At 40.2% G+C, this 144,179-nt stretch overlaps 1 protein-coding gene across 2 annotated transcripts; it reads right to left on the bottom strand.

Annotated features, from left to right (window-relative positions):
• Positions 1-31,607: 31,607 nt before the first annotated feature.
• Positions 31,608-101,130, bottom strand: IGF1 (insulin like growth factor 1). Of its 2 annotated transcripts, none has more exons than XM_061204180.1 (4): positions 101,034-101,130; positions 96,360-96,516; positions 47,210-47,391; positions 31,608-31,785 (listed from the first exon to the last, which is right to left on the bottom strand). In XM_061204180.1, exons 1-4 carry the CDS (start codon positions 101,094-101,096, stop codon positions 31,726-31,728), a joined length of 462 nt encoding a protein of 153 aa, XP_061060163.1. In that variant the 5' UTR covers positions 101,097-101,130; the 3' UTR covers positions 31,608-31,725. The 2 variants fall into 2 exon arrangements, with proteins under 2 accessions (XP_061060163.1, XP_061060162.1); XM_061204179.1 differs by lacking the exons at positions 31,608-31,785; positions 101,034-101,130 and adding exons at positions 45,568-45,729; positions 99,229-99,243.
• Positions 101,131-144,179: the final 43,049 nt, after the last annotated feature.

The raw sequence follows: 144,179 nt of genomic DNA, 5'->3' as shown, positions 1-144,179 counted from the left end.
CAGGAAGCAAAGGGAGTCCCAGGCAGGATAAACCCAAGGAGAAACATGCCATGACACATAGTAATCAAATTGACAAAAATTAAAGACAAAGAAAAATGATTGAAAGCAACAAGGGAAAAACAACAAATAATATACAAGGGAACTCCCATAAGGTTAACAGCTGATTTCTCAGCAGAAACTCTACAAGCCAGAAGGGAGTGGCATGATATATTTAAAGTGATGAAAGGAAGAACCTACCACCAAGAGTACTCTACCCAGCAAGGATCTCATTCAGATTCGATGGAGAAATGAAAAGCTTTACAGACAAGCAAAAGCTAAGAGAATTCAGCATCACCAAACCAGCTCTACAACAAATGCTAAAGGAACTTCTCTAAGTGGGAAACACAAGAGAAGAAAAGGACCTACAAAAACAAACCCATAACAATTAAGAAAATGGTAATAGGAACATACATATCAATAATTACCTTAAACGTGAATGGATTAAATGCTCCAACCAAAAGACACAGGCTTGCTGAATGGATATGAAAACAAGACCCATCTATATGCTGTCTACAAGGGACCCACTTCAGACCTAGGGACACATACAGACTGAAAGTGAGGGGATGGAAAAAGATATTCCATGCAAATGGAAATCAAAAGGAAGCTGGAGTAGCAATACTCATATCAGATAAAATAGACTTTAAAATAAAGAATGTTACAAGAGAAAAGGAAGGACACTACATAATGATCAAGGGATCAATCCAAGAAGAAGATATAACAATTATAAATATATACGCACCCAACCTAGGAGCACCTCAATACATAAGGCAACTGCTAACAGCTATAAAAGAGGAAATTGACAGTAACACAATAATAGTGGGGGACTTTAAAACCTCACTTACACCAATGGAAAGATCATCCAGACCGAAGATTAATACAGAAACACAAGCTTTAAATGACACAATAGACCAGATAGATTTAATTGATATTTATCGGACATTCCATCCAAAAACAGCAGATTACACTTTCTTCTCATGTGCACATGGAACATTCTCCAGGATAGATCACATCTTGGGTCACAAATCAAGCCTCAGTAAATTTAAGAAAACTGAAATCATATCAAGCATCTTTTCTGACCACAACACTATGAGATTAGAAATGAATTACAGGGAAAAAAACGTAAAAAACACAAACACATGGAGGCTAAACAATACATTACTAAATAACCAAGAGATCACTGAAGAAATCAAAGAGGAAATCAAAAACTATCTAGAGACAAATTACAATGAAAACACGATGATTCAAAACCTATGGGATGCAGCAAAAGCAGTTCTAAGAGGGAAGTTTATAGCAATAGAAGCCTACTTCAAGAAACAAGAAAAATCTCAAGTAAACAATCTAACCTTACACCTAAAGTAACTAGAGAAAGAAGAACAAACAAAACCCAAAGTTAGTAGAAGGAAAGAAGTCATATAGATCAGATCAGAAATAAATGAAATAGAAACAAAAAAAAAACAATAGCAAAGATCAATAAAACTAAAAGCTGGTTCTTTGAGAAGATAAACAAAATTGATAAACAATTAGCCAGACTCATCAAGAAAAAGAGGGAGAGGATTCAAATCAATACAATTAGAAATGAAAAAGGAGAAGTTAAAACAGACACCGCAGAAATACAAAGCATCCTAGGAGACTACTATAAGCAACTCTATGCCAATAAAATGGACAACCTGGAAGAAATGAACAAATTCTTAGAAAGGTATAAGCCTCCAAGACTGAACCAGGAAGAAATAGAAAATACGAACAGACTAATCAGAAGTAATAAAATGGAAACTATGATTAAAAATCTTCCAACAAACAAAAGTCCAGGACCAGATGGCTTCACAGGTGAATTCTATCAAACATTTAGAGAAGAGCTAACACCCATCCTTCTCAAACTCTTCCAAAAAATTGCAGAGGAAGGAACACTCCCAAACTCATTCTATGAGGCCACCATCACCCTGATACCAAAACCAGGCAAAGATACTACAAAAAAAGAAAATTACCAATATCACTGATGAATATAGATGCAAAAATCCTCAACAAAATACTAGCAAACAGAATCCAACAACACATTAAAGGATCATACACCATGATCAAGTGGGATTTATCCCAGGGATGCAACGATTCTTCAATATACACAAGTCAATCAATGTGATACACCATATTAAACTGAAGAAAAAAACCCATATGATCATCTCAATAGATGCAGAAAAAGCTTTTGACAAAATTCAACACCCATTTATGATAAAAACTCTCCAGAAAGTGGGCATAGAGGGAACCTACCTCAACATAATAAAGGCCATATATGACAAACCCACAGCAAACATCATTCTCAATGGTGAAAAACTGAAAGCATCTCCTCTAAGATCAGGAACAAGACAAGGATGTCTACTCTCACCACTATAATTCAACATAGTTTTGGAAGTCCTAGCCACAGCAATCAGAGAAGAAAAAGAAATAAGAGTAATACAAATTGGAAAAGAAGAAATAAAACTGTCACTGTTTGCAAATGACATGATACTATACATCATGATGTATCAGTGTCTTTCATCAAGACACTGATGAAAGAAATTAAAGATGACACAAACAGATGGAGAGATATACCATGTTCTTGGATTGGAAGAATCAATATTGTATAAATGACTGTACTACCCAAAGCACTCTACAGATTCAATGCAATCCCTATCAAATTACCAATGGCATTTTTTACAGAACTAGAACAAAAAATCTTAAAATTTGTATGGAGACACAAAAGACCCCGAATAGCCAAAGCAGTCTTGAGGGAAAAAAACGGAGCTGGAGGAATCAAACTCCCTGACTTGAGACTATACTACAAAGCTACAGTAATCAAGACGGTACGGTACTGGCACAAAAACAGAAATATAGATCAATGGAACAGGATAGAAAGCCCAGAGATAAAGCCACGCACCTATGGTCAACTAATCTGTGACAAAGGAGGCAAGGATATACAATGGAGAAAAGACAGTCCCTTCAATAAATGGTGCTGGGAAAACTGGACAGCTACATGTAAAAGAATGAAATTAGAACACTCCCTAACACCATACACAAAAATAAACTCAAAATGGATTAGAGACCTAAATGTAAGACCGGACACTATAAAACTCTTACAAGAAAACACAGGAAGAACACTCTTTGACATAAATCACAGCAAGATCTTTTTTGATCCACCTCCTAGAATAATGGAAATAAAAACAAAAATAAACAAATGGGACCTAATGAAACTTCAAAGCTTTTGCACAGCAGAGGAAACTACAAACAAGACAAAAAGACAGCCCTCAGAATGCGAGAAAATATTTGCAAACGAATCAACGGACAAAGGATTAATCTCCAAAATATATAAACAGTTCTTGCAGCTCAATATTAAAAAAACAAACAACCCAATCCAAAAATGGGCAGAAGACTTAAATAGACATTTCTCCAAAGAAGACCTACAGATGGCCAAGAAGCACATGAAAAGCTGCTCAATATCACTAATTATTAGAGAAATGCAAATCAAAACTACAATGAGGTATCACCTCACACTGGTTAGAATGGGCATCATTAGAAAATCTACAAACAACAAATGCTGGAGAGGGTGTGGAGAAAAGGGAACCCTCTTGCACTGTTGGTGGAAATGTAAATTGATACAGCCACTATGGAGAACAGTATGGAAGTTCCCTAAAAAACTAAAAATAGAATTACCATATGACCCAGCAATCCCACTAATGGACATATACCCAGAGAAAACCATAATTCAAAAAGACACATGCACCCCAATGTTCATTGCGGCACTATTTACAATAGCCAGGTCATGGAAGCAACCTAAATGCCCATCGACAGACAAATGGATAAAGAAGTTGTGGTACATATATACAATGGAATATTACTCAGCCATAGAAAGGAACGAAACTGGGTTATTTGTAGAGACGTGGATGGATCTAGAGACTGTCATACAGAGTGAAGTAAGTCAGAAAGAGAAAAACAAATATCGTATATTAGCACATATATGTGGAACCTAGAAAAATGGTACAGATGAACTGGTTTGCAGGGCAGAAATAGAGACACAGATGTAGAGAACAAATGTTTGGACACCAAGGGGGGAAAGTGGCAGGGGTGGGGGTGGTGGGATGAATTGGGAGATTGGGATTGACATGTATACACTAATATGTATAAAATGGATAACTAATAAGAACCTGCTGTATAAAAAAATAAATAAAAAAAAAGAAAAAAAAGAATTCACCAATGCAAAATATTAGCTACAGCCCAGGAGAAAAGGTGAGAAGACTTGGGTTCTAATCTTATTTTTTACCACTAAGTAGCTATGTGAAAACTTCACTCTGGGACAGTTTTCCTTGTCTGTGGATGAAGAAGTTGGACTAAAGCAATTTTTCTAACTCTAAAGTTCAACAAATAGTGTGCTAATCACAGACTCAATAAGCAATTGGAAGAGAGTAACTATCTTGTATGTGACAAAGAACTCATATCAGGAATGTATAAGGGACTCCTATAAATCATTAAGCAAAAAAGATATACACTCAATTAAGAACAGGAAATATGCTTTCTTTGTGTGTGTGTGTGTGTTACCGTTGTTACAATGGAGAAGAAATTTGTTGAGTGGGAAATCTTGGGGTGCTATGACTACGTAAAGCATATATTTAGACACTCAAACATTTGGTCATCTACATGTTGCAGAGGGTGATTTTTCAAAAAAAGTATCTTTTTGTATTGTTTTCTATAAGGGAGTCACCATGTTTAATTTTACGAATGCATGAAATGCACATAAAGGCTTTATGAACTGTAAAGCTTTCTGCAAATGAAAGGCATTATTATTATTCCAGATACAATATGAATGCAGCTGACATCAACCACCATTCTTCCCAGTTGCAGGTGTAACGACCAACACGGGTATTTTCCTTTGTTCCTTTGCCATGGCCATGGGGGAATGTCTGAACCCAACACACAAATAACAGCTGTGATTTTAATTGAGACTTTTGAGTGGATAAGCAAGGTGTACACTGAATGCATAGCAACAGATAGATTTTCACTTGGGCAGCCACATTATTATTTCCTCAGACTTTGAAAAGGGAAAGTTTTAACAGACCTCTTGGAAGTGACCCTTGCTTTTCCCCACTACCTGTTCACAGTTACTGTCACAGAATGCGTCATCTCTCTCCCACGCACACAGTGGGAAAACAACTTTGCTATCCAGAGCAAAGACAGTGTTTTGCTGTGTCAGGGATACAAGAGTCTGCATATGGTTCATTGTCCTTTTCCCAATTAGGTTCCCTCCCTAAGCACTGGAGTTTCCTGCCCAGAGAGCCTGCCGGGGATCCTTATCATTTCAGCAGAAATAAGTCAGCGTGAGAGGCCACGGCAAACCAGAATTTTGCCAGAATGCTTGTGGTCTTTGCCTTGCCCTTTTTTAAGATTTTGCAACTCTGGTCTTGCCTTAACAGGGTGAGAAACTGTCCCAACAACATAATCAACCTAGATTGGTCAACCAAAGGGAATTTGCTTGTTCATTCACATTTGCTGCCTGTATCTTCTTGGACCAGGGTATCCCCATGGCTCTGCCACTTGACTTGGGTAACCAACTATTGGTATTCCCTTTCCAGTATTATGCATAGATGTATTTCAGACTTTGTATTTTCCCATTAACATTTCCTCTATGATAGACTTAGCAGCTCTGTAGTAACACACACACACACACACACACGCACACACACGCACACCCCTAATCTAAACTAAAAATAGAACTACCATACGACCCAGCAATCCCACTATTGGGCATATACCCTGAGAAAACCATAATTCAAAAAGAGTCATGTACCACAATGTTCATTGCAGCTCTATTAACTATAGCCAGGACATGGAAGCAACCTAAGTGTCCATCGACAGATGAATGGATAAAGAAGATGTGCACATACATACAATGGAATATTACTCAGCCATAAAAAGAAATGAAATTGAGTTATTTGTAGTGAGGTGGTTGGACTCAGAGTCTGTCATACAGAGTGAAGTAAGTCAGAAAGAGAAAAACAAATACCATATGCTAACACATATATACGGAATCTAAAAAAAAAAAAAAAGGTTCTGAAGAACCTAGAGGCAGGACAGGAATAAAGACGCAGACGTAGAGAATGGACTTGAGGACATGGGGAGGGGGAAGGGTAAGCTGGGACGAAGTGAGAGAGTGGCATGTACATATATACACTACCAAATGTAAAATTGATAGCTAGTGGGAAGCAGCCACGTAACACAGGGAGATCAGCTTGGTGCTTTGTGACCACCTAGAGGGGTGGGATAGGGAGGGTGGGAGGGAGACGCAAGAGGGAGGAGATATGGGGATATATGTCTATGTATGGCTGATTTACTTTGTTATAAAGCAGAAACTAACACACCACTGTAGAGCAATTATACTCCAATAAAGATGTTAAAAAAATAAAATAAAATAAAATACTATAGTTGTAGAATGAAAAGGGTTTCAGAGTCCCGAAAACCTGGGTTTGAATCCTGGATTTATCACTATACCTGGATGATAAGCCTCAGCTGCCTTATCTGTGAAATGGGGATAAAAATACCTTCCTTGCTCCCAGGATTCTTGTGACGTCAAGAGAGGCAATGCATGGACACCTTCCCAGAGAGGTCTTGTCCACAATAATTGCCTCATAAACAGTGGGTGAAATGATTGTTACGTAGATGGTGCAACTGAGACAGTCACCCAGTGCAGAGAAGTGGCCAGCCCAAGTCTTGCAGTAAATTAATGACAGACTCAGGACAAAAGCTAAGGCCCAGAGCTCATTTCCACTCTGGAGCAAAGGGAGCCATGTCCAAGAATTGCTTCTGCAGGTTTGGGGAGGAGACAAAACAAAACAAAAGAACAAAATGAAATGAAATACAACACTTCAATGAGGTGAACTATTAAGCTTTGGTGATTTCTTTTTTTTAAAATAAATTTATTTATTTTTATTTTTTTATTTTTGGCTCCATTGGGTCTTCGTTCTGCGCACAGGCTCTCTCTAGTTGCAGCGAGTGGGAGCCACTCTTCGTTGTGGTGCGTGGGCTTCTCATTGCAGTGGCTTCTCTTCTTGCAGAGCACAGGCTCTAGGCGCGTGGGCTCAGTAGTTCTGGCTCGCGGGCTCTAGAGCGCAGGCTCAGTAGTTGTGGCACACAGGCTTAGTTGCTCCGTGGCATGTGGGATCTTCTTGGACCAGGGCTCGAACCCATGTCCCCTGCATGGGCAGGCAGATTCTTAACCACTGCACCACCAGGGAAGTCCCAAGCTTTGGTGATTTCTTAAACTTAGTGGCCTGTAGTTGACTGGCTTGAAAGAGAGTTTTTTGGTTTTGTTTTTGAAATACTAATCTCTCTTTATGTTCAGCATTTCTTCCCTGTTCAGCCAGAGGCATCTGTATTGACTCGAGGAGAGTTAGGATTGTTAGATCAGGAAAGCAAAAAGGAAGGAACCAATAGAATAGGTTCTTGCAGCCCACAATAGAAGCATGGATTCCAGTGCCAGAATTTTTGATTTGGAAGAGCCAGGTTTTGAGAGAGGAGAGAGCCCTTGAGAATCCAAAAGGAAGGTTCTTAAGGAAGCAGGCTACAGAATCTATGACATAAAATTAGGTGACAAAGAGAATAGGGAGGGCTTCCCTGGTGGCGCAGTGGTTAAGAATCCGCCTGCCAATGCAGGGGACACAGGTTCGAGCCCTGGTCCGGGAAGATCCCATATGCCGCGGAGCAACTAAGCCTGTGAGCCACAACTACTGAACCTGTGCTCTAGAGCCTGTGAGCCACAACTACTGAAGCCCGCGTGCCTAGAGCCCATGCTCTGCAACAAGAGAAGCCACCACAATGAGAAGCCCATGCACCACAACAAAGAGTAGCCCCCGCTCGCCGCAACTAGAGAAAAGCCCGCGTGCAGCAACGAAGACCCAATGCAGCCAAAAATAAATAAATAAAATAAATAAATTAAAAAGAAAAAGAGAATAGGGAAAGAACCAGGTTACTGAGCCCCCTTTCTGGGCTAGCAGGTGGTGGTCATCTCATTAGAAGAGGGAGAGGTGAAGTGGTAGGCTGAGGGTTGGGATGAGCAGGCCAGGCCTGAGGGGACCAGGTGAAAGGGAGCTGATGAGCATAGAGGGATGGGGTGCCCTGCAGACTATGCACTGCTATTTAGGGGAGGGCCATGTTGGCTGTTTCTTTCAGCCTTTTCTTTTGAGGACCTTCTGTAAACAGCTGCCTGCATGTTATCCATGGATTGTCATCAGAAGTGATACCCCACAGTGTCCCAAGATTTTGCTAAACTCCATATGAGCTACCTATTTAGATATTTCTCTTTTTAATGGCCAAGGACACTAATAAATGCCATGAAACACAGGCACAGTCCCCAGAAGATGGATGGAAAAGTAGAGAGGAAGCCCTTAGCACTCATACCGAACCATTTTTGTTACTTAGGTTTAATTTCAATTTTGAGGAATTAATAGAGCATAGTTATTAGGATTGTGGTCTCTTGAGTCGGGCTGCCTGCTTTATATCCTGGTTCTATCCCTCGATCAGCTGGGAAACTGAAGAAGTTTATGAAACTCTTGGCTTCCTCATCTGCCATAGGGCATAATCACAGTATCTGCCACATAGGTTTTCAGTGAGTAAATGAATTAACACACATGGAAGACTTGGTTAGAACAATGCCCGATACATAGTAGAGTTCAATAATTGTCACTTATGGTTGTTCTTACTGTCCGTGTTTAGCTTAGCGTGTGTGTGTGTTATAGAGCTGAGAAGCTCTGACAGTTTTTTACAATAACCAAGAGAGAAGTTACATCTTCACTCTCTCAGCTTTCTGGGGTTGTTCACTTGATTTTTCTATTCATTCACTTGAATATGCTTTCCAAGAAATATTTATTGAGCCCCTTCTATATGCCCATCAGGCACTATGCAAGGTACTGAGGATAAAATGACATATCAAACAGACATATCCCCATCCTCCTGTAGTTTGCCACCCCAGCTGTTCTCTTTCAATAACCCCTTTCCCTTCATCTGATCTGGGGGCCAGGGCCAATCTCCTGAGTGCATTTCCTAGTGCTGGCAATCTGGGGTCCTGCAACTGGCCATAAAATGCATGGTATATGGGTTTAATAATGTCAGGGGAAATTTTCAGTTAATCCCTTAGACTGTGAGTACACTCAGGATTCAAAGACCAGACCAAAACGGCACGAAGAGAAACAGAGAACTGGTAATTATCTGGTGAATTTGGGTCATGTGGAAAGCCAAACCAAATTACTTTAGCCAAGGAAAAAATGATTTTTTTTCTCTTTGCATGGATTAGTAGTTTTGGTAAGATTTTGCTGGGGTCTCCCTTCCCCTTTATGCTTTATTCCATCAGGTAGTTCCTAGAAACCAGCATATTGTGGGAAAGCTACAAAGACAAGGATTTTGAGGGAAATGACCACCATCCATTCATGGGAAATTATTTGGGGAGCCCTGGTTTTATTTCTAGTACACATGTGGAATGTAGAAACAGGGTCCTCGGTCGTACTAAGTTCTAAGTTGGCAGTACTATCATAAATCCAATCAACTCTTAGGTGCTCTAATTTTGAACTAAATCTGACAGCTTCTCTTAATTTTTGAAACAAATGTTTTGAGTTAGATGCTCTCTTATGTCTATATTAGTTCCAAATTATATTATATTATGAATTTGTATTTCTAAGGCAAAAACAAATAAAGAGTACATGCTTTAACTTTTACGTTTTAAGTCATTTCTTATCCTTTTAATAGAAGATATCAATGTAATCCCCATCCAGGAAATGGTCACGGAAATTGCCTATTTCAATGTGTAATCTATAAAATCTCGTTAAGTAGTGTAAAGAGAATTTGTCACTTTGTCGCCTAACTGACCTTTTACAACGCTGAGACCCACAGTGAAGTGATACCCTCCCAACTCGGATGAAATGCCCACATATTTTACTGCATTCTTACCAAGAAAAGCCTTCAGCCAAAATTTTAGCTAGTCCAAGTCAATTTTTAAGCAAAGTGCATAACCAGAAATTGGCACAAACATTTGTGTATCATCCTTTCCATATTCAAAAGCTGTCTGAGACTCATTTGATTAAGCATAAAAATAACTCTGTGAATGTCATTAGAAAGGCTGATGAACATTCCATGTCTGGTCCCTTGAATTTGTATTCTGGAGACATATTATTAAGTCACCGCTAAATAGTTTCTCTTGTAAGAACCTGATCGTGCTCTCTAGAGTCTGAAGGAATCATTTTCATATTGAGTTTAGAAGGTTTAATTTTTCTATTTCCATTCAACAGAAAGGAAACAGCTGGTAAATTAAGGAAGGCCGGTACAGTTTATTTGGCTGTGTAGCCTCTACTGGCTTCTTCGGTTAATAGAGTATCTTTATTCCAACCAGGGTCCCCTCCCTGCCAAATCTCCTCATTAAACTGAGTTGTGATTAGAAAAGAATAAATGACATTTTATTTCATATGTGGCTCCTTCCAAGCTTCGATACTCCTCTTTAAGTTTTCCTCTTACACAACTTTTCCTTGGCCTGGCATTTCTTCTCCCTGGCAGCTCTTCAAAACAGAATGTGCAAAGTTCTCATCCAGTCTTGTAGACTACTACGAAATGCAGCATCGCCTCACCCCCACCTTGGGTTCAATTGATATCCAGTCATTTATTCCTTCCACAAACATTAATTCTTACACACAATATGGCCTTGTGTACTTTACACTCAAGCAGTCATCTCTGAGGATAATTTATTGGTTCAGAAATGGAAATTCCATTTCACTTCCTCAGATTTATTTCTGAGTGGTTATGTGGTGGTGGGTGCTTCTTTCCAAAGTCAGGAAACACCAAAATACACCTTGCATGTGGGAGCGTGTGTTCCAAATGTGGGCTGAGGTGGACTGAAAAGGTACCTCATAAGGAACTTATTAAAAATGGAGATTTTAGGGTCCTAATTTCCAGAAGTTCTGAACCAGTTTAGGTAGAGCTCTGAGAATTCTCATGTGTAGCTGGCTTTGGCCACACTACTGTGCAGACTAGAGTGATAGCAGTGGTTATGGAACAAGAGGACACATTGAAGAAGGACGGACCTGGAAGGCAGAATGAGAGGGCTTGACAGCTACAGGTGGCAAAAGGAATGAAGGAGAGAGCAGAGTCAAAGATAACACCTTTATATATATTGTTCTCATTTCATTTATAAAAACAAAAAGAATACTGCTCATTTAAGTGATGGGGAAGCTTCCAGAACCGTTTTTTTTTTTTTTTAATTAAAAAATTTTTTTTATTTTTGGCTGCATTGGGTCTTCGTTGTCGAGCGCGGGCTTTCTCTAGTTGCAGTGAGCGGGGGCTGCTCTTTGTTGCGGTGCGCGGGCTTCTCATTGCGGTGGCTCCTCTTGCTGCGGAGCACGGGCTCTAGGTGTGTGGGCTTCAGTAGTTGTGGCTCGTGGGCTCTAGAGCGCAGCCTCAGTAGTTGTGGCGCACGGGCTTAGTTGCTCCGCGGCATGTGGGATCTTTCTGCACCAGGGCTTGAACCCGTGTCCCCTGCATTGGCAGGCAGATTCTTAACCACTGCACCACCAGGCAAGTCCCCAGAACTGTTTTAATGAAGCAACACTAGACAATATTCCCCAAATAATTCTTTGATCTTAAAAAAATACCAGATAGAATGCACACTTTTTGACTGACTGTAAGAAGTTTACTGGTGGTTGAAAGAAAGTAAAATTTAATGCTGTATTTAACAAAGACCTTGAACTTTTTCTCTAGTATATGCAACCTATAGCCACAGAGACAAGTGGTCATACTGGCATCACTATGTATTTGTAATCCTCAACCTCAAATAGACATTCTCTGCTAATACATTTCTCTACTGTATGTCCTTCTACCCACTGGAACAAATAGATATCCCCCAATTACCAACCACAACGAATATATTTTATACCTTTTATTACCCTCTCAAACTTCCACCTACCCTGTCCCTCTCTCCGCATCCCACGCTGCCCTCAATTTTAATGATGACCTTGAATCCTACTTCATGGAGAATGTAAACATCCTCAAATAGGCACACCCTCCTTTTTTTTTGCTACCAAGTTTACAAACCTACCTGCAGCTGCACTTCTATTTTTCTTTTTCCCTCCATTGTTACCATTGGGCAAGTACCCTTTCTCTAGTCAAAAACCATTTTTTTTTCCTGTTGGGGTCTGGATCTTCTCATCTTCTCAGGGAGTTTGTTCTTCAAGTTTCCCCTTTTCTCTCTTTTTCATTTTCTTTTTTATAAATTTATTTATTTTTGGCTGCATTGGGTCTTTGTTCCTGCGGGCGGGCTTTCTCTAGTTGTGGCGAGGAGGGGCTACTCTTTGTTGCGGTGCGCAGGCTTCTCATCGCAGTGACTTCTCTTGTTGTGGAGCACGAGCTCAGGCATGCGGGCTTCAGTAGTTGTGGCACGTGGGCTCAGTAGTTGCAGCTCGTGGGCTCTAGAGCACAGGCTCAGTAGTTGTGGCACACGGGCTTAGTTGCTCCGTGGCATGTGGGATCTTCCCGGACCAGGGCTTGAACCCATGTCCCTGCGTTGGCAGGTGGATTCTTAACCACTGCACCACCGGGGAAGTCCCCTTCTCTTTTTCATTTTTAATCTTTACCTTTTTACTGGGTCATTTCTATTAGCATACATACCTTCTCCAGTATCTTTCATTAAAAATAACTCTTGGGCCCACATTCCCCTGTGTCTTTGACCTTTTCTTGGTCAAAAGTTTTCTATATCTTTTTCTTCATTTCCTCACCTCTCATTCATTCTTTACTTCAGCCTCAGTGTGGTGTTTGCTCTCTCTAATCCGCCAAAACTACTCAAGAAAAACCACTAATATATGCTATGCCGCAAAAGTAATTTTACTAAACATTTTATCACCTTTCAGTATAGTAAAACATCTCCTTGTAACACTTTGTAATTCTGACTCAGTGGCACCACAGTGTTCTTGCCTTTGTGAATGCAACATCTCAGAATCCCCTTCTTTTACCCAAACTCTGAGTAATGGAGTTCTTTCAGGTTTAGACCTGGGCCCTCCACTCTTTTCTTTCCACACTCTCCCCTTACATGATATCATCCATTTCCTTGCTCTAAATTATCTTCCTTTTTCCCTCTCTCCCTTCTTCCCTCACTTCTTCCTATCTATCTATCATCTATCTATCTATCTATCTATCATCTATCTATCTATCTATCTATCTACTGATTTATCAATCATCTATCTATAGCTATTGCTATGGTCTAAATGTTTGTGTCTGCCCAAAATTCATGATGAAATCTTAATGCCCAGTGTGATGGTATTGGGAGGTGGGGTGGGAGGTAGGTGCTTAGGTCATGAAGCCCTCATGGATGGGATTAGTGCTCTTATAAAAGGGACTCCACAGAACTCCCTACTCCCTTCTGCCACGTGAGGACACAATGAGAAATGTGCAACCTGGAAGAGATCCCTCACCTGACCTTGCTGGCACTCTGATCTCAGACTTCCAGCCTCCATAACCATGAGAAACAAATTTCTGTTGTTTGGAAGCCACTCAGTCTATGGTATTTTCTTATAGCAGCTCAAATGAACTCGGATATCTGTCTGTCTATCTATATGTCTATCTATCTATCTATATCTATCATCTATCAATCATTTCCATAGAAAATGTATTGTTTTGCTATTGCATACATGACATGTTATTACACATATCATTCTAAATCTTGCTTTTTTTATTTAACATTATAAATCTGATCATATAGTTCATAGAGATCTACCCCATTATTTTTAACTGTTTCATAGTGTTCATTACCATGAATACATTCACTGTTATGTAACTGTGCCCCCTACTGTGGACACTGATGTTATTTACAGGTTTCTGCGCTAACAGACAATACTACAATGAATATCCTTGTTCTTTCCTTCATGTACATATGTGTGAGGACTTCTCTAGGGCAGAAGCAAAATTGATGGATCACAGGATATGGGCATTTAAAATTTTAATTATTATTTCCCACTTGCCCTCCAATGAACCGGGGTATACATCCATAAGCAGGATATCAGAATACCTGTTTTCCCACACTCTAGTCAATACTTGGTATTACCAAATTTAAAATTTTGCCAATATTATGAGTAAAAATTCTTTCGCTGCTTAATTTTTTATTTTTCTGATTATGAATGGAATTGAGCACTTATTTTCAAATGACTATCAGCCATTCATATGTTAATTTCCACGAGTTCTCTGTTCATATCTTTGCCCATTTTTCTATTGGGTTATTTGTATTTTTATATTGAATTGTAAGAATTATATATAAAGCTATTTAACCTTTCTAAGCTCAGTTTACTCAGTAGATAATTATGATTACCTAATAGAATTGTTTTGAGGATTAATTGGGATAAGATATTTAAAACCCTTCATGCAGTGCCTGGCACATAGAAATCCCTCAAGAAATGGTTACTGCTGCTACTGATTATATTTTTATTACCCTGACTTAAAATACTTGGCCCATAAGTCAATCATACTGAATTTTCCTTAGGCTCCAACTCAAGTGTTCATTCATTTATTCATGCATTACATGAATCTTTATTGAGAGCCTGTATGTATCATAGACCATGGTAGGTGCTGGGGATGCATCAGTGAGGCTGATAGACAGTAAGCAAAACAATACAAAAGTACATGTATAATATTGATTCAGTGGGAAATGCTTTGAAGCAGGGTAAGGGGATAAAAAGGCCAGGACAGGGTATGCTATTTTAGGTAGGTTGGCTGGGGATGGCCTTTCTTTCTTTTTAGCAGAAACCTGTATGAAGCAAGGGAAATCCATGAGAAGAGCTGGGGGAAGAGCCTTCCAGACAGAAAACAACAAGTGCAGAGGTAATGATATGGGAATATACTTTTGCCTTTGAGGAACAGTGAGAGTCCAGAGAGACTGGAGCAGAGTGAGTGGACTTAACAGGAGTAGGTCTACGAGTAGCTGGAGACAGGTTCATATACGACATGGAAGGCCATGGGCAGGACTTTGGATATTATTCTGAGTGTGATGAAAAACCACAGAAGGGAGGATTGTGAGCAGGGAGTGCCTTGATCTGATTTTCAGTCAAATGAACAACTCTGGTCTCTATGTTAAGAATAGACTAAAGAAGATGAAAGGGCAGTATATTAGGGCTGCAGTAGAAAATTGCCACAAATTAGGTGGCTTAAAACAACAGAAATTTTATTCTTTCACTGTTCTGGAGGCCAGAAGTCCCAAATCAATGTCCTGACGGGGCCATGCTCCCTCTGATGGTTCTAGGGAAGAATCTTTCCTTGTTTCTTCTAGCTTTGGTGGCTCCTGGCATTTCTTAGTTTGTGGCACCATAACTCCAGTCTCTGCCTCCATCTTCACATGGCCTTTTCTAATCTGTGTCTCTGTGTCCAAATTGCCCTCTCCTTTCTCTTAGAAAGATGTCAGTCATTGGATTTAGGGCGCACCCTAGATCCAGGATGATTTCATTGTGGATCCTTAACTAATCGCATCTGCAAAGACTATTTCCAAATAGAGTACCAACATTCATAGCTACTGGGGGTGGGTGGGTTAGGAATCAAACATATCTTTTTAAGGGACACAATTCAATCCACTACAGCAGTAAGGAACCAAATTGGAATTTTTAAGTGAGCAATGACAGGGCTTATGATGAGGATACATGTATGCAGATAGTGGGAAGGCAAACTTGGGATATATTTTTAATAGAGAGTTAATGGGGTTTGCTGATAGATTTGATTGGAATGTGGACAAAGACATCAAGAATGACTCAGGTTTATTTTTAAGTCTTTTGTCATTTACAGACAGTTCTGGGTGTACTCTGATGCTTTTGTAAATATGTTCCTATAAAAGGGTTTCATCTTCAGGAAATTCATGGAAAAGACTCTGACAAGTACAGGTTTCTGGTACCTGACTATACTGCTGAACTGAATGAATAAGCATTTTCAGAACTCTAATGAAAAACTGATGAGCTCATAAAAGTGCTAACAAAAGATCAAGATGAAAAAAAAAATTAATTACATGGGACTGAGTGAACTGATGAGGATGAGTATAATTTTTGTGACTTTCTGTTTGAATTTAAAAAAAGAAAAAATCCCACAAGGACTCAGAGGCAAAGAATATACAAATCAATTTTCACTGCAAAGTAAAGGAGCTGTTACAGTGGAGGATTACTGGACTGAATGTCAATATTATGACATAGTATGAGTGTGTTTCATGTTTGGTAATTGCAATCATTGTTGCTTTTGTTGTGGTCATCCATGTACAATGCTTGGTGTCAGTCTATTTATCTCTTGTAAAAATAAAATACACTGTGTGTGTGTGTGTGTGTGGAAAAAAAAAAGATAGAATATAATGTTTTGATGATCAGAAAATCATCAATGTACCTTGTTTTGAGCACAATGTTTTGACAAAGCAAATAAATACCAGGTTGAACTGAAAAAAAAAAAAAAAAAAAAAAAAGAATGACTCAGGTTTTTTACTTGAGCCCCTGGGTGAATAGTGATATCATTTACTGCTCTGGATAGAATAGCAAGTCTTGGGGGACAGGATTATGAGGACTTTTCCCATTCACTCTGATAATATAGCATAGAAGTTAAGAGTAAGGCCTCTGGGGTCAGATAGACCTGGGCTGACAACTGGTGTTGTGCCTTTGGGGCATGTTACCTAATATCCCTGGACCTTGGGATTCCTATCTGCAAAATGGGTATATTAATAATATCTTCCTCATAAGGTTGTTGGGATGATTAAATGTGATTATATATGTGAGATACTTAAGAGTCAGTGGCAAACAGGCAGCACTCCCTCTATAAATCTTATTTATTCATTTCATTATTGTGAAAAGATTCCACAAGGATGCCCAATGTTCCTTCAATTGTACCATTCTTTGATTCTGGTATTGTTGTGTTGGATTAGGAAGACTGATGTAGCAGTAGCATACAGATTAGACTGGAATGGGGAGATATGAAAGCAGAGATCTTACTAAATTGTTCTTTGAGAGATGTCAAGGACAGTGGTATGAGAACAGAAGGGAGGGAGGAAATAGAGATCATGCTACAGAGGAAACTCTACAAGACTTGGCAAATGATGAACACTGAAAAAAAGATAAAGATGTCTGATTTTGTAACTCTGGAAAGTTGGAACAGAATCATCGACAAAGGTAGGAAAGCCAAAATATAGAGTAGCCTTGGGAGGAGAAAAGACACCTTCAGTTTGAATTGAAGTAATAGCAATCCTAGAAGTCGGGCATCAAGTAGAATCATGCCTGGTATACAGTAAGTGCTCAAAACTTCTGGGTCAGCACTGTCTGATAGAAATATAATGAGAGCCACAAATGTAAACCATGTGTAATTTAAAATTTTTCTAGCAGTCACATTTAAAAAAGTAAAGAGAAACAGATGAAACTAATTTTAATTATATATTTTACTTAATGCTAAAATATTATCACGCCAACATGTGGTCAATATAAAAATACCAATTATGTTATATTCTTTTTCTTCATGCTAAGTCTTTGAAGTTCAGTACATATTTTACACCTACAGCATATCCCAATTTCGACCAGCTGTCCAGTGGCTGCTGTATTGGACAGTACAATTCTAGGTGGAGGTGATTGTCAGGTGGTGGATTATAATGACTGAATTTCAGAAGAGAGAGATCAGTTTGGCATCATCTTCATGGAGGAGAAAACGAGATGACAGGATGGAATTTGTAAGAGAGAGAATGCTACAGGAAGAGCAAACCCAAGGCAGAATGGGGTAATAATTCATTTTATAAGGGTTTGACTTCCCCATTGGACTGCCTGGCCCCAGAAAAGAGATGAATTAATAATAGTGATTCAATTCATGTTTTCTTATGTTGCCCTTTTGTTTTCTCTACTATTTGCAAGTACCTTGTTTATGTATTTGTCTACTGTCCATCTCCCTGTTACTACAATGTAAGTCTGTTTCATTCATTATTATATTCCCAGAATAGTATCGCTCACACATTAGGGCTCAAAAATACCCGTGGGATAAAAGCCAAGTCTCTGCCTTCAGAGAATTTACGATATGATTGATAAAGTGTTACATAGAGCAAAAAATAAAGTAGTGATAAATTATTAGAGAATCTGATTCCTAGTATTGCTAATGTGGGGTCCAGGAGTTCAAAAGAGAAAGATTCAAAGGGTTTGAAGTAGCCTAGAAAAACAGAATTGAAATATGGGCTGTGTCTTAAATGGTGGCTAGTCTTTGGATATCTAGAAAAAAAGGGCTTAGGCAAAGGTGGGGATGAATATGAACAGTTTAGTTGTAATAGATTCTGGGAAAATGTAAGATGTCAAGTTGGAACAGTAGCCACTGAAGTTTTTGAGGAGATGTGCAAAGCAGAATTTTAAGAATGGTATACAAAATGGATCGGAGAGGCGAAAGCTGGTAGGCGGTTATCATAATATCCAGAAGGTGGTGAGGTTTGGACTTTTGGGGATAGGCAGGAGGAGAGACATGAGAGATGTCTGAGTAAAGTCCTCAATGAATTTTGTTTTTGGACTAAATATGCATTGGATTGTCAGACATGTTGCTAAGGACAACTCCAAGGTTCTGAACTTGGTTGACTGAGTGATGGTGCCATAAACTGAAAGTTCCAAATGGTAAATTCCTTTCAGGGGTGGGGGCTGAGAGAGGAAAATGGTTGAAGTCAAAATGATGGAAGATATCCAAGTGGAAATTTCCAGTAAGCCTTCAGATGACTAAGGGATTCAGAGAATGTAGGCTCTTTCCAAATCTTCTGTTCTTTTTGCCTATATAGAAAGTGTTTACTTTATGTGTTTCCCTGTGGCTCTGTTGATTACATTCTTATGTGTGGTTTGAAGCTCCTCTGGCTTCAAACCTGTATTTGTTTTGGGCATGGTTGGAGTAGAGTGCTAATGAGCCCAGGGTCATGGGTTTGATCCTCAGAAGGGCCAGTTAGTTTCATGGAGAGGAAAATTGTGTTCCGTGGTTCACAGACTTCACCCTTAATCCTGTCTGCTTGTCTCTGAACTATGTAGCGTTGGTCCCAAGGGGGCCTGGCGAGAAAGTGTGAGTGGTTGTGTGCAATCCATTAAAACTACTGGAAGAATGGCTTCAAGTGGGTTTATCTGGGTTGTTTCTTCAAGAAGTTTGTCTTCCTTCCTCCCTCAGTTCATGGGACAGAGATCACATTTTCAGAGGTAATATCCTGACCAAATGCACATGGGACTGTCCTGTTGATGGCCACCCACATCTGTTTCCCACATTCATTTACTTCTTAGGTAAAAAGCAGTGTGCCGATTCAGGAGTATGTGGTTCTTTGGTGCAAGAGTCTACGTACAAGTTTTGGAGTATTATCTGTTTGACTTTTAGAATTGGCTTATTAATATTGTACACATAAACCCTGGAGAGCATGAACATGCCCCAAAGACTCTAAGCAAACCTTTCACTGACTGATTTTCCTTATCTCATCCGGCTGCTTTTAGCTTGAGGCATACTCTTTCTGGGAAATACAAGTCTACGTTCAGAATTCTTGTGATGGTCATGCAAGGATACAGCATAGAATGTGCTGTGTTTAAAAGAGTGATGGTCTCCGTAGAACAACACTTGGACAAACCCACAGAAGCCACCTTCCACACAAGCATAGAATTGCCAGCATTTGCTGGGATAGCGTCTGAAGAGTGTTTCTGTGGATACTGCGTTTTCAAAAATCAGTCCTAGAGGTTCTCAAATTGCTCTTCCAGTGACTGATACACCCCTGGGTCCTGCAGGAGCAACCCCAAAGAGAATTTGGAATAATGTGATGTGCACACTTTGAAAGATTAAAAATAAATCCTCACAGCTTAAGAAGGACTTGAAAATAGGTTCACTTTTCTTTCAGGGACATGTTTGCCTCATCAGGGATATTTCTATTATTTGACATTATGGAACATTTAAAAGGCTGAGGAGTAAGAGACCAGACCATCAAATATCATTTAATAGCAATTGCTAAGAATAACAGTGATGACTTAGAAGAATATGGTGTGGAACAAATATGACTAAAAGTAAAAGGCGGAATAACTGCAGTTATGTGCTGAGGAAGCCAGTAAAACTGCTTGAAAAATTATTGGTGTTCAGGTTGTGCATAATGACAAACAACTGACTTATTTGCATTGTTTCCTTGAATTAATTAGAATAATTATTTCGGTACTATTTAGGGAGGGCCTGAAAATATCCTATAAACAGTTAGAAATCATTATATGGAAAATTTGTAGCTCTGCTGGCTGGGCTGGGATGAGGTGAAGAAAGAGGAAGGATTATAGTGACACAGCAAGAAAATGCTGGACTTGAACTTTTACATTTGCTTTTGTGGTATAAGGATTTTTTAGGCTCAAACAGTACTTTTTTCCTGATTTTGCTAAGTCAGAGTCAAATTAAGGGAAGAGGTGGTCACTTGCTCATAAAAGTTGGGGCCATGAATCAGAGTGTACGTAGAAAAGAGAAAAGAGTGTACGTAGAAAAGAGTGTGACAAAGCCAATGGAGAGAATTTTGCCTTGGATATCTTAGATCCTTAATGAGTACTCTCATTCCTAATAGTAACAATAGAAGTAGTGACAACAAAAGTATCATAAACAAGAGCTGAGAAGCAGACCAGTGCTGGACTGTGCCTGTGTTTTCATCTAGCCATAGAGAAACTAAAAAGATGAAAGGGATAAATTAAGACAATGTGATGAGTTTTTCATAAAGCTTAATTTATTAAATTTAAGAAACTGCCCTTTATTCTGAGATTATATCCATGCCATGTTATTAAAATGAATTCCCTTTTAATGACATGATGTTATGATAGGTTTTTTTAAATGTCCTTATTTTAGCCAAGTAAAGATTTTGCCACCCTATCTCAATTTCTTGAAAATTCTACTTTTATTTTTAGAAATTTTACAATTTTGGGAAATCTAGAAATTTAGGAACTATTGCATGATAATGTTTAATCCTCAAATACCAATAGGAGGTAGATATTATTGTTGTTGTGGTTGTTGTTATTGTCATTAATATCATTTTACAAAAGAGGAAGCTGAGCCTCACAGAAGTTGTTTTAATTTGTCTAAAGAACACAGCCAGAAGTGTCAGAGCCACAGCACACACCAACATCTGCTTGATTTCAGCACTCACGCTTCTTACCACTATGTTATTCCTGTGGGTATTAGTTAAGGTCCAGAGAGGGCAGCAGAAACTATTCTAGGTATTTTAAACAGAGGGGATTTAGTACAGGTGATGGAAGAGATGAGTAGCCAAATAAGAGATGGGAGTCAACCCAGAGATTAACAACATCAGGAAGTCACTACCATCCCTAGAACTTGAGAGACGCAGAGAGGAAGTAGTGTTCCCATCTGAGAAGAACCATCTGGATGGATCTAGGTCCACTGGGGGGACAGGGTGCCACTCCAAGTGGGGGGGCAGGAACAGCAATTACTGCTGAAGATGCTACTTGAAGCAGAGAGAAAAGGCAGGAATACCCTGGCTTCTACTTTCTTCCTGCCCTCCATTTTTGTTAGTGTCTCCTACAGCCAAGCCTACCTGGAAATCAGAAAAAAAAAAGGGGGGAGGTGGCTGGAAAGTGTAGAATGTTGGGAAATGGATATGAGAGCAAACAGATAAACATCCAGTACATTCTAGCATAAATATGTATTAAATTATTTCACTGTATCTTTTACTACTGCAGTGAGGGCTAGAGATACCAGAAGAGACTTTTCAATATTAACTAAGAGAATTTACTTGGCTATAGGAGGGGAATGGAAATGTTTCCATTCCCAAAGCCCTTTGAAGAAGAGAGAGACAGAAAAAGTAGGGAGAGAATATTTGTCTTGGAGTAACCCTATCTTTGAATATTTTAGGTTCTAGAATGGTGGCTGAATTAGAAGATCTGGGCCAAATAAGGTGGAGAGTACAATACTAGGTATCATTTCTGCCTCTATTACTGCTGTCTCCTTCTCTAGAGGAGCACTTTCTCCATCTCTGTCTGTCTATCCATCCGTCTCTCTATCACATCTTTTAGACATTTGGGGTTGGGAAAGAGAGTTCCCTGTTTGTGGGGTGGAATTATGGATTCAACCACAGCACTTATATAGAGAAGTTGCCATGAATAGAGACTATGAACCCCCCAAATTTCCGTTTGGAGAGACTCTCCCACTGTTCCCTCTGGAGGAGGTTGGAGGCTAAGGTGGAGCCATTGATTTCAATAAACAAAGTAGAGTTAGGAAGTTATGGGACAGTTACTTAAACTTTAACTTTCCTGGTAGTAACCATTAAAATGAGAAACCTCCCTTCTAGGCCACATTTCCAACCTTGCTTGAAATCCAAGGTCAAATTTTACTTTTGATGTACTGATGGTATTGTCTCAAATCCAATTTACATCTGTTTCTGTTTTTAGTGATTGCTTTATTCTTTTCAAAATCATCTCATCCCATCACAGGGTGAAGGAAAGAACATTTAGAAACCAGATGTTGTATTAACCATAACCATTATCCTTTATTGGATCCCAAAGAGGTTTAATCTCTATCCATAAACAGGTGAGGAAGATACAAGCTTTCAGCTCAGCTTTACACTTTAAATGCCTCACTGGGAAGAGGGCAAAGGCTCTGCCATCCATCTGGCATTATTACTCAGGCAGGATCATAATTGTTGTGTTCAGCCCTATCAGACCCAAAGCTCCCCTTTTTATAGCAAACATTTTATGATATACCCTTTAATATCCCAAAGTGAAATTCATAGATAATATACAATTTCAACAAAAATCAAAATGATGCCTGAACTGTAATATAAAGTATAATGAAAACAGTTCGTAGTAAAATAACATGCATTACAAGATAGAAATGCTAAGGCCCAACTCTATTGGAAAACATAGGGAAGTGGTCAGATATTTTACCCCTATGTGGAGAATTATGAATGTGACAGCTACTGATACAGGTGGTGAGTAGAGAGATTCAAATAGTACAATTAACATTGCCATAAGTGATGTTTTTTCTAGAACAGTGGACAATACTTGGTAAAGTTCCAAATGAAATAAAGTACCACCTTTATACTGTGGTATATATACTGACTACAGTGGTAGCATTCCTGGAAAATTCAGCTTATATAAAAATCATGCAAAAATGCTTTGAGTTTATAAACAAATTGGAGTTATATTCTAGGCTTAGGTAATTATAAATAGGTTTATCATCTACATGAAGTGTCTGGAGCTCTAACCTCTGCCCAATAAATACCTTATAATGCCCCCCCTCAGTCATTGTGATTGACAACCCCAAATGTCCCTGCATGTTTCCAAAATGCCATCTAGGGTTAGAACTGTACCCATTGGGAATCCCTAGAGTGGGATAACTAAGGCCTTTTTGAGGGACAGGGATATAGGAACATGGACGCTGTTCACATTTTTGTCCACATTTTTGTCTGTGGAAGCCTTGCTTCAACCACATTCCTTGAGACCACAGTGACTTTGATGAACTGTCAAGAGAACAATAGGTGTAGTGTTGCCAGAGCTCTTGGCAAGATTCTTTATGATCAACTTCTAGTTTTACTTATGCAGAAATGGTTTATTTCTGGACTGTATAAGGGCTCAAGACATACCCTTTCTCACTGAGATTGATTTACCATTGGGTATTGCATATGTGATAGGAAGGACTATCATGAAACGACATTGCGATGCGAACAGTAGAGGAATGGCAGTAGGTAAGGTTGAAAGCCCAGTTAGATATATTGATTATTGAGCAGAAATTCTAATTTATCTTAATAATACCATATTCAAAAACATTTTATCACTCAAAATTAGCTATATTTCTGCCTCTAGCATGTACAACCAAATTTGAACAAGAAGGTGACAGTCAGTACCTGGAATTGTCCTTGTGTCTGGATTGAGGCATGAATGGTGAAGTAGTGAAAACACAGGTTTGATGTCTTCAAACCCAGATTCAAGCCTACGCTGCCTGGCTGTGACCTTCAGTACGTTAAATAATATCTTTGAGCTTCCATTTCTTCATCTGTAAAATAGGGTTCATAGCAGTGCCTGACACATAGGGTTTTCATAAGGACTAATGAGATAACATAGGTGAACCATTTGGTATAGTGACTGACCCATGGCAAGTTCTCAGCAAATATTAACCATTGTTGGGGTGGTGGTAATTATCAGTCACACAGATCTTACAGGAAGGAAGAATACCATTTTCAAAAAGAGGCTGTAATTTGACCTAGATGATCTTAAAGGAAGACAGAATTCCTTAGGGACAGAACTGCTCTTCTGTTTAGGAAAAAACAACTTTCGGGCATATACAATGATAAAAGGTGAGCGGGCCTGCCCCCATCCCCACTATGGGCAAAGCTGTGATGGAGGAAGTAGCAGAATTTTCTTGCGAGTTCTTTCTAAGGGAGAGGATGAAGGGTTGGATAGGAAGTAATTCCTGGGAGAGTTTGCAGAAGAGAGGAAGGGAATCTTACTAAGATGAAAGTGATGACTGAGATCTTTCTGCCCTCTCACTTCAACATCCACAAAACCTTTAGTGAAAAGGCTGTCCCCAGGCTAGCCATGCGCATGCGCACGCGCGTGCACGCCCTGCAGTTAGAAGCTTTTGGCCACGGGAGGTCCGATGCAGAGCGCAAACAGAACGAGGAGGTTAGTCCTCTTGTCGGTCCTAGGGAGAACCATGGAGACTTTGAGTGAGTGAAGTTGGGCGTGATGGTGAGCCCCACGTGGGAAAATGATACAGGAAACTTTAGTAATATTATTAGTTCCTTAAAATCAAGTACAAAGCTCATGAGCCTTTTTTACATTTAGGTAGCTTTCCAAATAACTCACGGACGGTTTAAGAAAAGGGAAACAGAATGAGATGCTTTCAAACAACAAGAGGGAAATCACTAATCTTTCCACTTTATGCTTCCACAAATGCTACTGTGAGTTTGATATTCACAGTATCTATTCAGTAAAGAACTAGAAAGATTTATTGAAACAGAAATTCAGTGTTGAGAGATCACATTCTTATAACATCTCTCGATATTGGTAGTGTATTAAATGCTACTTGTATATTATGTACCCTACGTGATAGAAAACCTTTTCCCAAACGCTTTGTCATGGATTATAACTCACTGTTGGGTTATGGTAAGTGGGGATGGGTTACTTAAACCTGCTTTATTGTTAATGCATCTACTGTACAATTCATACATCTCTTACATAGTTTGTCCAAGTTCTTTGAAACATTTATTTTTAAATATAATCTGTAAATTCTATAAGATATCTCCATTCTGGTGTATGATTAGTTTTATTTTCTGGGTAAGTTTTCATGGTTATTTGTTGCAATGACCTTAATTAATAAAAATGCTACATGACAATAGAATTCTTAAGGAATGACACATTACACCAACATTGTCCAAAAGAACTAATTAATCAAACATGATTAATTTTAATGTAATTACTAAAGAAAGATATATCATTTTATTATGACGCTCTAGCCATACATTTTCAAAATATGCTTATTAAACAGTAAATGTCAGATAATGATTCAGTTAGTTACATTTTTAGAAGTCGTTAGGATTGATATTCCTCTGCCATAAATGAATTGAATAATAATTTCAAATACAATCAGAGTTAATTTAATAAAAAATATGCTTTTGAACTAAGACAGATTAAATCAATGACCAATGCTTATTTTCTGGTTTCAAAGTAGCAGGGAAGATTAATTCAGTGTCTGTAAGTTTATTTATCACACTTGGCCTAAATGTGATAAAAACAAATGAAGCAAAACACATGATGTAATCCCAGTTTTCACACTTCATTAGCTCTCTCAGCAAAAAAGAGATCTGACATAGTATTTGGGGCCTTTGTATAAACTGAATACAAGCTACATGATGTTTGAAAGTTTTTGATATTTGAATAGACATTTTAATAATACACAGACACAGATAAGAGATGTGAGTAGGTGGCTTGAGGTTTCAGAGTCCCTCCTGCAGTGTGTTTAGCAGCAGGTACAAGATAAATATCCAAACAAAATCAGATTAAGGGATTAACAGTAGTGACTTTGCTATGGGTAGGTGAGTGGGGCCAATGGGTGGTTTGGAAGGGATTTTTGAGTTCTTTTTTCATTTTTCCTACTTTTACTTCAGTGCATTTTGGGCAAAAGAAAATGAGTAATGTTTAATTTTTAGATACAGTAGGGCTGGACAATTAAAAAAAGGAATATTCTAAGGATTGTGAAGGTCATTTTGAAGGTGACAGGTGATTCAGCAGGGGTTAAATAGGAGAAACTATCTCTATCTTAACTTACATTTCAATTGGGCAGTAACATTTGAACTTCTGTGTTCCCTTTTTAAGTTGTTTTTTCTTGAAAGACCTTATCAATGACAGCTGAAGAATGGGGAGAAACGGTGACCGTGTTTAAGATCAATGTGGCATCATAAATTAAGAAGGAACATGTGAAATGTATGCTTTAAAAGAGGCCCCTTTAATTCTAGGGTTTCAGCTTGGTCAGCCCTCTACAAAATTTTGAGGCAGATACTAAATGAATAAGGACTAAGAGGAAAAAAGACAGTTTCAAAAACTCCCTGGACCTCTGTCTCATCTGTGAGAGGTTTCCTACAAAAAGTATTGTTCCAGATAGGATTTGGTTATTTAAATTTGTATCTTTATCCTGTACCATACGCACTTAAAGCTCAGACAGTCTTCTCATCTCCTTTTTTTTTTTTAAATAGAAATCACACAAAAAAGATATCTATATATCAGTTTCTAATACCTAACAGGAAAGTCTTTTAGAATATTAACATAGCAATAAGCAAATATGTACTATAGGATTAAACACTAGCATTGAAAACAAACAAACAAACCAAAAACAAAGAATCAACAAAATTTTCCTCTTGTTTTTGCCCCTTCAGATTCTGGACTTTATGAGCATTGCAGGAGAGGGGCATAAAGAATCGCGCTTATTTTATTTTAAAATTTCAAAATAAATGATGCCATAATGATGCATAAATCAGATTTATCTTTCAAAAACATTGATGGGAAAGCCCAGGTGATTTGAGTGGGAATGCTCTTTCTTATGAAGAGAGCCAAATAGGATCTGTCTCTAATAAATTAGTACAATCTTTTAAGATTAAAAATAGCAAAAACGTTTTAAATAGTCTGATTATAGCTTCAACAAGTCAAACATACATTTCTATCTAGCCTATAGTTTTAAAGAGTCTATGTGGGTTTAACTTATCATCCCTCATTCCAATATAAAAAAAGAAGAAAAAAACCAAGTCATTTTTGAACATTAAGATATTCATAAAGACTGTATAAAGTAAAAAACAAAACAAAACAAAAACAAAAAAATCTTCACAGATTGTTAGCCATCTCTTTCAACGGTTTCTCATAAATTCTTCTCTTTCCTTATCAGTAGATAACCCCCATCTCAGAAGGAAATACTTGCCAACACTTCCCAATGAGATCAGTGATTGCTTTTTATGAGAGCTACTGCTCTTTGAGATGTTTAGGTGAAGGGAGCATATCTTCTATAAACCAGTAAACTCCAAAGAATTACTCAAGGGGGATGTGGCAGAAGCTATTTTTAGCAGGTGAATCTATGCATTTTTCTTTTTGTTTTTATTTTCTCCACTTGCTGAATATCTGTTTTAGAGCAGAGAGCGCGCGCACACACATGCACACACACGCGCACACATGCACACACACACAATCAATGAGTAACTTAATCATCTTTTCAGTTCTGCCATTTGCCTATAAGGTCTTTTTTTTTTTTTCTTTCCCATTTATACTCCATGCTCTTGAATCAAGATGTTCATATTGGATAATATATTGCTAATTTATTGAGTTTGAGAGCCAACAAAATAATGGAGCCTTCTAACTTAAAAAAATTTCCATCTTCTGCCCTTGCACCCCCAAACTCACAATTTGGTGAACAGTACACTACTTGTGAGTGATATAAAGTTGAAAGGTGGTGGTGACTAGACCTAATGCTATTTTCTTAAGCCATCTATCTAAAGAATTGTTTTTTTCATACTTTAAAAAAATATGTCTATGCTTTCTTTTTTTTTCTTTTTTCTTTTTTTTTTTTTAGTCAAGTACTTTCTTAAAGAAACAATAGCACCACATTGGCATAGCTGGCCAAACAATAAATGGGAAAGCAAAATGTGCTACATCTTCCATTTTAAACATTCTCCCAAGTGCATAAACTAATAACAGAAACCCTGAAGCCATAGTGCATGAGATGGTTTCATCTACACAAACACTGACATTCCAAGGAGGGGAAGGATTCTCAAGGGAGGCCAGGCTTTTTTTTTTTTTTTTTTAAAGATTTTTCAAGGAAGTGATTTCTTCTCAGTATTCCATTGGACTCTTAGGATGAGTGTGTGAGTGCACGTGTCTATGTGTGTGTGTGTGTGTGTGTGTAGGGTGGTTATTGGGAGAGTTTTTCTTTATCTCTAGAAGAGTGGATTCTGATGGAAAGATGCTTTAACTTTTTCAGTGGAGCTTCCTCATCTTAAAATGTTCGAATAATACAGTTATACTATTTGGGGAAGTGGGAATGGAAATTTGACCTAGGTATTCAGTGTTGTCAATTAAACTGGAAATCAACCCATAAATTAAAAGCTCATTCTTACCAGTATTTATAGCTCTTTCATAAACATCTTGATATTGCCTCATCTCAAAATTCTAAAGCAAAGCTTATAAAGTTTTGAGTTGTAAGATTTTCTGTGCTTCCTTCTGTCAGTACCAGGTCGTTCTGCTGTAGTATATAGTGATCAGCTGACTTGTGGAGTTGACAGCAATTTGTCTTCTAGTTTTAAATCATTTGAAAATAAGATAGTGGGTTAGTATAATTAGTTAATTTTTAATTAGCTGATTTGTGATACAGTTGGAGAGGACTATGTATTAGAAAAAGTTAAGAAGGGTAATATGACTTCACATATTTAAGCTTTCCTCACTGGGGTATTTTTTGCTGTGAACAGAATTATTAAGTGAATCAAATAAGTCATAGACACTCTTAGAATTACCGTATTCAACTATGTCTGGAAACTTACAGGTCTGCAGAAGGTTGCATGTAAAGTGTTGTTTGTAGTTAGTAATTTTAAAAGATACACACTAGGAATAAGAAATAAAAATCAGAGTGCCATTTTGGGAAAATGGGTCCAGCATCTCATTCCATAGAAGCCATATGTCTAGAAAACAGATGAAGGGCAAAATTACCTGTGGTTTCTTTTACATCTGTCCACAGTGATCAGAACATAGCTCTGCATGCCAGGGGTGCTAAATTCAAATAACACTGTGGACTAAGGTTAAAATACCAGTTGGCTGACCAGAGGTGTCCATTAAATAGGCCTTCTTTTTGCATATGTTCGGAGATCCAGGAAATCTTGTTTTTTTCTGGCCTCTGAACCTTGAGGTGAACCAGTGGGATGAAGACTAAAGATGTTATTTTTGTTTTGCACGTACACTCTCCAAGAATAAAAGGGATATAATTTGCATGAAATAATCAAGCCTGGTTGCTTTTCACCAAAAAGTTCTAAGGCAGATAAAAAGATCTGAATGATGGATGATTCATTGTTTTAATAAGAAAATCTTGATATGTAGACAGGAAATATTTTCTAGGTCAGCATGGACCTGTCCTCATCATTGGATTTTCTTGATACCAGTTTTCAATTGAATGGATAAGACACATCCACAGAGGACTAGAGGCCACTCTTCTAAGCAGACATGAGGGAAAATTTCTAGCTGTGAAGGAAATGTTTGTCTTTCAACCAGCAACTCTAGTCAAGCATACTTTAACCAAAAATATATGTAAATATCAGTATCTCCAAGGATAAGAACAAAATTCATTAAAGAAAGTAAATTCGTGACATTTTATTAGTTATTATTTCAATATTTGAAATCTTGGGACTTTTTTTAGATTACTTGAAAAGCGGAAAGAACTGTTTTTCAAAATGAATAGAGTATCATTTATAACATTAAAAGAAGTATTATTAGGTTATTAGTAACTTCCTGGCAGAGTCAGTAAGTGCTAGCAAATGGAATAATCATCCTTTCGCTGGGAGAAATCTTTGTTTTTCTCCTTTTTTCTTTTCCTCTCTTTTCACTTTGTATTCATAAATCCAAATGCAGAATTCAAAATCAAATTGCAGATCAAATGTTTCTAGGTTATTTTGAAAAGTGTTTTAAAAGAGATTGAGCTGTTAGCTTTTAACAACTAGTTAGTTGGATAGTTAGTTGGATAGCTTCACTGACAAGAACTGGCATGTCAGGAGCATTCAGCTTATCAATTTTCTAGCTATGCTGTGAATGAGTTGTTCATAGAATTCCTTGCATCCCAGCAGCTCAAGGGCTCTGATCTTGACGCCCTCATAGCAACTCAGGATAAAAATCTGGAGCTTTATCTTTTTAATCCTCATACCACCCCTGTGAGGTAGGTAGATGACATATTGCCCCCATTTTGCAGATGAGGAAACTGAGGCACAGAGAGGTGAAGTGACTTGCCCAAGGTCACACAGTGGTGAGTCCGTGACAGAGTCGGCAGATGTTTGTTTCTTCAGCGAGAATAAGAAACCAGGACTGTTAAAATTCCTAGCCTTCTGCTTCTTCTACTCCTCTCTGGACTCGCCAATCAAATTTGCATCAGTGGACTTTGTGTCTTATTTCTTTTGGAAGGCATAATTGGGGAACTTTTCTTTCCCAAGTGGTTAAATTTTGAGTACCCTTCCCCTCTGTGTCACCTTTGGCTCCAGGCTTCCTCTTTTGTTTTGCTTTCACCTTTTACCGTTTTGGCCAGACTCTTTCATATAACAAACTACAAAATAGCACCATTGTACTAAAAAACAGAGTTTTACATACTGTTTGATACATCCTGTATTATTGACATGCTAAATTTACATAGTGCTTTATATGGAAAAAATAAAAAGAGAGAAGTACTGATTAGGTCGCACACTAACTCATCATTTGAAGGAGCCATTCAGAGTTTGAGACTTTCTATGCTTAAAACATATGCCTAAAATGATTGGCCTCAAAGTTGCAACTACTTGCATTTTTTTTAGCAAGATGTGGAAAAAATAAAGCTTTGTGTCTAAAATAAATGCATCCAACTTATATTTGGTACAAATGCCACAGATGGAATCTTGTGGGTTAAAAATTGGTGTGCTATTTGACTGCTTGCTGCTGCTATTGAGGAGGCCAAATTTGGCAAATAAAAAGGTGATGAAGGGGGGAGAGGGATAGACGAACAAGATTACCAGACACTGTAAAACAAACAGCCTGTGTTGCGTAGAAAGAAGTGCAAATAAAAAAATTAATAAACCACTTAGATAAGGCTGCTGAATGAATGTCTCTAGCAGCCAAGATTCAGAGACAAATGTAGTGCAACTGGATCTATATACACCCATGCATTTGTGGCTCTTGAGAGGCAGGGACTAAGATCTATATATATATTTTCTCTATAGAACATTATTGATAAAGGATCAACAGCAATCTACCAACTCCAGGACCATTTTTGCAAGGTGCAAAGCTTTTAACAATCACTCCTAAAGACATTGTTGGAATGTTTACTTGCGTATTTCATTGGGGGGAATGCCCATCTTTTGAAATGTTATCAAACTTATTTTTTTTTGGTAGGTCTTCTGGTGTTTAACAGGTAACTCGTGCAGAGCAAAGGATCCTGCCAGTGGCATGTCATTCTTCACTCTTCAGGAAGGTCTTCCTACATTCTGTAGTTCTTGTTTCCTGCACTCCCTCTACTTGTGTTCTTCAAATGTACTTCCTAAAAATAAGGGAGAAAAAGTGACATTACTTTGATGAAGTTTTTTGTATCCTACCTATCTATTTCTAACATTGGGTCTCAACCTTTCATATCTGTGCCTCACCACTCAATTTAACAGACAGCTTGGGCCAAGTTTTTCTGAGAAAGACATATAAGTAGATGGGCCTGTAGTTTTTAGTTTAGCCAAACCTCACTCAGGCTACTTCTGTTTATCCTTGATGGCATGGGAACCACAGATTGCTTTATAATTACACAAAAATGTGTTTTTATTCATCAGCTACTATCACAGATTCCTTGACAGGAAGGAGATCCTTTAAAATGCAGTCTTCTGGCCTGGAACATCTTTTCCTAGTAAGGAAAAAAATCACATTTTGGGATCATCCTTTGTTGTTTTATTGCATTTTGTTCTGTTTTAGTTTTTGTAAAAAGGAGCTATTTCTTTTTCATTTTTTCTTTATCTCATTTGCAGAGAGGCAGAGCTTTAGAAGTAGAAGATTGGGAATTTCTGTAGTTGATTTAGAATCTATAAAATCACAGACATTCTAAGCTGTGCTCAAATCCAGCTCTTCCATTTTCTAGCTATGTGAACTTGTGCAAGTGACAATCTCTTGTGTCTCAATTTCATCCATAAACTAGGATAATAATAGCTTCTACGTTGTAGGATTAAAGATTAAAGAATTAGAACATAAAAGCACTTATAATAGGCCTGGCACATGGTAAGCACTACGTAAGTATTACCAATTGTTATTTACTCTTATTATTATTATTTCATCCTTATTGGAAAGTAACCATTCTTGGATTAAAAATTCTGGATTCCTTGCTTTGGTGCTACCATTCACCTATCAACAAGCAATTCTGTTATCGAAGGAATATTGAGTTTTGCTTAGAAGCCCTATGATAGTAGGGACTTGTCTCTGTTCACTGTTACAGCCCCATATCTAGAGCAGTGCCCAGAACATTTCAGGTGCTCAAGAAATAGCTATAGAATGAATTGAATGAATGAATGAATATAATGGACCCTCTGATAATGTGAAGAATCAAGTCATTATACTTTTTCTGTAATTATTATTTTATCCTTGAATATACTTAAATAGCAACATTAATTTAGACAAATAAGATGTAAAATAAAATCTGGGAGGAAATAACATTTGCATGCATAAACATCAGGTGCTGCTTCTCTTGATTTCACTTCTAGTCAGGAGGCCCTTAGAGAAGGATGTAATAGATAATTATTGGTACAGAGTGAGGTTCAAGGATTCAGTGTCCTTTTTCCTGGGAACATTTTCCATCAAGACCAAAACCAAGAATTCTCACCATGGTGACTGGAATCTCCAAATTCTTCCTTCTGGCTAAGGAAATGATCAATCACCCAATCATTGTTAGAAGTTTAGAGATCATTGTAAGGGACCTTGGAGCTCACTCAGCCCTGAGAGCTGGAGAGGGGAAGAAGGTGGGGCAGTATCAACTACCAGTCCCTGGAAGTTGTACCTATTGACTAAGACCCATAGGGATTTGATAATTTTTCTTACACATGTTTTTCAGCTCTACCTGGAACGTTAGAGTTACCACCAAGACCTTTATAAAAGCAAGTTAGCACTTTGTAAGTTGATGGTCAAAATATCTTGTACCTACTGAATAGAAGGAAGATCATTGTGTAAAAATGTTTATTAAAATATCTAGCTCAGGGCTTCCCTGGTGGCGCAGTGGTTGAGAATCTGCCTGCCAATGCAGAGGACACGGGTTCGAGCCCTGGTCTGGGAAGATCCCACATGCCACGGAGCAACTAGGCCCGTGAGCCACAACTACTGAGCCTGTGCGTCTGGAGCCTGTGTCCCGCAACAAGAGAGGCCGCGACAGTGAAAGGCCCGCGCACCGCGATGAAGAGTGGCCCCCGCTTTCCGCAACTAGAGAAAGCCCTCGCACAGAAACGAAGACCCAACACAGCCAAAAATAAATAAATAAATAAATTTTAAAAATTAAAAAAAAAAACAAAAATCCGAACTGACACAATTAAAAAAAAAAAAAATCTAGCTCAGTGGCCACTGAAAAAAACTTTGTGGGGAGAAATTGGGCATTTGTATAGGATAGCTTGAAATGCTATTCTTTAAAATCCTGCCACTTTTCCCCCAAATATCGTACAACTTCTACCAAGTTCACTTAACACGCATTTGTTGCTCTGCTGTTAAGCTAACAGTAAAGTATCTGCTGTTAAGCTAACAGTAAAGTATCTGCTGTTAAGCTAACAGTAAAGTTTGTATTCCTTCCTAGTCTTACCTTTTAATCTGCTTCCTTAAAGGAGTTCTCCAGAAAACGGAAGAAAGACATATGGGGCTACAGAGTAGAGACACTGCTGTCCCAAACTCCTTGAAACATTCCTGTTCAGTTCTCAGTAGACCCTGCTGATTTTATATGGCTCATCAAAACCCCACAATCGCTATTATTAAGGACACTATCAGTCTATCAAACTAGTAACCAAATTAACCAATAGGTCTAAAAATACCCTAACTTGGGTTTTACCTCTTTTTCTGTTTAAGAGGCATGCCTGCTTAGAAAAAGAAGATTTTTAAGAATCTGGATAAAGCCCCAACTAGGAAAATGCTCCAGAATGAGATGGTAACAAGTAAAAAGAAAGTACATGAGGTATTTAATCTCCAGTCTTCCTCTCAAGCCAAATTAATCTCAGATTTCCAGAAGAAAAAATTCAGGTATCTTCTATGCTTCCCTCTTCAAATTCATGAGGGCTGTAGCAAAAAGGATTGGGGTTAGCTTGGCCAGCCATATAGATCTTATTCTTTTCCCCAACAGAGAGATTCTTTTTCCCTCAAAGCAGAAGTCTAAAGTGTAAAGTCTGAGTGGAGGGATCTTCTGGCCTATTTCTTCTGGGTCTGTCTCGGCATCGCAGCAAAGTCATGGGCAGAAACTCACTTGATAAAGCTGACACTGCTCCAAGCAGCATGGTTCCCATGCACACAGGCGTATGGTGGAGGCCATTCAAAACCAGCTGGGATGTCGTCTGGTTTGCATTTGGCTCTCTTCCCGGGCTCTCACATGTGACTTCTTTGTTGCAGACAATGACAGTGACAAAACAAAAGCACTCAGGGATTTAGTCTCAGTTGCATCTGTTGCTTTGCTCATTGTCTTAATTTAATGACGCGGGCCACCTGACAATGGGTGGCAAGTGGAGGCATGTTAGAAGCAGCCGTCGGAGCTGGCACCCACCTTCAACGCACTTCTTGAAGGGGTTATGAAACTGTCCCACATTCAGCCAAGCAAAAACTTTTCACTTCAACAGCTTGTCCAAGACAAACAAACCAGCTGAAACTGTTTCTAGTATGCAAGTAGACAGATTTTTGAAAGGAAAACAGTAGTGAGTAAATACTGTTTCCTGTTGACACCAGGGAAGGTAAGATTATTTACAAAAAAAATGCTGGTCCTTTATAGGGGTTAATTTGTGATATAATTTATTACACAGTGTGTACCGTACACAGGTATTTAGGAAGCTGGAAAATGCCCTGAAGGGGTCATTCATATTCCCCCGTTATCTCTTAGCACATCCTAGCTCTTGGTTTTTTCCAAAGGAAAGCTGTCCACAAACTTTTGGATTAAGATTGCTGAGAGCTAATGACAATGGCAATACTAGTAATCTGGATTAAAACTTGCACACACTTTACAGTTCATACAGTAGTCTCAGTGAACCCTCCCAACAACCTTGTGAGATGTTGTTTGCATCTGTCTCATTCACAATCCAAGGCTCCCTAAGATTTAGGGACTTGCTTGAGGTCACATAGGCACAAATCGATAGACCTAGAACTAATAGTAAAATAATTTATTATTTTAATAAAAGAATAACAATTCTATCACTTGAACATTTGTATGTGCTGGACACTGTATTATAAGGTGCTAATTGTATACATTCTCTTATTTAATTCTCATAGTTCTCTTGGAGATGGGTACTAGTGCCTTGCCCATTTTACCTTTTTGGTATATGAAGCTTATAAAAGCTAAACAACTTTCCTAATTTCTTACAGTGAAGACGTGACCACGGTTGGAATTTGTATCAGTCCCTTCTGATTCTGGAGCTCACCAGTTAGCCACTCTGCCATACTGCCTCTCTAAGAGGTAGGACAATATCTGGTGCCTCAAAATCCACATCTCTTTCCAGTAACAATAACTGATAATGTCATGAGCTGCCCATGATCCTAAATGGTGGTAGATGCTGGTTTGGAGGGTAAGGCAAGACTCTAGGGAAGTGGGTGCCCTCCCTTATCACAATATGAGCTGAGTCCTGTTTTTATGGTTAGTGATAGAGGTCTAGTAGCACAGCATTCATTTAACAAAAGCTAACCCTGTGGATGTTATAAGCCCTTATTTTCTCCCTGCCTATCTTTATGAGATTTTGCCCGAGAGACAGAATCTAAAAGAAGGATGATAATAGGCCCTTTACATTTTCGGGAGGGAGCAGTGATGTTTTCAATAGACTCTGTTTCCATCTGCACCCACTGCAAACAAGTTAAGTATTGTATGACATAAACTCTAAGAAAAGACTGGCACCCTATAAAAAATGCTAGGCAAATACTGTCCATCATGGAATGTTAGCAGCCTATTGTACAGCATAAAGTTCTAACTGAGCATTGACCTTCTCCTTAACAGGGCAAAATGGAAAAAAGAAAGAGCAGTGGATGATTGAAGAGATGGCCCAGATGTCAGCTCTTTACCTGTTGAAAAGGATGTGCTCTAGCTATTTTTCTGGTTTGGCCTGGAGACACGTGAAATTGTAGAGGATGATTTAGATGTCTCAACATCAACTTTGATGTCTCGTTATTTTGGGGGATTACAAGTTCAAATTCCAGGAGAGTGAGGTCAGTCTTTCATCTCTGGGAGCCAAGCAGAGTGAGTGTCATGCAATCAGCTCAGTGCTTTGGGATGTGACTTTTAAAACCAAAGGACAAAGTGCGCTTTTCAAGAGACGTATGCTCCTGGTGGAGTAACTGCCTCTTTAACAAAGGGAGAGATGTATAGTCTGGGCACAGTGTTGGTCTGCTCAGCCTCTTATTTACTTATTTTTTCTGGAAAGACCTCATCCTATCTTTTATGTGGTTATAGTGGGAATGCACACTTTTTCCAGTATGATTGTCTCCTCTGGCCATAGTGGATGGGCCTGGCACGCCCCTCCCATAGCTCAAGAAGAGTATGGTGGGGAAACCAAGGCAGACCCAATTTCTGGGAAACACAAGATTCTTTTATTGGCCAGCTTTGGCTCAAGGGCTCCTCAGTGGCTTTGCTGAACTTTGCTTAGATTGTTCAGCAGTCTAGGATGCTTCCACCCAACTGTCTCTCTTCCTCTGCTTCATTGGGGTCAGACTTGCATTGCATTCTGACGGCTTGTTCAGGCTTCCCTGATCCTCTCCTATTGCTTTTCACATGGGCATTTCCCCTAATGAAATCCTTGCTCTTTTAACCCAGTCTCATTTATGTTTCTCGGAGGTCTGGGCTTACATACCTAGCTTGGATCCCAGCTCCCAGCACAGAATTGTGTGACCTTTGACAATCACTACATTCTTCTCTCCTTCTGTTTCCTGTTTTGTAAAATGAAAGGGTGGGGTAAGAGCACCCACCACATAATGTTATGATTGCATGTGATCACCCTTACACATTTACCTGGCAGAGTTGTATGCAAGAGAGCCTACTGTTTCAAGGGCCCTTGGTTTAGATCTATTTTGTGAACTTGATGGCAACAACAGTCTGTTGTGGCTTCTGTGCTGTCAGAATACACTCTGTTACCTTTGTTAGAGCATTGATGTACTGTGGGATAAATTATGTAAGTGTTCACTTTTCCACTAAAAATTAAGCTCCTTGAGGGCAGGTAGCATTGTTCCTGCACCTCTGTCTCCTCCCTGGATGCATGTTGCTTTGAGCAAAGTGGCAAACCAGGAAACGCTTGTTAAATTGATTTAAATTTCCTGCAGGAGTGGTGGAATAGAGTTCAGGTCATAGCAAGCCTTGCATGGCTTCCTACTTCCTGCTGTGCACAGAGCCCCCTCCGGTCTCAGAACTTACAACTGGCGGGTTGCAGTACAGTAAATATCAGTGAAGAAATGCAGAAGAGAGAGCACAATGCATGGTTAACACGCTAGAGTCCATCTTGAGTTTGGATTCTGGTCTGAACACTTGTTAGGGCAAGATCTTGGCAAGACGTTTAGCTGCCCTTAGCCCAAGTTTTCTAATCTGTGCAATGCGGGTAATTATAGCATTTGCCCTACAGGCTAACAGTGAAGACTGAATGAGGTGATTCGTGATAGCGCTTACCACAGAGCATATGCCTAATAAATAACAGCTATTATTATTGCCTTTTAAAAAATAGTTACTGTTGTCAAAGCACACGCCATGCTTGGGTGCTGCCCTTTCTCTGGCTGGTGAAAGAGTAGTTATTTACTGGGTGCCCAGGGCTCCCTTGAGTGCTGGGATAGCAGATGTATAGCTCTTTTTTCTAGTGACTGGTACATCCCTAGGAATCCCCAGGTTTAGGGAGTATATTTATCCCATAATTATTCACAAATTATCCTGTCTTGGCAACTTTCTTACTTTTCAAAGACACCACCTGACTCTGTTTCAAGTATTTCTATCTGTGATGTAAGAAATCACTACCAAAATGGTTTAAAAGCCTGAAAAAGAAAAAAAAAAGGAAAGGGAGGGACTTCCCTGGTGGCACAGTGGTTAAGAATCTGCCTGCCAATTCAGGGGACATGGGTTCGAGCCCTGGTCCGGGAAGATCCCACATGCCACAGAGAAACTAGGCCCGTGCGCCCCAACTACTGAGACTGCACTCTAGAGCCCACGAACCACAACTACTGAGCCCGCGTGCCACAACTATGGAAGCCCACACACCTAGTGCCCATGCTCCGCAACAAGAGAAGCCACCGCAACGAGAAGCCTGTGCACTGCAATGAAGAGTAGCTCCCACTCACTGCAACTGGAGAAAGCCCGCCCGCAGCAACAAAGACCCAATGCAGCCAAAAATAAATAAATAAATAAATAAATAAAAATTAAACAAAAACCAAAAAAGGAAAGGGAAAAAATGCTGAAGGGTATTTTCCCTTGCTGGCAATAGTTATTTATGTTGCCTTTCATAGTCTTGAAGGATGTTGTAAAATACTTCAGAGCTGCTTAGACTGTTGATTATATGGGCAGCCTGTTTAGTTAGCTGTTTGTGTTTGTGTTACATTTTTAAATTAAGAAAAAAAACTTTAAGCACACTGTCTTTCCCAGAGGGAGTTGATTTTGGAATTGCTGAAAGGTTCAAATGTTGTGGTATTTTAAAAAGTGGAACACCAGATTCTAGCAATTTCACTGATATGTACTAAAGATTCAGCACATTTTTACCTAAAAACTGGATTTGATTATTCTTCTTCTCTTAAGCCTCCAAAATGGCATTGTTTCATCTGACATACAACATATGCTGGAGTACTTAAACTCATGTATGTGGTAATTTATATTATAATATTCTGGGGAGATGCAAGGCTCAGGGTTGTTACCTTTTAGAGTCATTTCAATGCAATAGTGATGAGTTCAGAGGATTAGTAGGAAAGGGTGTTGCCCTCTTCCACTCATTCTTTGTGTGTGTGACAAATCTGGGCAGAACATTCAAATACTGTGTTCTGAATTTTCCTCCTCACTGAATTGAGAGAAATTTTGCAAGTTTGGAAGGATCTTCTGAACTTTTAGGATGAACAAAATAACACTATGACAAGTTAAAGTGATTTGCATCTGTTTGAGGTTGATGGGAGCCTTCAGCATATAAGAGTAAACATGCATGGTGCCAGCCAGTGCTTTTCCAAGACAGAAAATGGTGCAAGAATAATTCATGCGTGTATACAGTTTTTAAAAAATCAGAATCATTGCATTGTGCCAAAAGTACTTTTACTTCCATCCTAGCGTTTTTTGAAGAAGGAAACAAATATCATTACTGACAGAGACAAACCAGAGCCATCCAATCGTGGCCTTGGTCAACCAATACTGACAAAATAATGCTATATATTTATTGATTCCTTTATACTTTTCATTTTTTCTAGTCCTCCAATGCCTCGTGAATGATTCAAGCTTGCCACACTCATACCATGACATAAGTATCACATGTTCCCAAGTCTACAATCGTCAACTGATTAGGAATCTTTACCCAACCCTCAACCTGCCATGGTCTTACTTGTAATCATTTAGAATTTTTGTCTTTCCATAATTGTTACCTACAGATGTGAAAATAGCGCATCATATTTTCATGGATGGCAGAGCTGGTTGGTCTTTGATTACATGACCTCTTGGAGCTGTCCAGACAGAAAGCTCCATGTGAATGTTTATATATTTTACACAGAATTTTGTAAGAATTTTGGCATGTGAATACCAGCGCTCATGCGCGCACACACACACACACACACACACACACACAGAGAAAAAGCAAAGGAGAGAAAATAATCTCCTTCCCTTCAAAACTATTTGCTGTAGTTAACTACAGATTGTAAATTACCACCAAGGGTATCTAGAATTAGAATTAGTTGGATGGACTTTTAGCATTCTTATTTCTATCAAACCTCTACTTTCTCAAAAGAGTTAGTTTTCTGACCAATGGGTCTTAAAACTGTCACCACATTAGTGAATAAAATATAGATGGAAATTTTGGAAAATGTTTTCTAGCTCTTGTTACTCATCTAGCAATGGCGCATTGAGCTATGATTGAGTTCCTAGTACGGTGAGAAGTTTCTGCTCTCTAGAAGTACCAGACATGGACTCATAGACCCGTTGTCCCACATCTCTCATAATTTCCCTGCTGTTCTCAATTGCCATTTCTCTCTACTTGAGTTTAAATGTGAGTATATATTTCTAAACCATCTCTTTTGGTTGCTAGATAAAAATGAGGTAGCACTAAGGCTGTTAAAGGAGTCCCATTAAAGAAGGAGTCCCAAATAGATGGGTATCAGGGAAAGGTACTCAGATTTCAGTTAGGCCTCTGAGGATGGAGAAGCTGATTTTGACCTTGCAGGTCTGGAAGTTTAGTGGCCACTGAAGAACCTTTGCTAAACTTGCCTGTTCCTTCTTTAAAAGTGAACTTATCTTGCCTAAGTCAATACATACTGTCACTGATTTTCAAAGGATTCAGTAGCTGGGCTTTTAATCACTGAGGAATTCTATAGTGGATATTTCAAACCTCATAAACAGCATTCTGCTTCCTCTAAAATGATTTACCTTTTCCTTGCTACCAAAGGCTTCCACCTTAACTCCAGACTATCAACTTTGCCCTTGGATTAAAAGTCAGCTCGCTGTTTTCTAGTAAATATTGCCAAAAGCCCTATTCCCTTCACATAGGCAAGCAAAGACAATAGACCTCATCTTCCCCCATGGATGCAAGTGGACTTGAGAAATTGCAAAGTTTATTACTTAAGAAAACATTGTTTCCTGTTGGTGATCGGTGGGAGGGAGACAGTCAGGAGATGGAGGAGAGAGTAGGGGAGGGGCTCTTCGGGAGCTCATTTCTTTTCCACCCTTACATCCTAACAGCACGCACATTAGAAGCTATATGAGGTTTTGTTTGTTTTCAAGAGATGTTTGAAAGAAGATCAAATGTTTGTGAGAGGCACTGGATCGGCAGCCCTAGAAACTGAAATGTCCCGGAAGCTGTGTGAGCCCGGAAATATCCCACATTTTTATTTATTTTGGCAATTTTACTTTAAACTAGTAAGAGCTGGAGTTCATGCTACAATTAAATTTTCCTCAGGCACCATGAAATGAAAACACATATTACATTTGATTTTAACTGGTTGAGAAAAGTGGTGGTTTTCTGGAAGTTCATTCTGTGACCTCAAAATAAAAGTTAACGGTTCTTCACGTGGGACAGCAAAGCTTCCACTGAAGTTGGAATAATTCATAGAACTGGGGTTCCCTGGGTTGGAAGGATTCTTAGGTCATCGAGTTCTCTTTTCCTATCATATGCTCGAAACACACTACCATGTCACTAGAAAGTGTTGGTAAGCTTGAGCTTGGAAGTTTTTGTTGATAGGAGCCTCGCTTCTACTTGAGGAGACCTATTTCTTTTTCAGATGGCTCTAATTTTAAGAACTAAGTAAAATAATATCAACTAAAAATTTAATAGTGCTTACTATGTGCCAGGCACCATTTTAAACCCTATGATATATATTTGTACGCACACACACACACAATCTCAATAAATCCTCACAACTCTATGAGGTAGATTCAATTATTACTCCCATTTGGCAGATGAGGAAACTGAGGCACAGGTAAATTACATGATTTTCCCAAGGCCATCCAGCTATTAAGTGAAATAGCCAGAATTTGAACCCAGGCAGTCTGATTCTAGATTCTGTACTCTTAACCACTATGTTTTATTGTCTCTCCAATCTTTATAATTCTCCTTCCTGCCTTGTACAGAGGTTTGCACATCATAGGTACTAAATAAAAATATTTTCAACAATTTAAGGATCATGATTCCTTACATATTCCTGTTAGTTTTACACACAATCATCAATTTGCCCTAAAAGAAACATTTGAAACAGTGGACTTTTAAATTTTATTTATTTATTTATTTATGGCTGTGTTGGGTCTTCGTTTCTGTGCGAGGGCTTTCTCTAGTTGTGGCAAGCGGGGGCCACTCTTCATCGCGGTGCGCGGGCCTCTCACTATCGCGGCCTCTCTTGTTGCGGAGCACGGGCTCCAGATGCACAGGCTCAGCAATTGTGGCTCACGGGCCTAGTCGCTCCGCGGCATGTGGGATCTTCCCAGACCAGGGCTAGAACCCGTGTCCCCTGCATTGGCAGGCAGACTCTCAACCACTGCACCACCAGGGAAGCCCCAACAGTGGACTTTTAAATGATGATTAATACTCTGCCCACTTCAAGAAAGCATTGAGGGGACGAATAGGAACATAACATTCACTATAAAGTACTCAACCAGTTGCCTCCTTTAGCAGTAGGTTCTTGAATGATTTCAATTTTGGCTAGAGTAGGAAATTCCAAATATGCAAGACTTGTGCAAGCACAGTTCCTCTGCCTTCCCTTTTTTACGCTGCACTTGCCTCACTGTCTTATGCAAGGACAAAAGGAATTATTTCATCTCAGCAGTGCTACTTACTTTTATGGTCTATGTCTCTAATACTATTCCCCTCCCTATATCACTCACTTGTCCATCCATCCTTTCATCCATCATTATATGCCATGTATCACTAGGTGCTTAGTACTGATTCTAGAAGGGATAAGATGGAAAGACAACAATAGATTCTTCCTGTTTACTTAATTCATATTATTGAGAAATCACATGTTGGCATTCAATATGACTGCTTTAGAGTTGATAAAACCCATTGCAAAAAGAAGTGGGTTTTAACTAATAGTCTGGAGGTTAAGCATTCTCTTAACTAGAAAGTTCTATTCCTTTTTTTTCTTTTAAAGTCTTTGCCTTACATTTTCTTGAATGAAGTTCATCATTGGGTATAACTATAGTTTATCCAAAGCCCTGTGTTATAACTGACATTGATTCAGTCATCAAGGAAAAAGGGAAGGGATAATCTTCTAAGAAATCTTTCCATAGGACATGAACTGTTCATTCTTCTACCAAACTGTGGTCCCTTGAAAAGCCATCGCTGTTTGTGGGGTTACTCTCAGGTGGTAGAAACAGTAGGTATTGGCTTATGCCTGAGGCTGGTTCCAAAGCATGTATGTATCAACAGGAGAACTGGGCATCTCCTGAATAAGGTGGCTGGCCAGATGGGCTCAGGCACCAGCCTGGCTTTTGTCTGTTCTAATAAGCCAGGACCTACTTTGCAACCATAACAGCAGTGTCTTGGCTCCCATGTGGCGCTTTGACATGCTTGTGATCAGACCTTTTCCTCCTTCCTGGCTTGAGCCTTGGGCATATCCATATATTGTATATCCTGGGTTTTCAGTGACCCATGGAGGAAGGATGATCCTGAAGTAGAAAGCATGGCTGGGGCATGAAGGACACGTAGAATGAATGTTCCTTTATACCATGACATCTTCAAAGTAGGCTACTTCGATGAAATGCTTCACTTCTTGGTTGTCATCCTCTTACCCCAAGTGTCATCAATTGCTTGGCTGAGCACTTCTCTGTTGCACCCTCTCTCACCTCTTATAATTCACAATTTGAATGATCTTGAGGCTTTTTGCTTTATTATCTATGAAGACCCTAACCCTACTGTTTAAATCAAGGAAGCTGAAGGAGAAAATCTCTAAGACTCAAATTCTGTGATTCTACTTGACTTTTCTTTACCCTCAGGAAAATCTACTGCTCTTGCGCTCTTTCACCCCCTTCCTTCTGATGGAAAATTTTAAATTAGTGGCAGACTTCATGTGGCCATTTCTGCCCTATCTTTTCCTTTTGGAATTCTTTCTTAGTCCCTGTTGATTGTGTGCTGTTCTCTGTTGGCCAGAGGAGGGTGGCTTAGAACCCAAGCCTGTCTTTACCCATTTCTGTACCTCAGTATCCTTATATTCAAAATGAAGGGATTGAAGCAAATGATTTGCAGCTCTAACATAACATGGCCCTAGTATTTCCATGGAGCAGAAACTCATAGGACTTCAGGTCTAAAACTCTAGATTTGTGTGTGTGTGTGTGTGTGTTTGTGTGCGTGCATGAGAGAGAGAGAGAGAGAGAGGGAGGGAGGGAGAGAATTTTATAGGTGATGGAATCACAAGGCAGTAGTCAAACATCAGAAGTCTTTGGTTTGGGGCTGAATTGTGTCCCTCACCAAATTCATATGTTGAAGTCCTAACCCCTAGTACCTCAGAATGTGATTGTATTTGGAGATAGGGTCTTTACACAGATATTTAAGTGCAAATGAGGTCATTATGATGGGTCCTACTCCAATATAACTGGTGTCCTTATGAGAAGAGGAAATCTGGGTACAGAGATTTGTATAGAGGGAAGATGATGGGCAAACACAGGGAAAAGAAGGCCAATTCCAAGCCAAGGAAAGAGACTTGAAACAGATCCTTCCCTCCCAGGTCCCAGAAGGAACTGACCCTGCCAACACCTTGATCTTGGACTTCCAGCCTCCAGAAATGTGTGACAATGAATTTCTGTTGTGTAAGCCACCTAGTCTGTGGCACTTTATTATGGCAGCCCTATCACACTAATACATCTTTTATGTCTGATTCCAGAGTGCACACAAAAAAGTTCAGTGACCTCCTCTCATAGGTAAGCTCTCAGGCCTCATGGGCCTTTAGGCAAATACTGGGTGCCCTTTGGCCCGAGCTTGACTAAGAAATGCAGCCTCCAATGACACTGTAGGAAAGGAAATCTGGGAACTTTTATGACACAATTCAGTCTTGCTGAGAATTTGGGGCTAATATTTAACTCTGGATATATATTGACATGGAAATTCTTGTAAAATTCACACAAAAATTTAAAATGCGTATAAAAGCCTTGATTTTTATTTTAATTATTTTACTTGTTTTTTTGGTGGGGAGGGGAATTGTTTTATTTGCCTCTTTCATAATTTTTGTTCTTTTTTCATTCTTGCCACTGTCTTTCTTTGGACTTTCTTGGGCATGACATTTTCCTTTTCCATTTCTCCACGTTTATTAGTTTCTCCACATTTCTCCGTTTCTCCTCCTTCTGTCACATGATTTCTCTAGCTCAAGTGGGCCTACTTTTCTTCATTTCCTCTATAGCATCTCCCACTTTTTTCTCGCTGTCTGCTTTTCTCTCATCCTCCTTGCCTCTGTCTTAGTCCTTCTCTCCTCCGTTTTCCTTTCTTGCCTGTGTTCAGTTTCTAGCTCCAGTCTCCCTCCTCTGCTCTTTCTTCTTTCCTTTCATCTGCTGACTTGCTTCTGTCCCCTCCTTCTGTTCCCCTCCTGGATGTTTCTTTGGCCCACCTTTCCTTCTCCTCTGAGACTTTGTTTTCTTGTTGGTAGATGGGGGCTGATACTGTAAACATCACAAAAATAATTGCATTGAGAACAGGTGGTTCCCTTGGTGTCCTGGGAGACAGAGCCTTTGGGTCAGCCCAGAATAGATGCAGAAGACATCATTGGTGCTGGAGAGGTGTCTGGACCTCAGTCACTAGACCTGATATTCCAGAACTTTGGGACTCATCTCTGACACCACCCACCCCCTCCCCAACTAGAAATTGAGAGGCACTGTGTCACCTGGAAAGAGAAAGAATTAACCTGTCTTCACCCCCTCAAGCACACCTTCCAGCCACATTCACCTAAAAGTTATTTCTGTGGTGCTTGCTCCCTGACTCATCCTCTGGCTACTGTGTTCTCTGTGAACCAGGTTGTGCCTAGTCCCTTTCCATCACTCAAGGTGGCTCCCTGGGGTCACATCTCTGCTAAGCCCCCTGTTCCAGCCTCAGCTGCAAATTAGGACCAGGAAGCAGCAAAGGTGTTATTATGTACTTCTTGGTCTCTCATCTTGTGCCTTCTGCACCATGCTAGTTTTGACTCCAAAGATTAAAACCTCAAGTTGTTGTTTTCTTTTTTTGTCAACAGAGTCCCCAAGGAGACCTGAGAGCTTTTTACTTTCCTTATTCATCCTTCCTCATTTTCTTCACCTTCTCTTTAGTTCTCATTCTTTCTACTTAATCACTAAAATGTAGTCACATATTCGTTTGTTCACTTGTTCGTTCACTCATTCAACAAAAATGTATTAAGTTATCAATGTGCATCAGATGATTTACGTACTTTTGATGTCATAGATAGTACCTCTAAGGCTTGTTTAATGTCTAGCTCTTAGTAAGAGACACCTGCAGATTTTGATCATTAGAAATTTTTTGGTGTTCTTAGAGCCAAACGGAAGTTTCTATTTGTTTTTATTTTCTTTCTATTTTGTTTTTATTTTCCTTTATGTTTGCCACTGGATGTGAATTTCTATTAGTTCCCATTTTAGAGTGTTTTTTTTTTTCTTTGCACCTTTGCAGAATACCAGGACTTGAAAGGTCACGTACTTTGTTCATGCAGTTATGACAGAAGTTAACACTTGTCCAACAGTTACTTTGTGCAGGCATGTGAAAAGCATTGCATGCGCATTAATGACCTGATGAGGTAGATAGTACCATTATCCCAACTTTACTGATGAAGCTAGGGCTTGAGAGGTTACATTATTTCGCCAAGGGCTTTCTGCTGGTGGTTGGAGAACCTAGGATGTCAGTTTTGTTTGATACCAAAGCCCAAGTTTAATCACTCTTCTCCACCGTCTTCTGGTGATCAGATGGTCCAGAGCAGTGGAAGGGAGAGTTTACAATGTGAAGCGATGTAAGGGATGGACCTCTCACGTGAGAATGGAGCTTTTTTGACCTGTGAGCCAGGAGACTACGGGACCTAGTTACTGTTTGGCTCACCCACATGGATAGGATACAGATCTCGCAGGGGTGGCCGACCCCCATCCCCATCCCGGGCTGGCTTACCTTCTGAGCCTTGGGCATGTCGGTGTGGCGCTGGGCACGGACAGAGCGGGCCGACTTGGCAGGCTTGAGAGGCGCGCAGTACATCTCCAGCCTCCTCAGATCACAGCTCCGGAAGCAGCATTCATCCACGATTCCTGTCTGAGGCGCCCTCCGACTGCTCGAGCCATACCCCGTGGGCTTGTCTGTTCCAATCAAACGCAGAGGGGCCTGGCTTTAGAGTGGGATAATATGCTATCTTCACAGTCCCACCCAGCCCCTGAAGACTCTCCTCTCCCCACACCTCGTCAACCCACACTTTTGTGAGTCAACCTCTTCTTGAAGCTCCTCCAACAATTCCTGACCCCCTAGATCTTTCTGGACTCCAGTATGTCTCCTGGAGTTGGTGCCACGCTCGTTGGCAACACCTCACTCATCGTGCATTTATTTGTGTTAATTCTCCTCAAGTTCTTAGCCACTTGTAGTCAAGGATCTTGTCTATGCCCAATCCTCACCTTTCCTTATATGTTGACTTAATTGGGAGGCTGCTAGAAATATTAATTAAAAGAGCATGTTTTATGTTTTCTTAATCTTTTTAGCAAATCTGCATGGTTTTTGTGTGCAGGATGGCTCAGATGTTTGCTCTTTGGCTTAACTGCTTCTGTTATAACATTGGACTGAGAATTAAAGAGGTTTTAAGTCTGGAAAGTTCTCCTCACTTAACTGATGCGGAAACTGAGACTTGGAAACCAAAACTCAGAGATGGGAATGACTTACGCAGGGTCATTCATGCAGTAAGTGGTGGAGCCAGGATTCAAACTCAGGTCTACTCCTGGCAAAGCCCAAGTGCCTCATAGAGCCTGGGAGACCTGTTGTATGACTCTGGACAAGTCATTTAAGCTTCCTGGGCCTCAGTTTACCCATTTGTAAAGTGGGGTTAATAAGATTTTCCTTGTACTGATTGCTTGAGGATTATATGACATACTGTATGAAAAGTACTTAGCGTATCACCTGACACCTAGTAGGTCCTAAATAAATGTTGGTTTGTTTCCTCAGAACATCGCTTTCCAAGATCATATAGGGTCTGTGAAGAGACAGGCTCTCTATTGACTGCATCCAGAAGCTTTGGAACTTGGAACGGATGACAATACCAATGTGATAGGGCTCCTTCTCCTATCACCCTAGAGAGACCAGAACCATCATTTCTGTTTTCTTATAGAATAACCACTAGACTGAGACAGAATGAACTAAATGTCCATTTTTCATTCTGATTGCCCAGAGGGAACACCAGGAATCAAATTTCTTTTGATATTTGCAAATCAATTAGGCCTCTTTACTTGGCAAGTAGGTTTTAGTTTGATTCTATTTTGTTTTGTTTTGATTTGGACACACTTTTCCTGGCTCTAGAAGTAAAAAAGAGGCAAAACAAGTTTACATGGAACTTAAAATGTACTTGAATTCTTTGTAAACTTTTTGTCATAGTAGAACTTTTGTTACACCAAATCTTAGTTATATACCCGTATATAAAACAGACAAAATGAAACTGCTGTGGCTTGGGCAAGGGCAGGGGACTGGATCTTGGCTTTCTCTGTCTCCCTTACCTCCCTTGGGAGGTGGAGGGCCTGAGTCTTCTCCACTGATGTCCAAGCTTCATGGAAGAAAATTTGTGAACTAATGAGCCAGAAGGATCCAATTAATCAATGTGACATATGTTCAATTTAAATTCCTGACACAGAAGACAGCATTATATGTTAAATAAAAAGTCTTACGTTCACATGATAATGATACTGTAGGATGGAGTTTTGAAAGTCAAAATCTCCATGTATATTTTGAACTCTCTAGTTGGGGGAGATCAGACCCATGGTCATGGCCTGCTACCAAACTAGTTTGGCTGCCTTGCGGCTCGAGGGGCCAGCTGTTCATGGCATCCTCTAAGAATCCAAATGTTTTCCTGATGCTTGGCACAGGAACCTGGGGATGCTTCCTCCCTGTAAGGCAGGTTTATTGTCATTCTTAGGGCAGCTGGGGGTAGAAACTTAGCAAGGGTTCAATTGTGGTCTCTTTGGGTGGGGTGTGCTGCTTTCGTTCAGGGCGAACCCTGTGGGTTCCTCATGGTTGAGGGATTTGGAAGGGACCGGGCAGCTGGTCCCAGTTGGAGCCTCAACGGTGCTTTCACTTGCCATTGGAGGATCAACCAATGCAGAAGACTCTCTGCTTCTGCTCGCCAGCTGGGCCCTGGCAAGCCAGGACTTATCTGGTCCCTTGGGCAATGTAAACAATATTTTTTGTTTTTTTGTTTTTATAATCTTTTCCTGGAACTATAAATTAGAATAAAGACACAAATAGGCTTACATGGTTCTTTGTAATCCACAAAGGACTTCTGCATACTTTTTGCTAAGTGGCTATTTCAAGAGGCTGAAGGGGTCAGCCAGTGGAGAGTGGCTGATACACTTTGGTTTTCTCTTGGGGTGGGGAGAGAGGGGAAGGTGACTCAGCCTACTTTGAGGTAAGTGTCCCTGCCATCCACCGCAGGTAATGATTGCTCTTTGCCAAAACGATGCATTTCTTAATGGGACATGATTGCGATTCATTTGTTGAATTTGGAATAGTAATTTGATGTTTGGAGGTAATGTGGCAGGAGTGGTTCCAGAAACCTTCACACTCGGCTAACTTAGAAACAACTAATTTCATCCTTATGGGTTGAAGATGGAGAGGGATAGGCTCTGTGATTCCAGGACCTATTTAGCACCTCTGTTTCAAGCATCTCTAAAGTAATCTTCCTTCTGAGACTCCATAGGTTCTGGCGCTTCTTGCTTGCCACTGGAGAAAGACACTAACCTTCATCTCAGAACAGCATCAAACATTGTATGTATTACATATTCCCTTCTTGGTGACTGTCAACAGCCATGAAACTCACCACAGGACTATTTCCTCTTGAGAGATAGAAAGTAATCATCAGCACAGCAGACAATAATAGCACACACGAGGCATCTGCTTTGTCACCTCTTAGATGAGCTCAGAGTTTGCCATGGCTCAGTCTATAAAATAGCTGTGCTTTTTTAGTCCATAGATCAATGACTTTAGGAACAGAGAAATTTAGGACTCTTCCATAATGCTCTAAAAAGAAAGTTTACCTTATGTCTATGTCTGTTTTTTTACTGTTGTCAAAATATTACAGACTTGGATTTTGCCAAAAATGTAACTACCAGTTATTTCTAGCCACCAGAATCCTAGAAAGATGTTTTTCTTTGTCTATTCATGATGTCTACAATGGACTAATTGTACTTCATTGAAAATATATGAACATAACAAGTATTTACCTTGCCTTTTAAAGTTTAATTGATCCTTTGAAGTGTCTTATAGACTTGACTTCTGGTTCTACATAAAGATATTTAACAACAAAAAAATCATTTCTCACCAATTGAGAGGCCAGAGTTGAAGGTCAAAGTTTTTCCCTTTATCTTCAAATGCCTCATATTTCTTACTTTTCCAGAACCAAAATAAAGATATTTGTTGCTATGGACTAAAACTAGGAGCATGATGCAATGTGGTTTACCAGGAAAACAGTAAAATTATTTGCTACAGTATCAATTTTGAGAAAAATAGGGATTTTTAATGACCTCAGAATTGCAGCTATTGCCATTATGAGTAATTTTTAAATGAGATGGAATGAACTCTTCCATCCTTGCCTTTAAAAACTCCTCATTAAGCACTAGGTAATTATGCTCCAATGGGCAGAATCAGAATTGGTAGGTGAAAAAGAAACAAATGTTGGACTAATATAAGAAAAAATTTCTAACAATTTGAACTTGAGTGTTAAAAATGGGACTGACTTCTTTTAAATGTAATGAACTTCCCATTGCTGGAAGCAGTTAAGTAAAGGCTATGTGAACACCTGTCAGAGATCCTAAGAGCATATTCCTGTATTGAACACAGTGTCTGACTGCTATGGTCCTTTCTATTCCAAATATTGTGCAATAAGTAAAGAAATGGAGGAGAAAACTCATCTAGGCCAACCAAATATTCACTATGGTTGGAAACCACTTTTACACTGTCTTCAAGAAAGAAAACCAAATATTTTCTAACTTAGAAGGTTAAAATTTGTTTTCTGTTTATCATTTGAGTTCCCCAAGATGCTCAAAACATTTTTCTGTACTCAATTCTATAACAAAGGACAGGTGACTGGGATAGTCCTTTCTACAACTAGGTGTAGTCCCAGAGTTCTGTCATACCAATTATGAAGTGTCCATATACTCACTCAACTGTTAGGGTGAACAGGCATGTGTAGAATTTCACAGAATTTTCCTTGCTGACAAAGTCTTGACATTGGAAATTTATATATTTTTGTATTTATTTTTCAGTAGGTTTGCTCCAGAGCATGCAAACCAAAGATTGCTTAGCAGACAAGTTGGCTACCACCTAACCTAGGCCTTGAGTCCTCTATGAGCAGACATAAAGTGTCATCACAGTGCATGGCTGTATCTTGAAAGTTGGCCAACAGACAGAATTCCAATGATTAAACAGCTGGCTTCTATAATAATAGCACTTCCCTTTAAATAATGCATGGTCAGTGGAGTAATTCAATAATCTTCAGGGTAAACTTGCTAGTTATAAGGGTTTGGGGCAGAATTGTGGCATCATCAAAACCATGCCAATTAGCTGAGTCTCACATTTTGTCATGGATGCAAGCAACTTGCTTCCCTCCATCTCTGAAGGAGAAGGCATAATAATGAGATTTAACTGGGGTCATCACTTCTAGAACAAAGAGCTCTGGTCATTCATCATTGGTAAATATGTACTACCTTTATTGGTGCTACATAAGCTTGTGTTTCTTTATAGATTTCTGGGAATACAGTCGGGACGTTTTACTCAACTTTAATTTCCTTTGAAACTTCCCCTCTTGCTTATTGAGAAAGATTTCCTTTAATTATTTTAACTCTATCGTTGGAAACAGGAGACATTGATTTGAAGAATCAGTATTTAAATAATAAAAAATGCAAACATTTTCCAAATAGGGAAATATCCAGTTCTGAAGATATACACTTGTTACTCTTTGCATTCCAAGGACTAAAAGTTCTCTAGAAATTGCTAACGGGGGAGGTTCTAAAGTTGATTGTGTTTTGAAAGCAGGGAAAAAGAAGTAAGACAGTTCTAGTTGTATTTCCAGGGCTATTTCTAGAAAATTCACAATTATGTGTCTGGTAGAAAACGCAAATGGATTATTAACTAATAAAAAATGAAGTTGCATTTAACTTTGATTAACTTAAGATTGATCACACAATCAAATACCATAGTTAATATCTGTAGAAGCCAGTTAGGTTTCCTACACCAACTATCTATCCATAACTTTCAGACCTGTTGACAATTTAGAATAACTCAGAATGATTAGTTTCTTAGGCAGCAGTGCTCCATGGACCACCTTATCTAATAAAAATTCATTCAGTTGACATAATTTTGCATGGGATACTAGTAGGAAAGTTGGGTAAAATGTGAGTAATCTTAAATTTGTGTCCATTTTAGTGAGAATCACTTCTCACTTCCCTTTTTTATGGCTTTATGTGGAAAACTGGACTCCTTTCATGAACTCCTAATATAAGGAAAATTGTGATAGGACCATTACCTAGACCCCAAATGTAATACATTGAATGGTTGATATTTCCTGAATTCATAGGATTTGCATTAACTTAAAACCTTTTGATGAATCGATATTTTACCTTTAAAAAATTCTATGGAAATCAACTTGAATTAAAACAAATATTGAGATATATGTGTTCATGTGCTTAGTAAAGATATGGAAAGATGCCTTCACTACTGTAAGACCATCCACATCACTATGCATTTAGAATAACGAGAGTATGTACACACACATACTCGAACACATATCGGGGAATGCAGTGCTTGACTGTCAGTATCAAAACTATTGTCAAAACATTTTAAAAATAGGATTGTTTTTGAAGAAATTTTTTGAAAATATATACCTATTGCCTGCCTTATATGTTGCTAGTGGACTCTGCACATTTCTGCTTTTCTGCAGAAGATCTTTCCAAGTAGGACTGGCCTTTGGCATTTATAAAAGTGAACACAGAAAATGTCCTCTCTTCTATGAACGGCATGTCATAAACTTTTCTTGAAAACCTATCAAGTTCAGTCATCAGTTTCACTTCAGCCTGTGTTAATTTTTAATTTCCAGTGTCTGCTGGTCCCACTACTTCTCAGTTGAACGAGGTCATCTTTTCTATGAATTGCGGCTCCGTTCGACCTGCCACCACCCCCATCACTCGGCAACTCTTTCTCAGCTACTAAATCCCCATCACCCAAAGACCAAAGTCTTCCTGTTACCCAATCAAGTCAATGTTTGTGTATCTCTGGGCCTGAAAGGAATGAAGCAGCACTCTGTGGGGCTGCCCCTTTCTTCAAATCTGCCTTTTTTTTTTGGAAGCCCCAACTCAAGGGCAGGTGTGAAACTAGTGCTATTCGGTCTGCCTCTGTCCCAAAGGCCAGGGAGCTAAAGCGCAAGGCTTATGAGCAAGAAAACTAGAGATTCAGAGGAGAAACATTACCGTTTTAGGGCTCTTTGGAGAAATGGGCCGACAGAGTGGGAAGCAACGTGATGTATTACTTTAGCCTGATACAATGCCCTGGAGGGCGAGCGTCTTGCCAGGTCAGCACAATTTACTAGTTTAGGTTTGATTCCAGGCCTTGGAGGAGATAGATGTAGCCAACAAAATTATACTTTGGCAAGAGAAATGCTTTGCTGGACAGAAATGTTGTCCTGAGGGAATGGTTTGGTTTATCAACGTCTAAGGTAAAAGATAATCAAATGCCAGGAGGTCATTTTTATGTTTGAATTATTTCAGTTGAGCCTGCTATATAAGTTAGCTACCATTTTCCAGTTATATAGTTTCGATTATTTAGAACATACTGCAGGGTTTGAGTATGATCTGCCTGTGACATCTGTCATACCAGTGAACGAGGCAATGTGTGGAGTGGCTAAAAGCACACGTTTTGGAGTCAGACAGGTCTGGATTCTGCCACTTATTCACTATTCACCTTGGGCAAGGCACCAACTCTTCTAAGACTCAGATCCTCTTATGTAAAATGGACATGAGAGTATCTCCCAAGACTGTTGTGAAGGTTAAGTGAGAATGTATGTGAAGTGTTTTGCACAATGTCTGGTACGCAATAAACTCTAAATAAATGTTAGCTCTTACAATTGTTATGGAGTTAGTTGGCGAGCAAGGCTAGCTGGGCAGGACTCCTCCTCTTCCTCTCTTCCTCTTAAAAATGCATCCTTTCCAAAGTTTGGTTGAAAAGATGGCCTTTCTAGATAAAGGAGGACTGTTCTCTATGAAAATGAATGAATATGTGTTCCTTTGAAAGAATATCCAAACTTTATGTTGTCTAGACTGTCCTAAATAATTTTAATCTCGAATAGGCACTCTATGAGAACAGATCCTCCAGTCAAGTCACACAAGTGATATGGACTTATCTTGAACTCTTGTTACCTTTGATTTCTCCCAAATAATCCACTGGCTAAAATAATTGGCTTTTCAGCATTAGTATCTACTCACTCATTTCAAAACAATGCTGCAAGGCATGGGATGGGTGTGGGCAAAATACATGGTCAGAGTGGTTCCCCAATCACTTTCCACCAGCATATGTATTTCTCTCCTCTTTCTTTTCTCTTCTTCCTCTATATCTTCTTGTCTCCTGCTATTGACAGCCATTGACATTCTTTTTGCTCACTGATGCACTTTAGGGCAAAAGCTCATATTATGCAGAGTTCATGGTAGGCTAAGAATTAGAGTTTAGTTTCCTCTCTGGAATGACTGAAATCTAAGGCTCCTTTTCCTGCTAACCATGCTTTGGAAATAAGCAGCCACCAAGTATACAATGTCACCAGGCCCACTAATCACTACTCCATCTTGGACCCACGCCTGAATGAGATGAAGACAGACAAAACAAGAGAGAATAAGAAGGGATGTTGAGGAATCGCACATATGGACCTGAGTTATCTCATTTTTTTGAGAAAGGCTGTGACGGAAATTGTAAGATGAGTCCGGCTCCAATGTGGAGATTGTAGCCATGCCACCAGCATTATCTCCTATACTTACACTGTTACTGTCAGTTTACTCTTTCAGGTGTGGGAAGAGAGGCCTTGTAGGCAAAACATAAGGCATTCATGAATAGGGGGTAACGCCCCTCTTTCTGGTGCCACAGAAAGATGAATCAGCCAAAGGGGTATTAAAACACATTCTCTTTATTTTTAGTTTCACTCTAAAGTCTATCATTTCTCTTTTCTTTGCAACTTGGCACCTGCCCTGTGTTCTCAGGGGCCCTGCTCCCCCTCAGTCTCCTCACTCAGGCCTCTGTGTTTTGCTCAGGGTGCATCCGGAGATTTTCCCAGGGGTGGGTGTGACCCGGTCAGGATCCAGGTGAAGGGGTGACAGCTGCCAGGGCCATCTGGCGTGTCTGAAGGGAGAGTGTCGGGAGGTGTAGGCCCCATAAGGAGAGGCATCCGGGCCTGCATCAGGGAGTGAGGTGTTGGAGGGCAGCCTCCACAGCAGCAGAGACAGCCCTTGGCATTAGTGCTGAGAAGCAACAGCCAGAGTCAGCGACAGGTTGAACACAGGAGAGGAGGGAGGGAGGGAGAAGGGGGTTAGAGCGCTACACAATATAAATAACCGCAGAGTGTGCACGTCAGTGCCAGTTGGGTTGTGTGTGAGGTACCTTTCATGCTGGTGTGTCAACAGCGTTGTTCCTGAATTGAAAGGTCCTGGGGAGTGTTTCTATAGCACCTAGCACAGTGCCATATGCAGAGAGGAAGTAAAAAAGAAGGCAATATGGTATACTGAAAACAACATTGGATTCCAGCCCAGATCCTTTGTGCAAACTCACAAGTCACCCAAACTCTCTGAGATTCAGTTTTCTCACATAGACAAAGTACTGGATAACATCAAGCACTCCTTCTAACAACACGACTCTCAGCATTATCTGAATGGCTATGGGACCCACTTTTTAATCAACAATGCATATATGGCACATCAGTGCTTTTCCCCAATAATAGAGAAAAATACAGTGAAGTCTGATGAGAGAACCAGGTCTTTCCTCTTTGTCAGATTTAATTTTATACGAAAACAAGATTGATATATCAGATTGAATTTAAGAAAAGCAGGGATCAGCATTGGGTTTGATGGAGGAAAATAGGGAAAATGACCAGTATGGAGGTGGGTTTGAGTACAGGGAGGGGACAAGACCATTTGTGAGGACTGCAGAAGCCAGATCAAGGCAGGATACAGGTGTGAATTAGGAGGATAAGAGAGTCATTTGCTGGAGCTGTTGAAATAGTAGAAAGAATCCAACTGCATTTTGGAAACGGATCCTAAAGGCTTTGAGGAATGAGGAAGGGGCCTCATTTGTGTGGGCACCCGGAAATGAGAATAAGTATGAGAAGAGTCTTTCTAGAAACTCCTGGGCATGGTCTTTTTTTTTTTTTTTTTTTTTTTAACGTTTTTATTGGACGCCCCATACATCTCTGAAGCTCTGTTCATTTCTTCTCTAACCTTCTTTATGTTATGTGGATTGCATAATCACTATCAATTTATCTTTAAGTTTGCTGATTCCCTCTTCTTCCAGTTCAAATTTACTATTGAGCCCCTCTGGTGACTTTTTTTTTAACATCTTTATTGGAGTATAATTGCTTTACAATGGTGTGTTAGTTTCTGCTTTAAAACAAAGTGAATCAGCTATACATATACATATATCCCCATATCTCCTCCCTCTTGCATCTCCCTCCCACCCTCCCTATCCCACCTCTCTAGGTGGTCACAAAGCACTATGTGGCTGCTTCCCACTGGCTATCTATTTTACATTTGGTAGTATATATAAGTCCAAGCCACTCTCTCACTTTGTCCCAGCTTACCCTTCCCCCTTCCCGTGTCCTCAAGTCCATTCTCTACGTCTGCATCTTTATTCCTGTCCTGCCCCTAGGTTCTTCAGAACCTTTTTTTTTTTTTTTTAGATTCCATATATATGTGTTAGCATACGGTATTTGTTTATCTATTTCTGACTTACTTCACCCTGTATGACAGACTCTAGGTCCATCCACCTCACTACAAATAACTCAGTTTCGTTTCTTTTTATGGCTGAGTAATATTCCATTGTATATATGTCCCACATCTTTATCCATTCATCTTTCAATGGACACTTAGGTTGCTTCCATGTCCTGGCTATTGTAAATAGAGCTGCAATGAACATTGTGGTACCTGACTCTTTTTGAATTATGGTTTTCTCAGAGTATATGCCCAGTAGTGGGATTTCTGTGTCGTATGGTAGTTCTATTTTTAGTTTTGTAAGGAACCTTCATACTGTTCTCCATAGCGGCTGTATCAATTTACATTCCCACCAACAGTGTATGAGGGTTCCCTTTTCTCCACACCCTCTCCAGCATTTATAGTCTGTAGATTTTTTGATGATGGCCATTCTGGGGGCATGGTCTTTTAACATTACTCTTCGCAAAGCCGCATCTTCAAAAGATCAGTGACCAGTCCCAGGAGGGTTGTTAATATTGTTGACCAGAGTGCTGAATTTCCTAGTATTCAATGTGGGCAACATTTTATTTCACTAGCTTCCTAAGTGTCTGTCAATGGCATCTGAATCCTCTGTGTGATATTCAGTTTCTTCCTGGGGGACTGGTACATAGTTTCCCCAGAAAATTCCATCTACAGTTACATGTTATCCCATCTCTGATAACGTGAATGGGCTTCCAGACAGGTCATCATCTCTACCATTGGGACCCAACATCTGCCCAGAGGACAAAATTAGAAGACCATTATTACATGTTTTTTCAAATGCTACACCTTTTTTTGGTAAGATAAACTAATGTTAAGGTTATTAAAAATTTTAAATCTGTACAAGGAGTTCTCAAGCAAGTGGTAGTATGATTCATCAAAATATTAAGCAGGTATGCAGACTGAGGCTAAATGGTTCATTTAGAGATAGATTATATTATCTCAGGAACTTTCAGCTAAAATCTGGACTTGTCTAACCATCCTTTATCTCATTTTTTTCTATAGAATTTTGCTACTATAATTTTCTCCCTTTCCCCTTAATATTTAATTGTTTAAACATGACCAAGAGACTTTAAGGGCTTTCCTCAAATTATTAAATTTTAGAATTTCATAAAGCTTTGGACCTGAGAGCAAATTCAAGGTCAACTAAGAAGTTTCTTAGTAATCTGGCAATCACTGAGCCTCTTAGTTTTAGCCACCCCACTCCTCCCACCCCCAAATATTATTTTTCTGAATTGAGCAAGTGAAGTATGAATAAGGAGAGAGAGGTGTGGCTGGGTTGCAGCTCGTCTCTAAGCTAAATCCTGTTCTCATCTTTATTTCATCTGGGACTGATATCATGTCTACATCTCCAAACCTCATTTAATGCTTTTAGCAAATATTATTATCAATCAAGAAAAATCTCTGATTCTCTTATTTATTTTACTAAAGGAAAATATTTTCAGCTTGTGATGTTGGCTGGAGAAATCAAACTCTTTTTTATTTTTATTTTTTGTCACATACTCAAACACACTGTGAATGACCACATTGCTCTGCTCTGGGACCCCACTCTGAGGCAATGGTTTCTTGGCCTTTTAGCCAATCACTCACTTCTGTGAATTTTCTTTCTGAGAACTGGAGACAGTTGCCCCAGAAGTCATTTTCCAATTTATCACGAAACCTGTCCATGGTTGCAGAATTAGTTGGCCTCATTAGAAGCAAGCAACGTGAGGCCTGATGTGTCCTATAGCTGCGGAGGCTCCTTCGTGCAGGGATACTGGGCCAGGATAACTGCTTGTGGGATATTTTATTTCCCTCAACACTTACCTTCTGTCTGCTCTCTTTGGCTCAGATCTGGGTTTGGGAAGCCTGCATGAAGGCACTGCTGATGTTAATACTTAGGCATAATTAACTCTGTCCTAACTCTAGTAGGAAGTCAGGGCCCAAGTTCAGGGGCTAAATGCTCTCTTCTGATGCATAGTTGTTGAACAGGGAAGCCTCCATTCTCTCTTTCCAGCCTTCCAGCAAGTACCTGCTTCCTTGTAACCCCACACCTAGCCTGTCACACCTGCTAGAAAGGAGAATATAAAATCCACTGATCTCTTAATGTGTATGGTCTCCATAATCCCCACTATGTCAATTAGATGCATATTTATATAAAAACTGCATGTATAAACCTTTAGGTTGATGAGAAGAAATGATTGTCAAGGTCTTGCAGCAGCTTCTGTATAATAGGGATAGGAGGAGAGGTGAAGCTTTTTGACTCATAGTAATGGTTCTGATAAGAGAATGTGGAGAGAGCTACAAACATTCTCATTTCTGAGCTGTCAGTTCAAGTCATTGACAATGACTTTTACAAAGAAGAGTGACAGGGAAAAGGGGGCTGTTGGTTTAGAAATATTTTAATCTTCGTCTATCGACTTGCTAATTTATTTACGTTTCTCCTCAAGCAACTTCTTGTCCTCCTCTTCCTCCTCCTTTGCTTCCGGTTCAGGACGAGACTCTGGTAAAGGTACTTGTGACATCCTAGTCTTCCCATATCTTCTCATTGAACCAGTGCTCCCACGGTCCACTGAGATCTGCCCTCAGCAGGCATTTCCTGCAGTCAGACTATGACCCGTCATAAATTCCTTGCATTCTTCAGAACATCTGTGCCTTCTTTGGCCACATCTTTTTTCCCGGTACTCAACAGGCCACAAATCACCCTGGACTTCTCCTTCCAGGCTGTTGATGTCTTAACACTCTCCTTTCAAACCAGATTCTTCTCTTGTCCTTGGCTGTGGCTCTTGGCTTCCCAACCTTCTCATCTTCCCCCATCGGGGTTAGTCATCTGTGGCATCACCAACTGTGGCTCTTTCTCCTAGCCTTCTATCTGGCCTGAAATGATGTATTTCTTCAAGTGTCAGAGTTACTATGCAGACCATACTACCTGGTTTGATGCTTAGTTAAGCTCCCTTAGGTTGATTTAAACACAATAGTGCAGACAACACCTTCATGCCTCAAGAACATTTGAGAAGACCCAAACCTAGAGGATATTGATTAGCTAGTGAGAAAGAAGGAACTATAATAAGACCTAAAGGTATAATCAAATGAGGTTTGAAACTTCTCCATTAAACACAAGTTTCTCTGGAGATTGAAAAGGGGCATTTCATTCTCCAGTTCATTTTATGTTTAAACTAATTTCTTTGACATTTAGAACAAATGCGTGCCTTTGCAGTAATATATTACCAATAGCTTCCCTTTGTTGAGTGCTTTCTATTAAGCTAGTATAGTAAATATTACTTCTCATGTCATCTCATTTACAGCAACTGCATGGAGTAGGCATTATTACTATATCCATTTTACATATGAGGAAACTGAGGTTTAGCAAGGTTAAGTAACTTGACCCAAATCATATAGCTAGTAGGTTGCCAAGTGAGTTCACTTCAACTGGGGACACCTTGAAAGTGGGAGAATTCTCAGGTGAGGAAAAATTCTGAAGTTGATACCATTAGTGGGATTCTTAAAGGCACATAATGCTAAAATCCATGAAGGATATGGGGGAGGTTATCTAAGTCAGCCCACCAACCCCAGGTTTTGAACACATGCAGTAGACAGAGTTATAGCCTAGGTATTCCAGAGACTGCCAGAAGGAATGTCATGCATGGCTTTTGCCCTCGAGAGAAAAGTCTGGGCAACCCTGCAGTTTAAGGCATGGCTGGTGTTGGATGTTCACATCTCACCCAGTACACTGTGATTCTTTCCACTTTCAAAAGGGACAGTCAGCTCTGTAGTGCAGCCAGACCATCTCGTTTCCAATCCCCTTTGAATTGCACAAAATTATGACAACTTCAGCAGAAATTGAAAAAAGAAATTTTACCCATAATCTCGCTATCCCAACAAATCATAATATCGTCATTTTTCTATTATTTTTTCTAGTTCTCACCCAGATGCATGCATCATTTTGACACAGGTACAGTCACAGCCTAAATTTATGGTAGTATTTTTGTGTTTTTTCACTTAACATTATATTGCGAGCATTTTCCATATTGCTCCATAATCTTTATAATTATAATTTTAAAGCTAAAGAATATTTTATTGAGTAGATATGCCACCATTTATTTTTTAAACCATTTTCCTGTTATTAGATGTTTAGTCTAGTTTCAGCTTTATCATTATTTTAACTAATGCACCAGTAAGTGTCTTTGTGCACATAACTTTCTACTTCTAGATCATTTGTAAGAATAAATTCCCAGGAATGGAATTACTGAGTCAAGTAGTATTATCAGACAATCCTATTTTGATGAAAGCCTACAATTTTTCATAAGGACCAAAGCAGAGAATTATATCTAGATTTTCTCCCAGGATTAGAAAAGCGAGAGCCAAGGTAGAGCACAAACAGGAATCTTACCTGCATACCGTGAATTAGATAAAAGAACCAATTTCTGTTTTCAATTACTAGTGCAGTTTCCTCTGAAGGAAACATGAGATGTAACCAAGAATTGGGCTTGGTGTCCAAAAGTTTACTAAGTAGAAGAAAAACCGGGAAAAAATGAAACTGACGACAAGAGACCCTAGTTCTCAATTTTCAAAATCACCAAGTACCTACAAGTTTTCTTCTCCAGGGTGGGGAGAGGGGATCCCCAGGAGCATAGCTGCCAACAGCATCACACCTCCTGTAGGGAGATGGGGAGTTTGTGTTCTAAATAGCAAAGGCTCTGCTTTTGTGCTCCTTCTGAACCCAGGACCTCTCTGGAATACCTGCCTCCTGCCCAACCTGGGGTCTCTCAACCTTCTTTCAGGGAGTAATATCCCTGACAACCTACCTCCCCATCTAACCCCAAATTTGGCCACATCTGCCCTCCTTTACCATGTTATTCCTTTCCTGCTTATAATCATTCAATCACAAATGTTCATTGAGCACCTACTATATTCTAGATACTGCTCTCAGTACCGAGGATAAGGTGTGAACGAAACAGACAAAAATGGGATAACAGGTCACCATGCCCTCCATGCCCCTGGTTCCTATGACAACCTTATAGGAAACTGTAGTGTGGCGATGCTGAAATCGACGTTTCAATGACCATTGCCCAGAGCAATTGGAGTCTGAGTCCAGCAAGGGAGTTTCCTTCAGGCCCCTGTGAGAATTCTTGTCTGAGGATTTCATTCCCACTAACCTCTCTGAAGGTGCAAAATGATTATTTTGTGCATCACAAACTAGCACTTAATCTATATATTAGCCTTTTTTTTCTGTTTTATGAGGACCAATCCATTTCCCCAACTTGATTTGAAGCATTTTAAGGGTGGAAATGGTGTCTCATATTTCTGTGTCTAGAAGCACAGCACTGGGCACTTATCAGGCAGTTTATAAATGATCACTGATTAGTGGATTGATGTCAAGTGCACCAACAGTACACAGAGAGGCACAGTATGAAGAAATTTTTACATTGGAAAGAAGAAACCCCAAATCAGGGCCCATGTCTGTGTCTCTGTTTCCTTTCTCGTTAAAGCGGAATGATGCTAGCAATGGTTACCTAACAGTTCCCTCTGTGGGGTTGTGTTGAGTTAAGGCACATAGAGAGATTGGGACAGTGAGTGACATAGAACAAGCATTCATGAAATGTCACATCACCGTCCTCAGCATCACCATTAATGAATTAATTGTGAGGCTGTACAGCAAACTAGTGAAAACAAAGGCTCCAGAGCCGATTTGCCTGAGTTCAGACGCTGGCTCCATTTCTCATTTTGTGCCTGTGAGTAAGTTGCTTAACCTCTCGGGTCTCATCCAAAAGGGGGGGCGTGAATAGTATCCACCTCACAGGGTACTTGTGACGACGGCAAGAGTGACGAGTGAATACTGAGTTCCAAGATTTCAGCAAAGAGTCAGTGAATGGCCACTATGTACCTGGACTCGGGGTTCAGAATACAGATGAGGACAGAGGACATGCAGTCCCTTCCCCAGCCAGGAGACTGCAGTTCACAATGCATCTTGGTGTTATTCATCCATAGAGCTAACTCCAGAGCTCACTGCAGACAGCGCCTGGCCATTCCCACATCACTTTTACACACATTCTGTCCTTCAGCCATTTCAACAACCCTGTGAGACAGATGGAATTACCCTCATTGTATAGATGAGAAAACTGAGAGCTTAAGTGACTCACAAATCTGGAAGTTCCTTTGATTTCAAATGGTAAAACTTCTCCACCCACATACCTGCCTCCTAACCCCCATGAAAAGACAAACTTAAGGTTCATAAACCTGTGGGAGCTCCTGAAGCAGCCAGTGGCCAAGGTGACTCACACGTCATGCAGTGGGTGGTTACACAATGATAAGTATCAGTGCTTCTCAAACCTGAGCCTGTATCAGTGTCACCCAGAGGGCTGGTTAAAACAACATCATTGGGTCCCACCCTCAGTTTCTGTAAGTCTGAGATGGTGCCTGATAATTTGCAATTCCAAGTTCTCAGATGATGGCAGTGCCTCTGGCCTCTGTGTGATATAGACATCCAACATTTGGATATAATATATGACTAAGTGGTGGAGCACTGGGCAGGAGGAAAGGGCCAATGAGGGCAGGCATCCTGGGAAGGACCCCTTACACTTTAAAAACTCCAGAAAGGCTTCCTATCTCTTTTGATAATTGCCTAATAAAGGTAACCGTATGTCAGTCTAGTAGCAGAACCAGTTTTATTGCAAAAAGGAAAAAAAATCATAACCCTCCAAAGTAAGAAACTACACTGAAACGAAAAACACATGTTGACCTTTTTCCCTTCCCTGCCTTTTTTATTTGCACAGTCTGTGTCGTTCTGACTTGCAGCTAGCACCTGAAGACAGCAAGCCAGGTCACAGGGAGAGAAATTAGAGCCTTAACAAATTCCCCGGCCAAATGGAAAACTAGAAACACAGGGATGTCCTCTGATATTGAAAGCTGCCTTTTCTAAGTACCAGGTTCAATTTATTTTTAGGCTTTCAAAATTGTCACGTGGGTATTCAAGCCAATCTGCTCAGTTGTAAAACTTAGTTCTAGAAGACCGACTTCCCAAGGACCCAAATCTATCTTTTCTATGCCTTCACCCTTTATAACCTCCCAGGCTAATGCAGAGAAGCCAAACAGGTGGGGTGGGTTTTGGGCGCACCCTCAGGACCACATCATCAAAACATCTTTTCACGGAGCATTCAAAACTCATGGCAAAGGAGAGTTAAAGGGAAATATGCCACTGATGATTGCTTATAGAACCAGGTGGTTATATAAAGTAGAGGACTTTCAATTTTGCAAACAGGAAAATCATAATTTGTTATTCGTCAGTCAGGCTACACATAAGCATCAAAGTTTCTTGAGCAAGTGTCGGGACCAATCCTGCTGAGGAAACAGGGTTAATTAATCCGACTGCTTCCATGCAGAAGTGGCAGGAAGAGGGCAAACGCTGTTCTATTTCTTTGCCGAGCCCTTCTCATGAGAATGTCTGTGAGGCTCCCATAGCTTTAAATCAAATGGTGCCCCGCAGGCAGGAAATCCATATTGGGAGCAGGGGGAGGAAAGCAGGGGCCAGTGCTGGCTTGGCAATTATAACTGTCCTCCAGGTCCCTGTTTCCATTTCCCTTTAAAGAAGTTGGATTTTTAATGATTCCCTTTCTAGTCACTTCCTTCCCGTTGCCTCACTAGGTCATTTCAGTGCACGCCTTCTTCACGGATCTATTTCTGGAAAACATCAGAGGGAAAATGACCTCATTCACTAATTGGGAAGCCAATTGGGTATCCCCAGGGCTGGCTGGTACTTCTGTGTTGAGGGGTCTCCCCACCCTCCCTGGCTGTTACTTATTAGCATCCTTTGTGTTCTGAGCACTTCACCAAGGCTGAAGGAGCTTGGGAAGATGTAAAACACTTGGTCTGGTCCCAAGAAACCCATAAGTTAATAAAAAACACGGACCAAGAGATCAACATAACCTGAGAGCAGAAACTTAGTAGAACTTTAGCACTGAACAGGTCCTTAGAAATCCTGTAGTCCATAGATGAGTTTTGGTAAGAGGCCTGTGAATCCTCTGTGTGGTGTGTAATTATGTGTGTTTGTGGATCAGACACTCAAAAGATTCTCAAAATGTTCCACGATCTGAGGAAAGTAGAGAAGTGCAGGCCCAGGCTTGCAGAGAAGCCAGTTTTGTTCCTATTTTACCTTTCACAAACATCCAGCTGGCCTGTACATCATATCCCAAATGCCACATCCAACGTCAAAAGACACCAAAGGATCCAAGATACCTCCTCAGCCCAGTGTTCACCAAAGAGTGTTTCTCAAGAGGTTCCATGCAAAAAACTTAGGAAACAGCTGTACATGTTATCCCATTTTAGAGAGTCTGAAAGTTCACCAGCCTATTCAAGTTTGTGAGAAGTTCTATAGTGAAGAAATCTATCTGATGGTACTTAAGTCCACTCTCCCCGTATTTAATGGGCCACTGGACTCCTCTGTTTCCCAGGAATGTCTATTAACTTCCTAAGGAACTAAGGCAACCGTATCCCGAAATTCCTTCCGTTTATCACTTCTTTTGATTAAAGTACATGAAAGAGTCCTTTGGAAATGTCAATAATTTACTAAGGAACAGTGCATTGTCAGCCATCAACATCCCAGTAAAAGTGAAGTCTAGGTCTGGGAGAATAGACTATAAGGAAGGTTGGTTTGCTAAAGGGGATTGGTTCAGAATAGCAGACCCCTGCTAAGCTGTAAGGTCTTCAGAGACCTCTCGTTGGGGAGCTTTCTCCACATCTAAGATAACCACCACCCTGATATCTATCATTCCATTTTTTCTTTGAAAACATTTATCAAGATAGACTCGGTTCCGTTTATTTATTGGTTGACTTGTACCTTGTCTCCCCCCTCCCCACCCCCATTGGAACGTGAGATCCATGAGATCCTGTTCACTGCTCTAGCCCCAACACCAACCGCAGGTCTGCAAAGAGAAAGAGCTTAATGAATACCTTTTGTGGTATACATTGTATGCACGTGCTACTGAATGGATAGAGAAATCGTGATTTGTTCACTGTTGTATCCCCAGTGCCTATCATTAGTGCTCAGAAAGATGCTTGTTGAATAAATGAATGGAGAGGGGTGGTCTGCATTGTTTTTCATGCTCAAACCATGCTTGTGGGTATTGGGAGAAATGAGTGGTATTCAGACTCTTATAGGATTGATATAAATTGAGATTCCTTTCTCAGGAACTGAGGTAATAGACTAGAATGTTTTTCAGATTGCACTAAGGCAGGAAAAGATCTTCAAGCATTAGGAGGTAGGATTAGAATTTAAAGTGACCTTTAACAGTTTAGAAGGGGGTGGTCATTAAAAACAGGAAGATGTTTAAAATGGACAGAAATGGGCTCCAACTGGCAGAGACAAGTACTATAGCAAGATAGCTGTGGGGCCTAAGTGAGTGAGAAAGGGCTACAACAAAATTGTAATATGATGCGGCCGTATGTCGAGCATTATGAAATGAAAGCCTGGAGAGTAATCTTTCCACAAAACTTGGCATTGCTGAGGTTTTAATTAGACTGGGAACTCAGATTTCATCCTCCTATTTTCAGACTCATTTGGAGAAGCTGGAATGGATCCAGATAGGACTAAAAAAATGATGAACTGGGTGGAAAATAGAGTGAAGATTTAGCCCAGAAAAGAAAAGACTAAGAGGTGACTTAATCTTCACCACCAGGTATAATAAGTGTTATTATTACACAGAGTATTCATTCTCATCTCCACTGAGGACTAGACGAGGGTAAACAGACTTGTGCTACATTGAAAGTGTTTCCACTTAAGCATCAGGAAGAATTTCTTGATTGTAAGGGGGAAACATGCTGACCCAGGGCTCTGTGGGAAGCTGCCCTGGAGATCTTTAAATGTAGGATGACAACCATCTGCCTTGGAAGGCTTAGATAGAGGCAGGGGACTGGACCTAAGGACCTCTTGGCTTTCCTTCCATCTTTGATGCTGTGTTCAGAATCCCGGCTGCTAAGCACCCCATTCTCCACTAATCCTCCGTTCCCGTCACAAGACAGACCCCACACTGTCAAAATCCGAAAGGCTTCCCCTGGGAGGAGCTCGATTGTTCTCTTCTGAATAGGAAGGAAACTGATAGTGTTGCTTCAGCTGCTTCCCTTCTCCAGCCCCCACAGAGAGAGGCCAGCTCTTGTCCTGATGGGCCTCCCCAAATACTGGGATGGGCCTGCTCTCCATCTTGTGTGGGATTGGAAGATGTGCATCCAGTTGGAGACAGTCGATACCTCCAAGAATCAAGGAACATCAGAGCTGCAAGGCATTTCAGAGCTAATCCAGATCAATCCCTTGCTGCTCAAATGAGGAAACTGAGACCTTGAAAGATTCAATGACTGTCTTCAGGTCATGCAGCCAGTTCTTTCTGCTTGGGACTAAAATCTACGCCTTCTGGCTCCTTATTCTGCAGTGTCTCCTCGCTACCTGTGTCTGTGCTTTAGTTGGAAGGAACATTTTAAATGCAGATAGAATGTCTAAGACCATACCTTCAGTAGCTAAACTGTAGGTGAAAAGATGTGCAAGGAAGAGCAGAAATTCCTCTGGCAGGTTATGGATACCTGGGAGCATCATTCAACTTAAGTATGTACAGGCCACCTGTAGTACCTGATCTCTAGTAGGTCAGTTTCCCCTATGTCAGTGAGGCATTTGGACCAGGAACATTTTAAGGCTTATTACAACCGCAGTGTGTTATGATTCTGTGATTTTAAATGTTTGTTACAAAAATAATAGTGAATAGAAACTCAGTTGCTGGGCTAAAGGAATGAGATTATTTGGGATGTAATTGGATGGTGCTCAGTTTTTTTGAGACTCCAAAATGGCAATTTTCTTTTCTTTCTTTTTATTTTAAAATATAACTTAAAGTTTTAATGTTGGAGCTCGGGAGGGTGTTGTACTTCAGCAGTCATCTGTACAAAGAAACTTCCAAACCTGTTGCTCTGGACTGCCCTCTCCCAGAGCTTTGGACCACCACCATTCATGAGCCATGGGGGTTATCTTCTGAATGCTCCATTATTATTCAGTATCTCTAAAACCAAAGTCAGTTAACTAAGGTCATTAGTTAATTAACTAATGCCATTAACTAAAGTCAACAGTTAATTAACTAATGCCATTGACTAAAGTCAACTAAAGTCAAATACTCTTCTGGTCTTGCCCATGTCTGCACCACCATCCTCTTGCTTATCTAGACTCGAAATCTTACAATCGTCTTTGACTACTTTCTCCTCCTTTTCCCCTTTATCCAGGCAGGCAAAATTTTGTATCAAGTCTTCCTTTATCATAGCTGCCAGGTCTCCCTATTCCTGCCCATTCCCACTGCTCCTGCAAAATTCCAGGCACTCATGACTATCCTGCTTCCAGCTTTTTCCTACCCTTATTTATCTCTCAGGTGAGCTAGAGCAAAGGAGGCAGGTGACAGAGGAGAGCAGTTTCAGGAGTCAAGAGTGACAACTGGGAGTGGGAAATAGTTGGAAAACAGACTACGGAGTGAACTAACTTGGGAGAAGCATGGCACCCCAAATCTTCAGAGCTTTTGGAAAGTACATGGATTTCCCATGGAATGTGGAAAGGGTGTCACAAGACATTTTATATAGATATTGGATAAAACTGTGACCCAAGTGGATTGGAAAACTTGGGGACATCTGGTTTACACATACACTTTATCATTTAATTCTTAAGACAATTCAACGAGATGGACACTATTATCCCCGTCTTACCATTAAAAATATTGAGCATTAGAAAACTTAATTAATTTGTCTCAAGATCACTCACCTATTAAGTAGGCAAGCCAGGATTCAGACTCAGGTCTGCCCAAGCACTAAATCATTCTACCACAGTAATTCTCAACTTGAGTAGAAACTTCCTGCTTAGACAGAAGCCAATGGGAAGAGCTTAGTGCATCTTAGAGCATCTTCAAAGAGGAAGTGAGTATGAAACAATAGAAAATAAAGCCTAGTATACCTCTTAGTCTATTTACTTGATACGGCATGGTAGACAGTACCAAAAGAGATCTGTTTTTCTTTACCCTTTTCCAGAGTGACTTCTCACATTAGTTTGCTTGACCTGATAAATAAAGCGATGTGAAAATGAATGATCTTTGCATTCTGAAAAATTTACTTCCCCCCTCCATTATTTTGGGCTTCATTTTTAAGTTCTGCTGATCCTAATTGTCATCTCTTAAGCTGCTGAGAAGTTTGTTAATTGCTTTTGTCTTTGTTTGACATCATCCAACAAAGACAGAAAGGAAAGGGCAACTGAGGATAAAGACATTCTTTTGGGCAGCCATTCATTTGCTCTAATGCAACTGGTTAGTGGAATAGGGTATGAAATTGCTCAAGAAACATGGCCACTGGGAATTTTGTTAATGTTTTTATGCCCAAGTTTGTCTACAGTCAGGAGCAGAGCCAGCCTCATATGTAGGCAGAATGATAAAAATAATAATAAATGTTAGCTGAGCATCTACTATGTGCCAGGCACTATGTTAGGCACTGCTGGTCATCTCACATCATCTTATAGGAACCAAAGAGGGAGGCACTATACCTGTTTTTGATAGCATCACACAGCTCATCAAGTAATGCTGCCAGGATTGGCATCTGGATCTGGCTGACACTAGATCAACCTTTGATTTTATAGCGCATATGTGAGCACCTAAGTGATATGACTTACATTCTGGGATGGTCCTTCTGGCAGGGATTCCTACTCATTGTTCAATATCCATTTTCCCTCTTTCCGTAATAACAGAAACACTGATTTTCAGCTAACCATATTTCTCAGCCTCCCTTACAACTATGTGTGACCATTTGCTGAAATTCTAGACAATGGAATACAAGTGAAAGTGTAACATGACAGCTTCTAGGATCCTTCCTCGAAAGACAACCAGCGTACTTCCTTTACTTTTAAAAAATCTTCTTGCTGACTGGAATGTTGTTCCTCGATGCTCCAGCAGCTATCTTGGGCCATACAGATGAGGGCCAAAATATAAGGATGTTGAGGTAGAAAGCTAGAAGAAGCCTGGATCCCTGAGGACTTTGTGGAACAGAACTGATGTTCAGCAGCCCTGATCTATATATCTTGGGATGTCTACATGAGAGAGAAATAAACTTCCATGTTGTTTAAGCCAATGTAAACCTAGAACTCTGTTACTTGCAGACTATCTTAATGACAACCACTTCTTGAATGAACAAAGTTCATTGAAGTTCAGTGAATGGTTACTGGTGCCTTGAATGTCCCCATTATAGCTTTGTTCCATTGGATTAGGGTATACTTATACAGAGCTTCTGGGAAGGAAGTAGCATAACACCCAGGGTGCATGAATGGAGCAGGAGGAGGCATAAAGTAGGCAAGCTTAAGGGGCCTATTATTTTGTGGAAGGCCTTGGTAGGTGCTACTGTGGGAGTTGAGGGGCTGAGATGGAAGGGGCAGAGCAGACTTAGCGCCTTCCTCGCTCTTGACAATATGGAAGATGCCCAATTTGTGTTTTGTCTACTTAACAGTTTAGTTCAGGGGCTGTTCTCTTCTAGGAAATTCACCCAGATCTGTGATTACACAGAGCAAAAGTTCAGGTTACATCAATATTGGATAAGCAGTGATGATGACACCATTGTATCAGCAATACTAGACTGAAACAGGAGAGTTATGTTCAGACAGTAAAACATTCTCCCAATATGGCCTCAACTTCACAGGGAAAAAGGGAGAGCACCCTCTATAAGCAGTTGTTCATTGATGTATTCACTCATAAATTCATTCAATGAACATATTTACTGGCTACTGTGTGGCAGGCATACTTTCTATGGATTAAATATAAAGAAATATTAAGGAAATTTAAATCTATGGTGACAAAATAATTTCTAATCTGAGTAGTCTTCTGCAGAGCAAAGCTAAAATCCAGTTTAAAAACAAATCACTTTAAAAAGCAAACAAAACTATTGATTACCTGCCATATTTAAGGCACTGTCCTAAGTGTTGTGGAGTATGTGAAAATGGTTGGGTAAGGCAAAGCTCTGGCCTTCAAGGAGTTTATGACCCAGCAGGGGGATGAGATAACCCATAAATAACCATAATATAAAGCAGAGTGAGGTCAAGTGCCTTAGCAGGTACAGATACAATGAAGGTTCAGAGAAGGAAACCTGCTGAGTTACCAAGGGGTGACCTCCACTCATGAAAGAGATGACTATCTCATCACTCGTATAATACCCCATTGCTATGGTCTTCTGCTTGCAGAATAAGGGAGGCAGTGGAGTTGTTCTACCACTGATGTCCTTACCGTTTGGGGGGATTTCAGCAGAGGCCTTCTTGAAGGCCTTTTTGAAGAAGGGATTGCCTTCTCAGCAGAGAGATTTTAGGAGTTTGAAGGTCTTTTCCAGCCCTGTAAGTCCATGGTTCTTCTGCCTCCATTCTTAACAGAAACTCTCCCCTCTGGACTACCTAGTGTTTCTAAGTCTTGTCATATTATATGTACTTGGCAGAGCAAAGCACAAACATGGGTAGGCACAGAGACCTCCAAGGGACCCTACCTCATGGATTCTCCTTTTCATCTCTTCCAGCTGAGTAGACAGAGAGGTATCCAAAAGAAAATGTTCAACCACGTTGAATGTGAGGTCATGAGATGAAGACTTAAAAAGCATTTTGGTAAAGTGATGGACTCTTCAGAACTGAGAAAATCCATCCAGAGTACATCTGTTTTACAGGCATGGATTTTCACATAGTAGATTCTTTAAAGAGGAAGCACTCTTTTCCAGGGATTTTACATTATTCTCCTATCACTCTTTCTTTCCCTCACTAAATTTCATGCTTTCCTTGCCCAGTTCTCTCATTTGCTGCTCAAAGCTAAAAATCTCCTTGTTTTTACACAACTCTCATAGAAATTGCTCCACTACAAAGAGTAAGAGAGGAGCACAAAGAGCTAAGTGAACCATTTTGGCTGCGACAGGAACCTTATTTGCCTGTTGGCCCTGCTTTCTGACTTTCTTTGTGAAGTTTCCCTTGCTCTGATGGCCCCAGCAGCTTTCTGCCATGAACGGAAACACAGCCACCAGGCAATGCTCCATTTGGAGACAAATGGACTCCTGATAGCTCTAGGACTAAATTAGACCTGATAAAACACTGAGTTTTTTGGACTTCTCAATCTATTTTCACCCTTCATTTGAAGGCCAAGAGTATGCACCATCTAATTTGGAGACTATGGTTATTACTCTGTGTTGGCAAATACAGATAAAGGACACATTTGCTTTCTTTTAAACTCATTTGGTGCCCTTAAATTCTCTTGCTATTTTAAATTTCATTTTCTCAAGATCTACATGCTGTTTGTCAATACTATATTCTTCTATCTGTGGATCTAATTTTGATTCATTCTTTCCAATTCGAATAAGACTCCAATAATAAATTGGGTAGATTTTCAGGAGAAGGGTCTTGGGTCATTTCTCCTAAACCCCTGTTAATTGCAGGATTTGGGATCTAGGGATACAAAATCACAGCGGTTTTGCCATTAGAGAGGCTTCAGATGATCTCGTTATAGAAAGTTAATCTCCTAGCATCAGAGGAAAGCAAGGAAAAGGATTTTGGAAAATCAGAAAGGTTACTGGCAAGAAAATAAGCTAATGTCAAAATACACATTCTAATGCCATATCAAGTCACAGTTTCATATCTGGAGTTTGATCAATGGTTCCCCACACATAGTCTAGCTTGTATATTCCCAGAACACTTCCAGGTAGACCAGTTGGCTCCTAGATAGTGGATTGAGTTCATCAACGAAGTTGTATCAAAACCTGTGATTTCCTTATGGATTCGATCTTCAAGGATCAGAGAGACCATTGCTTTCCCTTCTACAGAGCACTTGTGTATTTCTCAAGCAAGTAATTGGAGAACTGCCTTTTTTTAACCATTTTCTCTTTTGTTTGTTTACAGAGTGAGTAAGAAATTTCTAGGAAGCTGGTGCTTCCAGGAGCTTGAGAGCAAAAAGTACCAAGATATAGGCCCATAGATATTTTACGGTGTCTTTTTTTTTTTAACACCTCAGGAATTGTGGGCCTTCCCAGGACAAGAGACTCCAGTGTACCTGGAATTTCTCAATACATGTAGGAAAACAGAGAGGACCAATGAGTCTGACTCCAGATGGAAACCAACAAGTCACACAATTCAAGTTGCCTCCCTTGGTTGGCTGGGTTAAGAGGAAAGATTAAGAGCTCACACTGAACCTAATAGTGAGACTTCCTTGCCAGAAGGAATCTAAAACCAGTGACTATAACAGTGGCTATGCAACAATGCATGCTGTAGAGAGAAATAAGAAGAAGAAAAGGGGGAAAGAAGATGGGAGATTGCTTAGAAAGATATTCCCACAGTTGGGAAGGAAAGAAAACTTGGAGAATGTACTGTATAGTCTCCTCCCAGACAAGTCCAGGGCACAAGGGTCTCACCAACCCTCTTTCTCTCTTAGCACTAGCTGTCTGTAGCTTTCTGGCAAAACACTAAGCACGTAAGGCAGAAGCCCTGTCAGTTTGGTTCAACACTGTATTCCCAGAACCTGCTACAGAGCCGGGTGTGTAATAGATACTCAGGAAATATATACGCACAGACTGATCACATTTTATTTTAGCACTCGAATTTGCAGAAATATAACGCTCAATCTGTGTAACGGTTTTGCCAATTAGAAAATTGTAGACCATTCCACATGCTTGTTTGACATTCTTCCAGAAGGCAGAGTGCTGTGCTTACTGTTGTTATTGACTATCTGAGTTTCAAGGTAACTAAAGACAAACATTAAAAGTATACTTTAAAAAAAAAAAAAGAGGTAAGAATTCTCTTCCTATTGGCTAATCTTGCCTATGGGAGAAAGAAATCTTGCAGGCCAGAAAAGAGTTGGGTGAAGGAGGAAGAGCTTGGGCTGGAATCTGCCAGAGCAATTTGGCCCTCAGAGATATCTAAGCAGCAAAGCAATTTAAGGACATGGGCCCTAGAAAGAAAACAGCACCTGCCTTGCTGAACAGTCTAGTCTGGGAATTGCTGGGTTAGCAACACGTTGCACCCTGTGAAAACTTGTGACTTCAATGTGAAAAAAAAAGAGGTTTTAATTAAATTGGGTGTTTTTGAGTCTCCTGCAGGGAGTTGGGATTGGGAGGTCAAGAAGCTCAGAACTTTATTAGGATAGAAGGAGCCTTCTCAGAAATCCTGGAACCCCCAGCCCATGTGGCTGCGTTTTTGCCTTTGGAAGCCCTGTTACCATTAGCCTTTTTTTTTTGCAGCCAAGCAGGACTGAACCTGGAATGGTGTTCTTGGTCTGTGGCCTGAGATTGTCCATGTTGTGCTTTTCCAAATGGTTTTTTAATGGGTTGTAGGTTTTCAGGAGTGGGAGAGTTCCCTGTGGGTTCTAAGATTTCTTTGGGTTTTTTTTGTTGTTGTTGTTTTGTTTTCGTTTGTTTTGAATTTGGAAAGATGATCTTAAAGAGGTGTGGTGGGATGATTAGGGGACATTCCGTGCCTCAACCAGTGGACTCTGGTATTCAGTTCAATTCAGGCAATGTGAATTGAGCACTTGATACGTGCAAAGCACTGTCCCAGGTTCTGAGGATATAAAAGGGAATACGATGTCAATTCTGGCCTGAAGAAGTTTGCAAATGAACACATACTGAACTCTAACATAGGTAAGTTTGGAGAAGTTACTGTAGGTAAAATAGAGGAGCCAGGAATAGGGAAAGATAAATTCTTGCTGACAAAGCTAGAAGAGGTCTCACTAAGGAAGGAACATATGAACTTGTCCTTAGAGGTTAGACAGTACTTCCACAGCTAGGGAAGAGGGAATGAGAAAAAAAAGCAAAGAATAAAGGCATGCTGTGGGCAGGAGGCTGTCAGGACAGCCAGGGACCATGGGCACTGGAAATGGCTGCCTGGGTGAGAACCTCGGTTTTGTCCTACTCAAAAGCGATGTGCCCTTAGGCACGTTATGTACTTCTCTGTGCCTCAGTTGCCTCACTTGTAAAGTGAGGATAATGACAGAACTCACTTCACAGGTTTGTTGTGAGGATTAAAATAGTTAAAACATATCGGTGCTTAGAACAGGATCGTGCATGTAATTAGAGCTCAGAAAGTGCTAGCTCTTATCACTCTTCAGTATAAATGTTGTTTTAACCTATCTTTTTGGGCTTATCTTGCATGACTCTCCACTAGCCTGTGATCCCCAACAACTGGCTGGATGGTGTCTGCTCCTGCAAACATACTCTACATTCTGCTGTCTATGTACTTTTCCACTGAGTTGGTTTCTCTTCCTAGAATTTCTCCATCTATCAAAATCCTATCTATTCAAGGTCTATGTTAAACACTAGATATGACTTCCAGATAAATGGGAGTAGCCTCATTACACTTTACAGGCATTGTGGCCAATTTTTGGAAGCTCCCTTTCTGAAACTTGCCATTAACCAAGGCTACTACTGATCCTCTGGAGTGATTCATGGGGTCTAGGGAATGTCAGGGTTTTCCCTCCCTTCTCCCTAGAGGGAACGCATGCACCAGGGGGAAGGACGGGTTCATTCTTCTACTATTCCTGGGTTTCCCTGAAAGGTGACAGCCTCACAGAAGGAACAAGATAAAGCTGGCCACCTGCATGTGCAAGGGTTTCACTTAACCCAATCTGAAGGCCATTGCCACCTTTGTGAATAAGCCAGGACTCAGAGCTCTTCATGAAGCTCCCAAGAACATTCTGGGCCAGGCTATTTTAGAATGGAAAAGAGTCTCACCTCCTCAATTTTGAAAATTGTTCCATAGGTTGAATCCAAGAAATAATCCAACTGGTTAAAAGAGTCCCCATCAAGGGGTCAACTGAGTCAGAGGTGAACATTAGCTATAGAGTTGGGCTGTTGGACAGAACCCCAAATATTTGATTGGGAATGCAAGGATACATGGGAAGAAGCCTTTTCTGTTTTCTGTTTACCTATCAGTCTGGGAACAAATTGATGTTCAGGCTCATGTTTCCACATCCCACTGTGTCAGAGTCCAGCACGATGCAGTGCTCAGCAGAGAGGTTCAGGACTGAGGGCTTCTTTCCTATTTAGTTCTCTCAAGCCTGAAGAATCTTGGCTGAGGGGGTGGGGGAAGGGAACGAGAGGAAGGGAGAACATGGCCCCAGCCACCCACCGTGCCATTCCTGGGTTTTGATTAAAGAAGAAATGATTGGCTCTGACATTCTTGATTTGCAGATCCAAATGTATTTTGACTTTTTAGAAGAACCGAGGGCTCAGGTTTCACGGGAATGATCCTGCTCAGAACTTCTGACTTAAAACCTAAAGCCGCTTGGCTTCTCGGTAGTGAACGCACAGCAAGCGCCGTGAGCAAAGTAACATTGCGATGGCTGGGAGTTGCACAACAGCATGATGTCAGCCTTCTGATGGGAGCTGGGCTGTTGAGCAACGCCACTTGGAAGAGGGCGGTCACACGCAGAAACCTGTCCAACGGTTCTAAGAATTGTATATCTTTAAAAATATTCAATATATTTCTTTACGTGTTGGGAACCAAGCTTTCAAAATCCCTGATTAGTGTTTTTCCAGAAATCTCCCCCTGAATCTTGGGTCAGGCAGTGAATTTCCAGTTGACAAGCTAAGTTCATTTTAAAATATCCCACAATGAAACCAGAATGGGGCCTTTAAAATAGGGGAGGAATTTCCCAGAGCGGTCCCTACTGATTGCATCTGCCCTTTCCTCCCAATTACCTCTACCTACAGCCTCTTTCTTAATGCTGAGTCTGGGGTGGCTGGAATCAAGACCTTGCATGGGGCAAGGTGGGTGGACTCAGGTGAGATTTTCCATCGCCTCATCCTAGCAGGCGTGAGACACGCATTCTATTGCATTCCATCGCGCCTGGTACAGGACCGAGGCACCCTGCTGCTCCAGCCACAAACCCTCGTCCCAGGATGAACCTAGCAGACAGCCTGGATGGGAAGCTGCCATTTCTCTCCCTGGCCCTGGGAAGAGATGAGTCATGAACATGAGCAGAGCACAGGCAGTTGGCTAACCAGGCCTACAGAGCTGGGATCCCCCTGGATAATGTTCCCTCCAGAATGAAAGGGAAAAGGCTGCATATCTGACCACGTGCTCAGTAACCGCAGCCTGTGGGATGTGGCCCTTCATTTACTGATCTTTTACTTTATCCCTTTGGTCATTACATTCACTGCTAATACGTTAATTGCTAAAGATCTACATGTACATAGTAATTTGGTAAAGAATCACCTTCATGAAAAGGAGAACTTTTGTAATAGGTCATGGTGACCATCTTGGGAGCATCTGAGAGGAAAGTTTTGCCCTTTTTGAATTCCTAACACTGATAGTCAATTTTGCCATTTTAAAAAGGGGTGTGTGTATGTGTTCTAATCTGGAGGGTAAGGAGGGATCTTGAGGAGCTGATAAAGTATGAACAAATGTACTTCAAAGACTAGCAACTAAATTCTAAACTCAAATGAGAAGAGAGTCTTCATTTAGGGAAAATCAGAGAAAATACCACAGGGAGGAAGAGATATCAAATCTAACTGTTAGCATGTCATAATATTTTGTCAGGAGTTTTTCCCTCGTTTCTGTTCAACTACCGGCTTTCAGGTAGCATTAATCTTCTAATCAAAAGGGAACAAATCTATTTATAATTGACATAAATGATAGTCCTATTTATAGTTCTCTTTGGTGTTCCATGTTTCTCTGTGGGAGATTTTCCCTGAAACAAAAGCCTACTTTTTGAAGCAACTGTGTTCCAGGGACAGCCTTGATCATTTCTGTTGCCCAAGAGATGTATTTAATTAACCTCTTATCCTTACTCACGGGATGGTGGATTATGGGAAGCACTGACCAATAATACAGCTACTTCTGCTTTTGCCCTTGTAATTCCAGTCCACAGAAAGCATACACAACCCAAAAAGGAACGGCTCTGGAGGAAGATCTCAAGGAAGACGCAGGAATTGAGTACCATCTTGGCTAACCCACTTGCAACTTCAGAATGTACCCCGCCCTAGCACTCCCTCAATTCAAACAATGCCTCATTCAAATTATCTCTAGAAGTCTGTAGCTGACCTTGATTCCCTGAGAATTTTGTGATGTCTCCCTGGGTATTATCTCACCTGATACTTACAAAAAATCCTTTTGGGAAGCAGGGCAGGGCTGATTGTACCCATTTTACAAGCAACAGAACTGCCCAAAGGTACCCAGCTTATGATCAACAAAGCCAAGTCTCCTCAGGGTGTTAGGTCTCCTCACCTCACATTCAGAGCTCCTTCTGATACCTAACATCTCTTTGGTGACAAAATAAATATTTTTCAAATATACCCAGGCACTCATAGTTGGATTTCCATTTAATTCAGAAAAATCTCTGTTTTGAGGATTTCTTGTGCTGAAAGAAAAGAAACCAGTGATGCCCATGTTCTTTGCATCAGATCCTGTCTGAACTGGGAGTTACGGAGGATCAGGTGGGAGGGGAACCGTGTGATTCCAGGTAGGATTTACATTGAACTTGAACTGGAATTGTCATTGGATTGTCATTGAACTTCAGCTGGAAAGATTGGCCCGGCAACTTCACAAAAGGAAGGATTCTTTCATGAGCTTTCCATCAAATCAAAGTCAAAGTACCTTGTTCATACAGTATTTCTGGCCTCTCTCTGGCAACAGAACCCATCCATACCTCTACCTAGTCAAGGACCCAGGCAGACAGAAGGTACATGAAGGTGACAAATTCCACCTTACTTTTAAACATCAGTGGAAATCCTCACAAGATAGTAGATAGGGAGAGGAAAATGAAAATCCCTGGTCTTCATTTGTAAACATGTTTTGAGATCTGTCATGTTCCAGAGGAATAGAAAAAAAGAATGCCATATTTATATATTATTATCTATTTTATTGCTGTCAGATTGCTTTGATGACAATTCCTACACATGGGTAAGTGTTGCATTCTTAACCAGATTGAAGGCAACCTTAAGGCAGGTTTGATATCACACTTTGAGAATGTGGTAGGTGCCCATTAATATTAGCTGTCTCCACTGGCTTTCTTATTTCAGTTTTCCCTTGATTTCTAGCGCTATTTCTAGCTCTTGATTTCTAGCACTATCCCGGGTACACAGTTGTCCATAAGACATTGCTGAATTAAATTACATTTAAGAAGAGTGGCTTTCTTCTTTTTAGTCCATAGTTTACAACTGGTCATTTCGATCAAAATCTAATAAGTTGGATCCATTTCTGAAGTCACTGAGTCTTGGCTCCATAACCTTGTAACTTGTTGACAGCTCTTCTGCCAGGGCAAGCAGGAATGAGAGCTCCTTTCTGGGCATTCGGTAACTTTAGAAATAGACATTTCTGAAAGCAGTGTGCAGAGCTCTTTCTGTTTCATTTTTTTCTAGGGTATTTGTGCTCTACCTGGTGCTGGCTCAATTCAATATTTCAGCTGGGCCCCCAGGAATGGATTGACTTCTGTAATTCTGACACAAGATAAGCATACTAAAGGGTTTGCTGATGCTTCTTGTGAGACGTGCGATAATGATTTAATCTGAAGATCACAGCCAGCTTCCAAAAAAAAGGATCATGTTCTGTTTACCTAAATTCCCTCAGTAGTTTCCTTTAGATCCAGCATTTCTCACTCCCTACTTGAAAATGCCTGAAAGTCCACGGGAGCCTTCTGACTCAGCCATGTCTGCATTTCAGATGAGTTACTGCCTTCTTATGGGTACACACAACTAATCTAGGCCTGGAAGGCCAAAGGAAAATGGATAACTTAATTAATTTCATACAAACAGACTGTACCGTCTGTGTGCAACGGAGTGTGTGGGACCTTACAGCCCTCACCTTTGAGGAGCTTCTAGTCAGCCAGATGGTATAAAGCAAGAACACTGAATAAAAAAACACAATATAGATTAGATGGTAAGTGTGGTTAGAGGAATATTATTGCTACTCAGAGGAGAGAGAGTTAACATCTGGTAGAAGATTTTACAGAGGAGGTGACATTTGAGAGAAGAACAGAAGGAAAGGCCAGGAAAATAAAGCATGTGGTAGTAAGACATCTAGGTCAGATATTAGAATATGTAGGGGGCAAATGAAAACTCGGATGCCTATCAGAGCCAAGCAAGTCATATAAAGGAGTAAAGTGGGCCAGAGTAAGGTAATAGAGAGTGGTGAGGATTTTGGTAAAGCAGAAAGCACGTGCCAATCTAGAGGGAAGAGTCATCTAGTAAATATTGACAAATAATTCAGAGTTTCATGAAAACATTGTATTCACCAAACAAAATACTTCTGAAGATTGGCTATCACTTACAGACTGCCAGTTTGTGAGCACCGCTGTAGGGAAACATTAGTTAGACGTTAGAAACAAAACATTAAAAACAAAAATACAATTGGAAAGTTAGATAGAGGCCTCGTATAAAATGCTTTACTGTCAAATTGGGGAGTTTGGATTCAATTTACTTAGCCACGGATGGTCACTGGAAATTGTTTAGAAGAGGGATAAAGTGATTAGGACTGTGCTTTAGGAAGATTAATCTCATGGGTGGGATGGCTGGTGTCAAGGAATATTGGACACAGAGCCATCATTGGGGAAGCTGTTGCAATAGTTTTGGTGAGTGATGAGGAGGACCTAAATAATGATGGGAATGGAAGGAGGGACACATGTATAATCTTCCAGCGAATTGGTAACAGCTGTTCTGGATCTTGGTGCAAAACAAACTACAATGCTACAACTTGCTTTGTCTGAAGAGTTGGGTTTGATGGTCTCCACTGTCCTAAACACTCAGAGTGATTGCATAACTTGTCCATTGCTCTGGCTGGGAACCTGGCCTTTCCTGCTTTACAAGGTCACTGGCCAAAAACTTCACTTGCTCTTGAAGAAATATCTCTTTGATAATCTCTAAATTATTGAATTCAGTTCAGTTATTCAGATTTGGGCTTTTCCTTTACCAGGAGGACTTGGTTGCCTTTTAAATTCTACCTGAACTGTACTCTTGCTATGTTTGAGGAGAGCTGTGGAGTTCCTTAAAGATAAGATTTGTGTCTTACTCATGTGCATCAGCAGTGGCTGGCCTAGTGCCTGGGTGATAGTACAAAGGCAATAAATGAGTGTTGAATTGAATAAAAGAGGAGGGTGTATGATTAATATCCAAAGAGATCTTGCATATCTGGGACATGAGTGGCATAGATCAATGTATGCTGAGGCCATATGGGTACATAAATGAATAAAGAAAGCCTGTAAGTCACTGTGGTGAGCTGGAGGGGCACATAAAAGGCTTTAGCCAGTAGCTGCCATTCAGGAATGCCAGCCAGCAATGTTAGATCACCCAATTTTTCAAGAGAAGCTGTTAATCTTTGTCTTGATTTAAAAACCTCTTGATTTTTAAAATTTCAAAATTAAAAAAACTCATTGAGTGGGTCAAACAAAACATGTTTGTTGGCTAGATTCAGGTGGGGTGGGAGTAGGGTCTGGCACCATTTTGTGACATCTGCTCTAGAGTATTAACTCCATGAGGGTAGGGGCTGTGCTTTACTCATTCCTTTCATCATTAGTGTACTGCTAACCAGAAGGCACTCAATGCATGGTGTGGACTGGAATAAAATGGACGAGAATTATTCCTATCTGAGTCAAGCTTGGGGTTGTCTGATTGATATTTAATGGGTCCTTAATTGCTATTAGGAAACCTCTTTAAAGGCGTAGCTACATCCTCCCTTGGGTATTGCTTAGCACAGAGCACATGACTAGCCGATGATGTTACAATTAAATTGGTTAGTTAGTGCTATAATTTTACTTCCATATATTTTACTAAAGCACTGAACAAAAGGAATGAAAGAAAAATGCTAATAAAGAAAAGAAACATACATTAAGCTCCACATCCAGTTAGATTTCTTAAAGGATTTTAGAGATTTCCATGAAACAACAATAAATGTTAGTTCTGGAAAGGTCTTAGAAATTATCTTGTCAACATTCTGTCAATGGGTAGAGTGCCAAAGAGTCAGGGATATTGTATTAAAATGCAGTGGATTAAGTCTAAACAAATTCAATATATAATTGTGAGCTAAGTCCAATACCACCTTTTCTTTGAGTTGAATACAATTAAGAGGTGGCAAGTACTTAATGTTTAAGAAAAATGTATGTGAAAAAAATATGAAAACTCTATCTATGGCTTATTCCCCTCCCCCACCCCTGGAAAATTGTGAAAACAGACCCCAATAATCCCATTTCGGAAGTGGAACAACTTAGTTCACCTTAATATCATTGTTCCAATGGAAACAGGTTTGGAGACCCATGAGACTAATCACCCAGTTTACCAAGTTATTTAGTGGAAGAGCTCTGAGTAAATCTGAGATTCCCTAACTCCTCAGTTCAAATCCCCCCTTTTTTTCTAGTGTCATTCAAAGAAGAGAAGTTACAAACTGGCCTTCTCTCACTTCTACCTACCATGCTATGGGATAATGTCTTTCTGAGGAAGCCATGTCTTTCAGATGACCAGACCCTCTTCAATGGGTTCAGCCTGGGGAAATCACCCAGTTCCAGAATGGGGTCTAGTGAAGGCTATCAACTGGGGAACCAGATGTCTCTGAAAAGCAGATTTAAAGTTTACCCTTCACATTCCAGTAGGTGACAGAAACCCACTTTTTCTTAGTTTAAAACCATTTCTCTTAAATCCCAATAGGAGTCCTAATGGAACTAATCAACTCAGAGTTAAAAGAAATAATACTAGAACCTGGCTGAGGATGACAAAGGAAGCAATTTGATATGAGTAAAATGCGCATTTCTCCACTCAATGCAATTAGAAATATTTTTTTTTAAGGACTCTTGCTTGGCTGTTCTTGAAAAATGTAACTATTGAAAAAGAAACTGGCAAGATCTTAAGGCCTGGATCTCAGTTCCTGGCCCCAGTGATGGGTTTGGAAACTGCAGCCACAGCAATTAGGAGTTCCAATTTCCAGTTCACAGAAGGTCAGGCCATGGGGTTATGCTTGGAGCAGTTCTATACTTCCTCTGAGGAAAAACTCCACCAACTTGAGAGAATCAGGATTTGATACTGTCGAATCAGCATATATATTGTTAATGACCACAAGCAGGTTTGGCCCCAACACCATTTTTCAAATCTTTAGTGAAAGTTCAGCTCTGACTGTTTTGCGTTCTATCTGTTAACAGATGAGAGACACCGATCAGCAGGTACCTGCTATCTCCTGCGATTCCCTAGACCAGGGCTCCTCAAACCCTCATGTGCATACGAATCCCCTGGGTATCTGTTAAAATGCAGGTTTTGTTTTAATTAGTTGGGAGTAGGGCCCCTGATTCTGCATTTCTAACAGGCTCTCAGCTGGCTTTGAGTAGCAGGGCTCTAGATCCATCTACACTAACCTGGATTTTTACTATGTGACATTGATGGGTGCCCCTTGTAACGTTTGTTAATCAAATCCAATTTTCCCATTATTAATAAGAGATTATTTCTTGCCACAAAACACTTTCATGGCCTTCAGTAAAATCTGGCTTCTTCTAAGAGATAGACTTCTCTGTTCTTTATTATTGCTATTTTTTTTATGGGGGAGCATTGAAATCATTTTTATTGATTGAAACCAATTACCTACTGAATGACTTTGAAGCTAAATGATCAGTGTCTACTTCAGAACCAGCCAGAAGTAAGTCCTTCTGTGTCTATAACTTACATATGATGGTGTTTTTGTGCAATGTTACTGAATCCTCGTCTGATTTTTCTGGTAAGGGAGCTCTCCATTACTGCATGCAAAACACTTAGTAATCTACAGAAATGCCAGCCAGATTTGTGACATTAATACCTTTTACAAGTCTTACGATTCTTATGTCTCAGGGCCCACAGGCTGTCTATCTTAAAGTAAACCTGAAACAGTGCCTACTGTAGGTGTGTGTCATTGATCTTCTCAGAATCTATCCCCGAATATCTGTTCCATAGTGAGAGGCAAGGATCAGAGAAGAGGGAATCTTTGGAGAGCCAAAAACATCTCCTCTATACCAAATTGAGTGGAATTATAAGGTGAATGCAATTAGCTAGCAGTGGCGTCTATGCCGAAAACATAATCATCCCTTTAATGGGGAACATTTGCTGTGCTTGACAAACTCAGAGTGAAATGGTTGGATCCATAGGAAGGAACATGCTGAAAATGGTTTCAATATGATCCTGCTTTTTCACTCAATAGCCATTGATTGAGGGTGTCCAGCCAAAAACAATGAGAAAATGAGCCAACAATAGTCTTACCCTTTGACCAAATTTGATATAGTTGCAGCTGAAATTTGTTACATGTTTCAGGAATAACAAAGCATCCATATGGAACAAATATTTGGCAGTATGGCAGCTGATGAAACCAGGAAAAATTAGACAAATTATCAATCGCTCGCTCCCAAATTACCCAAAAAAGAAATTAGATCCATTTTCAGTAGCTTTGCTTTCAAATTTCTTCATTCCATGAGTCACCACTACCTTCTGCCAAACTAAATATGTCTATGAACGGCTGGAAACTTTAATGGAAAGAAACATAAAACTCAAAATACGTAGGAAAATTTAAGCTTCTTCATGGAAGGCCTTCATGGAAGACTAGTAAGTCAGGAATGTTTAGAGACAGAAATAATGCATCGACAATACCTTTTGTTTTGGGTAGCTTCTTGAGTTAACAAGCAATACAAAATGCATCAACCAGTCAACCAGCTGACATGACTTTAAATTAAAATGGCCTCTAAAAGGAATTAGTCCTTTCCTTCTTTGTTTTAAGTCTCCAAACCATCAAACTACTAGAGTCTATGAAGATCCATAGTCCTGCAGTCAGGTTGGTCAGATTTGGGATAAAGAGACTTGATGAAATTATCCAATGGGTGATAAAAATTGGAAAAAAAGTTCTTATGAACGGTTAAGGGCTTAAATTTTCAAAGACTATTCCGATGCATGACACCAGAAGAATATGACATAGCTGTTCACTTTGAGTTTATGGACTGTGGTTGCTATGCTACCTTCATATGAGTTTATCAAGGTTAAGTTTAAAATGTCCCGCTATGCAAAGAGCCCCAGACAGAGGGTGAGGTGACTGAATTACGGTCCTGGCTTTCCCACCAGCATGCTTTGTGACCTCATGCACATCATGTTTTTTTCTGGACTTCGCTTCCCTCATCTGGGAAGTGAGAACACTGGACCAGATTGCTCTATATGGTTCTTTCTAGCTCTCCAATTCTTCAATTTTACTTTGGCAAATAGAAACTACTTGTGTTCTCTGAGGGCTGGTGCTCTGGTTGTTATACCTATCTTGGGGCTTATTTACCAGGGATGTACCATTTGTTATGTACCTTCCCTTGCCTACCACTTTTCGTTTTAGTGTGAATGCCTCAGATGAAATAAGAGAGAGGAATTGAGTGGAGGTTCTGTTCTCAAAACCATTTTCATAGGTGGAAGCTATTGTGTGGGCTCCTGTAATAGCTCTTGAAGACTCCCTGTTGACTAGAATTAGCTTATTGTTGATCTAGGATAAGTTTTCACTGGGGCCACAGTGAAGGAGTTCCAAGGGATGACACCTCAAATAGACTTTTTTCTTCTATACCTTCAATCTCAGATCCACAACGGTGGCAGTAGCAAATGGATAGTCATGGGGTATACCCTGGGGACCAGTAGAAGGAAATAGCTTTTGGAATGCCTTTTTTAACATCAAGTCAAGAAGTTTTATTAAGTGCCCAACACTGGATGCTGTGGAGGACAGAAAAAAACTTTTAAAACTTAGTCTCTGTTTTTCTGAAAGAGCTCAAACGAGAGAGGATGAAAATTCATGGTGGCAGTAACCGGTATTTGATTGTGGTTTCTATGTCAAATGTATCTCTGGGAGCCGTTGGATGTGAAGCCTGTGAGATAGAAGAACCACATGGTCATGGGTCCATATGGTGATGAAACTCACAATTTTGATTTCATCAAGGCCATGCTCAAACAAAAAAATTCAATTCCCCTAAGTCAGGCTGTGATTAAGGAAGCAGTTTAGATGGGCAACCTGAGAGTACAAAGAGACTTTTCTGATTAGTGAGTACATTCCCTCTGCTAAACACTGCTTTTTTGAGGGTAAGCAAAAATCACCAATAGCTGACTTGGGAGAATGGAAATCTTTTGCTTATGCGTGATAACCTCAGTGACTATCTCACCACTGTGTGAAAACTTACTCTTTAAGCAAGCTCATTGTGGTAAAGTGATAGGTCCCATCTTTTTTCTGCTTCCTCCAATGAGGACATAAACAGTAATACTGAGTAAGCATTCTGAAGATCAATTAATAGACTCTTGGGTGGTCTAAATCAAAGTGATAGGTGAATAGAAGATACCAGCATGCTTTTATTTTTAATTAATAAGGTTCAGAAGATACACTGCCAAATTAGCTTTTCTAGATTAAAATTATTGCAGAACCATTGAACTAATGGTTCAATGTCACTAAAAGTTGAAGTCAAACCACTGAACTAATTTGTGGATGGTGATTAGAGGGACAAGGCAGAGTGAGTATTCAATTCAGTCCACTAATAGTAACACATTTGGTTGCCCTTTCAGTTTCCAAGCCCCTCTATAGTTGAGCCTTAACAAACCCTTGAGGTATAATATTTTTATTCCTACTTTACAAATGAGGAATGTAAGACCCAAGGAAATTAAGTGGCTTCTCCAAGGTCATAGAGCTGTTGAGGGAGCTGAGCGAGGCCCAAATGTGGAACCTCTGATTTCCAAACTAATACTTCACTGATCTTCTCTTTCTGCTTTCTGGTGGGGCTGTTTATAGACAATAAAATGACTGTGATGATACTCAGATAGGAAAGACACAAGAAGGGAAAAGAAAAACTGTGGCCCATTCCTCTGAACCAGGCTTTTTCACTCTGAATTGAGAGCTTATTTATTATATGACCAAGAAGGGAACAGCCGCAAATACTGAGGTCAAAGAGAACCAGCTTTTTTTTGTTTTTTTTTCATTTGTTCCAGGTGGTCACAATCAAACTTCTAAGCACACAGCTTTGCTCTACATCATTTCTGCCTTCCCTTACTGCTGTTACTAAAATAAATGAGTTCCATAGCTACTAGATGAAAGGGAGGGCCCACAAACACCTTTTTTTGATGGCCTATAGGAAGAGCTTTTTATTTTCATAGAGAAGCCTTCAAAACCCTAGTAACTCTTCTCATTGCTTTACTCTAGGCAATGGACCATAGACCCCATTAACCAGTGACTGATAATTAGTTTGTGTGTCACTTTCACTCATGGCTTTCCCGTCTCTCTAGTTGCTTTTCTTCTGGAGTCCAGTAGTTCTCAATGAAGCGTGATTTTGCACCCCACTCCCCAGGGGAATTTGGCAATATCTGGAGACATTTTTGATTGTCACAACTGGGAGGAGGGGACTACTGGCATCTAGAAGGTAGAAGCCAAATATTTTACAATGCACAGGACAGTCCCTCTCCCCCAACAAAAAATTATCTGGCCTAAAATGTCAATAGTGCTGAGGTTGAGAAATCCCATTGCCAATGGCACTGCTGGGGGACATGAGGGGGGAATAAGAGAATAAAGTAGAATTTTAAAACATGCCACTTGGTCTCACAAAAGGGCTGGGGCTGGGGGCAGGGAGGAAGGAGGAATGAGGAGGCTGAAATGTACAGTGTCCCCAAATCAGCTGAACCCAGAATTCCCACCCTTGGTGTTCCTTTCCCCAGTTTCATAGATAATCAGGAGCTGGTTGCATGTGGGTTGGCTCAGTACAGACTTTCTTCATCACTTGCCTCTGATGAAAGACCCATTTCATCAAGGTAAATGGCACAGAGGTAGGACCATCTTCCCAGAAATACTCACAGAATTGACTCCATGACTAACAAATTCTCAAAGTTTAAAAGCGCCTTCCAACAGCCTTTCTACTACCTCAAAAAGACCACAGGTGAAAGAGGAAAATCTGAGGAGATTCACAGAGTATTTGCTTGGAAATCTGCAAAAAAATCAGGTGTAAATTTCTTTTGGCTTAGGGCTGTCAGAGAAATCTCCAGTAAAAAAGCTGATCCAACGACTCGTCAGGCTGTTTCAGATTTTCCAGGAGCACAGCTTTGCTAAGTCATTCCAAAGCAGTTCTACCCAAGTTGACATTGGAGAGAGTGACCAAAGAGTCAGAATAATATAATATACAATAATAGTCTAAATCATGACCTGAGGTGGACTTGCAATACCCACAGCATATTGAAAAGCCTAGTGCATTGTATAGGAAGCGGGCAGGGAATCCCCTTAGTTTGTACAAATTTCTACAGCAGGGGAACAACGGTGTTAGCTTCAGTCTCAGGTGAATTTATCAGAATGAGAGCGCCACCAAGATCTATGTTCATTTGGATGAGCTTGACTGGAGGCCTCTCCTGATCATTTAAATTTACCAGGTAACTTAGACAGAGGCGTGGTCCATTGAAGCTAAAGGTGGAACACCACATGGAATCAGGAAACAGAATCAAGAGTATCTCCTACTTCTGCCACTAATTAGAAGCATGGCCTTGGACATGTCCCTTCTCTCTGAGTTTCACTCTTGATGTTTGACTAGATTATTTTTCAAGGGCTTCCAAGCTTACAACAATCTTCAATTTTACTTCCTTTAAACAATTAGGTAGTTTTATTAGAGAGATGTATACTTAATCAAGAATCAGGTTCTTGGGTGTCTTCCCAGGGGCTTCAGCTTGCCCATTTTTGTTGTTGTTGTTATTGTTGCTGTTTTTTGGGGCATGGAAACTCTTATCCCCACAGAATGCCTGAGCATTTAATGCAAAAGGTTTTCATTTAAAAGACCGTGTGGTCTCTGCTGGTTGCACAACTTCTCTTTGTGTCCATGCTGCTGCTGATCAAATATTGCAAAGCCATTAATTACCTTAGGACCAATGCAGAGGGCCACGTGCAAAAGTTCTGGCCAACTGCATAAAGCAACATGCCAGATGTAAAGTAAGTGAACGGTTTTTCTTGGTATTTAAGGTTCAGTGAAAAAGTAAGAGGGGCAGCTATGCCAAGAATGAAAAGCCAGAGCTTGCCAAGTGCTTCTTTAAGTGGCTTTAGCCAATGTGAGACTAAACAATGCATTAAATAGGCATACGACTTACTGCAGTTAAGGAATCACATGTCAAATAACAGCTCTTTGCTATGTTTTAAACATGATCTCACATATAGATAAAGACAAGTGAAATGCTCTGTTGTCATCTCCTTAGTCTAACAGCTAATAAGGCCTGGAGATTTGAACTTTCCAGGCAACCAAAAGTAATTCTTTGTGATGTAAGAGCTTGCTGATGTTTCATGGAGAGGTGTAGGATGGAACTCTGCCAGGGCAACAGCTCAGTGCAGAAACAATTTTTTTGCTACTCTGGTTGTCAAAGACTCTGACTGCATAAAAGAGGAAAGGCTTTGTAGCCCATTATTGAGAACAATGAGAAATCTCCTTGGGAGAGATTTCGCGCCTGTTTGCAGTGTGTCTAATTCTTTGGTATGGGCTGTGAAATCAGAAGAAAGTCTGCTAGAGGGATGAGGTCGGCTCTTTACAGAGGCCCTGAGGAATGCTGGCATGGTACATGATGTCTGGACTAGGTATATGGAGGCCCAGAGGGTTTGGAGAACACCAACACTATCTTTTGGATCCCAAATGGAGATATGCACCTGCTAACCACTGAAGATCTGAAAACTTCCGATACCGTTGGTCTTCAAGCAACTGGTTGAGGGGCGCCTGCACAGGTGGAAGCCTCCCATCCAAACCCCTGGCTGCTCCCACAGCTCCTTTCATGGCCAAGTTGGGGAAGACTCTTCCTGCCTGGCTCACTCTCAGGCTTATGGTGCCTTGTGACCACCTCTCCTTTACCACCTCTCTTATAGCACCCAGAGAACGATCCTTGGTCCAATAAACAGCCTTTCTTCAGTAGGTCTTTGAGAAAAACCAGCAGAACTCATAGATGCTAGAAATAAAGCACTTGAGGTTTGCCGGCAGAGAAAGAAGAAAACTTGAAGTTGGCCAGAGGAGAGGGTCCCACAGATCATAAGCCATACCCTCCTGCTCACGGGTGAGATGCAGTGCTCTGTCTGAGGGCAGTCCAGTCTGTGAAGGGTCTTGAACAGCAGCAGCTGCTAATCAAAGAAGCTTTTCTTGTGCACCCTGAGGAAATTCTATTAGTATTTTCTAAGTTTTTCTAGAAGGTAAAAAGTAGGGTCATTACATGCATGTCTCCCTCAAGCCTCCTTTCAAAGAAGTGTTCAGAATTGACACTGAACTGAGGGGTTCCTGCTCTTGATCTCTTAGGGAAGCCTGGGATTTTGGGAAGCATCTCCCTATGCTATAACACTTTGGACCTTTAAACAATGTGAACGGCCAGATGAACATGCTTCTTGGAGACAAGAGAACTTGACTTTGGTTCTGGATCCATCCAGTGAGGTAAGTCACAGAATCTCAGTGTCTCACATTTCTCATTTGTCCGATTAAGCAATAATTCTTGCCGTCAAGACTGGGGTAAAGACAAAGTGAGAGAGCTGATACAGCTGGATTTTGAAAAAGTGAATATACTAGTCAAACATAAGGCATCCTTTGTGTTACTGAAACTACTATGTAACTGTTACTACTAGCAACAGGTTTTATCAGCTGCCCCTGTAGAGAGAAATGAGTGTATAATGAATTGGGCTGCCCTGATACCTCTACCTTTGCAATAGACTCTGCAAATGATCCCAGAAGAGAGTAAATAAATATAATTGCTAATGTGTTTATGACGGTTACTATGTGCCAGGCAGAATTCTAATTTAATATTTTCTAATATATTAACCAGTTTTATGAGGTAGGCCCCGTTTTATAGATGAGCAAATTGAGGAAAAAAAGAGGTTAAGTTACTTGCTCAGTGCCACCCACCAAGTAAGTTTCAGAGCTGGGATTCAAACCCTGGATTCTTTGCAACAGAGACCACGCTTGGTCTTGAATCCTTCCCTCTCCTGCTTCTTGTAATTATCCATCAGGGAGAAGATGGTCTCAAAGAGCATTACAATGTCAGGAAAATGCAAATTATTTTCTGAATTTGCACAGAAATCATCACTTTCTTAGCAGTCCCTTGGTTGCCCAGACTGGTCCCCTTGGGCATTTTTAAATAGTAGCAAGCACTTAGGGTCAATAAAAAAACTCACTGTTTTTCTTTAAGAATATCTGTGGCCTATTAGCTTAGTGGTGCTAATGAGGCCAGGGCCAAGGTCAAATCCCACATGTTCCAGTTAGTTTCAAAGAGAAAAGCTTGACCAGCTGTCATACAAATGCATGGCTGGCTGTCTAAGGGGTGCCAAGCCAAGGAATGCAAATGGTGCAGCTCAAATCCAGCCCCACTGACAGCAATGCTAATGGTGGGTGACTGTGTCTTTGGGTGTCCCCAGAGGTGCACTCTCCTTTAATGGAAAGGCAGTCTCAATAGGCTGGGAAAAGGCTTTTAGTCAAGGTTTAGAAGCCTATAGATTCTAATTTGCCCCCTCTAATTTAATAAAGGGCAGCTAAAAAATGACCTACTTACCATCCTCACGTCCAGGAGAGTGAAAAAATGTAAAGATGAGACCTGTCAGCTCGTCCTTCCTAGTAAGGAAAAATGGCAATCTGTTTTCATGAGGTGTGTGCTCCTTTGGCCAGATGACTTGCGTGTATTTGGTCATGTCTGAGCTTCTATTTCATCCCCGAGGGGTTGGAACCCAGCTTAAAACAAAATAAAACAAAGAAGCTGGCTCCTCTTTCTTTAAGTAGGTGGGATCTCCTATCTTTGGGGAGGAAAAGAAACTATGTGGAGAAGATAAAGGAGTCTAAATGTTCTTCGGTCACTATTTAAATCCAAGGTTCTCCTTTCTTGAATAGCACCAAATCCTTGTTAATTACAACCTAGACTATGAGTCTGTTAAAGTTAGAAGAGGTCATTTACTTTAACAAAATCCCCTTGTTTTATAGACAAGGACATTTTGGCTCAGGAAGTTTAAATGCCTGCCAAAGTCATACAGCTAATGAATGACAGGTCTGGGAGTAGTTTTCTGAGCACTATATTTCAAATGAAAGAAGCTTGAGTTAATAATAATAACTTTGATCTAGGAAGGTTGTTGCAATCAATAACAATGAAATTCATTGCAAAGTTTTACTTAAACTCTTTATAAAACAGTATGTTCTAACACATGAAGAATGCCATTCATTTATTCAGACCTGTTCTTAATAACTATGCATTGGAGGTATGTTTTACAAAAGCTATAAATCTGGAATAGCCAAAAGGGCATCCAACTTTCCTTTCTAATTGATTTACTTCTCCTTTTTCCCAGACCGCCGAGGTAAAGCATATACAGTTTATTTAAGGGACTGTTTATAGACTCTTAAAACTAAAAAGGACCCCAGAAACTCGCTTTCTTTTGGTTGCTCTTAATTGAAACCATCCAAGGTGGTTGGTTGTCCGTCAATTTTTAAAGTATCTTCAAGGAGAGAAATTCCACAAGCCTCTAAAGCGCATGTTAAAATGGTTAATCACCATGACTGTCAAAAATTATATCTATGGCAAGCTTAGCTTCTCCTATTTCACTTGAAGCTCTTTTCCTCTTGCTTTGTTCCATGCACAGCGAGGTTATAACAAGCTGCTCTCTAGTAGGGTTCCATCAATCTGGTAAGATAATAGCTAGCTAGCTCTTTCCCAATGTGCCAGCTCCATTATGCCACCATTTTTCTCCCAAGACTATGAAAGTATGAAACTGGTTGATATGCTCTCTTACTATGATACATAGGGAAGGATCAGTAGTTAGCTCTTCTTTGCAAATTTCATTGCATAAAATGTCTGGGGAAGCTGCATTATTATAGAGGAACTATTTCACTTATGCTGGGAAGATGTTCACAAAACAAATAATCCAGAAGGTGGCTTCCCCTGTGCTCTAGTGGAACTTGGGCTTGTAGAGAAATAGGAACTCATTTACAGCATTGGGTCAATCTATGCAAAATAAGCATTACAAAAAAAAAAATTATTCGGAACAGTTCTGTCTCTAATAGGGTTAAATATTCTCCTTGTTAAATGTTCCAGCCCAATAAAAAAGATAGATATGGAGGCAATTTTCTTTTAGATATTTGTGTTTCAAACTAAGATCAGAAACCCCCTTCCACTATGTAAAAATCCATACATTCAAAATGGATTTGAAGTAGCTTAAAAAGAAACACACAGCCGCAATAAAACTTTGAAAATAAGGGTAAAAAAAATAATAAGAGTCGATTGACAGAGGATAGAGGTAGGGAAGACTGCTTTCCTCTAAAAAGTATTTCAAAGGCTGTAAATGCTTAGAGCTGACTTCTCCACACACAGTAAATCTCAAGGGGCAAAAAGGAAACTCAATAAAATTTGTTGACAACAGTTAATGCCTGTAAGAATAATTGGCTCAGACACAAAACAGACCATCAGCGTAGCTTGGGGAGGGCCAAAATGCTGCCTCTAAGTCATTGTTAGTATACACTGTATTCAGTTGAAAAAAGATAAAGTTTTATCAAATAGGTGGGTAAACATGAGGTGAGAATTGTCCAAAGTACCTGACAAACCTAATTCTTGATGATTCTGAAGACTAAGATCCCAAACAAGCCATGCCATTCCATTCAGCTGGATTCTGTTCAATTCAGCCCTGCCAGTTCAACAATCAAATTAGAGCTGCAGCTATATCAGCCAGGCATTGAGCTAGATAGTGGGATTCAGTGGTAAATAAATATGGCCTTTGGTATCAAGGAGCCCATTGAGAGAGCAGATCCAGATTAGGTGATTTCAAAAAATGGGAAAAAGTATTCAGGAAAAGCATAAAGGACTATAATCTATTCTTCGATGATTAGTTTTCTCTATGACACTTGATAATATTGATACTTATTTTTTTTAACCTCCCAACTAGACTGTGAGTTCCTTGAAGGCAAAGTTAATCTCTCGTTCATTTCTAGGTATCTCACTCATGCCTCGTACTGTGTCTTACACATAGCAGATGCTCCATCGATGTTTTGAATTAAAGAATTTAAAGGGGTTAACTTCTCTTGGGCAAAAAGACTAGTCCAGTTGACTAGAAAGTTAATAAGAATACTTTGGTGCATGAGGGTTTATGTCCGACAAATAATTTACATTAAGTCATGGAGTTCTATAAGGCAGAACTTATGAAACCTAGACTCTCAATAATAATAAAACACAATTTATAAAACCACTTTCTATCCAAAGTCATACTCTAAACATTAAGAGTTGCCATGTAGAACCTTCCCCTTTCAAGTTACTAAAATGGAATTAAAACACATTTGCTAAACTTTGATCCTTGGAGTAACAGAATGCCTTTCAGTGCGTTGAAATCAGTTTCCATCACAGTTGTCCAATACTCTTAACTATCTGCGTGAACATATATAAGTATCATATGGTTACTTGAGACCAAATTATTTCTTTCCATTCTCATTTTCAATCATTTAATGCAAGCATCACAGTCATAGAAAGATCCACTTTCCATGCACTGTGCATGGAAATCCTGGAGCGTGTCACACTGAACATCACAATTCAACCTGGCACATAACACAAGACACTTGGGGGCTTGGCAATCACTTAGTGAACTGGGTAAAAGGAAATGGCACAAATGGATTATCAAGACAAAAAAATCCTCTCGGGCATAATAAGTGAGAAACACTTATCCATCTTTTAAAATGTGGATCAGTAGTAGCAAAGTAAAGAATAGTGACAACCCTTCGTTGGGTGATGTTGGTGTGACACATTTGCCTTCCTCAAGATATTCTGAAGGTAAAACAAGCCTGCTATTTGAAAAGCACTCACCCAATGAAGGCTTTCATCTGCATAGCAACAGAGAATGGGATAGAATCGCTTTATTGCCAGAAAAATAAATGAATCCACTCAAAGCACTGGCTGGAAACAGAGAGTGGGAATTTGCCCATTCAAAGAGGAGAAAGCACTTCTCACTTTCTGTCACTAGTTGTTGAAAAGCTATTTGTCACCAAATCTACAATGAGTACAGACCATCAACACGCCTATCAGCCTCTTCCTTCCCATGCTCCGTACTCATCCCGGACTGCTACACACAGACCCCTCCTTCCAGCCTCACACACACACACACACACACACACACACACACACACCCCTTCCTGGGAAGAAGATGAGAGAGACTTGAAGTTTGTGAGTCATCACAGGAGCTATTCAAAGCCTAGCGGGTAACTGAGGTAAGCTGTCTACACTTAAGCGATAGGAACCTCTAAGAATGATTCATGGTCCTGAGGACCTGAGAGTCAGTTTCCTGAAACTCTCTAAACTTCCAAAGAATTATACAGAGTGAGCATCTGGCTTTCCATCAGTGTCCTGTGGTATACAATGAGACAGTTGCCTCTGAGGCAGGTTCTTTAAATGATCTGTTCCCTCAGGTAGCATGGACTCTTGTTTGTGTTTATTATTTATCTGCAAGTGTGGACTTGGCTGTCTACTTTTTATTGACTGTTGACTTTTTAATCACCTGAGACCTACTTATGGGATAAGTGACCTTGCACTTGTCAGAAATCCTTTTCCAGATGGAGACATCACTGGAGAGCTCCAGAGAAGAGCGATGTCAAAGGAAGGCAATAACAAAGACTCAAGGTCAGTTTGAATGGAGGGCGAATTAATTCAGCATTTCAGTTTGCATTGAGTGAGAGCCTGTGTATTTGCAAACGTGCCTTTCAGCAAGGGTCACCTTCTGTGTGTTCCTGGTGATTTCCTATCGCATGGAGACATCTGGGAAGGGCCCCTCCATTCTTTGCCCAAGTCCACCTTCCTAGTTTCCTCCAAATAACCTAGCACTTAAAACAGCCCTACATGTTCACATATGTTGCTACGTGCACTCACAGATCTCAAAAACCAAAACCTTAATCCTCCAGGACCATTTTGTCACACCTTTTCACTGGAAGGAATGGAAGAGTGAGGGTAGAGCAGCATAGTTGCAGGAAAGCTCAGTGGGAAGTCGTTAAAAGACAAACTGCTAAGGAGGAAAATTCCATCTGAAATCTGCAAAACGTGCCACAGCCCCGCTGAAACACTAGGCTCGCTTTAAGGTGAGGAATCTCGGAGGCTGAGGACGGCTGCCAGCCGTGGGCAGTCATTCAGTTCTTCACACACTCCCTGCGGTTGTAAATCCACAGAGCAGTGAGAAGGAGGCTACTTACTGAAATAAAAGCCCCTGTCTCCGCACACGAACTGAAGGGCGTCCACCAACTCAGCCCCACAGAGGGTCTCGGGTCCAGCCGTGGCAGAGCTGGTGAAGGTGAGCAAGAACAGGGCCAAGTAGAAGAGATGCGAGGAGGGCGTGATGTGCATCTTTACCTGCCGAAGAAGCAGAAGGAGGGTCATGCTTCCTCCTGGGTCCTTGCCAGGAGATGGGGGCGAGGCAGGGGTGCCTTTACCCTCAGCTCTCCCTTCCTGTCATTAATCAAAACTACCCGCTCCGAAGTGCAACAAGGTGTGTGAGTGACCGCAGGGCAGCGAGGGCTGAGCGGGTCTTGGCATCAGGCAACCTGAGTTGAATCCTCTTGCTACTGTGGAACCTTGGGGAAGTCCTTCCTGAACCCCTTCTTTATGGGTTCCTATTACAATTCAGTGAGATAAAATATCTAGAAACATTTACTATGTGAACGTGAAAGATGCTATTATTGCAGTGGGATCCCACACCGCTCAGAGATCCTGGTAAACCTTTGGAATCATCAAAGGTTAAATTGGGCTCAGCCCAGATTTGGGGCCAAATATGTTTTATTAATTTAAGTTCTCTCAAGATTGGCCATCCACAAATAGCATGTGCATTCATTATCGACCAGAATATTAAATTAACCAGAACATCATTCCCCAGCTACTGATTAAAGAGAATTTACTGCAGCTGAAAAAGAACTTGTGAAAATACTATATATCATTACAATTTTTTTTTTCACTTGAGAGAGAGACAGAGACAGAGACAGAGAGAAACACAGGCAGAGAAAGAGAGACTGAGAGATTTCTTACCTGGGGAAGATCAGCAATTAACAACTACAGGTAGAAGTTAAAAATCAGGAACGGGAAAAATGTGAGGATTTAGGAATGAAAGTGGCTTATGCTAAGTAGACCCTACGCCTTCTTCATTCTAAAGCCCCTCGTGTCAAGCTCAATATCAGATCAACACACATGTGGACTGTGCCTTCCATGAACAGGGCACTGGGCTCAAAACCTGCAAAAGCCTTTTTTTTTTTTTTTTTTTTTTTTAAGTCATAGGAATTCTGACTTCATCTCTTGGAGGGACTTATGTGTCACTGTAACCATTTTATAGCAGGAACCCCTGGTTGGCTTGACTTAGCAAATGATAGACATCCAAATGGCAGCCCTGCCAGAAGCAGGATTCCTGTGGCTCAAGTCTCCATCCTCACTCTCAGCAGTAGAAACAATGCGAAGGTGATCATTAAGTTTTTCCATATCGCTACTTGTGGCACCAAGATGTGGTTTCTTCTAGGAAGCCTCCCAAGGTGAGTAGCTTCACCGCCCTCAGATGCATTCCCTCTCAGAAGCATCAGCAGAGTCAGTGGCAGGATGTTAAGCGAGGGACCCTATCTAAAGGTCATGTAGTTAAGCTGGAAGCTATCATTATGCAAAGAGGCTTTTCTGAACCTCCCAGTGGTGGCAGGTCCATTTAACCCCATCACTTTTGGAGAAACAGACTCAGTCATTTATTTTCCAACCACCTTCCTTGCCCTCCATGGACTCTTAACTTAATGGCTCTCTACATCAGTGGCAAAGTTTGCTCCATCATTGTAATTAAGATTTCCATTTTTGTGGCCAGACTTTCAGCTCAGCAATTGAGAAAAAAACCCCTAAACCCCTGACTCTTGTTAACACAATGTAAATATTTAGTTAATGCTTGTAAAACTGTGGAAAATGAAAGGCCTCCTCTATTTGCAAATCCTCATAAATAATGGACATAAAATAGAAGAGGAGGTGAAAGCTTGATGGACCATTTCTTCCATTTTCTCCATAGGACCTGTTCATGGAAACCCTCCACCCCCATGTAGCCAAAGCCACGGGGACCGCTAGAAACAAGTCATCCAATCCTCATCTTTCTTAGTTATAAAATAATTGGTGGGAGTTTTCCCTTTCAATATTTCCAGTGGAAATCTCAGCCAGTCCAACCCAACTGGACTTCCTTGCCCTTTTCAAAAGAGAAAACTCATAATTGAGCTTACTGAACATACCCCACACTCTGGCAACGGGCCAGTTCTAGAATGTATGTTATTTTGCCAATCCTATTTCTCCATCCCTCCTTCTCTGTTGATTTAATAGTGATGCTTAAGGCCAAGCACCTGCAACTGTAGATGCCTTCAAGTTCTTCAGTTCTCGTGAAATCCAGGGGAAAAGGTACTCAGCTTATAGCCTTAGTGAACTGAGAACTTCATTAGAGGTCAAAATTATATTTTAGTAGTTATTTATTTTATATGACACATTTAAACCCAGCAATACATATAAATCTCTAGCATTTAAGAATGTAAGATTTATTTTTTACAGGTTTTTCCTTTCTTTCTTTTTTTTTTTTTTTTTTGCTGAGTTATGTTCTAAGATAAATATCAGCACTTATAGTTCTAGGACAAGATAGAACCTCTAGTGCATCTGCCTTTAGTTCAGGGAACAGTCCAGTACACCCACAGAGAACCAGAGAATTTATCACATTATGTTCCCCAGAAAGAAAACAATAAGGAACTTGTTTAGGAGTTAAAAGTTCGAAACAAGTGGCCCCATATGTTCATCATTTCCTGGGCCTTTTATTTTTCCAAACACAAAAGAAATGAAGAGAGAGAAAGGAAAGATCTGAGAGAGAGAAAGGAAGGAAGAACGAGAAAGAGAAGAGAAAAAAGAAAAAAATTGCAGAGCACTCTTTCTCAAAAAAATCATTCACAAATCCAAAATTTAAAAGACCTTTCTTTTTATCTTAAATAAATGGAATATCAATTGATTCCAGATGTTTGGGCTACGATAAAAATGCCCAGCAAAATTTGAGGGCAATAGTCATAAGAAAATACTCACTGTAGGTGTAACCATTTTTGTTTGTTCCAGATCTTTTACAGCAGGTCAGGGTGGGTATTATGAGACTGATGTGAATAAACTGAGGACTTAAAAGCATGTGCTGCTTTGTGGGTGGGGTTTGTGAAAGCATCTAGTTACATCTGGACACCCAGGCAGGTATGCTATGAGCCTGGGTAAACTGCCTTTTGTCCATTCAGACAATGAACAAATTGCACGGCTGGGATTTGAGTCAATCTTTTCCTCCAAATCAAGCCACCAATTTCCACTGTGTGCCTATAGTAGCCGCCCTAGACAGTGACCCAGGCTTCAGTCCTCTCCTGTGCCCTCTTCCTTCTGATTCAAACACTCGGAAATATCTTGAGACTCAGAGTACAATCAGCTTGCTAGTTCTGCCTGGCAGACACCTTTACTCATTGAATTACGTTTGAAAGACCACGTAGCTCCCTCAAACCACTTCCTGCTCCAAGTACAGGAAAAAGCAACAACTTACGGCTAGCTCTACTTCTGAAGAGTTCAGCATACACAACATGGAAAGTTCATTTGGAGTTTTCCAGACTTGTAATTAATGCAGAGATAACGCTCCACAGCCTCTTTTAAGATCGTCTAAGCAAGGAGACAAAGCCCCCAGCTCTCAGACCACATAGCATATGTGTATATTGATTTCATTTCTTTTAAAAGCAAGGTAGCCGGCATGCATCTTGGCCTCTCAAGTGCAGCAGAATCAGGTGCCCAGCAAGGATGTATCCTTAACGCCTAAGCCACTTACTTGACTAAGAAAATTCCTAGTGGTGGAGTATTTGAAAGCAGCAAATGATTACCGTACTAAGTGGTAGGGACGTTTCATGAATTGAGCCCTCAGGCAATTGCATCGGGGAGCCAGTGACAGCGGCTTAAAAGTGCTTGCAAATTGGAAAAACACAAGTCTTGAGAGAGAGAATTTTGCTGAGAATGGAAACTTGAACTAGGGCCAGTGATTGGAAACGAGAAGTCAGTGCATTGACAACGCCAGCCAAATTTACCTAAAGAGACTTTACAACACCGAGCATAAAATCAGAGTTTTACAACACGAAACCCCAAGTCCAAACTTCGCCCCTGAGAATCCTCTTCAAAAGAAAAAACTTGGAATAGCAGTTGCTAGAAAGTTTCCGCTTTCCATATACAGTATGCATTTGTTTAAATTATACGAATGTGCAAGGTCAGCAAGAGTTCTTAAGGAGTTCTTTTTCAGAAGAGCAAAGTAAACTTCACTCTAACTTTGACTCTCTGGGCGTAAGTGCAGAGAGTTCCGGGACCTTCGCTCCAAAGATCACATTTAAAAGCTTTAATATCATTTAAAATGTAACTCTTTATATGTGGCATGCCTTGTAATAAAAGTCCTGACAAGTTACACACACACAGATACACACACACACAGTCCTACATACACACGAACATGGTCTTAAAAATAAAACATCTGCACCTGCAAAAAAAAATCCAAAAGTTCATATCCATGCTCTCTAGCCCTTAACCATAGACAGGATTTAAAGGAATCTTCTATAATGACACCACTCAAGCCCTGCAGAAGTGGAGGATTTAGCATGAGTACCTTGCAATAGTTTTTACTCATACAGATATCTGTGCAAAGGCATTTATCTCCCGGAGCTATTTTTTCAGATCCCACAGAATTGCATATTCAGCAATTTATAAATAACTCCCAGTGCCGAAACAATGAAAATTCTAAAGTGAAGAACATCTCTAAGCAGAAGCAAACAGTACACAGTTTAAAGAAAATTCCCCAATGACTTCAAAGAGTAAGAAATATTTACCTTCAAGAAATCACAAAAGCAGCACTTAAATAATTGGGTTGGAAGACTGCTGATTTTTCCCATTGCTTCTGAAGTGCAAAGTCTGGAAATGAATTGGTTAGCAGGAATAATGAGGCAAAAAGAAATCCAGGGAGATGGGAGATGTTGAGAGCAATGTCACATTTCAATTTTGAGGACTTTATTCCATTGCGCAGGCTCTATCTGCTCTGAATTTAGCAGTGACAGTGAGATTTAGCAAACAGAAGAGGGATTTAGAGAAAATCCTCACATTTATCTACAAAACACAGACACTGTAGACAGGAAACAGCTGGGGGAACGCTTGCCTTCTCTCTCTCTCCCTCTTCTGGCAAAGTTATCGAGTAAGGACTTTTTTGGGCATGGTGACAAATAACATCATACCTTTGCATTTTAAAACTAGAGCACAGAAGCATTTTTTCCCTTAAAAGAATGCGTGTTAGTGACAGGGTGAGCAGACATTAAAATACCAATGCTGTCCTCTGATTAACTTTCTACTGGGCAGGAAGACATACACATCTGCTAATACACCTTACCAGTATGAAAGGAATATACTTGGAGGATGGGCAAGCAATTTTATATTCCAGAGCCAACGCAAAATTAAAAAAAAAAAAAAAAGAAAGAAATGAAAAAAAGACCATCTCAAACATACCCTACAATTTTAACCCTCAAATGACTGGGGTAAACTAGATTGGAAGACAGCACTGGGATGACCTCTCGTCCTAGTTGCCAAGTGAGGGGAATGATCTCATTTCCTAGAACCTGGAAAGGGGCGGGCAGCTTTGCAGTTGGCTCCCTTTAGGACACTGTCTAATGCTTTTTGCCCACGACAGGGCAGAGATTTTGCTGAGCTGTAAAGCCAACTGAAATAATAAAACAAAATCTTTTTCTTCCTTCCTCTACTCTGCTGCTTATCACCCCCGCCCTCACCCCAGGGGAAGGGCACCTGAGGGGAAAATGATTTTCCTGTCGTTCATATTTTTCTGCATAACTTGAACCTGAGTGTGTGTGTGTGTGTGTGTGTGTGTGTGTGTGTGTGTGTGTGTGTGCGCGCGCGCGCGCGCATGCGCACGTGAGTGCATTTTATTTCTCCCGTTTTTGTGTATTCTAAATAACACCAGCTGGCTAGCAATACCCTCTCAAGGGTTATGATGTCATTCAAATCTCTCAACTGGATGAGTGGCCGGCAACATGGTCCAAGCCAGCTGTTTTGCTATTTATAATGTATACTTGCCTTTGCCACTGAGAATCAAGTTCTGATCTTTTGTCGATATAGTTTGCACCAATTTCTCTTCGGTTTCGCGAAGTAGGAGATAAGAAAGTAGATTATGAAATAAGGTTGCAAAAGCCCAGGTCGGACATCCCACTTTCCCTAGAGGTCTGTCGGGGCATGGTTTCCCAGGGATGGTGGAGATAGTCTGGACCTTGCCTCTCTCTCTCGTGATTCTCAGGAGACCCAGTGATATTGACGCATCGACTCAAAACAGAGGTCTGCTGGAAACCCTTGTCTGGGTCTTTATGTTGTCCTGTGGCCAGGAAGTTGTTTGCAGAGGTGAGTGCCCTCGAAAGAAAACCCGATTGGTTTTGAAAGGGGGTTGAGTTTGCTCAAGGCTTCTCTGTGATTCATAACTTGTGGCAGTGTTTACCTTCGAGAAAGACAAGTTAGACATTCGGAGCGATGCCATTTTAATGGTGCAGCATATTCAGCTGATGCTGATGTTAGTGAGTGCCTACTATGTGCCCAATTACATGCATCACAGGCAAGGCCCCCCAGGGGCTTTCAGCTAAGCGGCAGAGACAGAGAGGAAAACACTGCTGTCATGTGGAGGGTATGTGCTCTTTTAAAAATACGAAAAGTGCACACTTTCTCTGGAAAGACAGGGAAGTGAAACCCTGCTGAGAATCCAGGATGGGGGAGGAGGGGTGTGTCATGAGAGGCTTTGGGGTGCAAAGTTGGGAAGTTTCAGGGGATGCGATTTGACCTAAAGAGTCTACAAATATGCATCATCAAGAGGTGGCCTGGGAGGCATCTGTAGGTGTGTGGGCAATTCCTATACTTCGAGAATAATCCAAGACTTCCTTTAATTACCTCCCCTACCTCCCCTTCACACATTTAACTTAGGACCTGATTTACCGAAGATCTGTTTTTTTCCCCCGCAGCTTTGGCAGATCACATCCTTCGTGAAAAAAAAAAAAAGTCCAACTTCCTCTCATGGACTTTGATAATGTAGATTGTCTCACACGTAGAAAGATCTGCCATTTCCACGTGTGCAGAGTCAGGTACCCGCTGAGTCTTGGTGCTGGGTGCCTGGGTCCACCGCTGGGCACCTTCACAGGTAAAGGCCGTGACTTTCCCATTGCAGTTTTCACTTTTTTTAAATCATTCCAAGATGTCCTAGGAGCTCGCTGCCCTCTCCAAGGCTGTACCCCAGTTTGATGGGCTCTTTTGGCATGCCGTGTGAACAGATCACCTTATCCCCAACCATTTCATGTAAAAGGCTGCTTCGGGAGACAGAATGCACACCGTTCCATCCGACAGTGGGCTCCTGCATTATCGACACACGGATTCACAGTCTCTTGGTTTTACCCTTAAAGGATAATTGGGTTTTAATTTATGTCCCAGTTTTTATATCACAATCAAAGAAAACTGAAATTTCAGTGAGTCGTAATTATCATCAGCTGTGCTGTGGAAACATTCCGATGTGAGCTCTCAGTTTCCAACAGGGAAAGCAATTTCCTGAAGTGATTATTGTATACTTCAATGTGGAGAATGGTCTAGATTTCTGGGTAGGGTGAGCCAGCAACAGAGCAATAATTCCTAGGGAAATGGCCATTTTCTTGGCTAATTCCAGGAGTCAACATGAAAGCCAAAGGGCAATAAATGTGCCACATGATGACTTTTTAATGACTGAGTCCTGCACCTGTTTAAGAGAAAAAGAGATGGATGCACCTATTACTAGAGGGTCCAAGGTGGTAGTAAATCTAATCCCTAGGAAAAGTTCAGGTCAAGAAGCCCCATTGGAGAGAAACATACAGGGTCGTTCTAAAATTACTGAATGATTATGTAGTCTCCTGCCTGGAACAACCTGACAGTTAGATATGGGAATTGTGTGCCACCAAAATAGCAAGGATGTGCTCATCATGAGAACATCCACTCCTGGAAATGCAGAGATTCACAGTTTCACCTTTTGCATGTGTAATGCCTGAGGGATATAAATAACTCTCCCCTAAAGCCTTCTTCTTGAGTAGCGTATTTGCATAAAGCTGCAGTCTCAGAAGACTTCTGACACCTTTCTTAAAAAAAAAAAAAAGTCGTTCATCTCCTTAAGAGCAGGCTGATTGAGATTCACAGAAAGGGGGGGGCAAGACCCCGTCCCCCACTCTTTTTGCTCAAGCCACATTCCCAGTCCTCCCCATGTCAACTGCAGAGTCGCTCATTCAAAAGGTCATCTCATATCCATGTGCAGTGGGGCAGACTCACAATTTATTTCATTAATGTCAGTGCTGACTCCTACGAAAAGCTTAGGATGGATATCTGGGGGTAAGAGGACTTTGGAACCAAATAACGGGTGAGGTTTAAGGCTTTGGGGCCACCCACCAGGCAGAGAACTTGGGGTAAACTACTGGGCCTGTCTCTTGGCTCATGGTTTGTGAGGAGGGTTGGTCTGGGAGTGTATTCTCCAATGTCTGAGATCAAGATCTGGTCAATTCAGAATGTAATACTCAGAGGAAAAGGCTGGGCCTCGAAAATACAACAGGCTGCTTAACAAGGGGACCAATGGCAGCTCCAAAAGATCTGCTCAGAAGCAGCTCTGTTAGCCCTCAGAAAGATATTTAGCTCAAAGGAACTGCTTTAAATCCTTTGAGGCGCTTTTTCCCCACAGCTAGGGAAAACAGCAATAGGGAGAAGAAATCCTCCCACTAAAGAAATCAATGCTTTCTTTTCAACATCAAACTCGGATCTTATTTCTTCTAAAATGTCAAAAGGGCAAATGCTGAGAACAGTCAGAAGCAAAACTTTTGTGGTTTGGGTAGCAAAAGAATTCTTCATAATGGCAGATGAGGAGTCACTGCATGGGGCGAGGGTGGCTTGGTGGAGTGAGAGAACCTAAGGGCTCACCACAATTGCCCCAAGTTGAAAAGAAAGTGAGGAAAGGAGACACCAATTCCAAATTTCAGGGGCAAGTACCCAAAGAACGCTTTCTTTCGGAATCGAAAAATGTGCGCGCCCTCTAGTGGGCTGCGGGGAAACTGCCACCGCTATCTTCACCGTTGATGTGTGGAATTTGGGAGGCGTGGGGAGTTTTGCAAAGCTCGGGATTCAAATATACTTTAAATCGCACTTATCTTTTGAAACAAATAAGCTAGGTATTTAATTCACTCTAGTTTTAAAAAAGGGAAGAGTGCTAAGGGGAGAAAGGAAGATGATAAACTTTACGAGATCAGGGATGACGTCTCCATCATCATGATGGCTCTACTCCCCGTGCTTACTCGTGGTATGGGCTCCAAATATTTTGTTGGTTGAATCAAAGTCTGGAAAATAAATGATGGTAAAGGTAAACTATTTCACATAAAAAAGATAATAAACTCTCTGAGAGTGAAATGACCAACTTCTTCATTTTATAAATAAGAAAAATGAGGGGTGGGGGAGTGGTGGATAGACAAGTGACTTGTTTTAATGTAACGAAGTTAGGTGCTTGCAAACCAAGCTCAAATTCAGTCCCCCTGTCCGTTCTACACTCTTTCTTCCACATCAGTGTTCAGAATGTGGGCTTTAACACTGATGGTCAAAGACATGGCATTAAAGAATCATGTAAGAGTGGAAGGGGTTCCATTTTTAATTCTCTTTCTAGCCTGAATTTACTGAGGAGAAAGTCTCAGTTTGGTACGAATCTGTCTTCAGTGCCTCTCTGACACTTGCTAATCGCCCTTTTTGACAAAACAACAAAAAAACACAAAAACAAAAAATGAACCTTAAGCCAAAAGTCTCTGCATGCAGTGGTTTTATCCAGAATTTAATAATACCGTTTTGTTTTATGGTATTTGTTTTTAAGAATACTTTCTATTTAGGGCAAGTGATGCTGTTTCTGAAGTAGATGTTTAAAATATATGTTTCTAAGTCTTAAAAAATCAATTTAAGGAAAAATATTTTTAAAGTAAGTAAATTCTATTGCAGATGACAGATAGTTCATGACAAAAAACGGTGTAATTGGTATTTGAATATCTGATGTTTGGGCATGATTGCAGTGTAACATGCTATGTGTTAGGGAAAAAAACCCAACCTAACCACTATGAAAAAAGCATGGAACAGAGACCCTGTGTGTAAAACATTCCACCATATAAATGTATTAATTACGTTTCCTGTTAATTTAGATACCCTTTAAGCTCACTCTTTTTCATTCCAGTCTTTCTTAGAGCTTAGAGATATTGAAAACGTCTTCGTAGAGTGAATAACATTTGAGTTGAGTCTTGAGGCATAAGTTCACATCCAAGATGAAAAAAAACAGTGAAGGCTATTCCAGGCAGAGGGAACAGCATGGACAAAATTAGATGGGAATGAAGAGGTTCCCAGTGCTGTGATGTGGGAGATAATGCTGCAGCCATGCTCTGAGACTCCTGCACTGTGGAGGCCCTTTAGTCTCTCCTTTCCCCATCAGTAGCCTTCACAGAGCTGTAAGACTGGAAAACAGTCTAATTCCCTCACGATTCTCTTGTAAACAAAGATTTGTATGTAACTGAATCTGTGATTAATTCTGGGAATGGCATAGTGCCTCAAGGTAAATATGCAACAGCAGACCTGGGTTACATTATAACCTTGGCCAATCTGAGTAGTGCTGGGTAAGAAGAACGAAGGTGGAGACTGATCACACAATGATCTTGCCAGAGATTCCGTTTTGAAAGATTTAATTGTAGTGTTTATACTTCGTTAAGTAAATTTTAATGGAAAAACGAAATGATTACAGTTGATAAAGATTTTCCACAATAAGGGTTGAAGCAAAAAGATCTTATTTCTGGTGAGCCCTGAACTTTCTGGAAAAACTGGTTCATCAGAACATCCCATGCTTCCTGTGGGTCAACTGAGGCAGTTTTATTGTGCTCTTTGAGAGCAGGGCACGTAGGCTCCAGCCTCGATTCTTTACTTGCAGGTGGCTGCTAAGAAACATTTCAGACTGCTTCCTGTGAGGCTTCCCTGTGTAAACAGAAGTTTGAGTAATCAATTGAGGAGGAGAAACAGAATCTAGGGGAACCCTTGGTAATGATCCATCTGGGAAGCATATATCCTTGGAGACTGTACCTCATCCTATGCCCAACATGGTCCCTTGAGGGTGGAATGAAGGTGTGCCATGGAAACACACACCCTGCTCCTTTTTACAACACCTTGGTAAAGGCCTCAGCTTCTTTCAGAGCTCAGAATAAATATTTAAACTCAGTTGTATTAGTCAGAGTTCTCCAGAGCCATGGAACAAACAGGATCTATTGCCTATCTGTCTCCTCTCTCTCTTTTTTTAAATTTAATTTTTATTTAAAAATTAAATAAAATTTTAAAATTTATATTGGAGTATAGTTCATTTACAATGTTGTGTTAGTTTCAGGTGTACAGCAAAGTGATTCAGTTATACATATACATATATCCATTCTTTTTCAGATTCTTTTCCCATATAGGTTACTGCGGAATACTGAGTAGAGTTCCCTGTGCTATGCAGTAGGTCCTTGTTGATTATCTGTTTTATATATAGTAGTGGGTATATGTTAATCCCTCTCTTGATCAATATCCTTTGAGTTGGCTCATGTAATTGTGGAGGTTTAGCAAGTCCAAAATCTTCGGAGGAGGCCAGCAGGCTGGAGACTCAGGAAAGAACTCCAGTTTGAGTCCAAAGATGGTCTGCTGGCAGAATTCCCTCTTCTTCCAGGGAGACCAGTCTTTTCCTGTTAAGTGACTTGACTGACTGGATGAGGCCCACCTTCTTTATGGAGGGAGATCTGCTTTACTCAAAGTCTACTGATTTAAGTGTTAATCTCATCTAAAAAATACCTTCTCAGAAACATCTAGAAAGTTTGACCACATATCTGGGTACTGTGACGTAGCCAAGTTGACACATATAACCACATTAGTGGTTCTCGAAAGGTGCACTCACTGGTCTTCCCTCACGAAAAGAAAACTCAAGTTAATGGATTACATTTCCCAATTCTAAGTTTTCCTCCCATACATTAAACTTTGGCTCCTGAACTTAGTGTTCCTTGGTCGTTGCCAAAAGGAAGTCACAGCACACTTGCCTTGACAATATCATTAATATTTTATGAAAATTCTGTTCATTGGTGACAAGAAGGTAAACAGTGCTTCATTTTTTTTCCTTCCACTAAGGAGAACAAGTGTGCATATGACACACACACACAGCCACACTCATACCACTAAAATGCATGCCCACAATCACACATGTAAACATCTGTGCTTAATTTCTCCAGATAATAAGTGTGTTCATTCCCTTATTTTAAAAATTGCAGTTTTGATCAATGGGAAGAAGTTTCAAGCATAAGGTAGTGTTTGGGGTAGGGTGATGTCCTTCCCGTTGGCAAAATGGAGAGAGAGATATCCCATATGCTTCTGTCCCCAGAGACTGACTCTATGCCTGGATTAATGGGGGTCCTATGACCCTTTGGGTAGCAGGATGACAAGTGATTTTAACTTTCTTCTCAATACTTTTCTGCATTTTCTAGATATTATTATTATTATTATTTACTTTTAGCAGGTATTACTTTTATAGTTAACAGTTGTTAAAAACATCATTGAATAGTGTTATCTGTACTTAGTATTGACTGAAAATGTAGCCTATACATATATGTTTGTGTGAATGTGTATTAGTGACTTAGTTTACCTCTTTATTCTTCAAAGCTTGAGCCTGTATGCTTACTGTCTCAGTCTTGGCTTTTTTATGTGACATTTATATGCACTCACTCATCAAACCTCACCCTCATTTTCCCCTCCTTCCTTTATCATGTCTTTGAAGTTCAGCCTCTTCCTCTCAATTTGCTCAGCGTTGCTCTAGATTGGATTGATGAATTCCTGGATTATTGGATGGGCTTCTAACCAGTTTTCCCTCATGGCAATCTAGGCAACTCTGGTTGCTGGAATCATCTTCTTCGAACGCCATGTTCATGTTACACCTCCTGAGAGTTCCTTGGTCACATCTAAGTCCTCTCCTGTCATTCAAAACACTCCCTTCCTCAGCAGTCTTCTCTCTTGCTAATGCCCATCATGGCTTCTTCATAGCCTGTCACTGTTCACCTGTCCATCCCTGGCCCCCGCCTAGTGCTTGGTTTTTAATAGGTTCTCAATAAATATTTGTTAATTAATAATGATAATAACCACTAGCATTATTGAGTATATATTATATTCAATTCTTTATTTCATATTATTTTAATCATCTCACTTAATTCTCACACACCTTAATGAAATAGATACTTTACTTCCACTTTTGTTTCAAAGTGCCTGGTGCTGTTTTGGGAACATACCAGATTCTCGAAAATATTTGTTAGATGAATGAAGAGAAAATCGAGCTAGGAAAAGTTAAATGATGTCCGATGGCTAGTAAATTACAGAGCCAGGATTCAAATTCAGGTTGGTCTAATACACACCACTACATGGTTTACGCCTCTTTGGTAGATGGATGATCTCTTGCAGTATTTTGTTGTACTACCCCTACATTCCCCACAGTACAATGTTGGACTTTTACTGGTACTCAGTAAAGGGATAATTAATTCTAAACATGAGTTTAGAATAATTGTAATAGCCATTTCCAAAATAGCCAGTCTGAAAAGTTCAGAGATGAACACTTAGGATGGAGTCTGGTTACAGCCATGTTTGGAGCATTTTAGGGGAAACTAACAATGAGAGATTATGTTTACTGGTCCTCATTCCCACCACTTCTAGCCTTAGCTACTGCCTCAGAATACACAGAGAGGAAATCAAGTCCCTGCAGACTTTTCTCTATATCATGTTGCTTCTAATAAAACAAAACAAGCAACCAAAGCGGCAGAGACAATTACTCTCCAGAAACAAGATGTACAAGCCAGAAGCTCAGGCAAAGCCTGCCTCATACTGAAAGCCACTTATACTCTAATTACAGTAAGAACAGAGGATAGATTTCCTGGAGTGTAGTCTTCCTGGAGCTTTCCATGTGGGCAACTGCAGTAAAGCAACTCACACTGGCAAACATCTGTCAACTGAATCCATTATGGAGAACAGTATGGAGGTTCCTTAAAAAACTAAAAATAGCACTACCATATGATCCTGCAATTCCACTCCTGGGCATGTGTCCAGAGAAAACCATAATTCAAAAAGATACATGCACCCCAATGTTCATTGCAGCACTATTTACAATAGCCAAGACATGGAAGCAACCTAAGTGTCCATTGACAGATGAATGGATAAAGAAGATGTGGCACATATATACAATAGAATATTACTCAGCCATAAAAAAGAATGAAATAATGTCACTTGCAGCAACATGGATGGACCTAGAGGTTGTCATACTGAGTGAAGCAAGTCAGACAGAGAAAGACCAATATCATATGATATGGCTTACATGTGGAATCGAAAAAAATGGTACAAATTAACTTATTTACAAAACAGAAATAGAGTCATAGGTGTAGAAAACAAACTTATGGTTACCAGGGGGGAAGGGAAGGATAAATTGGGAGATTGGGATTGACATATACACACTACTATATATAAAATAGATAACTAATGAATGACCTACTGTATAGCACAGGGAACTCTTCTCAGTACTCTGTAATAACCTATATGGGAAAAGGATTTAAAAAAGAGTGGATATATGTATAAGTATAGCTGATTCACTTTGCTGTACAGCAGAAACTAACACAACATTTTAAGTCAACTATATTCCAATAAAAAATTTTAAAAATAAATAAATAAACTTTGTTCTGTTGAGACATAAAGGCCTTAACATTTCCCACTCAATGACAATTTATGCTGTACTTCTTAGCGTCCTAGAGGCTAGTGCAAACTCAGTCTTTGGTGTCTGTACTTCCTTAGATTAGGGAAGAATCTACAGATTGTTGTGGAATAGACGACATAGCAAATCCCTTTCAACCTGCCTTAGAATTGGTGCAGCTTGGGGGTTCTCAGAAAGCTATTGCTTTTCCTGTCTGGCAATTCCCAAATGGAGCTTATGATGGATTAGGGACAGTTCCTAAAGTCTTACTGACATTCCTACAATTCAAGATAGGATGGTTTGACCAGATTGTATTATCACTGACTAGTATTTTAGCCTTTTGCTCCCAGTTATTCTGTGTGTGTGTGTGTGTGTGTGTGTGTGTGTGTGTGCCCCCTTCTTTCCCTGGCTATTGAATCTTAGCTGAACTATTTCCTTTTAATCAACTGCTCTCTGGCTTTACATCCCTGATTCTTCACAAGGAAAACAGTGACTTAAAATTTGGATCTTGCTGGGGCTAGAGCACTGTCAATCCAGCTGGCAGGCTCCTTCCTAGCTTGGGTTCCCATCAAGGTAGCAGTCCCACATCCTGGACTGGCTAGCTTCCCTGCAAGTTTGTTAAACTCACTCCACTGCTTTGGAGAGGAAGAGACACCCAGAGGCAGTTGTAGCATTTGCGAAATTTGGAGAGAGGTTGGGACTGCTAAGTAAGGACATCTGTTTTTCCCAAGGGGCTATCTAGGTCAAGTCTTCCAATATCTGGACTTTTCTGACCCAGTAACTTTTGTGGATTTTGCAGATAAAGCAAAGGTTTTCAAACTACAGACAATTAGCCAGGTGTTGGCCCTATGGACAGCCTCAGTGGGACAGGGGACTCTTGTGATCCAAACGCAACCAACTCTCAGGACCCAGACACAAAACAGACAAAACATAAACCCCGAAACTCCTGGGGAATGAAAGGAATCTTTTCAGTGGGAGAGAAGAACCAAGAACAGACAATAAGTGCAGTCAGGAATAACCAGACAATAGCAATCATCAGCAGTTAGCATCAGTGGTGATACATCTGCATTTTTACGGTTTATAAATTACAATTCCACAGGATCTTCACTGAGCCCTTTTGAAAAATTTCAGCAGCATCCATGTCCTGAGCATGCCAAACCCAGGGCTGTGTTATCCTACACGAGGGATTTTCTTTGTGGAGGGAAACCATTTCCGAAACACATGACGAAAAGATGCAGCTCATCAGCTGGGGCAGTCCAAGTACCCACACTAAAGCTGGGGTCACCCCGAACTAGAAGAAACATCATTCTCTTGGAACTACTAAACTATGCTGCCTGGAAAGTAAGTTTACACAGCTCAGTGTCAAGCAATTTGGTTAAGTCCAGAAAATGGGCAGGAAATGCCAGGGCTGGGCTGACATGGGTACCCTGAGCTACAGCATCACTTTGAATGGGACTATTATTTACTTTCTTAAGTAAATATCATGTGGCAAAATCATGCCTTATACAAACCAGCTGAAGTGTGTGATGTAACCATGTTAACATGTTTTTATAGTCCTGGAAGAATGCGATGGGATTGGGTCTATCAGTAATCATGTAAAGAAGCCGAGTATACATTCCAGATGTTCATTATGTCCCAATCATTCGCTGGGAGCAAAGTGGAGGCTTTCTCCTTGCCCAGGAAGCCTGATTTTAGTAATTGAGACAGAGACACACTTGAAATCTGAAACACTTGGGATTATAATGCTAAATCCTACAGTTCCAGTTAGGTAAGTGTATGTGTGCAAAACAAAACAAACATGTAAAAACGAGTGGGAAGAAAGAAAGAGAAAAAGAAAAAGAGCAAGCCAAGGCAATACTATAGGACCTTTCCATCTGAGGTCTTTCTTTCCTTGTTTAAGACTCACAGCGCTATGCTCATTTCTACTGTCAAACAACCTTTGCCGGAAAGGTCTAGGGGCACAGAAAGTAAATGCAGCTGTAGATCAGCTCGAATGGATCACTGAGTAACTGACCTTTGTAAAATCAGACCGTTCAATGTCCTGCACAATCAGAAAAAGATGCTTTTATTTGTCGAGTTGCTTACATTTCAATATCTCCTCCAAAAGGAATTAGTTCTAAGCAACCTCTACTGAGCCCTCTTAAAAACTGTTTAGACTTTTAGACTGTAGCTTTCTGCTTCACAGTGTTCTTTATCCTGGAGGGTAGTGTACTGAATCACACCAACTTTTTGGTTGAAGTTATTGCGGAATCAGTACAATTCCCAAGCCCTTTACAGTTCAGCTTGAACTGATCTTTTCAAACAAATGTACCTCGTCATATAACTTCATCTGCCCCTCTGGCCAAATTGGGACTACTTACTACACTCTCGACATGCTTTGCCCCGTTTGACCCTTCAGTTCCTGATGAAGTATCTTCGCCCCCCACCTCAACCCCAGCTCTTTGGGTTGAAAATTTCAGCACATTTTCCACCTGCCCTTCCTCAGCCCCTCTGCTATCTCTTCACGCCTCCATTCCTGCACCAGCTAGAAGTGAGGAGTCATCCCTGTCAACTCGCATATCACTGTGTTCATGCCTTCTCCTCTTGTAGGCACTTATGTACATATGTAGATTTCTATTCATATATTTATTCCTTCATTCATAAAATAGCTGCTGAGCATAATAGGCAACATGCTAAGAACTAGAAATACAACCTATGTTCTTCAACCTGTGTTCTTCTACCCAGTACCTGGATTAATTATTTGTGGCCTTGACCCACTTTGAAAAAAGACCTCCTAGAAACACAAAGGGTAAGAGTGTTGTGGGTACTAACTGTGGGCTTTAACTAAACAACATGAGCCCTAAGTAATTTTTTTTAATGCAGGTTGACTTGAGAGATGGTAGTTAATTTAATGTTGAAATAAGACTAGAAATATAAGAATCTAGAGGTCATTCTTTAAAAAAAATTGAGCATGTAAAAACTACCTGATATAGCAATCATGGTTTAAAGAAGCAATAATAAAAACTAAAATCTCAAGTTGCTTCCAACCTCTTAGCTGGCAGAATAAGCTTAGTGTTATAAGCTGAATCAAATCTTATCCTCATTGAAATTGTAGTTTCCATAAATTGAAAGCACAGAGGTAGGAAACAAATATCCAAATGTTCTTGAAAAATGAGGAAGCAAATGGATTAAGAATAAATCTCAGTTAGCTCATCTAAATGCTACAGATAAAGATTTTACTATAGTTGCCTTGGGCCAGATAAGGTTTCACCATGCCTGCCTGGCAACATTATAATAAACACAAGCAAGTCTTCCAAAGCGACCTCTGTGGTCTTAAGTCTACACAGAGCAGACGACTCTCCAGTGTGGATATTTGTATCTCAGTTGGTGCCCTCCTAGCCTATGACCCCTCTCCGCCCCAAGCCAAAATCTCCAAGTTAAAAAGGTCAAGGAGCTCCAAATCAACAGTCCTGAAGCACATTCACTTTCTGTGTTGGCATCAGGCTTGTAAGCTCTACTACACCACGTCAGTTTCTGATTCTAGACAGGTAGCAGATCTGGTTCTAATTGAATGCAGTGAGTATTCACGGAACCTCTGCTATGTGCCCAGCTCCCTCAGGAGTCGCTATAAGGACACAGAGAAATACAAGACATGATCTATGACCTTGAGAAATTTGCTATCTTGCTTTAGAGACACTAAACACACACACACAAAATCCAAGATGATATAGTCATGAAGTGTTAAATTAAACATGTGATCAATTTCCAAATGATATGATTATTGTTACATATGTATTGCTATGGTGGGCAGAGAGCGGAGAATGGGCCCTTGACCTTGCCTGACAATCGTACTCCATTTCCCTTGACTGTTCACTCACCTCCTTTTGTAGATAACTCTTTCAGATCTTCTCTTCTTGCCCCAATTCTCTACCACCTTTACCACCATCCTCACTCTTAGTTGAAGACCTTACTTCCTGTTTCATCAAAGAGATAGAAACAACCATAAGAGACTTTCTGCAAGCTCTTCCCATAATACTCATCTACTTACTCATTTTTTTTTTTGTCACATACTGTTTTCTTTCCTATTAGTAGACATAAAGGTCCATGCTCCTAGTTGAGGCCAACCACCACTTGTGTCCCCTCTTGCCTATCAAGGACCTCACTCCAGAAATTCTTCCCCCTTCCTGTGTTCTCAGCTCTCTCTCTCCTGCATCATTCTCATCAGCACATAAATATTCTGGCCCTTCTCCCATTTTGACTCTACTTCCCCATCTAGCTGCCACCTCGTTTCTCTCCCTCCTTTTACCACAAGCATTATTTGGTTGAACTTTTCCCCACTTAACTTAATTTTTAAAAATTATTGTTATGGGGTGGTGGGACAAATGGGGAGATTGGGATTGACATATATACACTAATATGTATAAAATAGATAAGTAATAAGAACCTGCTGTATAAATAAATAAATAAATAAATAAATAAATAAATAAATAAATAAATAAAAATTATTGTTATGGAGAGCAGGGAGAATCACAGTTTATTAGTACTGAGGATTCCTAAAGGTCTGGTTCCAACTGGATAGAAATAAAATGTTTTCTTTTGGAAAAAAAGAAGGCACCACTTAAAATTAGGTACAGTAAAAAGAGAATTGGGATAAAAGTAAGGACTTGTGTACCGTGAGACATCATAGCCAATAGTCTAGCAAGTGGATTAATGTTCCTGAGCCTCAATTTCTTCATGCAGCTCTGATTTCTTAGAGTGGATGAACATTGAGAACACAAATCATTTGTGAATTAGGTACTGCTATTTATAAAACTGAATTATAACTATGATAATTTTAGTCTATTGGCAGGGAATAATTTATCTTGTAGAACTGCACCAAAATTATGTTAGATGTAGGTGGAGAGCTACTTGAGAAAAATCATGGAAAGTCAGAAACAGCAATAGACAAAGGTCAACTGGTAAATTGCCAAGACAGTTTCTAAAACAGTTGATCTGTAGATATCTAGATGAACATGAACTATCTGATAAATACATATCTATCCTCAGCCTCAAAGATAAAGGCAATCAGTGTCACCTTTTCCTCTTACTACTGGGTACTTGGAATTTTGGATGGCAAATACAGAAAACCATGACCATCTTCCCTCTTCACGATCAAACCTTGTTACTTGACATCATAGAAGAAGCTACAGAAATGCAAATCCAACATTTAAAATAATCACTGTGCGTATTTTTGCTGGGGGGGATAGGGGAGTGCCAACAAAAATACATATCTGCTACTAATGCTTAATGTACCATGTTTCAAGACAAGAATCAGAAGTACAGTATTGATAGACTCATGGAACTTTAGAATTGGAAGGGAACTTAGAGGCTATCTCAGGTCCAACTGCCTATTCATTTGATATCTCATTGAAATGGAGAATGGGAGATCTGATGAGGGATAGTATACAGAATAATGGGTACAGTGATCCCAACTGGGCAAGAGAACAAGAAGGAAAAAATGTGTATTTTTGCTACATATGTTCTCTAATGTGGCACTTGTAGAAAAAGCAAATGGTAAACAGAATGGCTTCTTGGACACATAGATGGGCACCTGCTTGGGAAAAGCATTTCTTCTAGATTTGTGTGCCTCAGAAAAGAGGGGCAACACTAAAAGAAAGGGAGTTTAGAAACAGATTTTTGGATGGATAGGCCAAGCTTCAAGATGGTCCAGATGGGGAAATAGAAGCATCATGTGAGAAAGAGTAAATAACTGTCCCCCAAAGTAAGTGTCACAGAAATTGAGACAAGACCTGGGTTTAAATCCCAGGAGTATCACCAAATAGTTCTATGACCTTGGGCAAGTTACTCATTCTCCCTGAACATCCCTATCTACAATCCTAGGATATGACAGACTGGGATGGAAATCCCAGCAGCATCACTGACTGTGTGTGACCTTGGACAAATTATTCATTCTCTAGGAAACTACTTACCTATAAAATTGGGATACTAATACTTACCTCACAGATTGAGCACACAAAAAGTGCTAATAGAGTAGATGTTATTAGTGCAAGGATGTTTGTATATATTTAGTATAAACGTCTGGCCTATAAAGTTCTTCAGTTTGGAACCTATTGTGTGTTATCTGCATACAGAGTTATCTGATGGCTTCTCCTTAGTAGAAAAGTTGGGTCAAAATTAAGGTGACCTTTTTCAAACTGATTTTAGGTAGTCCTAAATTTATTTAAGCCTTGAGAAATAATTCATCTAACATGAATGATTGCAAAGCCCTTAGGAAGTTTCACCTACTATGAAATTTATCACCCCTGTCATCAATCCATAGTGGAAACCAAATCTAAATGTTCAACCCAGAAGAATTTCTGATTTTAAAATTTTATTCAAACTACAAGTGGTCACATTGATCTTCCTGTCATATTTACCTGCTGTGATTTTGAGAGACATGACATCAAATATTAGTATTTATCTGATTTTAGTGATTTAATGATGGGAAAGTTGCAGCTATAATCTTTGTTCTGCCATATTAACTCTCTAGACAATTAGCTGAGGTGAAGTGGGGAACATACATAGAGGTGGGTCAGAGGAGGCAAGGTGTAGAGGCTCAAAACCCCTGTCCTCCAACTGCTAGACTGGAAAACAGCTTCCCTTAAAAATACAAACAGCCCCTGGAAAGGTTACAGTTTACCCAGAGCTTAATAGGAATTGCTTTGGGGTTCCATATAAGACTAACAGAGGTTCTCATACTTTTTATCAAGAACATGTTGCTTTCCAACACTTCCCAAGTCATCCCTGAAAACTGCTTCAGAGACTAGTCTTAGAAAGGAGGCTACAGTCAGAGCTGGTTCCTAACTTTCTTCTTTAAAAAAAAAAAAAAAAATTATTTATTTATTTTTGGCTACCTTGGGTCTTCCTTGCTGCGCGCGGGCTTTTCTTTAGTTGTGGTGAGTGGGGGCTACTCTTTGTTGCGCTGTGCGTGCTTCTCATTGCAGTGACTTCTCTTGTTGCAGAGCACGGGCTCTAGGTGTGCGGGCTTCAGTAGTTGTGGCTCGAGGGCTCTAGAGCGCAGGCTCAGTAGCTGTGGTGCATGGTCTTAGTTGCTCCGAGGCGTGTGGGATCTTCCTGGACCAGGGCTCGAACCCATGTCCCCTGCATTGGCAGGCGGATTCTTAACCACTGCGCCACCAGGGAAGTCCCTAACTTTCTTCTAAAAGACCACATGGACTAACTTCTTTATGCTTTTGATCCCTCTTTACAGGTCACATGTCACCATGGGGACTCTCTATACTGCCCTGCACATCCCTCAATGTGACTTACTCTCTGTACCCCTTCTGCAAACTTTTCTGCTGTGTCCTCTGGAACTCATGACATGTCATCAGCAAAATCCCCCATTTCTTCATCTTCTTTGCTTCCCCTTTTTGCTCTAACAGAAACTCATCTGCCTCTCCAGGACAGTGATTTTTCCCAGCCTTCTCTTGTGACTTTTTTCTTTTTTCTTCTTGTATTTCATGCACAACCGGGTCTGGAGTTGATGGATGGGTGTCCCTATGACTACTTTATTATTTTTGCTCTCTCTTCCCTAAGCTACTCCACTTCCAGCTCCTTTGAAGCACAAGCTGTCAGAATATGCCACCTTCTTTCCCACCTTCTTGCTGTTACCCGTTGTCTTCCTGATCATTCCCTTTCATTTGCTGAAGGTTTATTGTCTATATTATTGACTTTCCTTCCACCATTGTTCTTGCACCATTCTTGAGGACTTCAGCATCCATACGGACAGGCTATTTGACAACGTGACCTCTGAACTCCTTGACTTCCTTACATCCAGTCATCTGTTCCTCCACTCCAGCTATCACTCCCCACGTTCATACCTTAGTCATTGTTAACTGAATGTCTTCTAGCCTGGATAGCTCAGTCCATAGAATATTAGACTTTCAATCTGAGGATCCAGGGTTCAAGTCCTGGTCTGGCAGTCATTTGTGGTTTTTGCCCCTTACTTAGGTTACCAAATATTATCACACGAAAAGCCCAGTGCCTAAGTGTGCTTAAACCTTAAACCAAGTTCAGTTCATTTTCCACTGATTTCAGAATATGCTAGATAAACATCTTCTCAGGGAAGAAAAAAAAGAATTATCTCTAAAATCTTCATTCCACATACCCCACTCCCTGCAAACCATCTTCTATCTTTCCAGCTCACTTATTTTGGTACTTTTACTCTAACCATTCTTTGCCCCACTGGGATCTCCAGTCCTTTGATTCTACCATATTTTCCTGTCTATTGTCTCCTCATGTCTTTGCTTCCCTCTTTACTCAACTTAGATTCCATGACGCACCACTTTAATCCATCCTCTTGTGTCCATATACCTCATCCATCTATCCTCCCATCGTACTTGTCAGACAAAACCCCAACTCTGAACCTCTGTCAACTCCATGCCTGCACCTGGACAGCTGAATGTGGCTGAAGAAAACACATAATCAGGTGAGAGGGCTCACTTAGATTTTTGACCACAAACATCAAGTCAACCTTCAGAACTGCCTGGAAATCCATGACATTTCCAGAAATAATGTGGAGAATATTGGGGGAAGGGACAAGGCTGCAAGCAAGAAGACTGGGTAGAATTTGGATGAGAGATTCAGTTAAGAGATGATTGACTTGTGGGCTAAGGAAGTGGTCACAGACATGTAGGTCAGAGGATACTCTCCAGAAACATTTAAGAGGCAGAATTGGCATGATTTGGGGAGTGAAACTGAGCTTGGGCAATTGGATAACCAGCTTTGCTTATATCATGAACCACTGGGTAGAAGCTAGAAACAATGGACAAATGAAGTCATTTTAAATTTAAGAATTTTACTCAGATGCTTCATTGGAGTATTGGAGGGGACTTCTTAAGAAGGTCATTCATATCTTTCTACCTTAACTGTCTTTCCACAAGCTTCCTACCTCAGACTTCTCAAAAATGGTCTTTGTAGCTTCTCTCTACTGCTATTTTTGTGGCTTCTAGCCTACTACCCTTTACTATTTATTATCTCCAATACAAGGGGGTGGAGAGAAGATATTGAACTCTATTAGTTTAAAAATTATTTATTTAAAAAGAAAAATCAATTAAAATAAAACTGAGTAGGAAGTTAAAAATAGAGAATAGGCTGATTTCAGTTTGGGACATTTCAATTTCCCTATTAAGTGACAGGGTCAGTAGGCACTTGGATATAACGGTTAAAGATGTAGACCTAGGTATTGTATCTATTGTTTTTGCCTGCCTAGAATATGTTAATCCTTCTGTTAACAACATTCTGATATTCTCTGAGAAGTTACCCCTGTCCTGCCCCAGCAGCCTCATCACTCTTCATGTCTTTTATCTTCCTATGCTTATCTTTGTTTATTGGTTTGTTTTATTTGCTTACTGCCTATATCCGCCTCTGGAATATAAACTCCATGAGCCTAGGCACTTTGACTCTGTTGTTCACTGTTGCATTCCCAGAACCAAGAACAGCCCTTGGCAAGTAGTAGGTGTTCAATGTATGTTAAATAAATCAGTGTCAATTTGGTTAAGGTTGGCCTGACTTCTCTCTTTAGGGGGGATGATGTGACTAAAGCTTAAGAAAACCATCATATTCTACTTTACTGGTGACAACGATTGGTTTAGAATGGGCCCATAAACCACCATGGCCCTAGAACTGTGAGCATGTACTTTTGGAGCTTCAAGGGGCTTCACAGAAGAAGCTGGACTGGAAACAAAACCAGCTCAGAGGTTTTGTTTCCAGTCTCAATGCAGTGCTGAGAGACAAAAAGAATGAGACCAAATCCTGATGACATTATTTAAGATCCTGGATCAAGACAAATATGTAACATTGAGCCAATAAATTCTATCTTTTGTTTAATTTTGTTCAACTTCACCTAAGTTGAATTGCATTTTCTGCCATTTATAACCAAAAGTCCTGATGAATACAGGTTGTAACTGAAGTGTTGTAAATAGATGACATCACATGGACAGAAGAGATAGTGTGAGAATAGAGCACTGAGAATACCATATTTATGGATGACCGGGAGAAGGAGACTAAAAAGAAACAGCTTCAAATGTAAAAGCAGAACCAGCAATATCAAGTTCACAGAAACCAAATAAAGAAAGAATTTTGAAAAGGAAGAGGAGAGGTTAGCAGTATTGAGCTCAAACCTCAGCGTGTACACGAGAGTCACCTGGAGGGCTTGCTAAAGCACAGATGGCTGAACCCCAACCCAGAGTTTCAATTCAGTAAGTCTGGGTGGGGCCCAAGAGTTTAAGTCTTTAACAAGTTCCCAGGTAATTTTTTTTTTTTTTTTGGCTGGTCTAAGGGACCACCTTTGAGAAACACTGCTATAGAGGTTTTGAATAAGGCAAGATTTGAAGAGAGGAAAGGAGAACAGTATCTGTGTCTGTGTTATGGTGGGCACAAGAAGATGCAAGGAATTAGAAATGATTGGGAGAAGTGGAGGCAGTGAGGTAGATAATATTTTCAAGGCATTAAATTATCAAAGAAATGAGAGAAGGAGCCAGCTAGAGGGAGTGACAGGGGAAGCCTTTTTATTTAAAGATGGGAGAGATTTGGGCATGTTTATTTGCTGAAGATAAAAGGTTGTAATGAAGCCTGGAGAAGCTGAAGATACAGGCGGTAAGCCCTAGAGTAATGAGTTGGAGGGGACCAGAGGAAAGAGTTGAGGTCCTCGGGTGGAGAGGCCAGTAACTGAGAAGAGGGGATGGAAGCAGATGTGGAGAGGTTTGTGGAGGCAGGAGCCCATGTTTGGATTGCCTGCTTTTCCCCTTAAAATAGAAAAGAGGTTAATGTGCTTAGAGCACGGGGAAAAGTAGAACAGGGGGTTTAAAGAGAAAGGAGAAAGTTTGAAAGAGCTGCTGAGAAGAATGGGAAAAAGTTGACCATGGATAAGTACGAGTTTTATTCAGAGCATCAAGGGCCCAGCTGTGGTTGGAGTCAGTGATTATAGAATAGAGGGAATTCCCAGCAAAGCTTGGCAGCCCTGGTTTAGGAGCAGACAAGGCAGACTGTGGCATTCATCCAGGATAGGGGTGACTTTCCTTGTTCTTTTAAAAACAATAATACCTCCATTAATTTGTGCTCCGGGAATAAAGCTCTTTACTATGAAAACAGGCAGTCTGAAAAACAAAAACATGTCCATAAATCATGAAAGCAGAACATTTGTAGCCTTATGACAAAATTGCTCTGTACATAGCTTCTTTTAGTCCAGGACCAGACACTTGTCTAGATCAACACGTGAAATCTCTGAAAAATATCTTCTGTCCTAGGTCCCCTTGACCTAATTCAAGAGTCTGACATCTCCTGTTCTCTTCAACCCCATCCCCTAGCAAACCTGGGAAGGATTTGATCATCACTCTTCCTGCTGCCCAGTACAGTTTGTTGGAAGCTCTCATTTCATGTGTTGCTTTAGTCAAGATTATGCATTTTAAATGCTTTTGCTCCAATTGTGGAAGAATATTGGACCTACATTTGAAAAAAAAGATGTTTAGGTGTCAATTTAAAGGAGAAGGTGTGCAGGTGATGGAGATGGTATGTCTGCTCTCCAGGGCTCTATCTTGTATCGAGGGGCGGGCCTGACATAGAAAATGCTCAACAAGTATCTACTGAATGAATGAACAAATGAGTAAATGAATGAATAAACAATAAAACTGGTGGTGAGTTGGGGTAGAGATGGAATTGAGGTGGGGACAGAGAACAGAATTGTTGGTGGAAGTGCTAATTATCCCAACTTTTGTGGAGGGTACCTTTCAACTGAGTTTCCTCAGAAGTTACCCCAAGACAAAGATTTGAGGGCAAGTAGTTTGAGATGTGAGTCCATGTAGTATATATATATATATAGTTACATGTGCATAGAGTATCACTGGGAGGATACAGAAGAAATTGGAACCAGTGATTCCTCTGGCATGGAAATTGGGAATGAGAGAAAAGGCAGACAAGGTGAAAGGGAAACATACATTTTTTTTTCCTACCATAATCTGTTGTACTGTCTAATTTTTAGATATGTTCATGTAGAGTGTATTTTAAGAAGTTAAAATTTAAGTGAATTGTAGTTGTGTTTGTATGTGAGTGTAGATATAGTTAATAAAACAAAATAGAAACTTCTTCTCCTACCTCCATTCCCACCTTCTAATCCCAAGGGAATTGAATCTAAAAGGATTCCAGCAGTTTGCTGGGGCTCTTAGATGCCCTAGTGTTGGGATGATTCCATTCCAAGACAATCAGGAAAGTGACCTACTCCAGGCTTCTTTTTCTGTTGCATTTTCCACAGGTCTCTGCTTTCCTGTGAACCAAAGAAATGGTGGCTGATGAATGTTTTTTAAGACAAACACAAACAACAAATAAGTTCTGGCACAAACCAGACTAGATGTTCTTGATAATACATTGCCAGCAGAAATGTTGTCATTCTTGGGGAAAGTCTTTCAAGTGGTCATGACATTCTTGGGCAGGGAAGCCACTCTGTAGGGGCACCCAGAATGTCTCAACATTTGGCTGGGTAGTGGCATGTCATGGAAATGTCTAATTAACATAGATCTTCATTTTGAGGAACTGGTGCTTTTTCTGGAGTGCTGGGGGATAGAGGAACTAATTTGCTCTTATGAAACTGGTGAACTGCTGATGTTTCTTCTGCTTCCTCAGCTTCTCTGTGGAGAAGAGGATTAATCATCTAATTGCTCAATGTAATCAGTACAGACTGCCCAGATTAGATGGTTTAATCTTTGGCAGGCAGTTGGGGGAGAGGTACAGAATTCCCATTTCTCTTAGTTGGTGCCATTGAGTAATAATAGAAAAGATCATAATTTCTCATCAGGATCATTGCAACAGCAAATCCTAAATGTTCTCCATGTCTCCAGTCTTGCTACTTTTAATACCATCTACCAAGATGTGGCCATAGTGATCTTTCTAGAATGTGGATATAACCTTGATGATGCATTTCTTGAAACCCTTCCGTGTTTCCTATAAGGTAAAATGCATTCCACTAACCAGGGTACTTAGTCTTTCATGGTCCAGGTCTTGCCAGCTTTTCTAGCTATATCACCTACCGTTTCTCATCTGTTTGTATTTTTGGCAGTGCCTGTGGTTAGTTATATGCTGTTCTTGTTCTATATTTTCAAGCTCAAAGACACCTTTCCCAGCCCTTTGGGTTCCCATGGCCCTGTTAGAATTCTTCTCTATTATAGTAATTATTACACTGTATTGTAATTTCATATTTCCTTGTCTATATCCTTTATTAGATGGTAAACTTTTCTAGATAAAGACAGTCCCTTAAATTTATACTTCCATGCAGTAGGCATTCAGTAAAAGTTGTTTACATAGACTAACTTTCTTCTACCCTATTCCCTTCAAGTGCCTATATTTAAATGCTTCGAGCTTACCACCTCTGTAGACATCTCATTCTACTCTTACTATTTTAATGATAGTTAAGAATAGTGTTGCAGGTTGGGTTCCCCAAGAAGATTCTGAAATGGAGATTTGTGTGTAAGAAGTTTTGGGGGAGGTCTCTCGGGATCAGCACCTGTGGAGGAAGTGAAAGAAGCGGATGCGGAAAAGAGAGAAGTTGGGCTGTGGTGCAGCAGCGACAGGGCCTTAGATGACCCCACAGAGAGTTCTGAAGCTGGGGTGGGTTTTTGGAGTTGGCCCAAGTTGGGGTGAGGAGGCTGAGGTTTTATATCCCTGTACCAACCAGATGTTGGATGCAGGCTGCCCCTGGATGGAGGCATGACCTTGGGGAAGATGGCTATTTTCAGCCAAGGCCAATTACCGTAGAAGCCTGAGAGCTGAGAGCTGTTGGTGGGAAACACTCCCAGCATTGGAGTGAATATGCCTTTTAGTCCTGAAGGGGGATCTGGGCAGTGCAGCACTCTGTACCAACTGCAAATCCATATTTGTGTTCAAATGTGAGCTCCACCATTTGCTAAGTGTTCCAATTATCTATTGCTATGTGACAAACAACCCCAAACTTAATGGCTTCAAAAGCAACAATCATTTGTTTAGAGCACAAATCTGCAATGTGAGTAAGGTTCAGTGGGGACAGCTCATTTCTGCTCTATATGGCGTTGGCTGGGGTGGCTCATCTAAGGTTGGAAGATCCACTTCCAAGATGGCTCACTTACATGACTGGCAATTTCAGCAATGACCTCTCCACCAGTGAGCTTGGACTTCCTTACAGCATGGTGCCTGGATTCCAAGGATAAGCATTTCAAGATAACTAGGCAGAAGCTGTATCACCTTTATGACCTAGCCCCAGAAGTCACAGGTCATCACATTTTGTTAGAGTATGTCAGTGCTACATTGTAAAAAAAAAAGCATGTGAGATTGGAGCCATTCTTATGGCTATTTTTAGAAAATACAATCTTCCATAATCTATGCTTTGGGCACGATTCATATTCATCCTTTATGCAAAATATACTCTTACTCTTTTCCCAGAATCCTTGTTTTATCCCATTATGGCATTTGGGTATAGCCATTTGAGTACCATTCTGAAGATCTATGACCAAAGCAAGTTATTTGCTCTCCTCATACCCAATATATAATTTGGGACAGGCATTGAATAACCTCATAGACATTTCTATTCAAAGAGAGAGAAAAACAAGAAACACAAAACTGTTTGGGGCCATAAGAATTCTGGAATCCGGCCAGACACATATTCTTAGTTCCTTGATTATGGTTCACACTCCCTGGAATGGTTCTCCACAGCACTTGGTTCTACCATCTGACTCTTGGTTCTATCTTCCAAATTACCCTTTATCTTCCATAAACTGTAGCCCATGTTTGTAGCTGAGTAATTTTCTTAGTCCATATCCCAGTCCAAAGGTCTCTTTTAAGTTTGTATAGTTGCATCCCTTTTAGCCCAAATCAGCAGTACTTCCACCAGAAAAAATTGTCATAAATACATTGTGGGTTTTCCATGAATCATATTGATGTTTACCCATTAGACAAAAGTTATACCTACAAACCTATTTTAGACAGGCTCTTAATCTTTGGCCCCCTGTAAGTCTTCTGAAGTACATTGCCCTTAAGATTCTTGGAAGCCCTATCATTTAATGGGAGGATCTGTGATATACGCTGCTCATATCCTTGGTAGTTCTTTTATCTGAAAGGGTCTCTGAGGCACCACCTTAAATATTTCTGAAGACAAAGGGGTTTATAGTCACACCCTTTATTCAGCTATCTTTGCCTTGAAACCATTTATAGATTTAAAAATCTTGGAAAGGCCAGGAGTGAATAATGGTTTTATTTTTCAAACTCTGCCAACCCTGGCTCACTTGTGTGCAACAGTTTATTCTTTGGCTCGTCTCTCTCCTCTCACATTTTATCATAGGTAGTGAGAAGAAGCAAGGGGACTCTTCCAATATTCTGTTTGGAAATCTCCTTAGCTGAATCATCAGATTCACTAGGTACATTTCCTATGGGCCATGCTAACCCAGGTGACTGACTTGTCAGATTTTCTGCCACTGCATAACATGGAAACTCTTTCCTCCAGCTTCAGTACAACATTTTATTCACTTTTCTTTCTGATGCCTCCTGAGACCATTTAGGCTTTCACTAACACTCCCTTCAAGACCCTCTAGGTTTCTGCCTACTGTCCAATCCTAAAGTCAGTGCCATATATACATATGGCACTGACTTTATATATACGTATATATGTATACACATATATATATGTGTGTGTGTGTATGTATATATGTGTGTATATATATATACACATGCACACATTTTTTTTCCATTCTCAGTACCAAACTTTCTTGATCTATTGATCCATAACATTCCATCACAAACTTAAGGCTTAAAGTAAAACCAATCATTTATTTGATTCATGAATCTTCAGCCTGGTCAGTGCTCAGCAGGAACGTTTCATCTCTACTCTTCCCACTTGGGGTGGCTCATCTAGTATTGATGATTCACTTCCAAGATGGCTTATTCACACAACTTGCAATTCAGCGCTTACTGCCAGTTTCTCTCCATGTGGGCCTCTCCACAGGGTGACTTGGGCTTCCTCACAGCATAGTGTCTAGGTTACAAAGAGAAGTGTCCCAAGAGAAGCAGGTGGAAGCTGTATCATTTTATTAATTTTTTTTTTCTCAAAAATCACATAGTGTCACTGTGCCATAGTCAAACTTTTGCCCAGAGTTAATGTTAGGAGACGTGGGCCCCACCTATTGATGAGAAGAGTGTCAAAGTCTCATTGTACAAAGGGCGAGTATAATGGGAGACACTGTTATGGCCAATTTGAAAAATATAACCTACATAAGGCATATTCTGTAACTGCTCTGTGCCTTAGTATTTTCTAAAAGTGTAGTACCTGGGAGAAGACACAATACTACAGTTCTGACTAGCACAGAGTGCAAGGAACTTACCTGCTCCTTTTATCTCTTACATCAGAATGCTGCAAACTACAGCCCAAGGTCGATCTGGCCCACCGCCTGTTTTTGTTGATAAAGTTTTATTAGACCACAGCCACACTCATCCATTTAGGTATTAACTATGGCTGCTTTCACATTATAAAGGGAGAGTCTAATGCAACAGAGACCATATGGCCTGTAAAGACTAAAATATTCACTCTTTGTTCCATTAGAGAAAAAGTTTGCCAATGCCTGCTTTACATCCTACTCAATCATAGAGAGTTGGAACTGAGAGGCACCTTAGAGATGATCTTGGGTGCACTCCATTCTATGGATGAGGATGCTGAGGCTCACAGAGGATTAAGTGACTAATTAGAAGTAGAGTAATGACCATCTTTTACTATTCACTGTATACCATGTTCCATGCTTCTAAATATTTGACAAACATTTGACAAACATTTTCTCCTCTCATCTGACAGGAAAGGTCTATTTTCATTCGCAATTTATGCCCAAGGACAGTGAGAACTCAGGTTAAGGAATCTGTACGATTACATAGGGGCAGAGCTGGAATCCCAATGCAGGTCTTCCTGGCTTCAGACCTGTGCTCTTAACCATAACAGCAACATTTCCCAAAGTGCAGGCTGCATTCCACTTGCCTCAGAACCAGCCAGTCTGGGACCCATTGCACCACACATATTCTATACTCAAGGTTCTTGACCCTGGCTATACATTAGAATTACCTGAGGAAGTAGTTAAATATATAGGTACCTGCTAAAAATAAAACACTTGTCTTAGTCTGGTCAGGAAAAGAGAAAACTTGGGGGAGAACTTGGCAGCTTCCATGGGGCTAGGGACAGCTTCTAGCCCAAAACTATGATGTTGAGCCTTTACCTTCACCTTTCTTCTGTCTTCAATATTAGCGCATTTGCATTTCCAAAAATGGAAAAGAAGTGCTCATTTAAACTTCAGTACTTTGAAGTAGTACAACAAACATATCTCCATTTTTACATATGGAAGTTGGGTTTTATTTACAAGAGATGTGATTTCTACATATATCACAGAGGTTTGGTGAGTTGCACAATTGGCAGGGCAGGAATTTAATCTTTGGTCTTCAGGCAAGAGAGAAGCTTTCTAATGAAGGTTCTCACATTCATAAATAATTTAAAGCACTGTTACAGCCTAGCAAGTGGCTTTTGAAAAATTATAGATTCTTTGGGTGTGGGAAGAGATGTTTTCTTTCCCATTTTGCTCATTTACCCTGTTACAAAACTTGACAATGTTTTGCAAAATTCGACAGTCTCTTGGATTTGTAAAAATGTATTTTGTAACCTGAAGTCAGATGAGGTCTCCAACTCCCATAATTGCACATGTTGCCCTAAGGTGATTAACTACCCTGGTTTGCCCAAGACTGAGGGGTTCCTGGAACAATGGACCATCACTGCTAAAACTGAGAAAGTCTCAAGCAAACTAGGATGAGTTGGGACAAGTCAGCCTACTGGTTGCCCCAACTTGGATACAGAACTCAGCTATTTCACGGACCTCACAGAAAACCATCTACTCACCATTTCATGACCAACATTTCTCGTCTCTTTCCTCTTTCCCCATCCTTCCCTTTCTAAGGAACAAATACAATTCTCTCTTCTTGTGCAGAGGGGTTCTGCCTCCCTTCCTGAAGCCTTGGCACCAACCATTTCATGGCCCCAAGGCCTCAGTTTCTAGTCCGAGTAAGCTTTTCATAACATTCCTTGAAACAAACACTGTGTGAGTGTAATGCTGGCGAGCACAGGTTTCATCTTGTCTTGTTACTGTCTTTCATACCCCACCTTATTCCAAATGGGTACTTTTGTGGAAGGTCTTTCTAATCTGTGATAATCTTCCCCCATTCATCATATGAACCCCAATCTACTTGCTACATAGGGCCATATATAAGGACATGACTAGCTCTGCAGCCTAAAACAAGTCACTTGGCTCCTCTGAGCTTGGATGCCTCATCTAGGAAATGAAGTAAAACAAATTGATTTCTAAGATTGCTTTCTGCCCTGATATTCCATTGTACTCTTCACTGAGTTGAATGCAACTGGTCAAGGCAAGTTTTCCCGTGTAGCCTGGAAAACTCACTGCAACATCCTTTAAGCATGTACTAATACAGAACATGGAAACTGCAACAAGGCTGGTTCTTAAATTTTTCATAACCACAATATAACAATGGCCATTTGTGTCTCCATCATTCTCAGCAGTCCCTGCCCTCTGCCCTGTTCCCCTGTGGTAAAGTGCTATTTAAAGAGTTTTTTTTTGAATTAACTACTTAGAAACAAAAAGATGCATCCCTCCCACAACCCTCTAATTTTGAAAGTATTGTAAGTACTTTACATAGATTGCAGGAAATTTGGAAAATATAGAAAAGCACAGAGAATGACAAAAATCACCAATAATCCTTCCATATAGACGTAACCACTGTTAAACTTCTGGTGTATTTGGTAAAAAAAGATAAACGCTGTACTGAGTTGTTTTATAATCAGCTTTATTCACTTAGCAATGGATTACACTTTCTCACTTTCTCATGAGATTTCTGATGTCCCAATTGCATTCTTAGTCATACTTGATTTAATTAAACCTATGATTGGATATTGAGGGTCCCCCCTCAAGTTTTTATAAACAAACATCTAATGAATTACTTTCTCACCAGATATTCTTAATGATGAATTTCTAATATACAAGTTACATACATTTCTGGGTTTTTAATGGGACTGTCAAATTGTCTTCCAAAAGGTTTTCTCAATTTACACTTCCCCAGGCAGGATATGAGAGGGACTCCTTGCAGCTTTGCCAACAATTAGTCATGATCAGTGATGACACTGGCCAAGGGCTTTGGGCCGTGGCAAAGTCCAGTGTGACAGCAGAACTCTGACATTGCTCTTTGATATTGGTGTGTTTACACAGCATCCGAAAATAGAACAAGAAAGCAAACAGAGACATTGATCATTTGGGGTCAGAGTCATCCACTGAGTATTGAAGCATCTAAACATACATCAGGAATTCTTAACCTGGTGTCTATGAACCTTACCCCAGACTTTTATCCCACTTAATATGTGTCTGCTCCAACCTGAACAAACCAATTTAAACCAGAGGCCATAGATGCTCCGAGGAAACTTGACAATAAATAAAGCATTTATGAGAAAAGCAGGAGTGAAGGGAACTTGCCCATAGTGAGTGCACTTGCCCTGTGGATCAAATTATTTCATCCTGAAAGTATGGTGTGGGTATTTCTTTAGACCCATTTTATCATTGAGAAAGCTAAGCGTACAGTAGGACTAGAATGCATTTGTGCTGAGGGAGTGAGCAAATGACCATTATTTCCTTCTTATCCTTGGTTTCAAGTGTCCTAAGCAATAGCAAAGGGACAGGGAAGGCTTTCTCTTCCATACAGTTTGGTCCCAGACTTCACCCTTTCATTATGGTCCATATTTTCTTCACTCCAAATTAGTTCAAGACAGCTGACAATAGCTTTGTGTGCCATGTCTGGATGGGAGAAGCAAGCCAGGAGGTGTGTGGCTGAGTGACATAAACCTTCTATTTTTGGTAGGTAGCAAACTGGCGATTTCATGTGGTTCAACTTAATAGTTCACATCGAAAATGCTGACATTTCTTTCCATTTGAAGTGTTTATGTGAGCAACAGACCCACCTTCCCTTCCTTTTCAAGGTCTTGGGGATACCCTTCCCTGCTTCCATGGAGGAGGGGCAGACCCATTTTGCTTTTGCTCTTGTTGTAGCAACCTTTAACACAACCCGTCATCTGGGTGTTGGCTGCTTTGGACAAAGTTTGTGGAGAGAGGAATGGGAAAGGCTTTGATGGGAGACACAGGGATAGATCCAGAAGTGACCCTGCTCACCAGCTCAGCAGCAGCATCATGGCCCCAGCACAGGGCCTGGGATAAGGACCAGGACTTTAACTCCTAAGGTGGCGGGAGAGTGGATAAGAATAAGGCAGACTGAGAAGCAGGGAGAGCAAGGCAGAGTCTATGTATGACCTGAGAAATAATATGAATATTTAGGTCCAAGAATAAACCACAACCTTGGGAATTAGACCTCGGGCCCAAGGCAGAGGCAGGCCTAACATTACAGGAATTTGATGTGAGATCTAAGCAAATCAGGGCTCTTTCAACCTTTCCTAGAGTCTGGGGCCAAGTTGAGCTATAGCGTGTCAGAAGGCTTAGCTGTGACTTGGGGTGATGACCAGGGTAGGGGAGCAGGCAGGCAGATCAAGGATTCGGGCATTCTGCATTCACAAGCTTTTAACGGTTTACCTTCATTCATTCACCCAATAAGTAGTTATGGAGCTCACTTTCTGTTCCAAGCACTGTGCTAGTTGTGTGAATAAGATAAGTAAATTATTTGTCTTCATGGAGCTTCTACTCTAATGGAGAACAGGGATAATAAATGAGGGAACAAATAAACCAAAAAGATAATTACAGATGGTGACAGTGATATGAAGCAAATACCCAGGTTGATGGAATGGAGTGTGCCCAGAGGAGGCCCATTTTTTAAAATTTATTTATTTATTTATTTATTGATTGATTGTTCTAAGTTTTTTAATGAGCAGACATTGCTCTTTTTTTAAAAAAAATTTATTGCATTTTTATTTATTTATTTAATTTATTTATTTTTATATTTATTTTTGGCTGTGTTGGGTCTTCGTTTCTGTGCGAGGGCTCTCTCTAGTTGCGGCAAGCGGGGGCCACTCTTCATCGCGGTGCGCGTGAGGCCCATTTTTAAATAGGGTTGTCCCAGGGCAGTTGATCAGAGAGCTGAAGGGTGAAGATATGCCACCTTTAGGAAGCGCTGTGAAGGAGCAGGCCAGGCAGAAGAAGAAGTAGGTGCAAGGGCCTTGGGTGGGACCGGGCTGCAGGTTCTGGGGTCAGTGGGATGAAAGGAGGCCAGTGTGGAAGGAGGGAAGCTAAGAGCTGAGGCTGGAGAGATGGCCATGAGGTGGGATGGGCAGGAACTTGAGGGTCCCTGCTAGGAGTCTGGGCTGTAATTTTTTTTTTTTAATTAATTTATTTATTTATGGCTGTGTTGGGTCTTCTTTTCTGTGCGAAGGCTTTCTCTAGTTGTGGCAAGCGGGGGCCACTCTTCATCGCGGTGCGCGGGCCTCTCACTAGTGCGGCCTCTCTTGTTGCGGAGCACAGGCTCCAGACGCGCAGGCTCAGTAATTGTGGCTCACGGGCCTAGTTGCTCTGCGGCATGTGGGATCTTCCCAGACCAGGGCTCGAACCCGTGTTCCCTGCATTGGCAGGCAGATTCTCAACCACTGCGCCACCAGGGAAGCCCCTGGGCTGTATTTTAAGCACAATGGAAGAACATTGGAGGGTTTTTGGTGGTGGAATGGCATGATCAGAATTTCACTTGAAAAATTTCACCCTGGCTGCTGTCTGGAAATTATAGAGGGGCAACAGAGCATCCAGGTAAGAGACTTCAAAGCTTTTTGGGGAAATCAAAGCCATTCCTCAGCTCCTTGTGAGATATCCCAGAAGAGGCACTTGGCAAAATATCACTGCTCTTTACAAGTATCTAAGATTCATATTGGGATGGAATCATGCACAGAATCTAAAAAGAACTATTTGGGCATTCTTTTATGAAGATGTATATATGGAAAGGAGATGGAGAAACATATGTTTGGAAAAGTGCCCAAAAAGTGCATGCATCTTTTGATTAGACTAATTAAGCATTCATTTCATTCACTCATTCTTCCTTTCATATAACAAATATTTATCAGCTGCCTGTTCTGTGCCAGGAACTGTGCTCTGTCCAGGGAGTTCAGTGGAGAATAAAGAGAGAAGATCCCTGCCCTCCTGAGGCTTGTGGTCTGCTCTAGGCAACTTTCATAGCTACCAAATTCTTGAAAAACTGAGTCATGTGGAAGCATGGGGAGGAGGGATGAAATTTTACATGCAAAGAGACTTGGGTTCTCCCAGGAGTGGGAGCTTGATAGATATTTGTTGACAAACAAATGATGTTGAACAAATCATTAAACTTCCTTGGTCCTGTTTCTTCCTTTGAACAAATGAGAAAAGCTGGATAGGGGTCATAAACTCAGAGTGGCTTCATTCAGTGTTGAAATCCTGTCACGCAGCAGTTGGATGGAAGGATCGGGTGACATCAGCTGAGGGACCTTAACATCACCAATAGAAGAACAGTCAGACATTACTGGCCTCATGAATGGCACAATGTGATGTGTGTTACACTCCCCGTGAAGCCATCTTGCTAAAACACTGGACACTAGTCTGGTTAAGCTTCTCCATCTACTTACCCGCTTTCATAATGGAATGGAGAAGCATGGTAAATACTCCCCAGGGAACGAGTATACAACCAGCCAAATTGAATGTGGGCAGTTCTACAGGACAAATGACCTGGTTTCTTTAGCTAACAAATGAATGGCACAAAAAAGTGCTAGGTCTTTTAGCTGCCCAGCAAAAACACAACTTTTCCCAGCCTCCCTTGCTAAGTTCAGGACGATGAAATGTAAAAGGAAAAAAAAGTGCTAGGTTTTGGGTGAGAGGGCACTGTTAGATTAAAGGAAACTTACCATATTAATATCATATTAATTTTGTTAAGGATGAAAATAGTATTGGATTTTGCTACAGCAAAAAGTACTCAGGCATTCCATGCTGCAACATGGATGAACTTTGAAGACATTCTGCTAAGTGAAAGAAGTCAGACACATAAAAGGACAAATATTGTATGACTCTGCTTATTCTTGGTACCTAGTATAGTCAAATTCCTAGAGACAGAAAGTAGAGTGGAGGTTGCCACAAGTTGGGGGAAGGGCAGTTGAGGAGTTATTGTTTAATGGGTACAGAGTTTCAACTGAGGACGATGAAAAAAGTTCTAGAATGGATGGTGGTGATGGTTGCATAACAATGTGAATGTACTTAATGCCACTGAACTCTACACTTAAGAATGGTTAAAATAGTCAGCGTTAAGTTATTTTTATTTTACCACAACAAAATAAGTCCTCAGGTGTTAGAGACAAATGCTGGAGTAGTTACAGGTGAATAATATGATGACTGGGATTTGCTTTGAAACAATCTAGTAAAACAAAACAAAGAGAAACCCTGGAAGACAGAGAGGAAACCAGACTGAGAAAATGCATGTAATTGTTGAAGTTGAGTGATGGGTAATGGGGGCTCATTATACTGTTCCTTTCCTTTTATGAACATTAAATACTTAATACAAAGTTTAAAATTTATCTATCATGTTTTGGGATGTTGAGTTTAATTTTCTGAGATGCTCTGAGCATTATATACGTTTTAGAGAACTCAAAAAAAAAAACAAAAACAAAATCCCCTGCAGCCCCCTGGTATCCCGAGCTGTCATGGTGTGAAACTGAGCATGAAACAGGCCCAAGCTTGACGAGGCAGTGATGGAGGCTGCTTTCTAGTGAGCAATCCCCTCGTGTTGTGCAGGATGCTCCTGCTGCCCTGGTCAGATGGCTGGGAAGAATAAACACATGGCTATAACAGTGTTGCTTACTGCTGCCTCAACCTTAGTGTCATTAGGGAGCTTTTAAAAATACTAATGCTCAGCCTCCATCCCAAACCAATTGAGCTAGACTCTCCAAGGGTGGGCCCCAGGGAGCAGTCTTTTTAAAAAGGCTCCCTAGGTGATTCTAGCGTGCAGTCAAGGTGAAGAACCACTGGTCTGTGAACCACCTGGTATCTAGTTGGTGCTCACAAAATGCTGATGGAAAATGAATCTGGAACTAGTTACCTAGTATGCCGTGTTTCTGTCATTTGAAAAAGCCTTTTATGGAAAAGAATTTACATGCAACCTTTTCTCCCTCCCACCCAGGAGATCCAACTTCCAGAGGCTATAAACTTATTTCTTGAGCGTCTGCTAGAGTAGGCACACTTATACCCAAGAGAGTATTGTGGTGGCTGTTCGCAGGAGTCCGGAAAGATAAGAAGAGTTTCAAAAATGTTTTTGGGGCATCACAAAAACCCCATTGTAACACAATGCTCCTTGGAATAACATTAAAGAAAGGTGAATTCTGCCCATTTATCAAAGGGAAAATGAAAGCCCTTTGGACACAAATTTTATTTTGAAGCTGAAGCCTTTAATCAAATTGACATTAAAGATAGGGTCCTTCTATGAACCAAGGAATGATAAGCAGTCATTTGTGATCTCAGTACATGGCTGCTGGTATTTAACTCTGTGTTTCACCTCCGATGGGTTGAGAATGGGCAGATTTTCACTAGAGAGTTATGGAGAGACAAATGGAGTCCTTCCACTGATTCGGTTAACTGCATGTGGAGTACAAACAACTCCTTTCTTCCCTCACCTCTGCGCCTTGGAATTTGGAGAGAATATTCACAGGGCAATCAGTTCAAACAGATGCCAAAAACTCTTTGCTGTAAACTTTCATTGCAGGTAATTCTTCCATGAAGTGATGGAATAAGTGATCCTAAGCCTTAAGTGTGTGTATGTGTTGGGAGTGGGGTCATATTTTTCTTTTGTCAAAGCCCACCAGAGTAAGTAGTAGAGGAGAAGGGTTGCTAGATTCAGCAAATAAAAATGCACAATGCCCACTTAAATTTGAATTTGGATAAATATTTGAAAATATTGCTTGGAATATACTTATGCTTAAAAATTTTTTTAATTTGAAATGCAAATTAAACTAGGCATCCTGTATTTTATCCCACACCTTTTCAGAGAAGAAAAGAGAGGTCTTCTGAGACATGGAGTCTAAATATCTTATTCAAGAATGCCCAGGATGTTTAGGAGGTGCAGGTAGTCAGGGAATGTCCAAGAATATGGGCCAGGAAGGTGATATTGTCAGTCAGTATAAGGAAGTCAGTGTATCAGTTAGCAATTGCTGCATAACAAATCACTCCAAAATTATGTGGCTTAAAATAATCATTTATAATTGCTAATGCTTTTGCAGGTTGACTCTGATTTATCCTTCTAGGCTGGACTTGGGTGAGCAGCTCCGTCTCTAAATGAAGGTCTGTGGTTAGGTTGGGTTAGCTCAGCTTCAGGCTATTGCAGATGGGAGGCTGTCACAAGTCTCTCACCCTTCTCTGGGGACCAGTGGGATAACTTCTGATGATAACAAAGCCACGAGAGTGTAAAAGGCCTAAGCTTGGAACTAGCACACTGTTATTTCTGCCCACATGCCATTGGCCAATGAAAGTCATAGGGCCAAACGGAAGGTCAAAAGATAGAGAAGTACATTACACCCATGAAGAAACCATGGCAAGGCTGTGAATGCAGGAGGAGTGAAGAATTGGAGCTAACAATTCTGTCTACTACATGCAGGCACAAAGAAACTGAGGTTTAGAAGAAAGAGGTGAAGTCCCTGGCACCTTCAGAGCCAAAAAGGACTCAGACATAAGAGGGGGAGGCAGAGGTCGGTTATTGGGGATCTGAGCTACAAAAGTCAGAGAGACCCAGACTCAAGGCCTATTTGCTTCTTAATTTGAGCGCTTGAATCCAACATTTCCATGTTTGCCCAAAAAAGTTCTCATGAACTGAGATGGGGATTTAATGGTCTCAGCTGTGAAAGTTAGAGGACAGGAGTATGGTTTAAAGTTCTATTAAATTTTATCTATGACTCGCATGTATTCCTCGCCATCATGCCCACCATTAATTACTTCTTTGGTTGAAGAGGCAAGATATTAAGGCCGCTATAAAATGACAATTTTAATTTGCTTCTATCAGTACTAATTTGTAGTCAGTACTTTTTCCATTCAAGTAAGAGAAACCCAACTTAAACCAGCTCAAGATGAAAAGGGTAATTACTAACATAACTAAAAAGGCTGGGGAGACTAGCTTCAGACAGGGTTGGATCCAGGTGCTCAAACGATGTCAGTAGGAACCTGTGTTTCTCCATTCCTAGGCTCTGTGCTGGCATCATTCTGAGGCAAGCTGCTGCTTCATGATTCCACAATGGTTGTTGAAATCTCCAAATTCAGCTATACTGGCCACCTTATGCATGAGCATTCGAGGGTCACCTGTCTTAAGGATTCTGTGCCACCTGTTTTGTCTCTCACTGAGACCTACCCTAAACACTTTATTTTATTTTTATTTTTTTTATTTTTATATTTTTTAACATCTTTATTGGAGTATAATTGCTTTACAATGGTGTGTTAGTTTCTGCTTTATAACAAAGTGAACCAGCTATACATATACATATATCCCCATATCTCCTCCCTCTTGTGTTCCCCTCCCACCCTCCATAACCCACCCCTCTATGTGGTCACAAAGCACCGAGCTGATCTCCCTGTGCTACGCGGCTGCTTCCCACTAGCTATCTATTTTACATTTGGTAGTATATATAAGTCCATGCCACTCTCTCACTTCGTCCCAACTTACCCTTCCCCCTCCCCGTGTCCTCAAGTCCATTCTCTACGTCTACATCTTTATTCCTGCCCCTAGGTTCTTCAGAAACATTATTTTAGATTCCTTATATATGTGTTAGCATACGGTATTTGTTTTTCTATTTCTGACTTACTTCACTCTGTATGACAGACTCTAGGTCCATCCACCTCACTACAAATAGTTCAATTTCGTTTCTTTTTATGGCTGAGTAGTATTCCGTTGTATATATGTGCCGCATCTTCTTTATCCATTCATCTTTCGATAGACACTTAGGTTGCGTCCATGTCCTGGCTATTGTAAATAGAGCTGCAATGAATGTTGTGGTATATGACACTTTTTGAATTATGGTTTTCTCAGGGTATATGCCCAGTAGTGAGATTGCTGGGTTGTATGGTAGTTCTATTTTTAGTTTTTTAAGGAACCTCCGTACTGTTCTCCATAGTGGCTGTAGCAATTTACATTCCCACCAGCAGTGCAAGAGGGTTCCCTTTTCTCCACACCCTCTCCAGCATTTATTGTTTGTAGATATTTTGATGATGGCCATTCTGACTGGTGTGAGATGATATCTCATTGTAGTTTTGATTTGCATTTCTCTAATGAGTAGTGATGTTGAGCATCCTTTCATGTGTTTGTTGCAAACTGTATATCTTCTTTGGAGAAATGTCTATTTAGGTCTTCTGCCCATTTTTGGATTGGGTTCTTTGTTTTTTTGATATTGAGCTGCATGAGCTGCTTGTAAATCTTGGAGATAAATCCTTTGTCAGTTGCTTCATTTGCAAATATTTTTTCCCATTCTGAGGGTTGTCTTTTGGTCTTGTTTATGGTTTCCTTTGCTGTGCAAAAGCTTTTAAGTTTCATTAGGTCCCATTTGTTTATTTTTGTTTTTATTTCCATTTCTCTAGGAATTGGGTCAAAAAGGATCTTCCTGTGATGTATGTCATAGAGTGTTCTGCCTATGTTTTCCTCTAAGAGTTTGATAGTGTCTGGCCTTACATTTGGGTCTTTAATCCATTTTGAGTTTATTTTTGTGTATGATGTTAGGGAGTGTTCTAATTTCATTCTTTTACATGTAGCTGTCCAGTTTTCCCAGCACCACTTATTGAAGAGGCTGTCTTTTCTCCATTGTATATTCCTGCCTCCTTTATCAAAAATAAGGTGACCATACGTGCATGGGTTTAACTCTGGGCTTTCTATCCTGTTCCATTGATCTATATTTCTGTTTTTGTGCCAGTACCATACTGTCTTGATTACTGTAACTGTAGCTTTGCAGTATAGTCTGAGGTCTGGGAGCCTGATTCCTCCAGCTCCATTTTTCTTTCTCAAGATTGCTTTGGCTTTTGGGGGTCTTTTGTGTTTCCATGCAAGTTGTGAAATTTTTTGTTCTAGTTCTGTGAAAAATGCCCTTGGTAGTTTGATAGGGATTGCATTGAATCTGTAGATTGCTTTGGGTAGTATAGTCATTTTCACAGTGTTGATTCTTCCAATCCAAGAACATGGTATATCTCTCCATCTGTTCGTATCATCTTTAATTTCTTTCATCAGTGTCTTATAGTTTTCTGCATACAGCTCTTTTGTCTCCATAGGTAGGTTTATTCCTAGGTATTTTATTCTGTTTGTTGCAATGGTAAATGGGAGTGTTTCCTTAAATTCTCTTTCAGATTTTTCATCATTAGTGTATAGGAATGCCAGAGATTTCTGTGCATTAATTTTGTATCCTGCTACTTTACCAAATTCATTGATTAGCTCTAGTAGTTTTCTTGTAGCATCTTAAGGATTCTCTATGTATAGTATCATGTTATCTGAAAACAGTGACAGCTTTACTTCTTCTTTTCCAATTTGGATTCCTTTTATTTCTTTTTCTTCTCTGATTGCTGTGGCTAAAACTTCCAAAATTATGTTGAATAATAGTGGTGAGAGTGGACAACCTTGTCTTGTTCCTGATCTTAGAGGAAATGGTTTCAGTATCTCACCATTGAGAACAATATTGGCTGTGGGTTTGTCATATATGGCCTTTATTATGTTGAAGTAAGTTCCCTCTTTGCCTACTTTCTGGAGAGTTTTTATCATAAATGGGTGTTGAATTTGGTTGAAAACTTTTTTTCCATCTATTGAGATGATCATACGGTTTTTCTCCTTGAATTTGTTAATATGGTGTATCACATTGATTGATTTGCGTATATTGAAGAATCCTTGCATTCCTGGGATAAACCCCACTTGATCATGGTGTATGATCCTTTTAATGTGCTGTTGGATTCTGTTTGCTAGTATTTTGTTGAGGATTTTTGCATCTATGTTCATCAGTGATATTGGCCTGTAGTTTTCTTTCTTTGTGACATTTTCATCTGGTTTTGGTATCAGGGTGATGGTGGCCTCGTAGAATAAGTTTGGGAGCATTCCTCCCTCTGCTATATTTTAGAAGAGTTTGAGAAAGATAGGTGTTAGCTCTTCTCTAAACGTTTGAGAGAATTTGCCTGTGAAGCCATCTGGTCCTGGGCTTTTGATTGTTGGAAGATTTTTAATCACAGTCTCAATTTCATTACTTGTGACTGGTCTGTTTATATTTTCTATTTCTTCCTGATACAGTCTCAGAAGGTTGTGCTTTTCTAAGAATTTGTCCATTTCTTCCAGATTGTCCATTTTATTGGCATAGAGTTGCTTGTAGTAATCTCTCATGATCCTTTGTATTTCTGCAGTGTCACTTGTTACTTCTCCTTTATCATTTCTTTTTTTTTTTTTTTTTAAACATCTTTATTGAAGTATAATTGCTTTACAATGGTGTGCTAGCTTCTGCTTTACAACAAAGTGAATCAGTTACACATATACATATGTTGCCATATCTCTTCCCTCTTGCATCTCCCTCCCTCCCACCCTCCCTATCCCACCCCTCTAGGTGGTCACAAAGCACCGAGCTGATCTCCCTGTGCTATGCGGCTGCTTCCCACTAGTTATCTATTTTACATTTGGTAGTGTATATATGTCCATGACACTCTCTCACCCTGTCACATCTCACCCCTCCCCCTCCCCATATCCTCAAGTCCATTCTCTAGTAGGTCTGTGTCTTTATTCCCATCTTGCCACTAGGTTCTTCATGACCTCTCTTTTTTTTTTTTTCCCTTAGATTCCATATATATGTGTTAGCATACTGTATTTGTTTTTCTCTTTCTGACTTACTTCACTCTGTATGACAGACTCTAACTCCATCCACCTCATTACAAACACCTCCATTTCATTTCTTTTTATGGCTGAGTAATATTCCATTGTATATATGTGCCACATCTTCTTTATCCATTCATCCGATGATGGACACCTAGGTTGCTTCCATGTCCTGGCTATTGTAAACAGAGCTGCAATGAATATTTTGGTACATGACTCTTTCTGAATTATGGTTTTCTCAGGGTATATGCCCAGTAGTGGGATTGCTGGGTCATATGGTAGTTCTATTTTTAGTTTTTTAAGGCACCTCCATACTGTTCTCCATAGTGGCTGTATCAATTTACATTCCCACCAACAGTGCAAGAGGGTTCCCTTTTCTCCACACCCTCTCCAGCATTTATTGTTTCTAGATTTTTTGATGATGGCCATTCTGACCGGTGTGAGATGATACCTCATTGTAGTTTTGATTTGCATTTCTCTAATGATTAATGATGTTGAGCATTCTTTCATGTGTCTGTTGGCAATCTGTATCTCTTCTTTGGAGAAATGTCTATTTAGGTCTTCTGCCCATTTTTGGATTGGGTTGTTTGTTTTTTTGTTATTGAGCTGCATGAGCTGCTTGTAAATCTTGGAGATTAATCCTTTGTCCGTTGCTTCATTTGCAAATATTTTCTCCCATTCTGAGGGTTGTCTTTTGGTCTTGTTTATGGTTTCCTTTGCTGTGCAAAAGCTTTTAAGTTTCATTAGGTCCCATTTGTTTATTTGTGTTTTTATTTCCATTTCTCTAGGACCTGGGTCAAAAAGGATCTTGCTGTGACTTATGTCATAGAGTGTTCTGCCTATGTTTTCCTCTAAGAGTTTGATAGTGTCTGGCCTTACACTTAGGTCTTTAATCCATTTTGAGTTTATTTTTGTGTATGGTGTTAGGGAGTGTTCTAATTTCATACTTTTACATGTACCTGTCCAATTTTCCCAGCACCACTTATTGAAGAGGCTGTCTTTTCTCCACTGTATATGCTTGCCTCCTTTATCAAAGATAAGGTGACCATATGTGCGTGGGCTTATCTCTGGGCTTTCTATCCTGTTCCATTGATCTATATTTCTGTTTTTGTGCCAGTACCAAACTGTCTTGATTACTGTAGCTTTGTAATATAGTCTGAAGTCAGGGAGCCTGATTCCTCCAGCTCCATTTTTCGTTCTCAAGATTGCTTTGGCTATTCGGGGTCTTTTGTGTTTCCATACAAACTGTGAAATTTTTTGTTCTAGTTCTGTGAAAAATGCCAGTGGTAGTTTGATAGGGATTGCATTGAATCTGTAGATTGCTTTGGGTAGCAGAGTCATTTTCACAATGTTTATTCTTCCAATCCAAGAACATGGTATATCTCTCCATCTATTTGTATCATCTTTAATTTCTTTCATCAGTGTCCTATAATTTTCTGCATACAGGTCTTTTGTCTCCTTAGGTAGGTTTATTCCTAGGTATTTTATTCTTTTTGTTGCAATGGTAAACGGGAGTGTTTTCTTAATTTCACTTTCAGATTTTTCATCATTAGTATACAGGAATGCAAGAGATTTCTGTGCATTAATTTTGTATCCTGCTACTTTACCAAATTCACTGATTAGCTCTAGTAGTTTTCTTGTAGCATCTTTTGGATTCTCTATGTATAGTATCATGTCATCTGCAAACAGTGACAGCTTTACTTCTTCTTTTCCGATTTGGATTCCTTTTATTTCTTTTTCGTCTCTGATTGCTGTGGCTAACACTTCCAAAACTATGTTGAATAATAGTGGTGAGAGTGGGCAACCTTGTCTTGTTCCTGATCTTAGTGGAAATGGTTTCAGTTTTTCACCATTGAGGACAATGTTGGCTGTGGGTTTGTCATATACGGCCTTTATTATGTTGAGGAAAGTTCCCTCTATGCCTACTTTCTGCAGGACTTTTATCATAAATGGGTGTTGAATTTTGTCGAAAGCTTTCTCTGCATCTATTGAGATGATCATATGGTTTTTCTCCTTCAATTTGTTAATATGATGTATCACGTTGATTGATTTGCGTATATTGAAGAATCCTTGCATTCCTGGAATAAACCCCACTTGATCATGGTGTATGATCCTTTTAATGTGCTGTTGGATTCTGTTTGCTAGTATTTTGTTGAGGATTTTTGCATCTATGTTCATCAGTGATATTGGCCTGTAGTTTTCTTTCTTTGTGACATCTTTGCCTGGTTTTGGTATCAGGGTGATGGTGGCCTCGTAGAATGAGTTGGGGAGTGTTCCTCCCTCTGCAATATTTTGGAAGAGTTTGAGAAGGATAGGTGTTAGCTCTTCTCTAAATGTTTGATAGAATTCGCCTGTGAAGCCATCTGGTCCTGGGCTTTTGTGTGTTGGAAGATTTTTAATCACAGTTTCAATTTCAGTGCTTGTGATTGGTCTGTTCATATTTTCTATTTCTTCCTGGTTCAGTCTCGGCAGGTTGTGCATTTCTAAGAATCTGTCCATTTCTTCCAGGTTGTCCATTTTATTAGCATAGAGTTGCTTGTAGTAATCTCTTATGATCATTTGTATTTCTGCAGTGTCAGTGGTTACTTCTCCTTTTTCATTTCTAATTCTATTAATTTGAGTCTTCTCCTTTTTTCTCTTGATGAGTCTGGCTAATGGTTTATCAATTTTGTTTATCTTCTCAAAGAACCAGCTTTTAGTTTCATTGATTTTTGCTATTGTTTCCTTCATTTCTTTTTCATTTATTTCTGATCTGATCTTTATGATTTCTTTCCTTCTGCTAGCTTTGGGGTTTTTTTGTTCTTCTTTCTCTAATTGCTTTAGGTGCAAGGTTAGGTTGTTTATTCGAGATGTTTCCTGTTTCTTGATGTAGGCTTGTATTGCTATAAACTTGCCTCTTAGAACTGCTTTTGCTGCATCCCATAGGTTTTGGATCGTCGTGTCTCCATTGTCATTTGTTTCTAGGTATTTTTTGATTTCCCCTTTGATTTCTTCAGTGATCACTTCGTTATTAAGTAGTGTATTGTGTAGCCTCCATGTGTTTGTATTTTTTACAGATCTTTTCCTGTAATTGATATCTAGTCTCATAGCGTTGTGGTCGGAAAAGATACTTGATACGATTTCAATTTTTTAAAATTTACCAAGGCTTGATTTGTGACCCAAGATATGATCTATCCTGGAGAATGTTCCATGAGCACTTGAGAAAAATGTGTATTCTGTTGTTTTTGGGTGGAATGTCCTATAAATATCAATTAAGTCCATCTTGTTTAATGTATCATTTAAAGCTTGTGTTTCCTTATTTATTTTCATT

This window comes from Eubalaena glacialis, chromosome 11, assembly GCF_028564815.1.
Source record: "Eubalaena glacialis isolate mEubGla1 chromosome 11, mEubGla1.1.hap2.+ XY, whole genome shotgun sequence".
Lineage (NCBI taxonomy): Eukaryota > Metazoa > Chordata > Mammalia > Artiodactyla > Balaenidae > Eubalaena > Eubalaena glacialis.
Note: the sequence above shows the minus strand (reverse complement) of the source record. Positions and strands in the feature narration are given on the sequence as shown.

Coding starts and splice junctions, on each gene's coding strand:
- IGF1 (XM_061204179.1), bottom strand. Junction 47,392..96,359: donor AGACAGGGGCTTTTATTTCA/GTAAGTAGCCTC, acceptor TGATTGGAACAG/ACAAGCCCACGGGGTATGGC. Junction 45,730..47,209: donor ACATGCCCAAGGCTCAGAAG/GTAAGCCAGCCC, acceptor TGATGTTTACAG/TATCAGCCCCCATCTACCAA.